This window comes from Rissa tridactyla, chromosome 5, assembly GCF_028500815.1.
Source record: "Rissa tridactyla isolate bRisTri1 chromosome 5, bRisTri1.patW.cur.20221130, whole genome shotgun sequence".
Taxonomy (NCBI): Eukaryota; Metazoa; Chordata; class Aves; order Charadriiformes; family Laridae; genus Rissa; species Rissa tridactyla.
The window spans coordinates 66,146,395-66,283,813 of NC_071470.1; the positions used below are offsets into that span (position 1 = coordinate 66,146,395).

Consider the following 137,419-nt stretch of genomic DNA (forward strand, 5'->3'; position numbering starts at 1 on the left):
AATTGAATGGCAATATGTTTAGATTTTTAACTATAACTGAAAAAATTATTCTTTAAAATATTAGTAAAGCACATGTTAACTAGCTTAAAAATGGTTTATTTCTAGATCTCAAGGTAGATATCCATTAGAAATCTTCATTCAGTAAGACTGGCCCTGATAGGGTTTTCCTGGCATTAGTACTAAGGTTATTGGTATTCAACGTTTTTATCGATGATCTGGAAGTGAATATAAAATTACAATTGATAAAATGCGTGGAATCCATGAAGAGTGTCAGACTGGAAGGAAGAAAGCGATGTGATCTGAATCATTTAGCAAGCTTGGATCATTAAAATTTTATTTCACCATTGCCAAATTCAGAGCTATGAGTTTTATAGTAAAGAATACAGATTTTATTTATGAAATAGAGGTTTCATCCTGCAGAGTAATGATTAAAAAAGGTTCAGAGTCAGAATGGAGGGAACACTTGCATTCCTTCTGCTGTCAAGCTATGGCTAACAGAGAGAATATGACCTTTAGGTCTACAAAGAAGGAGGACTGAATAGAAATAAATGGGTGTTATTATTTTGTGTAACATTAGTGAGACCAGGCATGCAATACTGCATACAGTTTTGATGCCAGTAGTTTCACTGTATTTGCAAATCTGCAGAAGGTAATGCAACAGACATTAAGATGATACAAAGAGAGGAGAACATGCCTTAGACTGAAAGACTGCACGTAGGTCAACCTGTTTATATATATAAAAAAAAAAAGACTGAAAAGATGCTGTCTTCAGAAAAGCCAAAATTCTGTTTAACAAAAAAGGTGTGATATGGACAACAGCTGAAGCTGAATAAAGACAAAATTAAACTGGAAATAGCACACAGATTTTTAACTACGCTTAGCTACTTGAAGTGATTATCCAGGGAAATGGTGGGTTTTCTGTCCCCTGATATATTTACCCTAAGGCTGGAAGTGATGGTTTGGACAAACAAGTTATTTGGCTTGGCATAACGGTGAGAGAAGTGAAAAGGACAGTGGTATACAAAGCAGACTAAAAGATGCAGAGATTTCTTCTAGCGTTTAAAAAATATATAAATCTATTCCTCTGTCTGTACTTGTATTGAGAATGACTAAAACAATGAAAGATCATAACCAACACAGGGTATACAACCGCAGTCACTGCTAAATCACTGTGGGCCCAGGCTGTCCAATGTTCTCCAGGGTCTCAGTAGGGGTGAAATTACTAGAAGTATGGAGCTTAGGGGATATCCATCCAGGGAATTCCCTGCTCTAGCAGGGCTCCCTCAGCTCCTTTAGAGTACATAGCCGTTTTAAAAATCATTCCTGTGCAGTCAGAGATGTGTTCTTCTTCTCTCTGGCTGCTCCACATCCCAATACACAAACCAGTGTCGGGAGGAAATGGCTTAGCATGCCTCGACTTCAAAATAGAACTGCATCTGTTCCTCTCTGCCTTTCATCAGTTTTATTTCAGTGTTTTAATTTTTAATGGCTTCAGTAGTAAGTGCCAAAATACTTTTGTAGATTAGACTTTACTGCCTATCTCTGATCAGAAAGATATCTAGACCAAGGGAAAGGAGAACTTTCACAGTTCCTTAGGAAAAAATGGGGCAAAGGTTGAACATCTTAAAATATCTATAAAACCCTCACTGCAAGGAGGAATTAAAACACATGGCATAATGTAAGAGTTTGTCATTCTGCCCCACTGCTGTCTTTTTAATTTTTTTTTATATTTTGCTGGCTAACAATATCTCACATGCCTTGATTACAACATTTTGACTCTAATAGCTAAAGGAATATTTTATTACGATCTCATGATATTGAGCGAGCTGAACATAAAGGATGTCTGGGAGCAGTGAGATGCCATTCCTTAAAATTACTTGCTACATAATATGCAATCAGTTCTTCATCTGTACAGTTTGTATCATTTGTTCTGCCTCACTCAGCTTGTACCTCATTAGTTCAAAGAATTCGGATATAACTCTTCCCACTGGAAAAAGAAAGATTTTAATCATTTACTAGTATAAAATGTAATGCTTTCTATTTCCTTTGGTGGACAAAATACAGAAATTTTTATATGCACATCTGAGAACTTCTGCAGTCAATTATTTCATAAACACCTGACAGTACCCCTGCAACTTTCTAGTTTAAGAAAAAAGTACACGTATCATTCTTTCATAGAAAAAACTGAAAATAAATGTGAAAACAAATCAAATTATTTAAAATGGAAGTACAGATACCAATCACACACATAAATTGCACTAATTAATTGCAACTGTTAGTCCACTGATATCCCAAATATGGTCTGTATACCTAAAGTAATTAAAAAATTCATAATTTATTACTTTTCTGTATATTTTCTATTATCTTAAGTATCAAACACTTGAAGCTCCAATACACATTTTTGCATGCTAATTGATAACTCTTCTCTGATTAGACTACCAGTTAAATCATGTTTTCTTCATCCTTTTAGTTCTCAAGGAATTTTCTCATTGAGTTTAATGGAAATGATACATTTTCACTTTATTAGACAGACATTTACACTTTACCCAAAAGGCCTAAGTGATTGGAGGTATGTATTTTATGTTTTACCAAGGAAAAAGAGAGTATCTAAGCCCATGACTTAAAGGGGAAAGAGAACAAATTAAGAGGAGGCTGCCATATATGTTGCTTTCTCTAGTTACATTTTCATAAAATTAATTAAATTTCATAAGGTTACAGGTATGCATGTCAGTAGGAAAAGAAAAGGGGCTGCAAGCGCTTTGCAGGACAGATTCAGAATCAAGAACTATCTCGTAAAATTTGAGTTATAATTCAAAATTATAGTAACAAAGGCAAATGCCAAGTGTCACAAATTAAAATAAATTAAAAAATGGGGAATAACTAGCAGATAGCAGATTGGGAAGTGAAGTGAATCCCAAATCATACCAGTCATACACAATGCTGCTGCAAAAAAGGGTCATTCAGTATAACTGAATTAACGTAACTGTCATGTCAAAATAATAAAAAATTGCTCTGTGATGAAACCTCAACTGAGTGCATGCACAGTTTCAGGCACTGCCGTGCAGGAAAGATATAGGCATGGGGGAAAGCATGTGGAGGAGAACAAAAAGGGAACACATTTAGAAAACATATCTCAGGGAAACTTGAAGGAATTTATTCTAGAAAAAAGGGTAAGAAATGTCTTTCAGTCTGTAAAGAGTGTTTGTAAAGAGTATAGCATTCAGCTATTCATCATGCTAACAGGAAAGTTCAACTTGCAAAAAAAAAACAAAAGTAAATTAAAATCCAGTTGGATATTAGGAAAAACCTTCCAAAACTGCCAGCATCAGGAAATTCTGGAGCAGTTTACTACAAGACATCGTGTTTAGTTTATTAAGACCTGGTTAGACCAGCTGCTCCCTAATTAGGAGCCATGACCCCAGCTGGAGTCAGAGCTTTTCTTATCCAGTATGAAGAAGCCCAATGGGCGGTCAGCTGCCGCAGGGGAAGGCAAGGCAGAAGTCACACAGGGAAGCAGACTTACCAGCACAGAGCTCTGAGAACTGCTGTGTTAGACAAACATCTGCATTTTTAAGGATCTATCTGATTGCCTAAGTACACTCTAGTCTGCTTCAATGAAGTGAGTTAGATTAGATCTGCAATATCTCCAAACAGATACTCCGTGAAACAGATGTCCTCGAGACCTCTGGTCACCCTACATGTTTAGGATTTTAAAAGTTCATGTGCATGAGTTATATTAGATTAGACAAAAAAGATAACTCTGCTAGCCTTTACAATGATGGTAGATTATATTTTTACATAATTGTGCAGAAAGAATATCTGAGCTGTAAAGTCAGTGGAAAGTACACCATGTTCTTTTCTAGTTTTGCTGAGGAGGAGAAACGTTGTCCTGTTGTATCATAGTAAAGAACCTTCTATTTTATCATTGCACCATTTATGAGCTTTGAAAATACCATTTCACCATACACAAAAAAAGCATCTGTGGCTAGAACTATAACATGTCCAACAGAAAATCTGAATCTTCCAAAATATAATTGCAAAGCTTCCTAGCTGCTTTTCCAGGTTTGTAAGCTTGTTTTTCTATTCCACAGGCTGCCCATAGCCATTTACTAGTAGACAAAAATACTTGGGAATCTGCAAAATGACATCTGTTATCACCAAATCATAGAATAAACCAGGTTGCAAAGGACTGCAGGACGTTAGCTGGTACAACACCTTGGTCAAAGCAAGGCTAACTACTCAGAGTCACATCCATTGAAGTTTTTAATATCTCTAGGAATGGAGAATCCACAGCCTCTTTATCTCTCTGTTCTACTGTCTCTAAAAAGTCCCTCTTCTAGAATAATGTCTCATTAAAATAAGGACACTGAACAATTACCAGTGTGTTTTACATGGGCTTTTTTTTTTTCCTTTTGCAGGGCTTGGATATTTGGTTCATCAGGAAGGTCGAAGAGATCCAACCTTGTTTTTTACAGTCATTCACTCCTGTGGGTTTACCCAATATATGTTTTTTGGGTATGATAATTAACAATCAAACAACTAAGGCATCTCCACAGGGCTGCTCATAATGATAATGGAGGAAGACCTTCATGACTCGACATAGTTAAGTCTATCCTTTTGTATTGTTGGGTTTAAATAAACCCAAATTCCTTAAAGGTAAAGCAGTGAATAAGCTGTGAATTTTGGATTAAGTGATATTCAGATATTAAAGGGAATCTTTTAAGTACTTTTTTTTTTTAATTATGTGCCACTAAATGCTATCAACCGCATTGTTATTATTTGTGAACCACATTGACCTTAATATGGCCATATATCAGAGTGATACAAATTGCAAATTTTGTCCAATTTGGAAGTCAAGCCACAATTGTACTAGATTTCATAAACTCAGAGTTGCTGTCCTAAAAATTTTCTACATGCCCTATTTCTAGGGTCCTGTTTTTGTAAATAATAATGGCACACACTGAGCTGTGTACTGAGTCAGCAGGAATATTCACATTGTACAAAGCTAAGCATGTGTCTTATAATTCACCATAGCATCTGGACCTAATTCAAAACAATGCACTGCATTTACTATATAATAGGGAAAGAGAGGGAGAGAGAAGAATCGTGCATGTTCTCAGAATTTTAAGTGTCCACAATTCAATAGTTCAAAAAATAAATGTTTTTGTCTATGACTGTAAGTAATTGTCTCTCACTTTTTTCTAATATATCCATTTTTGTTTGTCTAATAGATAGGTAGCATCGGATATGCACCTTGAGGAAGGATTTCAGAGATGGTAGTATTCCAGAACAATGAACTAGTTAGAATAAGAAACTATGTATCACAGTTAGCTTTAAAAAAAAAAAAAAAAAAAAAGAAAAATTGAGGAAGAAATAAATGAGAAAAGTAGGTGCAGGGTGATTAACAGAGGAACGGACAGTGAAATACAGCGACTTAGAACAGGAAAGGCACTGTAACTGTTTTTTCATCTTAGGGAGCTTCTCAGTGAAACACAAGACAGAATGGTATTGAACTGATACTGAAGTTTCTGCAAAATTGTGCTCACAGATTTCAACCCCGGATTTCCCTGAGAGAAAATGTGCTTGTGAAACAAGCAGATGGTCTGAGCCTGTGAAGTGGATCTGAAACGTTAGTGATGTTTCAAAAGTTACTGCATATGTGTAAAACAATAGTAGGACATAATAAAATGCATCCATGGCCTCCCAGACAAAATGTTGGAGAAACAGAAAATATCTTCAAAAGCTGGTCAGAATTTCTAATGGGAAAAAGTGAACCTATCCAGATATGGTAGCCATAACTAATGGCGAGAACATGAGAGTGGGAATCAGATCTCCTGCACTGTATTCCCTGGTATTTATCAGCATAAGCAAACATTTTTTTTCCTATAACTTCATTTATAGATCTGAAAACTGTGGAGATGGACCATTTAATACAACTGAGGTATTTAAATAAAGGGAGCCCTATTCCAATTGCTTTCATCTGCAAATTTATTCTTTCTGTCCTATGTAGCACAAATGGCTTTTGATATATTAGGCATATTCCATTACTGAGGTCTGTGCTTGTGCTCCCAACACGTCACTGAAATAATAAAATATTTGCCTTTGGCTTCCACAGAGGTACAAACAATTTTCTGACAACTGTATAAAAAAATACTAAATGATATGGGATTAGTCTACATCGTGTGACAGAAGTATTACACAGGCATTTTCCCTACTAACAAGCAGTCTGCTCTTCCAGGATGCTTATAATTTTTCATTCCAACCATGCTGGCATGAAGAGTCTTTGAAATAAGTGGATTTAGTTTGAAAAAACCTTCTCATTTTTAATTCACTGGTAGGCAAGAAAGACATATCTTCAGGTTGTTTTACTAAAGTAAAATAATCTAGAGGTGAGAAGGAGGGTTAGGATATTTTAGGAGGGTTAAGATAGTTTTACATAATTACATAAAAAGACACGTCTTTTATGTTCTTTCAGAGGATACTGTCTTAGTACTGCTACCAGGCAGATAATTATTTCGTTTGCACAAAAAAAAACGGTCCATGCGACAGCGGTGAAAGTTGCTGTTTCAAAACTTGCTTAATGACCCATGGTATAGAGAAAAGGTTATCAGGAACTTGCTACTGTCATTTAGGGGAAGTATTGCAAAAATATACTATAACATATGAAGTGTAAAATAATTCCAGGCAATTCTTGCTGGATAATAATGTACAAAGTAATTTGCAGTCAGCTGTTACTTTGCCTCTCTCCTGGGCTCAGTACTTGAGCAAAGTTCCCATGATTTCTGGGGAAGAACTAGCTGGGACTGTTTTCAATGGTATCTGCAGATTAAGCGGAATTTACTCCATTAAATCCTGTACTTCACAAAAAACTTTAATATAGAGCATAAAGCATAAGCTAGACCTATTTCAGATAAAACCAGAAAAGCTTTCAAATACAGAAATATTATTTAAAGGTTAGCTATCCTGTAAATTGTCATTAGGTATAAAAATTTGTAAAATTAAAAATAATTTATTTCAATTGATGAAATAACTACTGGTTTTAAATGTTTGCTTTAATATATTTTCAAATTGTACAATATGAATTTTTTCCTTAGTCCTTTGTAAAATGGTATTTTCTGCATTTTCCAGCCTTTAATCAATAACACCCTGCTGTTACTGTTGGCCTCTTTTGTGGAGGAGATCAAATTGGGATTCCCTCCAGAAATATAATTCCTTAACCTTTACAGAATTCCTTAAATGTCAAGAGGGCAATTCTCAGTGTTCTCCCTTCACAGAGCTGAAAGAGCTGCCTCTGCTGCCCTGCAGAATGATGAAAGTCATCAGGGTACAACCACACCTCAAAAGGATTCCAAAAAGTAACTTGTTAGTATTTTTATGCTCTTCTAGGGGGCCAAAAGAACATCCTGCACTTGCTGTCTCACTCCATTCCTCAATGCTTAGGATGAAATCGGAGAAATTGTTCTGTAAGTCCTGTTTCCTAGTCAGATTCTGACCTACTGATTAAAAAGAACTGAAGAAATATAAATTACAAAGTTTTATTTCTTTGTTCGTGGCAGACCTTAAAGCTGAGAATCCAATTTTTCAAGTTTAAGAATGTCTTTTTAATTGCACTGAGAGCTGCTGCTTTCATACATGGTTAGCTATTCCTCTCTGTTCCGAACATTCATAGTCAGAGAGATAAATAAAATAGGATATTTTAACACAAAATATCCAAAGGTATGCACAGCACCACTGTGGTACTTGTCAATGTAATAAAAGGTGCTAAAGCTGGTCTGATCAGTGAGCTATTAAATGACTTTTTTTTTAGAAATATTTTTTTTAAATGTCCACATGTAATACAAGCAGAAATATTATAAATGCTTCAAAAATACTTCAGAAAAAATAGGTGTACTTTATATTTTACTATAAAATGGAAACTAGTCCATAATCTAAACAATGTGATTACACCTTACCCTTCCAGCAGTCTCCAGTAAGTTCATAGAATGACTTCATCAGTTACCAATCAGAAAACATACCCCTAAGCTACAGTATGAGTTTTATTCTATACCTTGCCACTGATTTATTATAATCATAAAGGCCTGTTATGCATCTTGACATAACTGGGCATTAATAAAAACAGAGCTGCATAAGTTCTGCCTTTATAGATGTTTCTGGAATGCATTGGTATTATTTTGGCATGCGGTTTTAAATTGAAGGTATGTGCTCTGCTGCAATGCAGTTGAATTTTTCTTCATCTAAACCACTTGTGCTTAAGAGAGCTCTAGGTAAACATAAGTTGAAGTGGTTTGTGCAGCAGGTACCAGATACTACAGACAGTTTTAAGTTAGTCTCTTTTATGTTCCAAATTAACAGAAAAAGATTTTTCTTTTTCACTGTATAGATCATGCCATTCTTCTTCAACACCCTGTGGAGTTTTGATATTGCTTTCCTGTTTGGCAATATGTTGATGTGGTTTCTCTCCTTAAAAGCTTCTGGATGAATCCTGGTTTTCTTCTTCAATAAACTACTGAATGCTACCAGGCAATCATTGAAATATTTTGTGCACATTAAAGATGTACAAATAATTTGCAGATTCCAGCGTTAAAAGTCCTGTCTTAAGATTCTCCTGAGAAAGAAATGAGGCTTTATCTTAACCTACAAATGTTATTACATCTACTTTAAGTATACTATGATTTTAACGTTCAACTCATTATACATCTTTTCCTAGTGAAGACAAAGCTCTTATAATCAGGTTAGCAGCAAGAGTCAATATAAAATGCTTTACTGTAATTCATTTTGGCTAGGTTCTGGTTATGCAACTGACTCTTCAACCTGGCTACAAATACTTGTTCCATGTTTTACTTGATGTGTGCCTGTAACACGCTAGAAACCCCACCACCAGTGTGGCATAGAGAGAGTAATGGTACATCTCAACTTACCACAATAGACCCTGAATGACAGTTACACTGTCTCCTGTTTTCCAGTAGTACAGTAGCTATTAAAATTTATGTTGTTTGGAATCTGGAAGTTGTAGATTAAGGCAGGGATCATTGTGGCAAATCCACTGCCAGAAGAAGCCAAAATATTTTTCTGATTAACCATAGCTAGAAAAAAGGTTGTATCATTCATGACTACCTGAGATGGACAACAATTATGCACTAATAAGATGCACAAGTTCTTAACTACAGTTGATTATGAACCGAAAAATATTTAATTGGTAAAGCAAACAAGCTTTAAAGATAAATATAATGACAAAATGCAAGGTATTTCTGGTGCAGAAGGTGCAGATAATGTGTTTCAGTTCCTGAAGACCTCTCATTTAGTAACTTTGATCTCATCAATTTGGGGCTTTAGCTCACGTGCCTGCATCTAAATTCCCAATTGTAAAAGCTGCTAGCAAAAATCAGAATCCACAGCATCTGAGACTCTGAACGGAAACATTTTCAAATCCCATGGTGTAATTGTTCTGGTGAAAACTATAGCTAGTGGCAACTCCAGCAGTTTGTCATAATGAAAAAAAAAAAAAGCTATTCACAAAAGCCTGAACTGACAGACACAAATCTGATGCTGCTCCACTGGGAAACACAACGGGAGTTCTGGTCATCATTTTGTAAGCTTCCTGCAGATTTTCTGTAATTTCTCAAAACATTTCTGTGTGATCTCAAGCCTTACAAATTTTTATTGATAACTTCTGAAGGATGCAATAAGATGTCTGTTATTTTTGTAAGCCCTAGAGCTTATGACAGGTAAAGAAAGTCCATTTAATGTTCTCCCTTGCTAAAAGTTGTTCTTTATTCTTGTTGTTACCTGATAAATCTACAATATAGCATAACCTTGCCACCAGCGTTCTCAGAAGTGGTTATATTTCACTTTGTGTTTATCTTTAATTTGGTCAGATTTTTTGAAAGTGAATGTGAAACACTAATCCAGTGATGAAAAAACTTCATTTCCCTTTCTTTTCCCCTACAAAACATACTTTTTTGAAAGCATCATCTGTGTTGTAGCCATAGTACATAATTCAAATCTTCAAATAATTTATTTGCTATTTGTTAAAGCACAATTTTAGTCACTTACTTTATATGCAACTCAAATACTGCATTCTACATTGGATTTCGCACAAAAGCTTTAAAATAGCAATAAACAATGATTCCCACTTGAAAAAGAGGCGTGGTCTGCTTGTTTTCTTCTCGCAGAACATACTTCATATGATTCCTATCTAGTATGTGTCTTCATTCTCTAAAGGGAATACGCCTTTGTTGGGACTGGTTTAAAGTCATGGGATGCAACAGTTTCATTGGAGTTGGCTTTCTGTTTCTCCGCTTCACTGCAGTGATATCCCAGATAATGACATCAATGTGTGTATATATCATAGCTCTGTATAAAATATGCTTCATTTCCTCTGATTTTTCCAAAAGAAAACTCAGAGTCATAAAAATGAGTAACGTCTTTTTCTTGATCTGGAAATCTCTAAAATCCCTAAGAACAGTTCAGTTGTGACAGATGTTGTTAAATAGCTACATGGGCTGGGTAATTTAGCAGTATGCAAAACGACTAAGGAAAAAACATCCAGACTTAATCATTTTTTATTAAACACAGAACTCCATGCAAGAAAAACAGCAATAAATTCTGGTATTTTGGACCCCAGACTGTCATGGTGCACAACTTTGTGCAGGTTTGCAAAACTGATAGGAATCAGAGAAGCAGGAGGAGGCTGCCTTTCCTTGCACCACTTTGCATCGCTCCCTCTGGCACTGGGGCAGCATTTGCACTTTTCAAAATAATACCCTCTTTGAAGTCTGCCATCTACAGACATATCAGACACGCATCTAAAGCAGATAGAGATAAGGGAAGGTCAGCAACCTTTTTCCTCAAAGGAAGACCTTCCCCTTTTATGTCCTGTATGTGCAGTTCTGTCTCGAGAACTCTTTGCATCCTTAGAATTTCTCCCCTGCATGATTATTTCCAGGAAAAAAGATCAGTGACGTATTATAGGACACAGAAGTTTCTGCATTTTTTTTGCAGGAAAATCAAAGAACCATCTTGCAAGTTCCACTCCTATCACTGAGAAATGACTTCTAAGCTACTAAAATCCCCTCTTTGTATATACTTGCTTTGTCTTTAATTTCCTTCTCTCTTTATGAGAACACATGCAGTTAGAACTCACTTAAAATAGACCCTAGTGAAGTTATCAGTATTTTTGTTAAGTTTTGAACAGAATTTATACAACACATGCAGGGGAAAAAATAATTCTATTTCTCAGACCAGAGATAGGCTGGAATATATAACTCTACCAGCTGCTGGTCACAAGTTATACAATTCCATTTTCAGAAATGGCTGTACCTAATATTGTTTTGCTTCCATTTTCAGAAAAATCCATGTGCAATTTCAATTATGTTGGTTTGCATTGCGTGTGCTACATGTGCTTGCTGACCAAAGCAATCATTGTACTTGTCATTTAAGTGCCAGAAGTTTGGGGTTTTTTCAGTCTGCACATGGCCTCCACAGCTTTTTCCATCATGTTAGTAATCTTTTATTTGTTAATCACATTGAGAAGACTGCTGTTAAAGTAGAGCACTGTGGAGTCACCAGATGTATGTGCACAGAACTTCCAATGCCCTCTAGTGTTTCTTGCTTGCAAATTAAAATTTATAGTCTGAAAATTTGTTAGCATGGTTGGTTAGTTGGATTTTTAAATCCCTCTGTGGATACTGAAAACAAACCCATTGTAAATACAGCCACATCATGAAACATAGAAGATTCAGTAAAACTGTCCTCAACTGAGATAGGCTGTAGAATGTTTTCAGTGTTTGAAATTAGAACAGTGAAAAGCAGGATTCTCAACTTCTCTTGCAAACTGTAAGACCCCATTTATTGGTAAACCCACGCATGCAGGACATGCCTGCACAAGAAACGTGATTTATCTACAGTGACACAGTAAGAAAGAAGCCATGACACTTGCTATAGCTAAGGAGTGAATCTTCCAGAGGTTTGGGACACAGAATTAGATAGCTCTGTCCCTGCAGTGCCACGGCCTCCTTTCAGCTGTGTGATCCTATGCACTAGATCAAAATCACCAAGTGCATCTGCTATAGGGAAGACATTGAGGAAGTAGGAGACTATGTCAGATCAAAGTGCCTTGATAAGATGGAAGGCAAACAAATACCTGAGATTTCAGAGACCAGAACAAAATAAAGTTGCATGATAGTTTGATTAGAATTGCATTATCTCAGTAAGAGAGAGCATCCTGTCCTAAATAACTCCATGGTTGTCCTGATTTTTATGTGTGTACACAGTGAGAAATAGCATGGATGCTGGAAGACAAGAGGAAAACAAGCCAAGACATGACACAATGTATTTACAAAGTTCTCTCACAAATTACAGAAACCATAAAGACTACATTAACATCAAGATTTCATCATCTAGCTAGCAGCTATCTAAGAAATAACAACTATTTTTAGAACTGTGAATACTTTGATTTCCTGATAGGTAGCACAGCAGTAGTAATGTATCATTACAGCACTGTGCCCAAGCTAACCAGCTTTGATCACACCTTTGATAGTTGCATCAAGCAACTATCTCATACCATATCACTCTTACTGTCTACGTTTTTGGCTTGGTAGTTGATAGATCTCTACCCTCCTGCTGTGTGCACTCATGAAGATATGCCCTTTGAATCTCTTTACATTAGCTTCCTGGTCAGCAATTTCTGAATATAAAGGTGCTTAGTTCTGCCTCATTTATCTGAAAAATACTATTTTTAGTGGTTTTTAATACTTCAAACATATAAAATTAAACAAAACAAAAATTCCAAAACAATGTTGTGACAAAACATCCCCTAATCATTTATGACAGTTTACCTAGTTATTGGCTTGTTTATTTTATGAACATATTGGTGTTTATTGTATAAATGTATTGGGTTTATAAAAATAATTTTCTTACTTCACAAAAAATTATACACAAGTCATCTTTAAAAAGTAATGATCAAAACAGAGGCACACAAAGTGGTATTTATGGGACAAAGTGATCATAATGTTACTATCAGTCACTGAGGAAGAATGAATGGTAAACTGCAACACAGAAAAACAAAACATCAAGTAGAAATAAACCACCTTGTTCTTTTGTGGTGTTCACAGTAAGTAACAGTCAACACCAGTTAATCCTTTTGCCAATATATAAAGTTTTATGGCAGTTTGTCGTCTAATAGCTTCAGCATTCAGTAGTTTCAGCGGGGACAAAACTAGGCTCAGAGTTTTTTCCAAGTGGTTCTATTTACTTTTTAAGGGCAAGGTAGGTTAGGGGAGAGGCAGCTAAGCTTTGGAAGAAAGGTTTTCTTTTCAGTTTTAATGTTGAGGTGTTGGTTTCCTTTTATTGTTTGTGCAGTCTTCAGAATCAGAAAGCCTTAAGAGTGGCAGCACAGCTGGAGACTGAAATCTAAGCTATAATGCTAGGTAGCTTCAAAATGTAGCTGGAATTTAAGGTTCCTGCTGGGATGTGACATACAAATGATTTTTTTATACTTTTCATGGTCTTCAATTGAGGACTGTGTAAATATCAAGCAGGAAATAGATGACTTAAAAACAAGACGCTATCTTTAATTCTCTTATTTGCAGAAATAAATATATAATGCCGAGAAATTTAATTTTTAGGGATACATCCTCAGGCACTTAACTTCCCATTAATTTTGACAGGTTTGAGGAATTTGAAGTCCTTTGAGGATGTAGGTCTTAACCTCAATTATGCTTATAATTCTGCGCACCATGAGGAAGCCCAGAAATAACTAGAAACAACGAAAAAGAGTGGTGAAGTTCACTTTTAGCTGTAGTTCTTCATCATCCTCAAATCTACACCAGTTGAAGAAAAGCCTAGAAATCAAATTTTAATCAATAACTTTTTACACGTCCAGAATGTTTAAGCTATGAGAAGAACTTTTTTAAAAGTCCCTAAAAGCTGGTAAGTAATGGATAACAATTTAGAGAAAAAAAAAAAAAGGTGACTATAAGAAAGATGGGTCAGGACACGTTAAAATAGAGATAGTAATAAAGTTATGTCCCTAATCATTTTACCTGAAATTGTGACTGTGAAAGGCAGTAGTTTATCTGTACAGCAATAATCTCAAAAAAAGTAATTGGAATTGATCGTAAAAACTTTGATCAGCACCAGGTGGTGCTATTCTGCTTTTTTTAAAAATCTTGTGAGCTACTAAAATATTTACATTGTAAAAGAATAGCCTCCGATTAAAACTAAATGAGTGAGAAAAGTATTTGTTTTCTCAAGCTATACATCAGTTGTGTTTGCTTTCAGTGTCATGCATTTATATATTTAAGAAGCAGAGAATTCTACGTATTTGCTTGGAAATTTTTAAATTACAGACAGGCTGTCTAGTCAATATTCTGTAATTTTCCTTTCCTTCTCAGTTAAATAAGTTTAATGCACAAACTTAACATTGCTGTTGTATGAATATATGACAGAATGCTTTTTGCTGTGGGTTACTGTCAACGATTGTGACATATACTGCATTGCCAGCCCCAAATATTAATTAGCATAAGTCAAATCATTAACCATTAATTTCTTTTTAATTATGAGATCTGAAAATAATAAAAGTATGGGGTTTTCTTCTTACTTAGTACCAATAAAGCTGAATTTTCACATTCTACTTTGAAACCACTAGGATTAGGTATAGGAATAATTTTCTTCAAAATAAAAACTAAATTTTCACAGGTGTCTGGAAGCTGGACTCAGAAAAAAAGTGCTTATTTTTGTAAAAACAAAAAAAATCAAGAACAAACACTCAAGAAAAGTTTTTGCAAACAAAACCATAATGCAACAACATCATGCTGTTCACCTTGGATGAGACTAGCTGAACAGAAAAGTCTTTGTCTCCAGAAACTCAGACAAGTCCAGAAGGTGGGGATAAGAGGGAAAGAGCGCCTTAAAATCAATTCTAGAAAATAAATCTGGGTTCAAAGTTCAAGAATATTTTTTTTTAATTTAGCATGTTTGCCAGATATTCTTATACTTTGCCCAGATGTTCATATAAAACATAAGTTGCCCCTTTTTATGGTTCTCGTCTATTTCTCAGAAGACCAGATGGTCACAAATCATGTTTACAGACAAATTTACAAGAACTTTATCAGCTTCAGTTTAACAAAATCTAATTATGTTTTATCAGTCTTTGCAATATATCAATAATCTAATAATTTTTAGGATAGCTTTTTCAGATAGATTTAGGCTCCTCATTAGTACAAAAAACTGTCTTAGAGGAAGTAATAAGAATCCAGCAAATTATCTTAAAGGTCATGAGGTAGCCACCCTATTCCCACTATTCTACAAACTGAAAAGTCCTTGCAGAGGGGAACTGATAGATTGATATGAAATGAGTGACATCATCCTACGCTGCTCTTCACTTTATCGCTTACTCCTTAGACTAATGGTTTACTCGTGGACTATTAATTCTTATTTCCAGGGGTTCTTGTATTGCTGACTTTGCCAGTTTGTCAAAAGCATTGCGTTTGTGGCTGGTTTTGAAGAGATGCTAGAATTACAGGAAATTTGTTTGACAAATAAACTGGATTTTCCCTCTTGCTGCTGGAAGGCTGAACTGAAGGCAGACACAGTAACGCACACAGTATTTAGCGCCCCTGCACTCTGACAAGGACAGATCATTAAACTCAGCGTAGCAGAGCTAAACCTTCTGCTCTCTGCAGTGCAGTGCTGATAGAATACAAGTGAGTTAACAAGACAACTCGGGGAACACAGCTTTTTCCATACAGACAGAAAAGAAGGAGCTATTCTTTAAGTGATGCAATAACAGCAAAATCTCCATGTGTTGTTTTTTTTTAATATGCATCTAGCCTTGATTAGAATAAAAAGCAAATCCAGAAGTGGAAGTCCATATTTCATCCTATCAGAAGTGAAAAGTATAGTGTTGCCTGTGCTTCCTGGAATCTTGATAGCTGGTTATGGAAAGGAAGCAGAGCCTGGAAACATCTCCTTGGCACAAATACCCTACCAACCCCACCTCTCAATCTTTTAAAACATGGCAACAGATAGGCAGTAGCAGCCTGAGTATGCATGTTCGGATGAGTGAGAGCATATCTTGTTATCTGACAACAAATATCCTCTCCACAAAATTACTATCGCTAGCCACCATTAATCAGCAGAAGATCAAGTAATAATAGAAATAAACCAGTATAGGCTTGAAGAATGTTTCTATACAGAATGGCAGAATTTATGCATATTTGTTCTTTATGGGTCATGATTCTGAAGAACTATATTCACTAATGCAAATCACTACTTTTTACTAATTTTTGCAGTTATTCTTAAGCTTTTAAGATAGTAGAAGCATATTTGTTAATGAACCCACTTACCAGATAAGGCAATATAACACAACACAGAACAATCTAGTGCTAATTGATCAGTTTCCTTTATGGGTTTTCATCCCTTATGGTAATGTAGAGCCCCTGCTTGCCTACTACATCCAAAGATAAACATTCTCCTATTTAAAAGGTAAACTATATATGAGCCAGTGAGATGGAAAAAAAAAAATAAAATCCTTTGGCTGTCAAACCTCAAATCAGTGTTTTCAGATGAGTGGAAAATGTGGTCTCCGGTTCATCATTGCTGGATGCCTTCAGTTACCACAGCTTAATGCAATAGATATGTGAACTTGACACTCAGCTGCCACAGTTTATAGCTTGGCATAACAAAATAAATGGACGTAGACAGGGGCTTAAGTTAATATGCTGGACTATGAATTGCAGCTAGTAAGATGCATTCTCAGTGCCTGTTCTGCTGCCTGTTACTGGGATAGTTTCATAAGCAAAGAGGTGAGAAAGGATAGAATAGCCAGGAAAGTAACCTCGTGGTCAAAGAAAAATTTGCCATAGCCCTTCGTTTGGGAACTGAGTACAGTAAGGTACAGTCTCCCTTACTCATAGGTATTATTAAGCAGAAAAAAATAGCTTTTTCTATTAATTTATCACCATGTTATGAGGAAAAATTGTCTAAAAGAGACAAATCCTCCAAATCCTCCCTGCTCAGTTCTCCTAATTTCCATTAAATTCTTACAGTCTTGTCACAACTTTTGTCTTACCCAGATTGAGTCATAGTCAACCACTTTCACTCAAGCCTCATACTTCACCCATCCTGGGGCAGCAGCCAACAATAGCCTACAGTTGGCTACTGCCAGGACATCAGACTAGGAAGTATGTGTTGCCTCAAGAGGAGAGGACTGATTAATAATTACCTAATATTTCCCCCTCCAAATTCAATGGAAGGAATGGTGTCTCCTCCAAAAGATTTCAACTCTCCTCAGACTGCTAATATCACACGGCTAATGATATAAATGACAAATCATACATCTGAAGTAATGATAACCTGATTTCCGTCTTGTGCAGCTATGAAAGCAGGTTAGTCTTTGATCCCTAGGCACACTAAAACTTACTAGACAAGTCAAGGAAGTCAAAGGTCTTCAAATATAGCAAAAGTAGCTTTACTACCTCTTTTAGTCTTTTCCAAAAGGGGATTATGATTCAAAAACTTCTGAGCCTGTCAGTATAGGAAATAGTTTCAAGAGCACCAAGAGCCTAACAACTGTTTCTTTAAGAAAAAAAACACACTACAATCTCAGATCTCCATCATAAGCATAGCATCATAATACTTTGCTGTGTCTTTCTTTTTTTCCTTTTATATCAGAAGCACCAGAAATGCTCTTTAACAAAGCAGAAGGGCTTTCATAAGGCAGTTCCACAGGCAGTAAAAGTACCACAAATGGAAGGGGAGCCCAAGCATGCTACAATTATTTTGTATGCAGGGTGCCTGTTAAAATTCTTTTTGTTGTCATTGCTCTGGTTTTAACCTGGTTAAATTTCTTCCCCAATCCCTAATGGTTCTGTTTCTCCGTATTGCAGAACTTTTTATGAGCAAAAAATGATCTAAAATGCAACTCCAGTTGCATGTGTTTCATTGGATTCAGGAAATATGCTGTAATGCCATGTTCTCTATATGTACTTAGAGTTAAATACAAAAGCTGACAGACTTCAAATGGAATGGTGACCTTCCTTTTTCTGTGGCCTACTATGCTCATGCTAAAATATTGCAGAAAATACAATGAAATGGCACTTGGTATTTTAGCGAAATTTCAATATATAAGACTCAACTAAAATAATTCTTGTAAATGTCAAGGGCTGGAGGATTTGCAGAAGTTGTATTAGAGGATTAATCCTAGCTCAGAACTCCCTCCTTAAGAAACTTATGTGCAGCTAAGGTAAGATAAATATATTCAGAAAAAAAATATATGTCTCAGAAAGTATCCACTGTATCACTTTCAAATTTCTGATCCTCTTTAATTTTCCAGTTGTGTCATCCATAAATATTGAGCCTAGGCACACCAACAGTGGTAAAAGTTGTAATTCATATCTAGAAAACATTCTATTTTATTTTAAAATTAATAATTTTGTTTATCAGCAGCATGGTGCTGGATCTGTTGTTTCATAAGCTACATAAAACCTACGTCACCTTTTTTAATGTTGGCACGTTTTGAGGCTCTCTTTATTTACATTTACATCTTCTAGTTTTGCTGAGTTGTAAGCAATTCTAATAAAGATCTTCACAATCCATTTTTAAGCCTGTGTAAAAGTACAATATTAGTAGCAGATGATGTTATTATTAAGCTCAGCATTAGGTCAGTAGTTGTAAGAAACACAAAAAATGGTCTCCCGTGAGAAGGAACCCAGGGACAAAGAGAAGCTGACAAGCATCTTGGAAAGGCCTTCTGGCAACATAGTGTGATTTTGATGGTAATATTTGGGAGTTTTGTTGTCTTCTACCAGTAAATGCCAGACCTAGAAGAGGGTTTTGTGCTGTCCTAAGCAAATTGGGAAAACACACCACTGTTGTGTACAAAATTAAACATCTCTGCTCCCTCAGGGAATAAAAATAACACTAGTGTGAAAAAAATATAGCAAAGTAAATCTCTGCAACTTTTTCTCTGCTGCTGTTACATAATGCTGTTCTGAAAACCACATTATACAGGACTGATGGGAATCCAACGCTGCAGATAAGCTGCTGAAGTCCCACATCTACATGAAATTCTAGCCTAAAATTTATAGCCTCAGTATCTATGTGTAGGGACTTTTGCCTCTCATTTGCTTGAGGAAAATACACACAAGCGCTGGCAGCTCTGGCTCCTAATCACGCTGCTGTCAGATGCTGAGCTGCCAAAGGCTGATTAGTTCAAAGAGGAGTTACAAAATATTTTTGCATTAATCGATGCTACTTTAAGCATAATCAGATAATTTTTGTGGGTTTTTTTTCCAATTCCACATGTAGACAAGAGTGAACACACAGTTTAAAATTACCTACACTGTCTCTTCCCTGCTTTCACAGGGCTCAATTACCATAGCAGACACACTGTGAAGACACAAAAGTAGTTATGATTAGGAGGAAAAACTCTAACCTTGCCATCTGATCCATACTTCCAAGAACATTTGTATGTGAAATATTTTAAGCTTCAGACCACACATTGCCCACTGGTGCAGTCACCTAGAAACATGGATTGTGCCTAAATGGTTTCTTAGAGCAATGGGTATACGACAACCATGCAATTTCCATCAGCTTTCTGAAATCAAGGTGTGGGTACTGCAAGTTCTCACAGTGCCCACTATGGAAGCATTATGCTTATTTTGATACTTAACATCCCAAACTCCTCCAGCCACTGCTAGTTAGATCCAAAATCCTGGTATACCTCCAGCTTCCCTAGCACCATAGCCTTGGTGCTGAAGATCATGACAAAGGTTTTATGGTCATAATCCTAAATAGTGCCACTGATGTTGCTCACCTCAGAGGATGACGGTGGTTTCCACGTCTTTGACAGTAGTAGAATTCAGATGAGATTGTCCTTGTCTTAAAATTTCTACCTGGTATTAAAGAAAGAAAGCAAGCAGAATTTTAAAAAGCAGAAAATGGTATGATACCTAAATTTTAGAGCCACACTACTTGGTGAGAATCCCAGACACAGTCTCACTGTGATCCTGCATTCACCTTCTCCAAACTGAGCTGTTGACACTGTCTACTCAAGCCAAAGTCTTCAAGAAAGCTAAAGCTGTTACTCCATGTAGTGGCCAGCATCCCATGGAGCTGGATGCTAAAATATTAAATGGCTTCCAATTTGTTATTCATTCTGTATCATGCTAATGTTCCTCCTCTTAATGATACTTCTGGGAAACAACTTCATTGTTGTGTTGCTATAATTATCTCAGACACAGTAAATGAGAGAAACTAAAACCGATGCTCTAAATAACTGACTGCAAGACCGTAATAGCTCTTGATCTTAAATCAGCTATGGAAGAAAATACGGACATGACCACATCTTCAAAAATTCTAAACATTAGAGAAAACTGATCACTTTGTAGAAGGGAGCAGAGAACATAAATGGTGTAAATTCATGGGTAAGAAATAAAAATGTCGAAGATACAGGTCTCACCACTTTTACACATTTGCCTCCCTGTTCATTCAGTATATTGTGTCAGAATTTTGCAGATGGGAAACACGTAAGGAGTCCTTACTTGTAACTCAGTAATCATCCGAAACCACTTGTCATTACTGTTTGTGAAAGAGGGAAACAAAGACTGGATTCGAATTTGCGGGATTGATAATTTTTCATATTAATACTTAAGGAAATAGAATCAGCTGGCAGTTCCATTATTTTAACCAACAGGAAAATATGTGAGGAAAAGCTATTTTCTCACATAATGGGAGCTGTGGATGCAGCTCCAGCGAAAAAAAAATCTATGGCTGCAGTTAGGAATGATTTTACTGCATTTATATGTAACTTGTGTTTTCAGAGTTTGCTAGCTCCTGAAAGTAACAATACCGTGCAGCAGCGTGAGGCAGCCCCCCTCGGCGGCCGGTGAGAGGTCTGGGACAGACCTCCCGGCAGGAGCAGGCGGCAGCAGACCACCGGCTCGTCAGGACCAGTCACACAATCTCCCCAGCTCAGCCGCGTGGGACGCGTTTCCCCCGTGCCCCGCGGCGTGGCGCCGGCGGGCTCTAGGACCTAGCGGGAGGCGCGGCGGAGGCGGGCGGGTTGAAGGGCTCCCACCTGCCCACGGCCGCCCGTAGTACCCGGTGCCGTGGAGAAGGCAGCGGCGGCAGCGACGGGGCGGGCGATGAAGGGCCCGCGGGCGGCCGCAATGTTCGGGGCGGGCAGGTACAGCATCCCGCGGCCCGTCACCAGGAACCTGGAGGACCTGGACTCGGTGCAGAGCGTCCTGCTGCACAGGTCAGTGGCGGGGACGGGGAGGCGGCTGCGGCAGCGCCCCGGACGGGGGGACCGGTGGCGAGGCCCGCGGGGCCGATGCGATCCCCCGGCTCTCCGGAGAGTTTCCCCGCGTCAGCCTTTTGTTGTGGAGGCAGGAAGCGAGAAAGGCCGCCGCTGCCTCTCCTCACCTTCCCCGGGCAGGGGAGGCTGTGCCCACTACCGCGGGGGTAGGGGTGGCCGGGCGGCAGGAGCCGGGGTTGGGCCGGGGCTCACGGGGAGGGAAGGGGCGGCTGCCCGCGGGCCATCGACTTGCCCCCGGGGTTCTCCCTCCTCCTTCAGAAGCGGTGGACCTGCACGTGAGGGGAGCTCCCCCGATGCGCTTTTGAAGGGCGTCCCGCAGCCCGTGCGGGACTGCACGGGAGCCCAGGGGCTCCGTCTGGGTTTCCCACACGTGGAAGAAAACGGGCTGACAGAGGGAAACGCTGTCGCATCGATTCCATAAGCATTTTGGACTCTTCCTTAAGAGAAGGAAAAGAAAAATATCTTAACTCGCATACAAATCCAAGATAGGCACTCCTTAAGAGGATGTGCAGGAGGCACGCTGCACGAGAAGAAGCTGCTTTTTCCCCTGCCTTCACCATCCCTAACTTGCAATTCTCCACGGTATCCCCCCACAAAGAAATCTCGACAATAAGATCTTACCCAATAGGCCAGTGCAGGACTTTTAAAGCTACCATCAATGCCATTTTCTTTGCACTGGCTGAGAGACGCTTAAACTTTACAAGGAAAACACCACCACCCCATTCAGCAGTGTCCAAGAGAGGCTCATCTCCAGTTGTTCTGTGAAGTGCCTATTTCCTAACATGTTTTCTCGGCTACATTGATTTATTTCCTACTGCAGAGAAAAAATACACTCTCTCTGACTGACAACTCCAAACAACTCTCTCTATAGAAACTAATTATTAACTCAGCTTCTATCTAGCTCAAGGCACCAAGCTGAATAGTTGTTTAAAATCTATTCCTATGAACAGAGGATGAAAACAGAGCGCAGCAAGAAGGGCACGCCGTAATCAGCCTGTTCCTACATTGCACTCTGAAGCTGCTTGATAAGCAATAAATGTGCCCATGTGCTACCAGGGGACCCTCTGGTATCTGACACCCTATGCATGCATTTGTCAGTGCCTTCACAGCAAATGTTCCCTTTCAAAGTTGGATTAAAAACATGCTGACCCATGGTATTGCTTATATTAGTATACTTTCAGTGTAATAAGGTACTATTCATACTTGAAACATTTGCATGTTGACTGACTGCAAATAATGGTTTTCTTTCATGCTTGACATGCCTGCTATGCATAGCAGGTGATCCTAAAAAAAAGTCTGGAGATTTAAAGGGAAGTAAAAACAGTATGAAAAATCTTATTTGAAATTACAGCTGTTTTTCATGCTAGAGGGAACTCTTAACTCTGTAAGACTGTTTTCCAAAAGAATGAGATGGGCTGAACTAGTCTTCCTGAACTCTTCATGGCTGTCTTCTGTTGGGTTTATGTTTTTCTTCTAAAATACTTTCTGTGATCCAGTTGCATAGAGGGAAGTTGATACAGAAAGGTTAAAAAGTCAAAGAATGGGCTATTTCATTTATTGATCACTAGAGAGCTTTCTCACAAAATTTCTGTTCTTTTGGTCACAAAGGCAGCTTTCATTCTCCATTTAGTCTGTTTATATGTAAATATCCCAATTAAAATGACAGTCCAGTATAACTGTTGAATTCACGTCACTTTGCTATGGATGGCCTCTATGCAGTAATGGCAGAAAAGCTGTGAACAGAAGATTTTGTAACCGCAGTCTTATTCATGTAGTTTTATGTAAACCTTGTAATCACAAAATCATATTTATAAAGGAGGGCCTGTGAAGTGTGCCTTTTGTCTCATAAGTAAAGAAAGAGTTTGGCGGGGTAGGGGAAAGCTGTATTGTTGTCATTAATCTTGAAAAAAGAACTTATTTCTGTCTCGTTTTTGCTGATGCTGTGCACTGGAGGAATGAAAAATCAATAGGAATCAATAGCTGGAAATTCTGAAATGTCACTCTAGCAATCCAGATTTTCTGTTAGTTTTTCTTCAGATGTTTGAGTAAAGCAGGTGTTAGCAGCAAGAAACAGAACTGTCAAACATAAATGAAAATATTTTCCTCTTAAGTTTTATCTGCTTGTAATGTATCATGTTATATCTCTACTAAATCATGTTATGTCTGTCCAGTTGTTGATAGAGCCTTCCTGGAAATATTATCTGATTTGAAAACAAGCAGAAAGGAAAAAAAATGAAACAATAAAAGTCACTTAGGCCTTCTTATTTCTTTATCAATAATGTAGAGCTGTAATTTGAAGTATGGAAGGACCGGGGGAAAGCAGAGAGACACTTAAAATGCTGTTGATACACATAGGCAGTGTAAGAAAGACAGATTCAACTATAGTCCAGGTATATCCCAGTGAGATTTGTCTCACAGTATTATTGTGGCCTGTTTATACTGCTTACGCTGTACAAAAGAGCCAGAAAGCTGGCAGATCCAGTTGTTAGAGAATTCTCCCAGTTTAGATAGTACAGAGACAGCACCACAGTCTGTGCTCTTCCTTACCCACGCTGGAATCTAGAAGGGGGAATGACCCTGAAGAGGGGAGATTGCTGAAAAATCAGGGCTCTGATACAATTCCTGGATAGCACATTGGCACCTCACAGGTATAAACTGGGAACTCATAAATATCAGGTAGCATTCACTCATAGCAGAGGGAGCGTTAGTTTGCCCCAGTGTACCAGAGTCATAACACTGTCCCAGTTCTCAGCACTGTGTTGAAAAGAGCTCAGCTACATCCACGATTCAGGCCAAACATGCCTGCTGAATCTGAATTGGTGACATCAGTCTGGCACATAAGCAGTGATCATGGGTCCTGGTAAAATTTTTAAGATCAGGCACGACAATACAAAACCAAACAGGACAAGTTAGAATAGCCATAAACACTAATCCTAAAATCCCCTGTGCTCTTCCATGTAGCTGCTAGGAAAGACTATAACTCCAGCCTCATTTCTTCATCATCGGGTTGAAAAAGTCAGCTGTCAGTATGGAACAATGAAAAAAGGTTAGTAGTTTAAACCGGACAGTGGTTGGAGTAGGGGTTCATAAGCATTGATGCAACAGTACCAAAAAATAGAGTTACACCCCAGTTATTTTCCTCCTTTATTAGAAAGGACCAGTATATCTCTTTGGTGTGTCCTACACACTGTCCTCTTTTAACTATGATCTACTCCTGAATATAAATGTGGATCAAGGTAGACTGTTATTTTTAAAGCACAACAGCTTTTGAAGCACGTTAAGCCAAAAAACTAACAAGGAACTCTTGTTCTGAAATGAATTTCCACACATGGATTTAGTTCCCTGCAGGAACAGCTAATCAGAACAACCTTAAGGCGAAAGAGAATGCTTTTTAATTATCCACTTTTAAATGCTCATTAACCAGTTGTCCAGTAAGGGTGAGTAGTAGTATTGATGCCAGTGATGCCCTGTGGCAAATTTTTACCATCTGCTTGTTAATAACAGCAACCTGGCATAGAAGGCTTGCGGGTTCCTTAGTGAGAAGCATCAGCCCAACTACTTGGACTAAGTGTAAAGGATCTGCCAGAAGACAAATTATTTCAAGTCTTTTCCTAATATTTATGCACAAGAAATGAGAGGCTTTCCTCTCAAGAGGGATTGTGTGGGAAAATCTGTGTCTTCACTAAAATAAAATCCTGCTGTGTGAGATATATTATGTCTTGCGATCTTCATTGTTCCCACAGCAGCAAAAACTCTACATTTATTTCAGAAAAATACTTAGGTGACTCCCAACTACCTCTCTCAGCGGACCAAAATCTTCCATCATCCTTTCCTTCATGATATGGTTATCCCTATAAAATAGCAAGTAGTGTAAGACTCTCCTTTTTAGAGAGTCTGTATTTCTCACTTATTGAGCAAACAACTGGAAACAATTAACCAACTCTTGAACTCAGTGAAATTTAACATAACTAACACAGGACCATCTGGCATAGACTATCACTTCTCTACAGAAACACTTCAGTGTGCTGTTTGGTGTATTTAAAGTGCTTGCAAATATAAGCAGAATTAGGGAGGGCGGGACAGTGTATCTCACCTACCTCTATTAAAATTCTAACTCCTGCAGCATTCCTCTTAGAAAATCATAACTCATGAGCCTCTTTGGAAAACGTTGTTTATGCAGACTATTTTGTTTTCACAGGGTAAATTGTTTGGGAGGTGGTGTACTTTTGAAATATTTTTTCCACCTGTTGTTCTGGAAGTGATAGAAAGAATGAAAGTTGTTGCATATCTTGCATTCTGGCAATTGGAAACAACCAAAGATCTGATTCTTTTGTTTTTTCAAAGAATTGTCTACCGTGCATGGATTATATACTTTGTGTGAAGTGGTTGTTGCCAGCTCAGATAGATAGGAAAAAAACTTAAATTATCTACCATATTCTGTCCTAAACTGGATGAAACCATATTAGAACAATATTTTTTTTTCTTTAGATAGGGAATGTTTCTGTTGCCTCCTTTGGATGGGTTTGTAGTCGTAAAATCCACGCAACAGTGATTTATCCGTAAAATCAGGTCTTGAACAGGCACTCCAGAATGGCCACAAAATTTAATATAGGTATCTTTAACTGCTCCAGTTGAAGCTTAATTAGAAGGATCTGAGTCCAAAATATTTCTGACTGTCAGTTCACTTGAAATCACACTTATTAACAAACACTTCCCTAAACCAGTTTCAAGCACAGGAATTTCATACCAGAATTCTGTGACTCCTACATAGTGCTCCAGCACCATAAAACCTCACTGCTGAAGCTGTGCAAATATCCCACTGAGCAGAGATTAAATCCAACGCATTAAAAATGTTCCAACAATTATTCTCCATCCCTCTCCTTATTCACCATGCGTGTCCTGATAGGTTTACTGACATAGCTACACAGCAAGTTGTCTGCGGGGTTGCCATGGGTCTTGTTTTTCATGGATGTGAATAATTTAAGTCCTGAAAACTGAGTAGGTTTTTTTTTTTCTCTGTCTCTTAACTGTGCATGATTTTGCATTTGTAGACTGCATTGACTGCTTTAAGGTGCCAAATCATCTAGCTTGTTTGTGTCTGTCTCGCATCCTTGCCTCTCCTTCTTAACCTAACTGCTTTTCTGACTAACCTAAGGAGAAGTTATCTTAGTTTCTCACAACTCTTTAAATGATTATAATAACATAAAGCACGAAAGTATTCCACTGCTAGCCATTTGACTTGATGAAAATTACTATTTACCTCATGTTTCTTTCTCCAAATCAACTTTTGATTATAAGCAATGCTTTGAGGCTCGCCCCAGGACTGAGTTTCATTAATAGTCCCTTTTATAGGACTGTTGCTGAGACCTTGATATCAGACCACTAAATAAATAGTCTGTTCTTCATTATGTGTTCCATATTGACCCACTGAAACACTTTCAAGTGCCTGCTGAGATTCGGCTGTTTGTTTTGAAGAAGTAAACAGCGAGGTTGGCTCTTTGAAACGTTCGTTGTTATTCTTGCCAGCCAAAGGAGGCAGGCAAAACTTTAATTTACCTCCTTCCCGAGAAGGGCAGCGTAACTACTGCTTGTCGAAGCCCGGTGCTCCGAGGCCCGTTGCCGGTGGCGGGATTCTCCTCACAGGCGGCACCGTGACCATTAACGTTCAGTGCACGCGGCAACCCAGCAACCGTTAACCTTCAGCGCGCGCGACAACCCCGCCCCTTCAGGCTTCCCCCCGCCGTTTCCATGGCGCCGGGCCGGGCCCGCCAATGGGAAGGGTCAGAGGCGGGTCACGTGCCGTCCCGGCGCGCTGGGGTGCGGGTGTCATGGCGTCCGGGGGGGACCGTGGGAGCTCGGTGGCTGAGGGGATGGAGGCGCTGAGGGGAGAAGGCGTTGAGAGTGCAGGCACCGGCGGAAGCAGCAGCAGCAGCAGCAGCAGCAGCGAGACCGGCTCCTGCGCCACCTCGCTGTCCGCCAGCTCCGAGTAAGGAGCGGGTCGGCGGAGGGAGGGGACCGGGGTGGGGGGTGTTTTCCCTCTCGTCAGGCTGCCCCGCCGAGGAGGCGGTGCGTGGGCCGTGGCCGAGCGGGGTCCCCCGCCCGTTACTGTGTGTGGCGTCGTGCTGGTTTTAGTAGCAGAGAACGCGTTGTGCTTTGTGAGGCTGAAACCCCAAAGCGAGGTGGGGGGCGACAGCGTTAGTTCAGCCGCCGGGTTGATCCCTCTGGCCCGGCTGGGCACTGCCTGAGACTGAGAAGGGAAAGAAGGGCTTCCCTCATGTATTTATAAATGTTTTAGCATTGGGGTGCGGCCTTACTATTCTAGTGAGCCTTACTATTCTAGTGCCTTTTGGGAAATGGTAGGTGAGGAGACAGCTCTGTAATACCAATACATATTTTAAAGTCATATATGCAACCACTGGGGTTTTCTTTTATTTCTTTTTTTTCAGTGTGTACAAAAATTTACTCTTTGCCTCCTGTATTAAAGGAACTCTGCTTGACAGTTCAAATGTGTATTTCCAGGTCTAATCAATGGCATTTTATTTGGCATGTTATTTTCGTTATGTAATGCAGCGAAGAAGACGAGGAAGAGGTCTGAAGTGTGTTTAAGTATACTTTGTTTTGTAGTTGTCCCATATCTCTGGCTCAGTGAAAGACATAGCTGTTGGATGTATAGCTACCTAAATTTGTTCCTGTGTTTATAAGCCAGAACTCAGCTGTAACACATTTCTGTTTGAAGCCATGCTTATTTATTTATTTATTGTGTTTGGTGTTTTTTTCTTTTCCAATTCTTTCATCTAAAATGCTTATTTGGTGGCATTCTTTATATGTGTTCAAGGGATAAAGCTGTGTTACACAGTTTTCAATACAAAACTTAATGTATGGTACCGTTGGATAAATTGAAATGCATCTTTCCAATCACTGCATCAACAGAACTGTGAAGCTTTAATTTTAGGTCCAGATGGTTTCTGCTGTTGGACCTCTAAAACTCCAGCCTTCTGAGCACAGAAACAGGAGGCTAAGATGTGACTTGTAATGAAAAGGGAGGGAAGAAACAGTAGAGTTTTGCAAAGTAACAGGTACAAAGAAAGGTCTCTCAGCTATTTTAATATAATGGCATTTGTTCCTCTGTAGATGATCTGCATGTGTTATAATCAGCCATATTTGATTAAATTAAAGAAGGAAAAATTTTGGGAATGGTTTTCTGAATTCAAAGTTACAGACTTACAGAATAAACTCCTGACAGTTGAAACTGCGCTGCTTGATACCGCAGCTAACGTGGACACACCAAGATATACCAAGGAGCATTCACGTGAGGGTAGAAGTAAGGGTGATACGAGTGGTTCTTTGTCAGACCCCTGTCATTTTGTGCAAGGCCTATTTTCAGACAGAGCTGTGAAGTGAAAGCTTACATATGCCATTGTGAAAGAAGTGTTGGTTTGGGGTTTTTTTATAATTTTGTCTATTTTAATAGAGTTTAACATTTGCTGTCACGTTTGCTAATTGCAATGGATCAGAATGCCTCTAGGCAGCTGTAGCTATTAAGAGGATGGCAGCTTTGCATGTACCAAATTGATACCGCAGTATGAAGCTATACTTTGTTGTTGCATAGGCAAAGGTTGGGAAACTAAAGATGATGATGATCTTAACTTCTGCAAAGTATTGTATGGTGGAATTTAAAAATACTTAACCCTTGATTTGTTGTTTTCTTTAATTGCTTGAAAACGAGGCTCATAGATGTAAACTGTTTATTGTTTGTCAGTTTCCATGGGTGAGAAGAGTCTTCTCTTGCTTTAGAATCAGAACTTGGATCCTTCATTTCTAGTATATGTTTGTTCTACTCATGGACTCTTTCAATTGGCACAGTTTTTCAGACATTTCTCCCAAAGAAGAAATATGTGTGTGGGATCAGTGAAACCGCTCTTCAAGGAATGTGGGTCTTCCAGACTTTTAGATCCTTGACTGAAGCTTCCAGATGTGTATAGAAGCTCAGGTTATTGTGTAAGTGCTTGCTTTGGCACAAGGGAAGAGAGATGGAAATGAGATATTTATTTGTCGGGTAATGGTAGGACTAGAGGGAATGGATTAAAACTAGAGATGGGACGATTCAGACTGGATGTTAGGAAGAAGTTCTTCACCGTGAGGGTGGTGAGACACTGGAACAGGTTAGCCAGAGAGGTGGTGGAAGCCCCATCCCTGGAAGTTTTTAAGGCCAGGCTGGATGGGGCTCTGAGCAACCTGATCTAGTGGGAGATGTCCCTGCCCATGGCAGGGGGGTTGGAAATAGATGATCTTTAAGGTCCGTTCCAACCCTAACAATTCTATGATTTATTTTTTTTTTAGCTTGGTTTAAATAAATTGTGAAACTACAGCATTAGGGAAAAAAAATGTTGTCACAGGTCTAGATTTCTTGTTTCAGACTTTGCTTTTTTAGATGTCTGTATGAATCTTTATTCAGAAAGCGATAGTTCCCTTACAGTACACTCATGAAAATGTCTTCAGAGAGAGCAATTCATGCCATTGTGATGCTTCTTCAGTCTTCTGTCTTCATCAGCTTACGTGCACAGCGTGGCTTTGCCATATGTGCTCCTCCTTGACAGCCCTTCTCTCTGGAGTGCTTCTGTTTGAGTGGACCCAGTGTAAACACCACACACAACCCTTTTTTTTTTTTTCTTGGTCCATATAGTAGGTTCTAATAAAAATACATGATGAAGCTGGAGAACATGAGTGTATGCATCTGAGCTGAAATTTTGACATCTACCCCAAAGAAGAAAGAGCTTTTCCAAAGAGTGCAATCCCTTTTTAAGAGGGAATAAAAAGGCTATCATCCATCACAGGAGTTTCTGCTAATGCAAAGGTTATTTTTTGTAAATTTCTAATGTTTCCTTTATCAATTTTTGGTTTTTCCCAGTTTTGCTTGCATGTATCGGAATGCAGGAGTACTTTTTTTAAAAATAAAAAAATAATCAAGGAAAAAGTCTATCATATTATTTCTTACATACCACCTTTTGTGAGATGTTGGATCAAATAACTGTCTGGCCTGAACAGCCTTTAGGTGGTGTTATCATTCTGATACTTTTTTGAGTAAGATACTCAAGATCTTGATTAAAACTCTGTAGAAGATGCAAACTTTGACTTACCCGTGACCATCAGGAATAGCCAAATTATCACAAGTGGTAGTTCTTCTTTTAGAACTATCAACCTGGGCAAAATAATTAATAAATTCAGAGGAAGTATGTGATGTTTCTTCCTGTCTGCAACATCCATAGACTTCTCTTAAGTCACTGGGGTTCCAGGAAGAAAATGCCAATGTTTTCTATATTCTTAGTCCAGCCAGATCCTCTCTGAGCCCTTAAAGGTGCTGTGGTGCAGTGTTTGTATAATGTTAGCTGTTCAGCTAAACTTTGAAGCTGTATCATTTATCTGTGTATTCAAGTTAGTGCTCTATTTGAATTATATAATTCTAGTTTTAAACAAAACTTGCATCCTCTATTTGTTAAAATTAGCTAGTTCTAGTATGAAGTACATGAATGTAAGCAACTTTAAACAATTATCTAAGTTTCCATTCTAGCTTTTCCTTATTTGATTTTTATCAATGCAATCTCAGATTCAGAGCAAGAAGTCAGGGAGAATGAACTGGTCTTGTCTGTTCCTGAAAATCTTCCATACAGAACATCCCAGGTGTCCCTTACATCACCTGCTAATGCTGATTTGTGTGTGTGTGATCAAAAACCTCTCTTAATATTTAGCTTAAATACTTTGATAAATGAAATCACTGAGTACTCCTACTTTGACGATAATTGATCCTCATCCTTAATACTCTGGGGTTCATTTTGGGGTGGGGGAATGGACCATTTGACTTGTTGCCTCTCAGCTATCATTTTCTGTTTGTTTGTTTGGTTTTTTTTCTCAGCCAAAAGAGTATGATTTCCTTCAGTCTCTTTCCCTTTAAAACATGTTTATTAACTACTTACTATTTGTCTCTTTGCTTTGGGCTTTTTCCAGTTATTACATCTTTCTTAAAATGTACTATGCAAAACTGGACATGGTTGACACATCGCCATTGCCAAATTAGGACAAAAAATTTTTTGCACTGTGCAGATGGTGATACTGTTGATACATCCTGTAGTCGCCTTGCCTTTTTTTTGCAGCAGCTTGTTGCTAGTAACTTGAAGTGATCCACTCCAGCTGCTAGAACTTTTTCTAGTTCTACCTTTTTACATTTTTGTTGTGTGTTTTTGCATGGGAGCTTGAATATGCTATTTTGAATTTGTCTTAAAAAGTGTTACCTAGGTTTTGTCTTAAGATTTTTTGTGTATTGAGGTGATTTTAAAATGTTATTCTTATCTTTCCAAAAGGCTTGCAGTGCGATCCTCCTTATAATTGCATAAGGGAAAAAATGAGAGAACAAATAGGGTGGTTTGGTTTTTTTCCTAAGAGAAAGCCCCCTTGTGCCCTTGAATGTAATTACTACTTAAAACTTGTATATGAAATAAATCATTTGGGGGTGGTTTTTTTGGTTTGCTTTCAGAAAAGGGAATACTGCTTTTTGCAATGGTTGTTTTCTTGTAAGGCATTTGAAGAAACTCTTTTAACATCTGGGAGGGATGCCTTTCCTTGCCATATCCATCACTTGTCTGAGAAGAGCTCTTACCCTCATGGCAAATTTAAAGCAGTTGAGCTTTCAATATTCAGGAGGCAACTTTATTTTTTTCCTTTTTTTTCTTGCACCCTCCTTATCCCTTCCCTACTTGAAGTAATCGCTTGCATAGCAGTCTTTCTTATCAGAGCTGTCACTGATCATTCTTCTTTCTTTCCCAGTGACCTTGAGCCTGAGTGGTTGGATGGTGTGCAGAAAAATGGGGAATTATTTTATTTAGAATTGAGTGAAAGCGAAGAAGAAACTCTGCTTCAGAACAGCTGTCCAGAAATGCCGGCAGTGAATCATGTTAGGTTTCGTGAAAATGAAGCTGAAGTTATTCAAGAGGGAACACGAAAAGAAAAAAAGTATGAACTGAAGAAATTGACCAAAATATTAAAAAAGAAGAATCTTTTACCAAAGCATTCTGGTAAGAAAGGCAGTGGAAGCTGTAATGTGCACGCCGCTGGTCCTACTTCCATATTGAAACACCAGTCTGCTCAGAAAATGGGTGTCACTGTTCAGCAAAAATACAAAGATGTATATGTTTATGTAAATCCCAGAAAACTGTACAGTGCTGGAGAAGATGAACAGCACAGGCTACTGGAGACCTTAGTAGGGATTGTCCATCAGTCTTCATGGAGCAGCAGAAGAGCAGAAAAAAAAGGCAGGAAGGATAAAGTCATCAGAGGAATTGGTGAAGAGAGGCTTGTAGTACATGGCTTGGTGCCAGGTAGTTCAGCAATGAAGACGGGTCAAATCTTGATCGGTAAGTAATTGAATGAATAGTTAAATTCTGCACTCTTCCTTTAAAATTATGATTTTTAAATATTTTTTTCTTTTTTGAGGCAGCTGACTTGAATACTCCTGAGACATAAGCAATTACAACAACTATTTTGTCAGTTCTTGAGGGATTATTTTAAATAAATGTAATCGCATCTCGTGCTTCGTTACCTATTCAGTTTTACTATATTAGTGGTTTTAAGAACATGCGAAATAAAGTTGGAGGTGTTAATATAGTAAGGAGATGACTATCCTTTAAGTGTACAGGGAGTGAGCAGCTTGAACTTGGAGCAACAAATACCCCACCACCACCACCTTTAATTTAATGTGGTATTTGCTCAGTAGATAAGTGGGACTGGGGAAAAGCTATAGTCAGCCAAATATTGTATTTTATTTTTATTCTTTTCCACACCATCCCCCCTTAGATAAAGAGCTTTACTGTATATGCTTTAAATGGATTTTGTACCATAAAAATGAGGAAAAAATACGGAGTAAGATATATTCATATGTTACAAACTTTCTGCACAGCCTTGTTTGGATATTCTTCTGCTTAGCAAGTAGAACAGCTGCTTCTTCAGCAGTTGTGATCAGGCGGCCTCCAAAATACATAGTGGGGCTGCAGTTTGAGGAGGCAGTGAGCCAGAATAGCAGCTCTCCTTTGTGTTGGTTTGGCTCTTGTCAGACACTTCCATGAGCTGATGCAACTAAATAACCTGGCAGAAAACTAACCCAGAAGAAAAATTGCCAGTCTAGTTTTTGCTGGTGTAGTAAGTTAAACTTGGGTCACAGAAGGGCTGACAAGCACCGGAGCGGGAAGAACGGAGGGGAATGAACTTCTGTGGCCAGAAGTGAAGGAGCAGAAACACTCCCACTTCCAGCATCAAAAGTCCATAACAAGGACTCAGCACTCACAAGACCCAAAGCTCAGTGACAGTTAATGTGAGACAGCTCTAGCCTACATCTGTAACGGGTGGAAAGTTGTTTAATTACCCTTCAAGTTGGTCCCTTGGATGGAGAGAGCAAAGATGTGATGTTGGTTAGACGATCGTGAAAATCTTAATACTAGAGTAGCACAAATCCCACAAAGTCAGCATGAGTGCTTTTGAAATTCCGATGTTGTGTGTGTAAAAAGGCAAATCGTGCTTTGACTAGCTGATTCTTCTAGCACGTGTTTTTGGTAGGGATGCTAAAGAATACTCCAGAGGGAGAACTGGAAAACTTTCAGATTTTACCAGAAAGAACTGATTAGTCAAGAAGTGGGGGACGCAGAATGAGGGGGAGGAGGGAGTGAGTTTCAGCTTGATCTGCTTAATGGTATTTAATCTAATTAGTGTAAGAGTGGGTATTTATAACCTGTAACTTAATTTTGGGACACAAATTTGTATTTGTGTCCCAAATACGTACATGTAACTGCATGTTTGTAAGAGCAGGTGTGAAGTGAGAACAGCGCAGGCAAATACTAGATCCAGGAGATAAAGCTAACCTTCTAAACAGAGATGGTACTTCATCTGCAGCACTTAATGCTTCCCAGAGCTAGTGAGGACAAAAACTGTAGGGGTTTTTGTTTTGTTTTAAATAGAAGAACATTTAAATTAATCTAAAGAGTCTAGCAGTTTAATATGTCCTAGGCTATCATCAACCAATATTGCCTTGTTTTTGCACATTGGAAACAAATACTTTCAAGCATACTGTAGTTATTCAGCTCTTAACTGGGAAAATGAGCTGTATTCTGTGCCAGCAGTATAACATGTATAATTTTCATATAAAAATACTTTCAAATTATATATCTATAGTGAACACTGAGTACTCTGGAATTTTTATGTGGTGTCTAGAAATAGGGATGCTTTGCATAAATTAGATGCTCAGGTTTCAGTGCTGTCTGCATAAAGAATATACAGTAAAAAAATGTTTGTTACGGTCAAAACTCTCTGGTTTACTGCATCTGCATTGCACATCAGAAGATGGGATAGCCATGGTATACATCCAAAGCCTGATTTGGAAGCAACTGTGTTTCAGCAGACAGCCTCTTCAGGTCCTCACAGGATCCGAAGTTTCACAGAAAGTTCGAGAAGAATGCAGTAGAACTTTGCTTTTTGTTGTTAAAAGTAAGTTTTAGGAATCCTGTTGTGAATTGTGGAAACAATCAGTAAAGAATATTTCTGTGGTCAGTCTAAAATTGCAGTAGTTGCACAGAAGTTAGAAGCTTCTTGAGCCATCACAAATGAGGAATACCTGATCAGGATAGCATGGTGCCTGCTGGCTGGTTTGGTTAGAACTTTGTTCATCTTCATTGACCTGCATGTGCATAGATATGAACCTGTTCTTGGTTTGCTTTCTAATATTTTAATAGACCATTTTTTGTAGTAGTCTTTTGTGAAGCAAACACTAAGTATATTTTCCTTTTAAAATACATGCTTTAAAACTACATGCTATGTTCTTCCTGATGATCAATTTGCAACACGTGTTGCAGGCTAACAGTCTTGACTCAGGGAGTTATTACTGAATTTAATTTTTTGCCAATTAACATAAAACTTTGTATTACTGTTTCGGGTAGTGAGAAGATCAAAACAAGGCTCTAAACAAGAAAATGCCTTTTTCCCTGCCTTTTCCAGGCTCAGCTTTGATCAAAGACCTCTCCTCTCCCCCTTCCTAGTCTCAGCTACCCTTGTTTTCACTGCACGTTAACATCGTGTGTCCCAATCCCTTTGGTGAGGTGGCACAGGAGGGTGGGATTGTGTGGGGGATGTTTTCCTTCTGCTGCTCCTGGCTTCTTGTTTCCTTCAGCTGCACTGTGATGACTCTGCAGGCCACAGCCCTTCAAGGATGGGTCCCCTCTGTCGGCTACAGCCCTCCTCCTAGTGACTGCTGCTCTTCCTTAAATACGTTTGGGCAGAGGTGCCATGGCTCCCCTGGCTAGGCAATGTTTTGGTATGTGGTGAGCTGCTTACAGCAGCTTCAGAACTGGCTATGAGCAGCACAAGGTGGCTTATGACCTCCTGCCACACGAGTCACTCCTGCAGCACCACGCTACCAAATTCCTGCTGGTTATGCCCAGCTGAGAGTTCTCACTCCCATCTTGTTTAAAATTTGACCCGTCTAGATTATTTTTCCCAAGACTTGGGTTTGTAATATGTTAAATAATAACCAAGTTACTGATTACTTTGTATTTTCATTGGCAAATTAGTTAATTTGTCAGTGATAAGTATGGTTGCCACTTAAATGGCTACTAAGGTTGAATCATAAGGGAGACTAAACTATCTTGATTTTTTTTCACTCTGAACAAAGTTACAAAGTGGTTATTGATTTAACATTTTTAGTAGAAATATCTGCTTTTCCCGCCCTAAACAATCACTTTCCTCAGGTGGCTTCTTCAATTTATTCTGAAATGTGTATCCCTTATAGCTTTGAACAGTTAAAACATCTGTTTATTATTTGTGCACTACACTTTAATTTTTTTTAAGATTGCATATGGAAGTCGTAAGTCTTCTTGCTGTACTTTATTAACCAAGTAGAATGCAGGCGCTGACCATATGAAAGTAAATACAACAGTTTTGCGAGCTAAAAAAACCCTGCTGCTTTGTAACTCTGTAGAAAGATGCCATTCTCTACATGTGTTATCAGTTCATTTATCTTTTTTTTTATATTTAGCAGTCAGCATCCATCTTAAATTTCCAAAACAAAAAAGCCCTCATTGATTTTTAAATTCTTGCTGTCACTTTCATATTGGTTAAGACGAAATACAGTTGCTTTTATCTCATGTTTTTTAAGTGTCTTTTGTATTTTTGGCAAAATTTTTTTCTTGACTGAGTTTATTATTAAGAACAATATGCAAAGCTTGGTCTGCTGTGTAGAACTTACTAATCTTATCTTTGAGTGTATCTTCAAAGATAAAAAGCTCCACTAAATATTTGCTTTTTGATCCAGGCAAATAAGGGTTGTGATAGGAAATGCCATTATAATTTGGTGTTTACTTTTTTTCCCCCTTTTCAAATTGAAACCTATCCAATTCACAGCAGGGGATATCTGTTATAAATGCTTATGATCATAATTTTTACTACAGTACAAATGGAAAAGTAATTCCAATGGGACTGAAAACACAGGAAAGCTCTTTTCACTAGAAACTAGTACTATTGTTACCCTCTTTGTAATTATCTTTTGTTCTTACTGCACTCATCACTGAATATCTGAAGGGTTTGTGTGAATTCTCTCACCTGATCAGTAGGCACAATTTAAAAAAAAAAAATGTGTGAAAACTACCTAGGGACAGGGATTCATCTTGGATGATATGAAAGATGGGCCATAATAATCCAGATTTGAACAAGTATGCAAAAGGTGCAGGCTGCTGTTGGAAGCTTCTGTTACAAGGTCCAGATCCCAAACCCATTTACTGACAAATGGCTTTCTATGAGTTTCTAATACAATAATTCTGTTGATGTTATGGGGGAGGGTTATGTGTTTGTTTTTTCCAAATAAATGTTTACGTACTGATCTTTGCTCATTTTAATAGTAAAAACGCAGATATTGCTGTTGGACTTATGAAGTTCTGCTAAAACAGGCCATCATTGCTATAAAGCCAACTATATGTTAAATTTCTGTACCATAGACTAGCTGCTTAAAACAGTGATCCATTTCCATAAAAATAAGCAACTTGCAGTCATCTTCCAACAGTCAAAGTAAGTGCTAGTTTTGTCATTTGCAGACCATGTAACTAAGAGTCCTGTCAGAAAAATGTCCTTGAAAGGACCAAAATACTGTAAGAGTTTGAGATTTTCATGAGGAATTACCATATATGGTGTACTTCTTGAAAAGCCTCGCCAAAGTAGAGATGTTGGGCACGCAAGATTGAAATACAGAGCTTGCGTAAGCTTTGCAATGTTCTCACTGTGGAGTTTGGGATGTCGTTTATGTTCTTTTAATCTCCTCTTGAAGCATAACAGCGTTGGTTTGGGTAAAAGCAGCCTGCTAACATATAAAGCAAGTAATTGATCTGGCTTGCTTCAGTAGAATGTGTTCCACGCTTTGCCTTATTTGGAAAGGAGTATGTGAACATTTATAAGTACTTCCACCAAGTCATTACTAAGAACAGAGGCAACTAAATATCAGGATTTGATGAAAAAAAGTGTCCTCAGTCCTCTCTCATGTGAACAACATGGTTCTGATTTTAATTCAACCAAAAATGTTCATTTCCTATTACAGTATGGAAGTGGTATTCACTTACCCATCAGCGTCCCCTGGCTACATGCAAAGATCCACTTTTAGAAATGGCACTTGCAGGTTTATCTCTAGGAAATGGGTATTTAACAAAAGTAATAGACTGGTGCCTCATGTGGCAAAGTGAAAGACAGTTCTGAAATAAACATTTTAGGGATGCCAGCAGTTCTAAAGACCTTTCTAAACTTTGTCTTTAAACATGCAGGAATAATTTCATCAGCTGTGTGCAAACTAGGTGTTTGAGATCAATATACACTGTTCTTAACTAATACTGACTTTATGCGAGAAGTTTTTTTTCTAATGAGAAGATGGAAAGATAGAACAAAGAAAATAGGAAAGAATTTCTGCCTCTCTTCTCTCTCTGTTCCATCACTCTAGTAAAATTCAGTTCTGCTTGGCATTGTGTGGAGAACGTATATGGACATCTTATAGTTTTGCGGACTGAGAATCTTTTTATAAGTGATAGAACTCAAAAGGTTGATTATTCATTATTATGGGATTAAAAAAAAAAAAAAAGTTTAATTTATTCCTTAAAGAGGACACGTATTTTTCTAAAGATAAATTTACTGACTCGAGGTCTGATATCCTGGAGGTGCCTGAAGAAAATGTATTTCCTCTATTGCAGCTGCTCACTGCGTCTCTAAAAACGGAACTGAGTGAGACTTTGTTCTTATGTCCTTATCTTTTAACATATGGGCTGACGACTTTTGTGACAGCCAGTAGTGATCTTGCTGTTAGAAATGCAAGCCAGTAAGAGCAGGTCAAGTGCTATTCTCTGTGGTATTATACAGTAATATTTTTGTGTACAACCATATAGTTGAAAAAGCTAAAAGAAAAAAAAGCAAAATTTTACATTATTTTATGCCAGGTTTGAAAACAACATTTCATGCAATGTCTGCTTCTTGTTTATATAAGTATATACATTTACTTCAGCAAAAAGGAGAGTTCACTCTGATCTCTGTACCTAAGAGAAGTCAATTGGAGGGGGTTTTTCACCCACTTCACAGAGCATAAGAATGACTGAAAAAATGTATTTGTAGTACCATCCGTACAGCTTCTATCTCTCCTATTGAAAAGTGTCTCTGCATCTGAAATTCAGCAATGTTTTAGTTGGGAAAAATTTGACTTAACTCTGCAAACCATCAAGTTAGATCAACTTAAGCAATTGCAAACACCATTTACCCATTTATTTCATTTGACCTAAATTGATTAAGCATTAAGTAAGTGAAATTAGATTAAACTTTATACATTTGTGTTATTTTTTTGATGGACTTAATGTCTGAAGTCCTAAGTCAGTCTCACTGTCTGTAAGTTTTTCACACTGCTACAGGAGAGGAAATAATTCTCAAAGAACGTGTAGATGTGAAACTCTAATAAAGAAACACTTGCATATATAAACTCTTTTCGCTGGCATTAATTATCACACTGGGTAGGTCCTGTGGTTGTGTTCTGCTTTAAGGTATTCTGTGTTCATAAGTTTACATACTTCCTATTGTGCCAGCGATGTCTTTCATTCTGTTACTTCATAGTCTCTATTCTTTGAATGCTGTTGTGTTTGACAAAAAGAAAAGAAGGAAAAAACGCAAGCACCCCATCACACACCCCCAATTCTGGATCAGTCCGCACTGATCAATGTGGATTTTCTCAGTTGTACATCAATTGCAGTTCTTCAGTAGTGATAGAGCATTTTCTGGGAAAATGAAGGCAGTCTTACGGGACTGCTTTAGCTGTGTCTTCTGGAAAGCTGTACTGTTTATGGTACATGGTTACATTTTTACCAGTTGAATGGTATAAATATTTACTGATGCAATGAAAGTTTTACATATGTACCTTTGGTGTTGAATAAATAAAACACTTTGAGTATACAACAAGTAAACACTGATGGATCTTCTCCTTTCAAAGTTTCTTGTATATTCCACCCTGGGAGACGTGGTTCAAAAATATTCCCTTAAGTGCTAAGGTGCACATGTCTCCACAAAATGTGTGCAGCTGGTTTAAACGTCTTTGTGGATTAGAGACTCTACTGTTGTCTTTACAACAGAATTTGTAATGTCTCTAGTAAAACAAGAACAAGACAAACAGAACACAAACAACTTTTGTTTAAACAGTGTTCCAGATTAGTACAAGAGCAATTTATGCTTTCTCTTGTACTTATGGATGATGATCTTTAATACATGGTACTACAGCGCTCTTCAACAAAGAGCGTAGTAATTCTGTTTATAATTTCTTGTTACATTAGAATAGCCTGAATGCTCTGCTTTTGATTACTAATTTTTAAGTCCCGGGGATCTGGCATGGATTTACTGAGTTGCTTTTAAATGCTGTTTAACTTTCAGCTTTCCTGTCTTTGAATTATTGTTGTGTTGAAGATAGATTTGATAGGCTAAATGTTTACTGTGCTGCACATCAAGAAACAGAGAGGTTAGGGAGAGAGGTACTATTACTTGAAATAGAAAAAAACAATTCTTGGTTTTGCTGTAAGAAAGAGTAGGAATAAATTTTGCTTTAATGTATGATAACAGTGAGCAGTTAGTTGTTGTCTAGTATATTAAAGAGGAATATTGCTTGCATTTTGGGGGGATTCTGTATTTCCTTACTGATGGTTAGTTAAGAGGAATGTTCTTTCTCCCATTGGCCTTAATTATGTTTTGCACTGATTTTGAGCAAAATCAACCTAGTACCTGGGGAGAATTCCAGTTGTATTTGATGGTGTTTAACAACAAGACAGAAGACAGAAATAACGATAAAATATCAGAATTCTTCTAAACTTTCAGATTCTGTTGACTTTACTAGATTCTCAGGAAATGGAGAGACCTTAGAGACAGATTCTGCTTTTCCTCAGTATGCATGTCATTATCATCACTACGTTAGTTTGAGCTGAGCAAGTCTTCTCCCTAGAAACCTTGAAATATGCACTGATCCTTACAGTTGTTCAGTGCTGTATTTCTGCAGTTAAGCACATTTTTCTTGCCAAGTCAAGGCTTAAAAAAATATAGTTATACTAACATGCACATTTGCTGTGAATCCATATCCTTTTTCTAATGTCTTTACACTGCCTGAAAGAGCGATGAGCACTGGGGCTACTCGCTGGCTGAGGTTTTCTCTTTTGCAGGTGTAGTTGAACCCTGCTGTAAGGCTGCCTCTGGCTTGTCACATGTCCTGGCGCAGTAGAAAAAGATGGTTGTCACGATTGCAGCTTCTGGCCTGCTCAGGGTGTTCTTGAATTCAGATTGCAATCCCTGAACGTTGCAAGTGGAGCGACAGTAGTTGTGAGGGACATGCTGGTTTGTTTCACCATATTCAATAAGGCTCACGTTAAGTGTGAGGAGAGATAAATGTAGATACAAATAATAATAAAAAACTGAACAGAGGAAATAATGAACTGTCCCACTGTCTTTGGATTTACATTATATCCACATCCTTTGCTATGCCTGTCCCAGAACCCCTCCCCTCGTGCCTTTCCCCACACATGGGGATACCTCATACTGCTCTTATAATACCATTCCCTCTCCTGCCTCTCTAACAGCTTTTTGGACAAGTCAGTGTTTGCGGTGTCTGATTCTGAACTGCCGTTGTGCAGACTGGCCAGCCTGGAGCACAAACAGGGCAGGTGATGAGCCTGTCCTCACCTGGGGCAGGAGAGGGAAGAAAACGGAGGGGGCTTCTCTATCCAGCAGTCCATTAAGAGAACTCCTAATATGTAACACGGCTTGTGCCTTCTCTTACGGCTTTGGCTGAAATTTAGTAATGGTAATTTAGTAATGATTTCTACTCTAGTTGCTTTCACACCTAGCCTTTACTCACCTCATCTTTAACCAACATAAATGGGTTCTCCATTTCCCACGGTCACTGCAGTATTACTTTTATGCATCTGATCTCATTTGATTTAGTTTTTCTTGAGCTCGGGTACATGGAGTTGTAAGGGATCCTGTCAAGTCCTATTAATACTCACCTACATTCAAAGGACATGCCTTTCCTAACACACCTGGGTGTTGTGTTTGTCTTAATGCGTTTTGTGTTACTTGGCTGCCTTCTTGAGAATGAATATACTATTTACACCATTATATTTCTGTTATTCCAGTTATATTGATTGGTTTCTTCCTCTGTGATATAGTTTCTTTTATACTGAAAAGTGTTTCCAACTTTGGTTGTTGATGTTAGAGAAACCATGAAGGACTATCCATTTAGTGAGCGTTTTACTGACTTCGGTTCAACCTAAAATCACACCTTAAATGTTGGACTGATGATCAAGTAATCAAATCTTTTGGTTGAGTTAGTCTCCCACTACCATACCTGAAGTATCTTTGATATGTATCCTTTTCTTACTGATGCTTTTTTTTTTTTTTTTTAAAGTAGATGAATGGCCAAAAAACCTTGTTTTTACTTTTCAATTTCTATTTGTTTTGACAGGTCTAAATAGTTTTCTCTTTTGATGTTATTTTAGTTTTATGTTTTCTATTTCACAGGTGTTTTTCTCTCATTGTTCTTACTCCATGCTTAAGCGTGCATCTTTTTGAGGGGGATGAGGCAGAGATTATTGACTAATTATTACTGGGATACTTCTCTAGAATATTTTCCCTCACTTCAGATAGAACCCCCAGTTTGATTTTTCTACTTTAAACTTGAATGGGGATTTTAAGTTTGTAAGCTCTAATTCGGTTCTATTTGCTTTTGTAACTAGTGCCATTACTTTTTCAAACCCTTTCCATTTGCAGTTTAAGACTTTTTCTTTGGGATTTTGGGGTTTTTCTCCCCGTTTCCAGTAATGAGGAGAGAGTCAGATTTAGAAAACACGAGATGTTGTTAGGTGGGAAGAACTGGTGGATAAAAGCATGAAGAGGGCAGAATAAGAAGCCACAACAGTGGGCAAGGCACAGAAAAGAAGAGGAAGGACTAAATCTTGTGGCTTGAGAGACAAAGGAAGTGTAGGAATGAAATGAGGTAGCTGTGATTTAAAAATAAATAACAATTTAAGAAGTGACATTTCACAAGATGCTAAGCCAAACTCACTGCTCGATACCACAAAATAAGGGTGGCCGACGTCTATCACATCCTGTCTACATACTCCCTGTCTCACTTTTGTCACTTCTAGTGCTCATTTAAGCATGCATCTACATTACAAAAATAAATCACCTGCCAGAAGAGTGAGTGGTTTTCTGCCAGTTTAGTGAACTAAGCTGAGTTACTAAGGTGGCTGGGTAGCTGCCAGGACTGCTTCAAAGAGGGGGGTGGTGGGTTCTCCTATAGTTAGGTTCAGCCGACGCTTGAAACCTCTGGTCTAAGTGATGGCCTAGAACTTGTAAGCTGCTACAGGAGGAGTGAGTTTTGCAGCTCTTTTGGAAACAGTAGTGTTTCTATCAATAGACGTAGCAGTATAGAAGACTGGCAAGTGAACAGAGGTGTTTTCAGAGGGAAAAAAATACTTCTTGGGCATAACTTGATTGGTGAAGTTGTTGGGTTTTCTGATTGAGTAACAAAAGCGATATAATCCTGGATGGAGGGGAGAAGCTTTAACAGTTGTTTATGTAAAATGATACAAGTGTGGCAGTAAGGCATTAAGAACGTTGCGGTAATAGACTAATGTTTCTAAACACAGTAAATGCTGCATGTAGAAACCATCTACTTAAATGTAACAAAAAGACATTTATGATTGTTTTGAATGTCCTATTCGTTTTTAAAACAAAACACTGTTTGGCTTTGTGCTGTGGTGTAATACCATCTAACTTTCTCATGCCTTTGTCTGTTTTATCTCCAGGAGATGCTCTAGTTGCTGTAAATGATGTTGATGTGAATTCTGAAAACATAGAAAGGGTTTTGTCTTGTATTCCAGGTCCTATGCAGGTACAGTAGTTGAACATTTATTCCCAATGTCCTCTGTAAAAATTAATATTGTTTCTAGCCTTTTTTCCTCAGGAAATAAAACTTAGGTGATCTTTTTCTTAGAACTTCCCCATCTAATTTTTGAACACATTGGTTGACTTCAGTGAAACTTAGAGTAGAAATTTCAGAGTTTAAATCTGGTAAGTTTTGTGAAAATAGGCAGGTGCAAGTAAGTGGCTCAAGCCAATGTCCCATTAAGGGACATTAGGCACAATCCAGCTGTTACACATTCTGTTTGTCATCAGTAAGAGTTAGAAAGCACGTGCAACATAGTGCAAGAGGTAGCAGGATCCTTGTAGGTTTAGACTAACCATAACACCTGATTTTTTTGCCCAGTTTGAGAATCAAGGTATTCTATGCTTGCAGAATTCTGAGTATTCATGTTTCCCTATGAGAACTAGTACATACATATGTGGAAAATCAAGTTTCATTACTTTTCCTGCTCAGAAAATAACTTTATTATTACATTACCACTGGCATCAAAATTAGCCATCGATAGTTGTAGTTATGGGCAAAGATGGCAACTATGGTTGCTCTGAGAGTTGTTAGTTTGAATGCTCTGATCTCAACAAATGAAGGACAAGGCATGTAATGTGGTGCCTTGTTCCTGGTGGGTAATAGGGCTGGAGATGTGCAATTTGGCAATAGCAGGTATGAAGCAAGGTATTGATGTCAGCCTAAAAATGTCAACCGCAGAATGGTAGTAGCTTTTTTTGTCAGTTACTGTTCTTAAAGTGGTAATAATTGCTATGGAAATACTTAAATAAAATAGTTATCTCTTCATCAATATAAAGGACTGACAAACCACAAGAGAATTAAAAGAAGCCTGAATTAACAAGTAGTGCTATTAAAGATATTTTAAACCATTCAAATGGAGAAATTGATACTGCTTTCACATTTAAATAGAAAAATATATTCTTGAGTATTTAAGAGCTTTTAAATACCTTGAAGATCTTTCAAAACTGAATAGTGATGAAGATTGATAGAAGTCAGTAATAAAAATTGATACAAAATAAAACCCCAAAACTGACCTGATGAACAATGTCTCTTCCCCCCAAAATCTACTGCAGGTATCTTCTCTTCTAGCTGAATGATAATTTTGGAGCTATAATGAAGAATTAAATAACTAATAAAGAATTAGATATTTCAGAATTAAACCAGGAGAGTGTTCATTACCTAGGCTGTTAGTAGCATAAAATTAAGTATTTTGAGTTATTCTGCTTAAATACATTTACTGGTGGACCAGAACACAAAGTAAACGTTGCAACTTATGAGATGGAGCAGGTTAAAATTATAGTGTCTCTTACAGTGTGTCTGTAACCTCTTGGTAGTTTTTCTTCAGGTAGAATATACGAGGTGATAATAATAGAAATGTTTTACTGTCTAGAGATAAAAAGAAGTGGAAATTTTAGGTTTTGTTAAACATGCTTCTGTTGGCAACTTATGTAGTATAAGCGCCTGTAGAGTTACATCTGCAACTGCAGTAAGATTGAGCACTAGTATGTCAGTTTAGGAACCTTTCCAAGATACTTGACAGTATGAAGCTTGCCTAAGCTACCAGAGTTGTGGTCAGGTTTTGGCAGGGCTCCATGGTAGAAAAACCTTGTCTTGCCTGTCTTTGACCAAATACGGAGTTGCTGTAACTGTTATTAAATACAGAATGATTAAAAAAGAAGAGATTATATAGTTTATTTAATTGCACCCTTGCTAGATTATACATATCACTTGTTGCTAAAATGCAATGCAACCCTTTATATAGTAGTTACTTTTAATGCAACATTAAAGTTTACTTTGTCAGTAAATCTGTCATGTAGACAGTGATTACTTGAAATGTATAACTGTTTGTCATGTTGGCTTTCTAAAACCTTTTATTAAAGTGCAATTATTCCTTTTTTACTGTGCAGTTTGAGTCAAGCCAGAAGAGTGATCGCTGAAATAGCCCAGTGGAGAATTTAAATACAGAGTTCTGGGGTTTTTGCTGTGTTCATGCTGCTGAAGAAACAGAGGGTTGTTGTTTCTGAGATTTAGTAATAAAGACAGCTGTTAAACAAGCAAAATTGTTAACGTATTCTCATTCATCTAAACTGCATCATGCAGTTTAAAGCCGTTTTATCATAGTTATAAGTAATTTACATAAGCAAAGTCACTGCTTTTCTGGGTTCAGTGTTAAAAATTACTGGAAGTAATTTCAAAACGTAATTACCTAGATTCTCTCAGTTGCAGCATGTGGCATAAAATTTCTCATTATTATATTTCCAGAATTTTGTTTTCCTTACCTCCGTTTAGGCAAACTGCTTCTAGGCATGTAAGGGCCAGATTAGTGTCTTTATTGAGCAATACAAGTCCAAACGCTGCATCAGCATTGGATACCCCGTTTAGAAGTTCTATAGCAGTCACTGAATGTGACAGGACAAAGCATAGCTCTCAATGAAAGCTTGAGATCATACAATAAAGCTATATTCTGCAGTTTATACAATTTCACATTTCTGTAATCAAAACAGCTGCTGTTTCCTATCACCACAAGATGGAGAAGACAGAATAGGAAATGGAAGATAAGTTAAAAGTACATACTTTTCCTTATCCCGATACTCGGAAGTTGCAGAACCATTTTACCTGAAACTTTCTAAAAATAATCAGCCTGAAGCAGACATTCAGAATCAGAAATTTCAGCGTGAATTTTTGAGTTACAGTTGTGCAAACCATAAGCACGTGGAAAACAGAGACTTAGAACAGGAAATGGCAGTCAATCTTAAAAGGCAGGCAATGCCACCAGCTCTGTCTATAATAAAATCCATATTCTAAGACATACAGCTTTTTTGCAGATGAAAAGAAAGTATGCCTTTCTGGGACAGACTAACTGTGTAACAGATACATTTTCTGTTTCTTACACTGACAAATGTTTAAGAGTATTAAGAAACAAATTAAATGCAGAGCGACCTTCCCATCATACTTTTCCAGCTTCCAGCAGTCAATAGTTAGGGACTTGTTAGATCGCTTACAGGTTTGTACCACCTTCTTTTTTAATCTAGTTCATAAAATTCCTTTGACCTCCACAGCATCTGGTAGTGGTGATTTACATAACTCATTTGTGTCTTATGTTCATTTTTGTTGGTTTTCAAATGCTATCTAATTAGGTGCGTTTCATACCCCTAGGTTCCTGTCTTATGAGGAGCAGTTAACTGTTCATGTCTTATTCTTCGTATCATCGCATGACTTTGGAGAGCTCTGTCACGTTCCCCTTCTGTCACATCTTTCCTAAGCAGAAAAATCCCCATCCGTGTACCTCATAGCTTGCGGTACTGTCTCCTTCATCACTGCCTTCTTGCAGTTTGATTAAATTCTTTTTGAGAACTGTTCTAAATATTGAGAATGTGTGCATGCTTTATAGAGTGGAATACTAATATTTTCTATGCTTTTGCCATCCTTAATTTAATTTCCTTTTCTGTTTTCTGCTGTGCATTGAACTGATTTTCTTTAGGAGGAATGGTATCAAAGTTGTGAAAGATTTCATAGGCAGTATTTACAAAAGGGGACTTCAGTAGTCACATATTGAATCAGGTCCTGCGCACTGCTCAGGATGAAGATTCGCTTCTCCTCCACGAAAAAAATAATAGTTTTTTAGGGTATGTACAAATGTAGTCTCTTGGTCATTTTTTATTACAGCATTTTCCAGCCTAGAGAGTCACATTAATTTTTCTTTAAAGGCAGGGAATAGATTAGAACCTGGACAAAAGTAGAGAGGAACCAAAAATATCACGTTTCAAGCTGTTAGATAGAATTGAGAAGACTTGTAAAGGAACTTGTAGTCAAATTGTGCAGAGAGTCCTTTCTCAAAATACAGCGACTTCCCATCTGAGCAGTGTGGTATTGCCCACAGTGACATGGGAGGCAGCATGGATACCTACAGGAGGAGGGAGAGTTAAAATTGTTTGGCCCAATTTGTTTTGAGCCCTTGTTTGGAGGGCTCTATGGTTGTGTCTCTAAGACAAGACAAACTGAGTTGTTTTAGGGTTTTTTATTTGTTTGTTATTTTTAAATTGAGAGACTAAAGGCTGCAGCAAGAATTACATCTGTGCATCATTAGCGTAGAGACTGTAGCCTCAGTGTCATGAATAAGTGTCCACAGACAAGACGTAGTAGAAATTAAGAGAAATAACTATTAAGCCTTGAGGAAATCTGCAAGTTAAACAGGGTATGAGGAAAATCCTCTGAAATACATGCAGATGGTGTGACAAAGAAAGAGAATGGACTCACAGAATGCCAGAGAAGAAAACATGCATCTATAAAACTGTGAACGATTAAGTTACTGAGTCTTAAAAAGCCACTGCTTCTTAGCTGGATGTTTCTGCTCCTCGAGTCCCGTTAATATGCAGTGTAATGAACCAAAACTGAAATGATGAAGAGAGAGCGACGGATGATTACTGTCAGAAAAGAAAACGGTAGCGCATGCCAGGAGAGCAGGATTAAGCGCAATGCTGTTCCAGAGAATGGGAAGAGAAAAGTGAAAAAGAGCTGATAGCAGCCAAAATTGGAGAGGAAAAGATTAATGAGAAGTGTTGGGAGGGAGTAGATTGGAATGGGAAGGGGGCAGCTAGTGACATAAATGTTGTAGCTGGAAGAGCCGCTGATGGCACTTCTTTATGATCTAGCTTGACAGGCAGTGGGTGTTCTAAAGCATCGTTATTTCTTGCTGGCGCTCCTCTCTTTAACTATGTGTATATACATACACAAACATGATAATGTAAATTATCGATATTTAAATGTATAAATTATCTCTGCTTGGGCTTTTCAAATTTATTGTAACTGGGAAAATATAAACCTTTTTTGTTGCATCGATCATTAGGCTAAGCTGTCACTGACTTTAAAGGGAAGCAGGATTTGGTCTGATATATTATGTTTAAAATTTCCCAGTCAACAGGCGTGTTAAGGATACTTTAAGGCAGACAAACAATCTTGAGTAAAAACATGTGAAAGAGGGAACTGAGAACGTGCCTACTTAGTCCAAATAGACGTATTTTCAGTCACTTCGAACAATGATGAAAACTAAGGTATCAACCAAGAAAATAAATCAATTTATTCTCCTCAGAAATGACAATTTTCTGCTCAAACAAGAGCTAGGTATTTCTCACGTATCCTTCTTTCATACTTAGGATGAAGTGTTCATTCACAAAAAAAATATTACTCTTTCATCACTGCACTGGCAGTGCTTGTAAAAAGGAGGTCTATAAAGCAAATTGTAAAACATATTTCCACACCAAATTTGGATTTTGTGTTGCTTCTGAGCCCGGAAATATGCATTTATTCTAAGATTCCTGGGTTTTACTTTATTTGGGAAATAACGAACAGTAAGCGTCATGTAATTTTTTGACAAAGTAAGCTTGATCATCTAAACTTCAAATTATTTTTTGAGAGAATGCTCTGTTTGTGCTTTTAAATTTTTTTCTTCTGAAGACAGTGCAGCAAGTGACGTAAACAACTTTTATGCTTCTTTCTAGTTGTGTACAGTTTTAAATACAGCAACAAAACCCTTATTTGCTGACTCTACAGTTTAAAAAAAAAGAAAAGTTAACAAAGTGAAAATGGTGGCAGATTGAAAGAATTGCTGCTGAGTGTTACAAATTAACAGACTTGTAAATTGATTTTCCTGTGCAAATGTACCTGTCAGTGCACTCAAAATGGCAAAGAAATGCTCATGAAAGAGCCTCGAGGATATATACTTATGAAAGTGCTGACATTCTGGAAGAAGTCAAATACTGTGTGTGTTTCCAAAGCATGGTAATAGGTTTTGTGTTCAAACAAACCCAGAGCAGTAAGTATATTTTTCCAGTCTCAAAACCCTAAGAATTAAGTATGAAAACACACCAAACCGCATGCTTACTCACATGGTTCACAGAGCATGTAATAGCTGGCTTTGTCCTTAATAATAGATGGTTGTGTAATGCTGAATATATAATTGGTTTTCTGAAACAGCAGGAATTTTGGAATGCTTATGCCTTTGTCAGTAAAGCTAAGAAAACTTAATCTCTTAAAGGGCTGAAACTGCATCTGTTTGATTCGATATTATAAGTACAGCCTCATTTTCACAATAATTCATTATCTTACTAGGTTAAACTTACATTTGAAACATCAATATTTGAGCCTGAAGGAACTTCTCAGCAAAGGTGTAAACAGGCGCAGTCAAGTATGAACAATCTGGTTCGGCTCTTGTGGGGAGAAGACAGTACAGACCTTCAACAGGCTGTACAAGACGTGCCTCATATCATTATGTTCCTCGCAACGAAACTGGACTCTGAAACGTCTAAGGACGAGGTACGTGGCTAAATAAAACCGAAGATTAAAGGTAACAACTGACAACAGCAACTGCTATGCCTTTTGATGTAAGAAAAAGAATAAAAAACCTTGCTAATGACTTTAAGTGGTCCGTAAAATGTCCATTTTGACAGAAATAAGGCCTGAAATTCCAGGGAAAAAAAGTTAGCGTCACTGCTGACAAACTGTAATTGGACTTGAAATCACTTCAGCGCTGCTGAATGTCTGTACGTAAAGAGCAGGCTAGGGGCGTTAACGGACAAAGCAGAGATAAATTCAGCAGTTGGTTATTGTCTCTCCAATGCTCACTGTGATGTTTTCAGTGCACCTCTCAAACTTGAACTATGAGATCTCCCAAGTCAAAATAATTTTCCCGAGCAGGAGCTGTTGTCAGTCCACATGCAGAAGTACCTCTCCTTTGTCCCGTAAAGCTTCCTTTCACATCTTTTTCAGTTTTGTGTTCCTCAGAAAAATTTTGCCAGTGTACGCGTAGCCCGTTGTAAGTTTGTGGAGATGTTGTTCGTGGTGTAGCCATGGCTACAAATGCTTCACTCAGAACGCAGGGAAGCCGCAGAATACTTCGGAGGGCTGAGTTTGGCCTCTTGTCTGATCTAAAAAATGACAAATGGACAAAGTGGACTTTTTAGGAACAGACATTTGGAAAAAGACTCTTCTCCCCTTCTGTAAATTCTCCTTATATTTAGTGTAGTGCCCCAATGATCTGTATTTTCTGTCATGTGGAGACATCAAGTGAAGCACAAGTTTTGCCAGTCCCCAGGGACTGGGATGGGGGACAGTGATGGAGTGGGAAGCAGAATGAGGACATTTTGCTTTCTCTCCCCTGGAATTAATCCTTAGATCCAGTCAGTGCTCCATCCCTTCTCTGAGACGTCTTTATTTCTTTGATACTATTTTTCAACTGATAGAAGTCTGTATCGCTCTGTGGTGATGTGTAATAGAGAAAAAGTGCTACAACTACACATAATGGAGTTTAATTTTATTTTCTAGAGATAGGGCTGGGAAGGAGAACCCCAGAAACTTACATGATGTCATAATGCCATGTAAAAAGTGTGGAGTTTGCAGAGTCGATTTCTTGAAAGCTAGGAAATAACTTTAATTCCGCCCTTTTGTACATATGCAGCATGACATTGTCTTTGACTATTTCATTTTTTCTGAAAGATGCTTGTCTTGTGCAGAGGACAAAATGGAAAGATGATGGTGTATAATTAAGCCTTATTAGGCAACCATAAATCCAGTACTTCATAATTCTGGAGTACTTGACTTTGCAATATAAATCATGCTCTTCTAACATATTATTTTTAGGGTAATGTACGCTTCATTGTGTATTACAACAAGATACTTACACTGTAAGATTTGGTTTGCAGTTCTTTCCAATCTGGTTTAAGAGACTACATTTTTTTCACGGGAGATACCTTCAGAAGAAATTCAGTTTATATAAGTGTCTCTTATAATTTTTAAATTTTTTTAATGGTATTGCAACTAGGCAAGGTCATTCTGTGTTCTTTTTCCCGCCTAGAGACTACTTCGATTAAAACACATGATGCTGCAGTGTTTTTCTGCTTTGGTATTTCCCAGTAATAAAAAAGAAAAGAGCTCATTTAACTGTGAATTAAATAAACTTAAGATGCTTTATCAAAGTTCACTTACATATTGCAAATAACTTTTTTTCCTTCAGTTCTATGTTTGTAGTCCAAGACTGCTCTGTTATGTGGATAGAGCAGCTACAGACACTTGCAGTAGGCTTAAAGACCGGCGTTTTCTTGGTCACTTACATACATTTTTATGAAATACTAAAATGAAAACTTATTTCAGGGCCTCTGGCTCCTCCGTTGGTAGTGAATAGATATGCAAATGCCTAATTGCAATTCCTGCACTTCAGAGTAAATGGAGTACTGCTTTCTTGCCCCATTATTTCTTTACATTCTCCCAAGAAACAGGATTAACCCTGAATGTTGAGCAGAGGTAAAAGAGGGATTGTAATGCACTTGTTCGCCCTTCAGACCATGGAAGAATTGTTTCCTAGAAGTCTTGGCAGCTGTGCGGCCCCAGATAGTCTCTAATGTTGAGACATGCTTTGCTGGTGTAATCGAGATCTTTATAACATTCCCAAACAAAAGAATGTAGCCTTCAAGGCATTTGTCTTTAATTTAATTTGGTGAACAGTAAGTGACATTTATCCTGTAGATGTACTGTTCCAGATGTAGTTCCCACTAGCACTTCAAATTAGCACTGCCGTTACTATACACCTATGCCACATTGCACAATAAAAATATAATGACCTTTTCCTTGGCTGCTTTACCCATAGCCAAAGGAGGCGTGGTACACAGCTCACATCCGTGTAAACTATGGCAACTAGAACTAGTAACTAATTCTATAATTTGTGAGCTTTTGGCACCCAAAAATAGTATTAATGAGCTCTAAGACTTGTATGCTCTATCTACTCAATTAAAAAGGAAAGTAGTATTAGAAACAATGCAGCATGTGTGCATGCATGTGGGGAGTGTCCCATATGATTATGGTTTCAGTGAGTGAGGTTGATCATGTCTTTTTTATGATTTAGTATTTATTTGTACTTATTTGTACCAGCTTACACTCTAACATCTTGATGTGACTGAACTCCTTTTGGTGATACCATGTTTCAAAAGTAGTCATGTTCCTATTCCTCCTCCACCATAGCGTTACTGGGAGCGTGTGTTTAGCATACCTGCAGAGTAGGTGTCACTCAGCAGCTGGTGAGTAGCTTGGTTCATACAGACACTGACTTGTGCTTCCTGGAGCATTTCTCTCTCTTTATAATTTCCGAATCAGTCTTTAAGTATTCATAGTTCATCTTTGCATATATTGTTTCTTTGTTAATCTTACGTAAGATGCAACTTAAAGCATCTATTGTCAGTGCACTGTGTTTGAAGATTACAGGAGGTTTTTAGCTGGTCGGCTCCGTTTTAACAAAATTTCTTTTAGCCCTTTCTTATGTTGTCAAGACTGCACTAATTTTTATTTATTTTAAATGTTATTTAGGCTCAGTCTGAGAAATTAGTAAAATAAAAATAAAAAAGGGAAGCTGTTTGATAAGCCATTAGTTTAGATACTCTGCCCAGGTTTGGGGGTTTTGGGTTGAGGGAGGGTTTACACTTTTTAACTGAGCTACTTCTCATTTATTAATTCCATTGTCATTGGCCTATGAACTTTCACCTGGCTTTGAAGACAGCTGATCTTGTATGGCAGTATGTGTCGAACCTTGCTAACTCATTAATATATACAGAAAATGCAGCTATGACCTTTTGTTACAGTTGTCTTTTCTTTCCCTGGGAAAGGGTACAGATAATTCTCAAATGAATTTTGTGTAAAGGCCCTGGTTCACAGTGAGGAGGGGAAAAAAAGGCTCTTTCTACCCTTTGTAGTGCAGTAATTAGAAAATGGCAGGTTTTTTCCAGCTGAGAGATTGATTCAAGGAGGAAAAAATCCTTGTCACTAATGAGTATTTGAAAATAGAGCTAATTAAATTGGATAAGAATGAAAAGTTTGCCAGGTCCTTCTGTAATGAAACTTTACATTCTTTTAAACTTGATGGAAGGAAAATTTTCTAATGGGTATTGGCACTGGCTGGATGTGCTTAGCGACACAAATAGGGAAGTTAATCATGTCTGTGTTTCTTTTGTTTGTGTAGAAAGATAATTTAGTACGCTCTTTACATTGGATATGCTTAATATTACTCGCATTATTTCTGGCCCATCATGATTTGGCAGAAAGCAATAAATGTGGGGAATCATAGGTTTGCTTATTACTATATTGTTATGGCTATAATAAAATTTTTTTTTTTAAATTGCTTACGTAAAAAGTTCATTTTAAAGAACTGGTTAGAAAAATAATTGTCACAAATACTTACCTCTACTGATCTTGAGTTTCAAGATGACTTCTTTAAGAGTATGCTGACACAGATGGTCAGAGGTTTGGTGATAAAATTGCTAATGGTGTACAAGTTATTGGAATATATTTGTTATATTTGAGTCTATCAGTTCTGTTTTGTGCTATACATGTAAACCAATTAGGTAGGGTTATATAGAGGGACTGGAGTTTCCATATTCTTCTTGTTGGTTTTAAAGAACTACGTTTGATGACTTAAATCACAATTTAAATATTGAAAGAACCATACAAAGAATAGCTATCTCTTGGAATCAGATTTGTTAACACTGTACTGGAAGCTGTAAAATGCAGTGGGCATACTGTTTGTCATTTTATATTTCTCCATATAATAATGATTGTAAATAAGTACTCCTTTTCTATAAAATAGAAAAGTTAAAACTGTCAGAAACGTTCAGGTGCATTTTAGAACTTTCCAATATGCCTTTGCAGGCAACTGCTTGTTTTGATACCACGTGGAAGTATATCATAAAAGCTTTCATATTAAAAAAAAAACCAAACTGATGCCAGGAAAAGAATTTGTTATCTTGTTTTCTGTGGGTGGGCTTCTTTTTGTAATTTTGGTTTTGCTTTGCTTAACTAACAGCTAACTTTCTTCACAGCAAGAAATTCTTTATCAGTATCCCATATCAGAAGCATCCCAAAAACTGAAAAGTGTGAGAGGAATATTTCTCACGCTGTCTGACATACTGGAAAGTGTTACTGGTACCCAGATTATCAGGTAAAAATATTTGACGTGTAATGTATTAATACTTTTATTATTTTATACATATGTGTACAGAGAAACACACATAAAGTCTGGACAAAACAAGAGTGACTCTACCTGTTACAGTAATGTTTAATTAGAACAGTGTGCTTGAAGTTGAAAGGCTCAGCCTTGGATGTACCTTGGTTTGGGGGAATTTCTTTGTCATGGATGGCAATGACTAGGATTTTTGCTTCAGTAAAATTGTTTTTAGATCCCTTAGATCTCTTAAAGCATCCTTATCTAAACTGGGATTCTGTGGCACTGTACTGTGGCAGACTGGAAATTCTACAACAGCTTCATTCAAATTTTTAAAAATTTAAAAAAAAAAGTAATTCAGTTAAATTCATGAGTTACTGCTACTCTTAAATTAATTTTATTTCATGTTCAACTTGCAACAGCTGAAAGATTTTTGTATCCACAGACCAGGACTCTAGTAAGAAGTCTAATAAAAATGACTTCTGAGTTTTTGGAGTGGCATAGGGGTGCTGGAGATATGTCAAGAGCTTATTGAATATTTAAGGATAGATGAATTTTCTGATGGAATAATTAGAAGTGAGATAGCAGGTGCCACTTTTCAGTTTCACATTTATTCCCATTGAGAGTTTACATCTCTTTGGGGGTCTTGGGCAAGATTCTCTTCTGCGCATCAATGCCTGGTGTGTCAGATACAAGACCGGGATTGATATAAAAAAGCCAAATATAAGTGGGATTTCAGGCCTGAGAATAGAGAGTGCAAGCAGTAGTGAACAGCATTGGCAATAATAAGGAATTCCTCAAAAGGCAAAAAGCTTGCTTAATATATTTAAGTTGGATTTACCACTGATAACTTTTTCCTTAAAAGGAGTTCTTGATGTCCTTTTGAATATTTTTGCTTAACAGAAAATTAATACTGGTTAATTGACTTTTGTTTGCATTTGTTTCTCTTAATTTTTTCTCAGACTTGTTGGTATCCTGCTATTTTGAGTAAGAAGTTCTAACACTGTGCTTTAAGCATGCTTATAACTTTCTAGTTATTAAGTTACTAAAACTCAGGATACTGATGTCGTGATGAATAGGAATGTGGATTGACTCCTTTAGCAGCAGGTATCCAACACAGGTTTTTGATCTTTTGCGTGTACCAGTATTCTAATGCAATGGCACTTTAATTAGCACTGAGGTGTGTTAACTCCTCTTAAATGCTTATGCATTCTTCATGAAAATTCTCCCATCTAGAAGCATTTTCAGACATGTCCAGATTTTCAAACGAATTCAGAAGACAAATCAATCTGTTGTTTGATGACCTATACCTATGGTATCATCAGAAAAACAACACAGAAATCCATGATAACGTGGATTCACCTTTCCTGTTAAGGGTCTCAATTTCCCATTTTTGAGTTCTAAAAACAGAAAAGCATTTCTGCTGGTCTCTGTGGACTGTCTCATCTCTTAAAAAAAAGAATAGATAATTCCCAGCTCTCCTATGAAGCTTTTTCTGTCAGAAGAGTAAATTATGATTACTGTGTCTGCACATGTATTGTGTATGTTTCAGGATGGGGATGTTTATTTCTTCGTAGTTGACTGCTTTATAAATATATAACTTGTTTTGTTTGGAAAGCACTTTTGGTTACATGAAGGATGAAAATTACAGTGTAAGTGAATCTGTGAAGCAAGTTGATCATGGAGACATATCCTTAAAATTAAATTCCCGAATCTTTCAAGCTAAAACTTAAATTACCCTTTTTTGATTTTGCAGCAGTGTTATATTGTTACTTAAAATTTGTAATGTGATTTTAAGAAAGGTGGGGTTATGCTATAAATTTAGTGTTCAAGATACTTACAGATCTTGGTTTTAGAAGCAGCCAGTACATTTAATCTGATCATCTGGTGCATAATGTATGGTTTACTGCTAATTAGAACATTGGGTCTAATTCTGTTTCATGTTCTAATCCATTTTATGGTTCAAATGAGATTTCTCTGTGTCTTTCTGGGATTGCTGAGCTTCATAGAGCAATCTCCTATACAAGGAGATAGCATGAGAGTTCAAGCTTATGTTTATCACCAAGGTAATACATTCAAATACCTCTTGGGCTTGTTTTCGAAACATGTGTGGGGTCTTTTTCAATGATTTTGTGAGTGACTACTGTGTTCAGAACCTTCATTAGTACCTCCGGTTACCTCACTGTGATCTGAAACAGCATTCATTTTCTAAGTTGACTGCATTAAAAGCTAGGCAGATACATGCCAGGAAGACCTTTAAAGAGCATCTGAATCATTCAGAAGATGACTGTGGCGCTTCAGTAGCGGTTGTTGATCCTTTATATTTGTATACTTGAAAGCGTTGTTACTACTGGTGTGATCTGTTTGGAACAGAAATATAATTATCTAGCCCAGCTGCATGCATGTGACTCTATATGAGCATAAGACTTTGCACATAAATTGCATATAAATCATTCTGGCTTATAATGGTGGTCTTTTATAACATCATAGTATTAACAGAAGTGCTTCATTTTTCTAGTTCCTCCCTTTTTTTATGTGGAAAACTGGTTCAAGTCGTTTACTGGAAGGAATCTGACAAGTTGCTTGTAATTGGCCTTCCTGAAGAAAAGTGAGTTTCAAATAAAATGTTTTGTTTTCCTTCTAATTTTATTTTGATTCCTGTTATGTGTCCTCAAATTGTACTATCCTATCAAAAAAAGCAAGAAAGGGAGGACTTACAATGTATTCTCTTTACTATCACTAATTTCTATACGTGTGATTCCACTTTTTTGATTGACTTTGTTCACATCTTGTATATATCAGTTGTTACAGCTTCTTTTTCATTTCCTCTAAAGGGAATAAGATCTCGTTAAATCTCAGAAATACTTGTAGGCTGTAAAACAGTAATTTTCAGTGTTTGGTAAAGTCAAGTCCTGATTAGAGGCTACTGAATAACAGCAGTAATATTACATATTTATGTGTTGTAGCAGGACTTCCTCTCCCCCCTCACACACTCCCTCCCCGGCCTTTACTACTGTCTGTCTTCGCGGGCAAGTCACTCAAAGGAACTACCTCATACAGTCCGATGAAGAATTTTTTTGTTTGCAATACATCAAGTAAAGATGCTATAGGTGTGCATTTGAATTTTATTTTTTAGTGTGCCACTTTCTCAGCTGAGGAACATGATCGAAGATGTTGTCAGGACCTTGAAATTTATGTACGGTTCTTTAGACAGGTCAGTTCTTTCAAACGTGTTTTCTTCTCAGTCACTAATATTTTCATTGATGCTCACTGAAAACGACAACTAGTAGCATTCATTTTTAATCCTTACATGGAATTTCTTTGCATGTCTTTTATACTTGCACAATAAAACAGGAATCTGTTCTTCTTGCCTTTTTCTTTCACTAGCAAAACTCTTTTTAAACAGTCTTTGTTACTTCAGAAAGTTTTGTCCTTGATTAGGTTAAATCATTAGAATCATAGAATCTTCATGGTTGGAAAGGACCTTTGAGATCATCGAGTCCAACCAAACAACCTACAACCTCTGCCACTAGAGCATGCCCTGAAGTGCCCCATCTAGACCTTTCTTAAACACCTCTAGGGATGGTGACTCAACCACCTTCCCTGGGCAGGCTGTTCCAGTGCCTGACCACTCTTTCAGTAAAGTAATTCCTCCTAATATCTAATCTAAACCTCCCCTGCCACAACTTCAGACCATTTCCTCTGGTCCTGTCATTATTCACTTGGGAGAAGAGGCCAACACCCACCTCTCTGCAACCTCCTTTCAGGCAGTTGTAGAGGGCAATGAGGTCTCCCCTCAGCCTCCTCTTCTCCAAGCTAAACATGCCCAGCTCCCTCAGCCTCTCCTCGTATGACCTGGGCTCCAGAGCCCTCACCAGCCTGGTAGCTCTCCTCTGGACACGCTCCAGCACCTCAATGTCCCTCTTGTACAGCGGGGCCCAGAACTGAACACAGTACTCGAGGTGAGGCCTCACCAGTGCCGAGTACAGAGGCACGATCACTTCCCTGCTCCTGCTGGCCACGCTATTCCTGATACAAGCCAGAATGCTGTTGGCCGCCTTGGCCACCGGGGCACACTGCTGGCTCATGTTAAGCTGGCCGTCCACCAGCACCCCCAGGTCCTTTTCTGCTGGGCAGCTTTCCAGCCACTCTTCCCCAAGCCTGTAGCGTTGCCTGGGGTTGTTGTGACCGAAATGCAGGACCCGGCACTTGGCCTTCTTAAACCTCATACAGTTGGCCTTGGCCCATCGATCCAGCCTGTCCAGGTCCCTCTGTAGAGCCTTCCTACCCTCAAGCAGATCAACACTCCCACCTAGTTTGGTGTCATCTGCAAACTTACTGAGGGTGCACTCAATCCCCTCATCCAGATCAGTGATAAAGATATTAAACAAAACTGGCCCCAAAACTGAGCCCTGAGGGACACCACTAGTGACCGCCTGCCAAGAGGGTTTCACCCCATTAATCACAACTCTCTGGGCACGGCCATCCAGCCAGTTTTTAACCCAGCGAAGAGTACACTTGTCTATGCCATGATTCACCAGCTTCTCCAGGAGAGTGCTGTGGGGGATGGTGTCAAAGGCCTTACCAAAGTCCAGACAGACAACGTCCACAGCCTTCCCCACATCCAGAAGGTGGGTCACATGGTCATAGAAAGAGATCAGGTTGGTTAAGCAGGACCTCCCTTTCCTAAACCCATGCTGGCTGGCCCTGATCCCTTGGCCGCCCTGCACTTGCCGTGAGAGCTTGCTCAAGATGATCCTCTCCACGATCTTTCCTGGTACCGAGGTCAGGCTGACAGACCTGTAGTTTCCCGGATCTTCCTTCCGACCCTTCCTGTAGATGGGTGTCACATTAGCCACCCTCCAGTCGTCTGGTACCTGCCCTGTTGACCAAGACTGTTGATAAATGATGGAGAGAGGCTTGGTGAGCTCTCCCGCCAGCTCCCTGAGTACTCTTGGGTGAATCCCATCCAGCCCCATACACTTATGTACCTCTAGGTGCAGAAGCAGATCACTGACTACTTCCTCCTGGATTATGGGTGGGTTGTTCTGCTCTCCATCCTTATCTGCCAGCTCAGGAGGCTGAGCACCCTGGGGATAGCTGGTCTGACTATTGAAGACGGAGGCAAAGAAGGCATTAAGTATCTCAGCCTTCTCCTTGTCTTTAGTTGCAACTTTCCCCCCCGCATCCAGTAAGGGATGGAGATTCTCCCTGGCTCTCTTTTTGTTGATGTATTTGTAAAAGCTTTTTTTGTTGTCCTTAATGTTAGTGCCCAAGTTGAGCTCCAGCTGGGCTTTTGCCTCCCTAATTTTCGCTCTGTATAACCTAATGAGATCTCTGTACTCCTCCTGAGTTGCCTGTCCCTTCTTCCAAAGGTGGTAAACCCTCCTTTTATTCCTAAGTTCCATCAGAAGTTCCTTATTCATCCAGACTGGCCATTCTGCCTGCCCTTTAGACTTGCGACACTTGGGGACAGCCTGCTCCTGGGCCTTTAAGATTTCCTTCTTGAAGAGCGTCCAGCCTTCCTGGACCCCTTTGCCCTTCGGGACTGTCTCCTAAGGGACTCTCTCAACCAGTGTCCTGAACAAGCCAAAGTCCGCCTTCTGCAAGTCCAAGGTGGAGGTTTTGCTAACCCCCCTCCTTATATCGCTACGAATTGAAAACTTGACCATTTCATGATCACTAAACCCAAGACAACACATTCACGTAATCTAAGTCACTGTGGATGTCAACAGCACTCTGCAAATGTTATCTTTTGCGTTAAAGCACTGTTTGTAAAACATACATATGAATCAGTGTTACATTTTTAACAAAGTAAACGCTCCAGACTTTTCAACTTTATTGGGCAGAGTGACTGTCTTTCTCTGCATTTAGAAATGACCCAGAAAATTTTCAATCTGACTGTAACCCAAATGAAAATGCCAAGGTAGGCTCTGCATATGCTTGCGTTCAATTCAGGGTTAAAGTGTGTATGTCATAGAGAAAAGCCAAATATTTCTATTCATTTTTCTGTGTTGAACAGCATAGAAGTTTCTAGAAAGAACAATCTCGCACAGTGTCAGGCTTCCTCTTTTTCTTAGGACGTTTTTATGTCACTTCATGACAAGGAGCAACTTCTAATACCTGCAGCTGTTTAAATGCATCTCAGAAAAAGCTTAGCTTTGAATGTGGGGTGTAAAGTACTCAATTTGATAGAAGTATTGGAGACTGTTTGGAATAGTAGAATGCTTTTTTGAATTGTCTGAAGAAAATAAGATGATCTTTAACACACCAAAAATAGTAAAATAAATTACTAAAATAAAGAAAAATAATAATCTTAATTTCCAAAAGGATGAAGCTGCTCATTGTCTCATCTTAAGTTGCTCTAAAACACCTACTATGATACTATACTGCTTTCAGCAAGGCAGTTTTTTCTTTGTTTGTAGGTACTGCATAGATATTAGCCTAGTGGGTTTTTTTCATGTGAAAAATTAATGTTAAAAAAAAAATCCAAAAGTAGTATCATGCTGTGAAGAGACTTCTATAGTGCAGAGGGTTATATAAACAAGCTACAAGTTTCTCAGTGTTATTCTAACTTGAAGTTTGTGTTTGTTCAGTGCTTTTTGCCAGGTGGAAAATGTTTCTCGCCTGGATCATTTCTTCAACCTGTTCTTCCAGCGCGCGCTTCAGCCTGCAAGACTCAAGTCAAACACCAGCCCCAGCACTCAGCACTACGACACCTGCAGTGCCTTATTCTTAGACAATCTCCCGGGCTTGCGCTGGCTGACGCTGCCTCAGGAAATCAAGGTAATTTCATTTTCAGATCGCTCTAGGAAAACTTGGGTATGAGAAGCCAGAAAATGGATGCCAGTATCTTCTGCTGTTACTGTGTGATTTATGTCAAGTGCTTTGCCCATCCCAGACCGCTCGTTTTCCTACAGGATCCTTTATTTAAGTTTGGAACTACACAGTCATTCCCACAGGAAACATTGCTATTATGAATGTATTTTGATGACTTCAGAGTTATCTAGGAAGAGAAGTTGATGACAAAGGAATTAAACTTTATTTAAAATATATATATATATATACACATGCACACACACACCTCTAACAACTAGCATATGCAGTAGGGAAAGCAGCCCCTGCTATGTAGCTTGATGTTTGATTTTAACTATTCAAGTATTTTTCCAGGTAGAAAATATTACTCCAGAAGCCCACGCGTAACTTGTAATTTAGGAGAGTTATAAATGGCTGTTGCAGAATCAAAATAAATGCCCATACATCATTTGTTTGACACCATACAGGTACAGCTTTTCTGCACCGTTTCACTGTGTCTGATTACCTCCCAATTAGAAACTGTGTTGTGCTTTTAGCCATAATAAGACAAAAGCAAATAGCATTATAGCTTTCAGTCTTCAATCTCATTTTAATGACTTTACAGAGTTAAAATTGGGATCATTAGGATAATTATTGGTAAAGTTGTTTTTTTTAAAAATTAAAATAATAGATTTTATATATGTGTGATGCATTGTCCCTGCCAAGTCTTCTCTGAAGTGGATTTTCATATACACTGTAGAACTGATGTTATTAGACCAAAATAAAAAAAAGGTATTATTTCTCCAATTTAAAACAATTTTAACAATTTTTGTACAAGAGAGAACAATCCCAAGGAGGTTTCTGCAGTAGAGTTGCAAGACCAACACATACTGCATTTATTCAGAAATTTATGGTATTATTTGGAATTACATATTCTTTTGAATTACACAAAAAGAAAATTGAATTCAGCTTGAATTATGCAAAACGAAGTCTGCAACAGGGGTTGCAACTAGAAAACCTTTGCCTTACAGGGTGGCGGATTCTGTAACACAGTTCCAGCCCAGTTTGGCTCTGCACAGATAAGCAAGTCTGAGCTGTGTTGTACAGCAGTTGGCAGGCAACATGCTCCATAACTGAAGGGAATAAAACGTTTATGCAACATGTAGTTGTAAAATGTGGTCAGTCAGCAACCTAATATATATTTGAAATGCAACTTAGTGCACTAACTGTTGTCAAACTTTTTTTTTTCCTATCCAGGAAATGACACTGTTTTTTTTTTCCCCTTGTACTAGTTGGTGATCTTTTTTTTTTTTCCCTCCATGCTTTTTTCTTTTCTCTCCAGTTTCTGTGGAGAGACTCTGTTACGCTTTGTTCTCTAGTTTAGCGTTCAGGTTGGTTGTTTCTTGTAAAATTGTAGGCTTTAAAGGGATTTAGAAAGTAACTTAGTTTATATTTATGATATAGACATCGTTTTCCAAAATTGTGTGGGATCATCCACATCTTCCAGAAAAAAAATTTTGTTGCAGAAGATGAAATTTCCAGTTAAGCTTTGGTGAAGATCTTTATATGCTGTAGGGAATATAAAACTAAAAATGTCAGTTCTTTGTTGGGCAGAAAGCCATTTAAATTTTAACTGGGGAAAAGCTGAGAGACTGGTTAGTTGTCGACTGCCAACAGCCTTGCTGACATTTCTCTGTTTGAAAAACTGGCTGTATTTCAATTAGAGGCAGCCTCTTAATACAGCCCAAGAAATTTGTAATGATGGTTTTTAGGTTCTTTTCATTAAGTAGCACATTTATGTCATGAACTTCAGTACCATTTTCTTTAAAGGAAAGTATTTTTAGTAAAACTTACATTAACCAACAGCTCTTGTAGTTGGAGAAATAAGCAAGCTTAAAAGCGGTTTCAGTAGAACAAAGATAATGTGTGAGAAAGTTTTGGCAATTTCCATAGAGACAAAAACTAAATCCATTGTGAAAAAGATTTTTCTAATAACTCAGTTGGATACAATAGCTTGCCAGATTTCAGAGCTGTCTCTAGCCTTCAAGGGGTAGCCTCTAGACCTCCTGTTTTAAAGCACGCTGAGAGCAAGAGTGACATCTCCTTTATACCAAACAGTGGGTTCAGCAGGCACACATGCAGAGAAATTTTACAGTTTCAAAGAAGGGGGAAATACACAGCAATTAAGAGGGATTTTTCTTTAATCTGATGAATTGAGCTGTTCTTGATATTTGATAGTACTACTGAAAAGTATGTGCCAATTTTTATTCATTCTCTTTGTACCTGTGAATCCTAATCTTCTGAGACTAGCAAAATAGAGCGAATTATGCTGTTATTCTAAGTTAATGTGTTGGAAATCTCTGTTAAAATGTACCGTTTAAATATTTCAGATGGAAATTGACACAGCGCTGAGCGATCTGGAAGCAGCTGACTTTGCAGAGCTGGTAAACGTTTTATTTCTGTTGTTTGCATCGCACACTATCTCTTTACCTTGCTGTCATATTAAGTCGTTTAAAAAAGCACCAATTCCAAACTCACACACTTTTTTTAATCAAGTGGAAGTCAAAGCAAAGTTATACTGTACTGTTCTTGTTTTAAGATAGCTCAATTGTACCATTCTGTTTATTTTGAATTTCTATCCACGGTTAACATTATAACCGTATTATAAACCCATAGCACTAGTCACTGAATGATTTACTATAATTTAAGTCCATGGGATGTCTACAAGGAGACTATAATTTTAACATGGCTGATTGTTGTTACATGTCATGTTTCATATAGATAACTGTCTCCTTCCCAAGCAATTGTGAATAAGCCTGAAAACTTCTATGGGGCACTAAGAACTTAATTTTCCAGTTTACAGAATGCAGCTACATGTTACGCTTAGTTTTAATATTGTTAAAGGAGGAGACAGTAATTTACTTAAGTATCACTTGCTGTGCATGCTCTTTACTGCGCCGTATAGGGCGGTGAGGTGTAAACATATTGAAATTCCATTTTTATTTTCTAATCTTTGTGATCTGAACTTTCTTAAACTCATGTCCCAGAACAGTTACTTTAAAATTATTTTCCTCATAGGTATATTATAATTGAGCATAAAGATAACTTGTTTGATCACATATTTAGCATATTTTGGGACACACATATTCTTAATTACAAAAGATACTTAACAATTCTTAAAACCTAAAATACAAGGTAGGCAGACATATAGTCTATCTTGGCAAAAGAAAAAAAAAAAAGAATCACTGTACTAAACAACCTGATGATTATTTAGAGAAAACAATATTTATAAGTTGTAGCTTATTGCACAGAACTTTATAACACCCATTTAAACTAATACACACTCTGTCCACCTAAAGATAGTGTTACTAATTTGAGGGCCCTGAGCATCTAGATTAAAAGATCAATGAACTGGTACGTTTTTGGTAAAATGTCAAATACTGGGAAAAAATGCTTTGACTTGGAACTTTTACTCTAGGATGGCCTCTGGTGTCAATAGTTATGCCTCTGCTACTCGTTGTTAAGAACTTTGAGAATTAGCATATCCTAACAAAAACAGTTTATGGACAGGTAAGAACTAAATAGGAAACCGGTTATTTTTAACTGAAAATTGCTAGAGAAAATTGTAGTGACAGGAAAATCAATAAAAACTTGGTATTTCACTTAACAGTTCAGTGTTAACTGCCGTACTGATGATAAGAAGTGGTCAAAAAAGAAAATATTAAATAAGATATTGATTACAATTGACTGGAATTAGTTGACTTGCATTTGGTAACTAAAATAAAAATTCTGAATTAAAAATTATACCATGCTTTTTTTTTCCACAGTCTGAAGATTATTACGACATGAGAAGATTATATATGATTATGGGCTCTTGTCTCTTCTACAAGGTAGTATTAGTGAGTGATTAAGGCCAAAAGATTAGGAAAATTCATCTGGAAATCTCACTCAGTCATGGAGTAACTCTTTTCAGAACCTCACAAATATGAAAAAAATGTATGATTGCTTTAAGTGTGAATTTCTAATAACAGACCTAAAACTCAAACACCATAACAAAAAAAAAATTGACGTCGGGCTGTGATATGTACTATACGACCAGGAAGAACAAAATACTTGTTTGAAACTGTCTTAAAGGAATTTTGCAGTGTATAAAGCAAGGATTGGAGACAATAGTAAGAGTCAATTCAAGTGATGCTGTATGATATTGTAATAGGATTTTTTTTTGTTCATTGCCATTTTTTAATAAAGATAACAGGTGATCTATCTTTAATCTGTCTTTAAATCCAAGACTTTAGTCATTGGATTGACAGCTTTTTTCACTCTGGCCTCATTTGTAAATTTATTTCTTTTTATTAAACGTAGACAGTGTATTCAACAGTATAGAGAGGAAGATAACAGTCTTTGCTTTAAGGAAACTTATATTTTAAATATTTTATCATGCAATTGTTCTTTACGCTGGTAGTATTATGAGACTAAACTGTTAGCACAAATGGAACTGCACGGTATCTACCACGACAGCGCTTTAACTGTAATGCCCTTAGTGCTAGAAATACTGTTGTACTATGTATCTTCTTTGGAAATTTTATTAATTCCACAAATACTGAGCTTTCACCGGAGAGAGAATTAAATGAGAATTAAAGCACCTTAACTCTGTAGCTGTTTAGCAAGCCGTTAAAGCCATACATTTTCCAGCTCCCCTTTGATAACTTACATATATACTGATGTTTTCTTTGTTTATATTTCAGTACTTGTATTCTTCAGATGCGGTGCAAAAGCTCGGTGTTATCTGTTGTACAACTGTATACCAAAAAGAGTGTCTTTGGCGAGAAACTGACAACCTCAGTGCATGTGGAGCATGGATAACTCTAGCTGAAAAGTACTCTTAAGTGATAAGCGGTGGTGTTGTATTTCTTACTGAATATACTTCCTTTTCTGTGTTTAATTAAGGGTTACTTGATTGGTAATCACTTGCCAAAGGAAGATCTTATTGATATAGGTTTATATTGTCGGCACTATTGTCTGTTACCCTTGGCAGCAGAACAGAAGATTGGTCAGTTAGTGATATGGAGGGAAGTATTTCCACATCATCATATCCAGCCATGGGAAGTTTCAAGCTTCACAGGATACAGGGAACCTGAAGCAAGGTACTTCTTACTGATAGTTGGCTTGGTAAGTTAATATTTGCAGTGTGCCTGTTCTCTGATGCTCTGTTTTGCTGTTGTGTGTTGTCTATTGTTCAACAAGATCAACACTTTTTATGCGTTTTATTTAGTAATATTACAAAATATTCCTATTATAGCTGTTTCATGGGATAGAATTTCTCAGAGAGTAGCATTTTTTATGCATGTGTAAAACTTGCAAGTTTTAAGTATGAATTTTCATTATTTTTATACCCTTTCACTTTGGTTGAAAATGTTTTTGCTTTCATCATTTTGTATTTTCAGACAACTCATTTCAGAAATGTGGTGGTTTTTTAAATGTGGACTTTTTTAAAGCAAACAACTGAGTATATAAATGATAGCTTTTTTAACTCAAATAACATGATAACAGATCTCCATGGACATGATTTGATTATAAAAAAATAAGTAACTTATCTGGAAATGAGGAAGAAGTGTTAAATATAGTGCTGTATTTGGCTTAAGTAACAGATGAGATATAAATATAATACAGCATGTACTGTATATTAAACCAAAGGCTAATGTTGCTACCTCCATGTTAACAGAGACACTTCATGCTGTGCGTCCTGCTCGAGGCAGGAGGCTGTGCATCCAAAGCTATCGGGAATCCAGGACCAGACTGTATATATGTAGATCAGGTCAAAGCCACTATACTTCAACTGGAAGGAATAGACGCCAGCATAGAGGAACGGCTAGATTCTCCGTCCATTCCACCTTTATCTTGTGCTGACTGGTTCCTTCCTGCAACACGTGACAAACCGGAGAGCTTGACCACCTCACCCATCCTAAGTAAGCTACAAAATACTTCCAAATCAGTAACCACTCCAGTGAGCAAAAGGACCCTGTTTGGTGACTCTTCTATAATGACACGTAAGCCGAGCCCTACGAGAAACAGTGGAGGACTTGACCGTGGAAATGAAGGTCCTGCAGAAGATGAAAGCAGTAATCCACAATCTGCAGTGGATCAGGTCTGAGAACAAAGACAGAGGGAATTTATAAGGTTCTGGTGGGCTTGGGGGAGGTGGCAGTTCTCTGAAAAACTCGCTCAAGTAACTTCCTTTTTAAAAAAGCACACTATAAAAGAATAAATCTAAGATCCCCTGCAAATACTTCTGTTGCCTTGGGAAGCTTTGGGTCAGCCCCAGAGCCATCACATTTATTTATCATTGCTTGCAAATATTTGGGGTTTTCCCATGACTGAAGCGGGCACAGATGCATTGGAATCAGCAGAAATAATTGGAGAATATTCCCAAAATAATAACGGTGTAAACATAAATTATCAGAACAAATTACTGCACAGTTGTACAACTGCTTCTAACCCATTTTAGTCTTAAAAAGGCTATAAAATGCATTTATGTAAGTTGATGCAACCATTTGGGCCTTTTAAAAAATGCTACATGATTTTCTTCTAAGTAGGTGATTTCTTGATTTGATTCGGTTCTTTTGTTAGTTGTGGTTTTTCTCTCTTAGTTCATTTATCTCCTTGTTTTTTAGACCACTAGAAAAAAACATACCCTACCAAATCCATTTCATTTAGGAAACCTCAAAAAGAACCTCTCAGAGAAAGATACAGAACTTCTTAACGCTATCAAGTAAGAAAACATTTTTAATTCATCATTTCAGACCTAAGGCCGTGCTTGGATCGTTTTTTGACTACGCGCAGATCACAGAAGCTCCTGCATCATTTTATTCTAACCAAAACCTTGCTATGCAAGGATTCTCAAAAGTGAAGCTCTTAAATGGAGCGCTTAATTAGAAAAGACAGATGTTTCTCAAGAGTATGTCAGTAGAATGTATGCGGATGTCCCACATATATGTGACCTTGAAAGTTCAAATAAAAGAGTTTTTGGACCACACACAAATCCTGCGCCTCCCTGGTGTCTAGGTAGCTGTACAAAGGACAAAGAAGCCAGGATCTTCACAGTTCCTGCCTGATGCTTGTGCCGGCACAGTCTGATCTGGTGTTTTAGTTGAGCTCTAAAGAAAGCTTTCCTTTTTTCTTTTTTTTTTCTTTTGCCCCCAAAGCTTTTACTTCTCTGTTCCTTTTTCTTTTTTTTGGTGAGAATTTTTGAGAACACAGTGCAATACCTAACTAGTTCCATAGTTTTTTGCGTTTGTTTGGTTTTGGGTGGCTTGTTTTGTTTTGTTTTGTTTTTTAAATTGAGTGTTAACAGTCTAAATTAGCAGGATTTCCTTGGTGTAGGAATAGAAACCTTTTGAATGTCTGTATCCACTTTTGTATTCTGTTGTAGTTACCAGAAAACAATTCTGTCTTAAGAAACAAAAGTATATGCTGTTTAACTGAAATTTATTTCAAAGTTATTTGAATATTAAATGAATTCTCCTGTTTTTGAAGGTTGACATCTGGTCCTGAGAATACCCTCTTCCACTATCTATCTTTGGAAACGATGCAAGGAATCTTTATTACTCCAACTCACAAAGAAGTAGCACAGCTCGGTGGCTCCATCCACCCTCAGTTAATTGAGAATTTCTATCGATGCTGTCTTTCAATTCGTTCCGTTTTTCAGCAGTCCATGAGGAAAGAAGTATGGAAGCTTTGTTTTCCATTTTTCTATTTACATTCTCAACTCTGTATTTCAAGATTGTTTTCACTTAATTATTTAAATAGTTCACTAGCAGATGTATTTGCATGTGTGTGGTTGTTTTTAAAACTCCTGATATTTTACTGTTATGGGCAGGTTCTTTCTCTGACCATCCAACCAAGTATGCGTGCAATGATGGCTCGTTCTCCCACCAAAAATGCCCCCAAAATAAATACTCAGTGTCTCCAGTATAGTACTTTCTTACTCTGTTTCATATTAGGACTTGTTTGTAGCTCAGCAAAGAGTTTCACGCCCTGGGTTCAAGAACTGTTAAGTAGCAAAAGAGTGGGGTTTTAGCCATTTGAACGCTAGGGGGGGATTTCAGATTGGCAGCAAAAGGAAATGTAGGCCCTCTTTTTTCACAGAAAATGTTTTCATATGAGCAGTGACAGTGCGGTCTCCCTTCGCTGTGTCTGAACAGTGACCTGAGGAGGGCCTCTGACCATGAGAGGGTCGTTCTTTGCTTTCTGTGCTACCCAAGATTGCTTATATGTCTGCCATCAACTACTGTCTGTAATTGTTCACATGGATATCTCTCTAGAATAAGACTGGCTATAATGATTGATTCCTTTTAATTATGCTGCCAGCTCTCTTGGATTTTAGATTAGGTGGGATGCCAGAACAGGTGAGGCTTCTTCCCTTTACAAAGATACCAATTCAAGCCTTGCGCTAGATGTGGGCTGAAGCCTGATCCCAGCTGCCAGAGCTTTATGTGGGTCCGCAATATTTAGATTAGCCTTAAAAATGGACACATCTGATGTCAGCAACTGTACCACCTCCTGTTTGACTAAAAATTTCTGTTTATTCCAAATGATCCATCTGGAGAAAGATGGTAGTAGTAATGCAGATATCTAAATAATAGGTATAAGAATCCATTTATGAGATACTCTGTTCAGATCAGACATTTTGTGTTCAATGCACACTTTATTTTGCTGAAAGTCTGGTTTGTTAACTGCACAGTTGATTTTTATTGACATGAACCAAATAAAGATAACATTAATCTCTGCTAATTTTGTGACCTGTTTAGTTCTTTTGGAAAAGAGAAATAATTAACTATAAACCTAAGTGGAATACTGTCTGAGTTGCATTTTTTAGATCCTAAAGTGACAATCCAAGTGAATTAAATGAGAAATGGGAAATAACAGTACAAATTGAATGAACAGAGTTTGTAAATAGCAGTATAATTTTTCTTAATCATTTCTTGAAGTTACTGAAGAAGTCACTTCTGGTTAGACCTATGTGCCTTGTTAAATCATCTGGGAACTGTTAAGTGCAAAAAATAGGTTAATTTGGTGGATTGTTCTGTCAACTTCATATGACGCTGAGGTTTGGCTGAGTAGGACTTTGGCATTGAGTCATGTATTTTGGGCACTTCTGTTGGGAGATGTAGAAACCCAAAAGCAAGCAGAGAGAATACACAAACATTTCTTATCATCGAATTGCCTCTGGTTACAACTGTTAAATAGACATTTTATAGTTCAAACAAACAAACAAACAAAAGAATAAAGAAACTATTCAGCTACTAGGTGAAGCTCGTAAAAAGTGAAAAACTCACGGTTGAAAGTCAAAACTTCTGTTCTGGCCACCGCTACCTCAGCACATGATTTTCTGGCTTCTTCAGACGTGAGTAGACTAGGCAGCAGCGGGGTTCATTCTGCTCTGAAAATCAGAAATAATTGATGAACATGTGCTGCAGAACAAAGTTTCTCTTTAAGAGAAATGTGGGGTAGTTTTTGCATGTTGGCTCCAATAATTAATGCTGAAATTAGCAGTTTGTTCATGGCATGAGGAAAATGTAAAAGAATGAGTGGAAGTTTTTTCTTGTTCATAGTGCACGACAAAAAACTCAAATACAGAAATTAATATTATACTGCTTATTCTTTGTCATCAACTAAATATTGTTACAGCTTAGGATTCAGAGAATTGCACCAATAATGCAAAATTATTTAAACTGATCAATCACTAATTTTTGCCTCACTTTTAGCGAACTGAAAATTCACAATTTAACTTCTAAATGTGTACAGAAATTTTGAATAAATTTTAAATTGAGAAAAAATAAGCTCTGTGTTTTTAAACCCTACAATATATGCCACTGTATGTAAGAAGCAGCCCTGGCCTCATTTTCTTTATCATCATCTTAGTATTTTCTTAAATAAAATCAGAAGGAAAGAAGTTTTAATGCATATGGAAGTACAGACCCTTGTAGTTCTATCAAATATCCCCTCTTAGTACTTAATTTTTTCTTTAGTATTTTCAGTATGAATAGCATGGTGTAAGATGTGCTAAAATATAAACAAATGTCAGCTTGGAAATTGCGTAATAATGACCCCATTTTTTTTGGTGGGGAAGACTATTAAACTGAGTACAAACATATTCCTTAAGTTTTTTTCAGTAGCAGTATTAGCAAGAACAGGGTTTGAAACAATTTTGTGTACTAAGAAGAGAGATAGGAAGGGTAAAGTCATCTATTGTGTCATTTCTTCCACTCTGTGAACTATTAATTTAGAATATGCTTTATGAATTTAATCCAAAGCATGTTTAGGGAAACTGAAAAGACATTTTCGCAGGCAAATATTAGCCATTTTTTTCTCAAATGCTCACTTTTTCTTCTACCATTTTTGAGAAATTAAGATGTTTGTGATAACGTGACCACCTTTTTTCTTCTAGACCTTCAGCCCCCACATCTTCAATATTGTAGGCCAATTGAAAGATGTGGTTTATGCTCCTACATATGGCAGACAGAAGTCCCATGAAAAGTTTTTTTCAAGGAAACCTTTTCTTTCACCTCCTCGGATCTTGTCATTGGAACATAAGTTTAATTGGTAGATCCAGAGATGCCCTGGCCTTAAGACAGATTTGTTTCAAAGGGACTTCCACTCCTGTTTCCATAATCTCATCTCACTTCTTATGCTTCAAAAAAAAAAAAAAAAAAAAAAAGTTTTAAAGCTTGTTTTTCCTTCACTACTATATAGACATTTATAAAAGAGTACTAAACTTCCTTTGACTTCAATGGGAAAAGAGTTGAAGTAGTGACAAACCCTTTCAAAATTCCTCGTGTGTTTAACTCCATGTTCATTCCAGTCTTTTTCCCACTTGCGTTTCTGGTGAAAAATACCGTGGCATTATTGGACTCACGGGACTGTTAAGTACTAAGACAGAGCAATGAGAGAAAGTAGATTTTGTTCCTACAATTTGATCCTCACCAAACAGGTACCAGGAGTTCAGTCAGAAACACCTGGAACTTTTACAAGGTTTATTCAAAAGCTCTTTACAAAACATAGCCCTAAAACCAACAGAATACAAAAACGTCTTTATTTTCTATACATCTTACACGTTCATGCTGAGTAGGAGCAAGAAAACGCTCTGAGCAAAGTGCTTCGACTGTTTATTTACAAAAAGAAATTCCTGCCTGGCCAAGTTTATTCAATAGGCTTTTACTATCACAGTTCTTAATTAGGGAGGCACACAGAGAAGGAAAGATGAGAGCTTTAGCTGTTGTAACATGCTTGTTTAGAGAAGCTGTATTATCTCAGATGTCTTATGAGAGAAATAGTGTTCAGCTAGAAGGGGAAAAAAAAAATCCAAAAAGGGAGCATTTGTCTAAGTTGTACAACAATGGAAAGGCCTCTTGATGCCAAAGTAACAAAACTGTGGAAAAAAAGAATCGTGTAAGCAAGTTAGTTATATCTCCTAAGTCTGCCTTTTTTGACAGCAATATCGTTCATCAGAGATTCCTGAAGAAATCACATGCTTATATTTGCTAGTGTTTATGTAAAAAGATTTCATTCTGTACTAACATTTCACCAATTGTTTTACAGAAAAAGAAAAAAGCAGGCAGTGGGGCTTCGGAATTGAGTAAGGAAGCTGAGGACCTAGATCTGGTAACAGAACATGGAGTTTTGTTTGAGTGCTCTCCTGATAACTGGACTGATCAGAAGAAACCACCACCAACAATGAATTACTGGGTTGTGGGGTGAGTTTAAGGACAAATAAATGTGTTTCTGCTAGTGTTTCCCATTTTGAATATGCCACTGTACTCATTACGAATAAATTTAATTGTGGCACATCATGGAAATATTTGAGCTGACTGACTGATGTGGCTTTAACTTGGGATCTGGGAACACATTGGTGTGATGTTCCAAATCTTCTGTTTCAAATCTTGTAATTGTTTTAAGTCCAGGCCGGTAAGCCCCATTCTGTAGCCACTACTTCTCACTATATTTCTGACTTATATATCTCACTATATTTTGTGCTGTCTACATTTTAACTGTAGTAAGCAGACAGTCATGTTAGCAGCAGGAAGTCAACAAGGGTGTTTCCTTCTTTTCTACATTCATCTTCTCTATTTGGTATTCTTACTAGATAAATAGAAAGAAAAATGTAAATGCCCAGTTAAATGGAAGCATATGTTTTTCACCATATCAAAAACAAATTCAGTATAGGCAGGGGGTGAAAGGAAGACAAATGATTATGTTTGATTAATTCATTAAGTTATAATTGACTAGTTCAATTATTGCACAAATAGGAAATTCAGAAAACAGCAAAATACATTTCTGAATATGGCATAAGAACCTTTTTTCTGATACAAAGAGGGGAAACGTCATCCACAGGTAATTTTATTGGCCGGGAATAATAATGTAGAAATTCTCTAACGCAGCTTTTGTTCAACCTGTTTGCCTTCAAGTCATATGTTTAAAGAGAAAAAAAGAAAAACAATTGTTTCCCACCAAGAACATACATAACTGCAGTTTGTGTGCTATCCTTGGGGTTGGAAAAATTAAAATCTTTAGTTTAAACATTTTAGAATGTTTATGCTGCTGTTGATATCTTTTAAAAAACATTTTTTCAGTAAACAATGTGTTAAATCAGGGCAGTCCATTAGTATTTGCAGAGCTATATGGTATGCTATAATGCTGCACACGCTTGCGCCAGGTTTTAACAGCTTTCCTACTTTAGCTCTTTCCCTAAAAGAGCGTAATGTGACCTGTGGGAATGTACCTACCCAGATCTACTAAGTTTAAAAATTAGTAAATATGTGAATACTGGCGCTTGCTCCCAAGTACCAGCTTGTAGCCTGGAAACCTGCATTAGTGCAAAACACACCACTACTATGCAAACAGATCCTGAAAAACTGAAGAATTTTTTCTATACACAGTCATGAGAAAGCTGAACAGAGAACTTGATTTAAAAATCTAACGTGTTGAAAGAAGTAAGATAATGCAGGAGAGCCACAGAAGTTTGCTAGCTGTCTTACACAGCAGTTGTTTTTAACATCTTACTGAAACCTCGGAGTACAACCAAAATATATCGCGCTGCTGAGGAGAAAAAGCTAACACCTATGATAACTTTTTTTTTTCTTTTTTTTTTTTTCCCTCCAGGAGGCTCATTCTGCATCCAAAACCTCAGGAGTGTTATGTCTGTTTCCATGACTCAGTCACAGAAGCTGCTGTTGAACTGGCCTTTAAACTGTCCTTCGGCTTAGCTACATAGATGAGCTTCCTGAGCATCCAGCCAGCCTGCGGGGTGTTGTCACCTCTTTGGAGTACTTCAATATAAAGAGAAATTAACTCAACTGTGGTGCTGACCCGTGGCATATCTTTGAAATGCTTTTAAAAAAGAATAAATCTACCTTGTGGTAATGACACAGGTAAAACTTCAGTGATGATTTTAATGAGCTCATCGATTGAATACTTAAAATTATTTCAGAGAAACAAAGTTCTTATTTTTATATACTGTCAAATTACTTATCCTGGTCATAACTTTATTATATTAAAACATCACATAATTTGTACATTCACTGCTGTTCAGTGTATAATACACAATGTAAAATGATAAGCTGATATCCTCACAGTATTCTCTGAATATCTGGCAATTTGGTGATGGAGGGGGAAAAAAAATATTTCCAATTAATTAAAATTTTTCACCTCTAAGGGCATGAAAAATAGTGCGTGTTTTCAGTAACGTTGTATTAATCAAACCAGAAAGAAATCTTTTAGACAATTCACGGCATTTAGCCACACAAAACTAATGGTTTACCATTTTTGCCAGTATGGTCTCCTGCACACTTGAGCACTACAGTATGGTTGATGTTTTACTTGACTTCATGATTTTTAACTATAAATAATACTTATATTTGTTAAAACGCAATTTTGAAGGCACAAAAGAAGATGGGGGGAGGGGGGTGATAGTTTTAAGACTTATGCATGGGCACAGCTAATTTTTTATTATATTCATAATAAAACCATGTATATTTGGAAAAGACCAGTAAAGCGTTATTCTACTGTTTTTTTACTTAACATATTTTCTCTTTTGTTTATTTAAACAATATTTGTTTAGCTAGGCCTTCTACACTTTACAGCTGGATATTACAAAAAATGTTAGATTATATCCATATAAGGCAAAAGAAGGCAAGATGTTTGCAAAATCAGAATTCTTCTACAAAATTCAGCCTTCCTACAAATTGTTAAAATGTTCATAATCTGCAAACCAGCTGCTCCTACAGGTTTTTTAACTAAAGTTTAGTTTCAAATGTAAGATTTTTGGGGCTTTTTTTACCCACAGCCAGCACGCTTACATCTGGTCATCTGCATAGCATTTCTTCATGTTCCACGTCAAAAATGCATTTTTATTATTTTTTTTTATTTCCGCTATTTCTATTTGCTTTTCATGAGTGCTATTCATAAAATGCATGACTAAAGTTGCATTTTAAACAATGGGATCAAAAAGTTTAAGTATTCAGGAAAGTGAATTCAGTTCCGTAGGCTGTCATGATCAAATCTTTAGCGCTTGTTTTCACTAGTAAATTACACTGTTTAGAGTAGTTCTAAAATAGGCAATCAAATGCTTATAACTGCCCACTCTCACAGAGCGATTCACAGCTTGTCTTGAATCACTCAACGGTTGCTTTAATTCAAGCAGTAGAAGTCTTAGGCCTGAATTTTAAGCATACGATTGAAGATTTTGTTAATCAGCCTTCTCCAGAATTTATGGTTCCTAGAAGATGAGAAATAGAGTGTTTCAGTTTGAGACATAACAAAACTGAGTTGTATCAGTAGTGCTTTAGATTTGTTCTCCGTCAGTGAAGTGGTGTGAGATTTACTCTGAAGAATAAAAATATGTATTAGTATGGATAACATCTGAACAGCACCTTTTAAGAGTCTAAAATATGTGGGGTTTGAAGATGAGATTTTGTTGTACGGGAGGAAGGAACAGAAAAGCAAGCAGTCTTTGCTGCATGGCTTCTAGCAGGTTTAAGAGCTTTCACAGAACCTGTACGTCTGTGTGTGTGTGCACATAAGTATGTATCTGCACGGTAAAGGGTAATTTTGCTGATGTTTGTCTCGTTTCAGTCTCTTAAAGGCTGGGCTATATGGTTTGAATGCTAAAAAAGAAGGTATTTGAATGCTTTAAAAAGAGGACAGCTAACTTTTATCAAGCTCCTTGTGTTTAATCAGACCTAGCTGGGCCAAACACGCACCTGAGCCCAGGCAGAAGAAACAGTGAATCTAAAGATGGGTGCAGAGAAAAGCAGCGACGGAGGTGGGACTCCTTCAGTACCAATCAGCTATATAGACTGGCTTGCTCCTTCACAAGACACTCTACCTTAAACAGAATTAAGGGCATCCGAGTATGGTACACCTTTTATACTCCAAGTAGTGTAGTTCGGCAGCAAAACATTGCAAAATTTGCATTAATTATGTGGATACTACGGGATTTTTATTGGTTGTTCGTCAACTGAGCAGAGACTGTATTTTGCAGATTTTTAAGAGTATGTTTAAAAAGAGCCCCAAAGGATGACAGGATTTCATTTCCTACAGAACACAGAGTTTTATCAAGTATCTTTGATACAAATCTTGTAGCTTTGTAATTTTCAAAGATTGTGAATCAGCGTATAAAATTATATTAAAAGGAATAGATGCAGAGAAGCTACGAAAGGACTTGAAATGGTAGCATTAAGGCACTAAATGAATTAATTTCTTTTGCCTTTAAATTATTATTTTTAAAAAATACAGCAAAGCAGTGTGGCGCACAACAAATCAATGGAGTACCAGCGTTAAAATTACTAATGTCAAGGGAATGCAAGAAACAGAAGTTAGCATTTAAAAACATCAACAATTAAAACATTTTGACTGAGCAAATAGTGTTTCATGCCTTCATTAATCATAAAGTCAGGAGATGCAGGGGACGGAAAGCAATTAAAAAAAAAAAATGCTATCAGCAATCTAGAAGGAATTGATATTTCTGCCCTGCACTGGAATGGGTATAAACAACACGACTAAAATTCATTTACTTGCCATATATAATGTTTATTAACTCATAACTCAATATGATCAACAACTACCCTTTGTTACCTGGGGTTTTTATTCTCTAGTTCCTACTTGGGGGAGAGGGGCCAGTTCTCGCAGCTGACAGAAGCTCCTGGAAAGTTCCAGAGGTCTCTGGAAGCAGCTCAGGGAGGGTGGCGCTCCCTGGAAGCTCCGTTTCCGGGCCCGGCCGCCCCTTGCAGATGGTAATAGCGGGAGCCAGAGGCAGCTCAGCTCCTGCATACCCCCAGACCATCAGCTTTTGAGGAAAAAGAAGCCAGTTTAGTGCCCGCTGGCTGTGTGCTTTTTTGGGAAGAGGAGGAAAAGGCCAGGGCGGTGCCATGTGCCATGTTGGCCCTGCAGGGCAAGGACCTCTGCGACCCCGTATCTCCTTTGGGAAGGACCTGACGGCCAGCAGCGTGGTGGCTGCCATCTCCAAGAGGGCGGTGGAGACCCTCGAGAGGGTGAAGCTGTTTCTGCAGGTGCCGGCCCCCTCCACGCAGATCCAGGCACAGTGGGCTGCTTTGTGCGCGTCCCCAGGGAGCGAGGTAGGGACCCTGAGCCGCTCCCCTGTCCCAGCGCCTTTCCCTTGCTCTCCCAAACCTTGTAGAAACAAAAGCTTTTAGAAACGCTTTCAAAGTGATGGCGATGGAGCCTCCATCGTGGGCCATGGCATTCAGAGGAGTACGGGCTGTGGCGGAGGAGGTGGTGAGGAAGGGGTGGCTGCTGGGTACATCCCCACAGGATTTTTTTTGGTTTATTTGGTAGTTGTTGGTATTTGTGGACGGTGTAAAATACCCGTAACGTTTTCCTTGTGATAGTTTTACAAAAGCAGCCTTTATTTGGCATCCTCGTGTTAATGTATAGGAAAGCAGGATCAAAATAAGAAACAAAACCACAATTTTGAGGGTTTTGTCGTAGAGAGTCTTTGAAGAGTCTTTGCCTTCATCCAGGGTAACACAAGAAAATTAAGTCGTCTGAATGAAGAGCACGGCTACACGTCACAGAGATGACTGGGCTGTCACTGCTTAGCGAAGTCTAACACGGCCAGCCAGTCCCATGTCTGAGAACATCCGCACGTACATTTGGTTTCTCCCCCATGATCCACATAAGGTTTGCTCCTGCAGTACCCTCCCCAGCTCCATTTAGCTTCTTATGCATTTATCTTAGTGTCCAAAGGGATCCTTTCTTCAATTTAGAATAATATAATGTCAAAAGCGGTACCAAGTTTGTGATACCTGTATAAGCGGTTCATCATTGCTCTAATGTGGAGTGTGAGCACCCCCTATGGAAGCGAAAATGCACAGGCAGGCTACTTCAGGAACACAATTTATACACAGTCCCGTGAAATATTCTTCTGTTCTGCAGTTCCAGACTGCATTTTACAAAGGTACCCCTCGTCTAAGAAATGTATGAAGTAAGGAAGTTGAAAACCTTACCTGTTTCTCAGCATTACTGATGTTTCCCTTGCAGTTTCAAATTTTCTTGTGCTAACACCGAATGCATACATCTGTCGGTAAGTGTCAGAATAAATCCAGATTTTCAATTCCAAATGCTTGAAAAATAAAGGACCTGCAAAAAGAACAATTTTGGCCTTTGTTACAGCTCATACCAAAGTAGAAACAATAAAAGGAATATTGTATAATATACTTGGTGTAGTATAAACTTTGGAAATGTTATTTTAAAGATCCATTTATTTTTCTGTAGGATGTTTCAGTTTTTGGCGTGGCAATTTGGCAAATGTTATATGGTATTTCCGAACACAGGCTCTAAACTTTGCTTTTAAGGACAAATACAAACAGATTTTCATGTCCAAAGTGGATAAAGAAAAACAGGTAAATAATCTTCCATATTAGTTCTGTTTAATAAACAAACTACATCCACCTAAGAGCTGTGCAGTTCCTTTTCTCAGCATGGTTCGTAATTAGTGGTGGCATATTGATAAGATTTTGTAATCAGCTTATTTTATAACAAGAGGAACAGTGAGCATGCTTACTCTGTAGTTTATTGTTGAAAGTAATGAAATCTGAGTTTTGATCTTTGATGATTAATAACTTTGTGAGGTACATGTAAATAAATGCTTATAAATATAAGTCAGAATTTTCAAAGTTTTGTTCAGGACATGTAATTATTTTGGAGTTATATGATGCAAGTATTACAATGGATCTTAAAAATCTTGGACTCAGACACGTATGTTTCTGGGCCAATTACATTCTCACAGTTAAGACTGCATTAACCTGTACTTTAGTCTCAAATCTTTATGTTCATGATTTCATTCACGTGAAATTACAGCTGCTTTTATTCTAACGTGTGAAGTTCTTGGGTTGTGTCCCTCAAGCAGGAGTCTCTAATTTTGAATTTTTTCACATTATTTTCTTAATAATTATTAGTATATGAGTGCCAGAAAGACCTTACAGATAGGAAAGTGCGTATTACTACTGTACATAAGTAATACTTCACACTGAAAACTGATTTCTTGCTATGTGTAAAGCTAGAAACATACTTATTAATAGTTAAAGCATTTTTAAAACTTAGTTTTGTACAATGCACCAGAAAAGGAGCAGTTTTAGGTTATAGCTCAAAAAGGCAAATAAACATTTGGGCTATGCTGCTTTACCTTGCAATTCTGTGTACTTGGGAAAAGTCCCTTAACTTGGATGGATTCGTGAAAGACACAGAGGTCTACAGCCATGGAATTAATTACAAGAAACCTCGCCCTTGGAAAGTGAAATGTTGATATTGGTATTTGACAAATTACATCAGATTCATTCATATCAGCAGAACGGAACATAAGTTCTTCGTATCTAATTTGTTTCAAGCTGGAAAATCTGCTTTATTTGTGTCTGTCTTCGGTTATCTGTTTTAGGATTTCTTTGGTTGGGTTTTGATAATTTAAACAAAAATCCAATGTTCTGTGCTTTCTCTTGTTGACAGTTTTTTATCGCAGTGCCAGAAACTTTCCTTGCCACAGGCCTTTCTGGTGGTGCTGACCAGGAGGAATGCTGTCAGTCATTAAAGTTTGATTAATCTCGTATTGCACGCAAATTCTTAAGCAGTCCTTTTCTAATTACAGTCATTTTGATTGCAAAGAGTTTAAGGTTGCTGTTTTCCTTCTTCTCTTAAAGTGGAAAAAGTAAAATGTCCATGATGTAAATAAGGCAGCGTTTATAGTTCTTCAAATCTCCTTTCCGTCTCCTAGAAGTGTTTCCAGATGGCTTACATGTGTATGAGCTTGTGACTCAAATTTTAGAAACATTCCATGAATAGCACTCAAGATTAATTTCTTCAGAAGTAAAGTATTTAGCAAAGCAGCATATTCATGGTTGAAATCGGGGTCTTTGGATGCTTTCTTATGTGTTTTGTGCAGGATAGGAAGTGGGGAAGAAAATATGGTTGACAGGCATTAGGTTTTGCTTAGTGGGATTATCTTTGAAAACAAAAAATAACTACTAAAACATTTAGATTGTGAAGTGCCAAGGAGCTTCTGTTAAAGACAACAGACTATATCTATGTGCCAGATATGAACCAACAAATAAAAAGTGATTTTTGGGTGCATCTACATGGTCTGCATTTACTACACAAGATGTGATGCTGTTTAAGGCAACAGAGCTATGTCAGATATCATCACCTAAAAATGTTACGCAAAACGTTTCTTGTACTGTGATTAGCTTTTCCTTATTTGGTAAACACTATGGGCCACAGTGAAAGTAAGTACATTGGTTTTTATTTTTCCCTGTTCCACCATCATAGAATTGGTCATTGCTGAAGTGGGGAGATCCACGGGCCAGTTGTTACGGAGGACGGGGTGATTATAGATGAGAAAGATGTTATCTGCTATCTGGGTCACAAGAGCACCATATAATTCAGAGCTGAAAAAGAAAACTGAATTAGTATTTTCGTGATCCCTTCAATAAATGAAGGTATATGTTTTGAAGTTCTTCCTTCAAAGATGGGTTTATTGCTTGCTGTGTTTTCACCTGTAGAGAATCCTCAGAGCTTGGGTGTAGTTACTGGTGGAATGTGGAAACAGATGAAGAATCTACAGATATAAAAAGTGGATTTTTTTAACTTTGTCACAGCTTCTGGCTAGTGTTCCACTATAGGGAAAAGCTGAAACTAGTAACATTTCTAATAAGTTTGAGTATGAATGTGTGGGCAGGAAGTGAAAGGATGGTATTATGTCAAAAAAATCCTTTTCAGAGAGGGTAAGAGAATTCATACGTAAGCATTGTGCTGAATGAGGACAAAATTGGAATGGAAGTTATATGACCTGAAAGTGTTTCAGCAACTGGATGCCACTATCTGAACAAACTGTCTTCATCCATCCATGTGTCTCAATTTCTTCTTTATGCTTCGTTCGTAAGAGGAGGAAACAATGTTTTTCATATAATTTTGATAATGTTAAATGCTTCAGTCATGCAGAGTAGTTTGTACTAAAGAGAAGGGCTTCTGTAAAGCATAACAATGTCCATAAATTTATTTTCTATTAGGTGCTGCTGAGCAGCAGTTCCATGGACTTGGTGACTGTATTATTCAAATTGCAAAGACAGACGGACTTCCTGGCCTGTATCAGGGCTTTGGTGTTTCAGTGCAGGGAATCCTTGTATACTGAGCCTCCTATTTTGGATGTTACAACACCATTAAGGTAGCTTTTACAAACAAAAAAGCAGATGTTTTAAACCTTTAACGTGATATTTTAAATATTTATTATGAACTAATGAGGATGTTAGTTACAGCTTTTGTCCTTACAGTTATTTGTGCTCAATAGAGTTTATTACTGAAGAGCAAAGTAATTTTACAGTAGGATTAACAATAGAAATGATAGAAATTAGACTTGATAGCTGCTGGATTTGACATACGTTTTACAGAATTTGTCCAGGCTTCCATTTGTGTTTTACTTTGCAGGGATTATTGCCAAATCCAAAACAAACTCCATTCTTTCCTTTTTCATTGCACAAGTTGTGACTACGTTCTCAGGAATGCTGTCTTAGCCTTTTGACACTGTCAGGAAATACACAATTATGCAGGTACAGTCTAGCTTGAAATCCTTTTCTGAAAATTACTTACTAGATTTTTGAAGTTTGTGCTAACTAAAGTGCTGTATAGCTTTACAGCAGGCGAGACTCTATTCAGAAAAAAAAAAACTGGAAACATCTCCAGAAAGACAAGAAGGAAAATGAAATAATAGTATTGTGGGAGCATGGTAAAAGTTCACAGGTTGGTGAGAGCTTTTAATAGAAAAACAGGATCTCTTCTTTTTCCTACTCAGAAGCCAGATGTTTGGAGTAATGCAGGTTTGTGGCTAGAATAACATCCTTTATTAGTCCAGCTAAGGCAGTTAGAAAAATAGTCTTTGTGGCACACAGCTGTTCTTCAGGTGTGAGGCAGAATCGGTAACCTTCAAAGCTCAGTACGAGCTGAGAATTATTTCTCAGCATGTGATGGGTATGATAGTGTATAATTACCAATTAATGTTGGATCTTGGTGCTAGCTATTAGGTAATTTTACTAGGTAGTTCAGTAGCATTTGAAGTACATATAATAATATAAATTCCTGCTGTGAAGATCATCCTCAAACACTAAATAAAAAACCACAAAAATGCTCTTGAAAAATCAGGACCTTGCTCCCTGCATCCCTGAGGAAGTTTTGCCAGCTGACAATAGAAAAGGAGTTGTTAGTTCTAAAGAAGGGTCTCTACATTTTATTTCAAGAGTATCCTTTTCTCTCAGCATTCTAAAAGTCAAAAGAACATAAGAATAAATGTTGGCATAGAACTTGCTTGGGTGCTCTCAAGAAATCCCAGGGGACACTTCGATTCTTAGGTCATGCCTGCATACCTCTGGTAATCTCCCCTAAATAACAGAAATCCTTGAAGCTTACAGTGGGCAAACACCATTAGCACCACTGGCTTCTTCCTTTCAGACTAAATACGATTTCACTGCCTTCAGATTCTGCTTTATCTGCTTAATCGGCAGTAAATCTACAGTTAATGCTGCCTTTATTCCTAATTACTGTGCTTCTTGAGGCTTTACCGAAAAATTGCCTGTATTTCTGGTAATTAACTTACCACTAGGATAGAGAATAGTATCAAGATTAAAAACACAAATTACAATCATATGAAGTAAGTTAATAGGTTTACCAGCATAAAAGAGTATGAGAGGACATATATAATATATGTTGTGGAGGTATAAATATATTTCACGTGGTATCCTTGTTTCATTCATGTAGTTTTGAAGCTCCAGGTACAAATAAAGCTGATTGATTACTACAATTTTTTTCCATTTCTTATCATGACATTTATTCTGATCCAAGAGGAAGCCTTGAATTAAATACAGCACCTTTTAATCCTTCAGTTAAATTATATTTGCCAGATGGGATAACTTCCTGAAATAATGAGCACAGTACAGTTACTGCTTTCAGCAAAGTTGATTTCTGTCAGGTAATCAGTAATAACCATTACCAAATAGCCTTTCATTTGCATATATTCACATCAATTCAAACAGAAATATTTTAAATGTTTTTTAGCTATGATACTATGTTTATTTAATTGATGTATGTGAATATTTATCATAGATCTATTTCCTGCATTTATTATGTTCAGGAAATGCATAGTGATCTCCTACCTTGATTCCTAACAGAACATGTAACAAAATGTAACACTGTCTCCATCAGAAAATTCAAATATCACTAAATTAGCTGCAGAGTGTATCACAAAGGCTTAAAGTAGGCAACAAAGAAGGCAACTCTTTCTGCCACTATAGTCTAGAACCTTACCTTGATACTGCAAGTGGATTTAACTAAAGATGTAGCTAACTCAAGTCAAATCTTCAACATCAAGTAAAAAACCTGGTGTCTTCTTTCCAGTAAAATTTCATATAAAGATAGGGATTTGGGGATTAATCTTGCCAAAAGAAAGTGTACTTGTTTTTTGCTAGTGAAGACAAAAACCAGTGTCAGTTCCTAACACAGTCCCCAAATCCTGAAGAGAATGCAGTTCTGAAACAGGAATTGTTTGACAGCTTACCAAGCACATCTACAAAAAACGGCTTTGTCAGGGCCGTGCTGTTACTCAGAGTATCTGAGAGATGGCTGTCGTCACCCTCCCGAGTTCCAGAGCGGGCAAGACTATTTCCCAAGTGCTCTGCTGTGCAGAGAACGGCTACACAACGTTCCTCTGGGCTGTCTCCACTCCACTGTTGAAATTTTCAAACCTTAAAGGAGCTGGCGTGATTTTCAGCCGTGCTGCGCTCGGAAAAAGCTGCAGGGAGAGTTCAGTACTTCAGCTGTGACTTCTGCAGAAATGGTCGTATGCCAGCACGTGAACATTCACTGCTTGTCATCCTTTATTTCCTTCACCCCTAAGCACTTGAAGCAAGTTTTAGTGAACAGGGTGGAGGTCTGCAACTAACAAGTCCTCCTTTTTGCTTTGTTTTCATTTGTCAAGCAAATTAATGCTCACAAACAAGGCAGGCTAGATGAAAACTGCACTGCCCTCCTTCTTAGCCTTCCTATGCTTTTACATTATCGTGCTAGTCAAGACCTTAATATTTTTTAGAGGACTCTATCGATCACTAATGAACTGAAACCTACTTGCTATAAAAATAGTCCAGTGGTACTAAAGAAGGAGAAAAAAAAAAGAAGAGCTGTGGAAGTTTTAATAGCACTGAAACAATTCAGAGCACCCTTAGGACTGGAGTGACCTCATTTAATTCCTAAGCCTTCTACTTGCCCAGTAAAGCTTAAAAGAAGCATCAGAAGAAGGATCACAGCCTTTCTAAATTTAGCTATTGGAACAAGCTAACAGAGCATTACATCAGATAAATATTCATTAGTTAAAAGATCTCTCCTTCACAGTTAAGTGAAACATTAGGAAGAAGTTCCTTAGTGTTCTTTACTAAAGAAAGACAAATTTTGCTGGGCATCGTAAGTTTCTTTCTCAGTGCAGTGCAATAATGATCTGTCCGTATTATTTTGTGTGCAGAGTGGGGAGATGGAACACCAATATAAAGGAAGCGTTGGCTGCCTTATGAAAATATACAAGCGAGAGGGACTTGATGCATTCTTCCATGGAGCGTTCTCCAACATCTTCTGTGGAACAGGAGGAGCCTTAGTGATAGTTCGTTAGGACAAAATTAAGGACATTTTTAATCTTGACGTTTCAGAGAGTTCGGGATCTGATTAAAATAGTAAGTGAACATCTATTGTGCTTGAAAAGTGCTCATGATAGAACTCTCATTGTTTGCATAGCCTATTTTTAATGTTATATAAATAGTTTAAATGTTATACAAACAACGCTGTTAAGAAATTATTTGGATGTTTTTGTGACTAAGTATGTACTAAATGAAATAATTTGCTTTCAGGGAACTAAAGAGTACTGTTTACATTTCGTTCAAGGAATGAATCCAAGAAAACGCTCGCCTCCTGTTTAAAATTCTCAATGTTTCCGTTTTATTCACACTAAATGCTACAGATCTTGACTACTGAATTACAGCATGTACCTGAATATATTTTGGTAAGGTGAGCTTCCCTCACCTGTCAGCAGAGCCCACTGGAAGTATGTGTACCTATCAGCCTGCTACAGCTTCTACGTGAACCACAGTAAAAGAAAAACCTGTTTCTAGCCTATTGATGAGTTTTCACAGTATTTCAAAGCACAAGTCAAGACAGTGAAGGAGTTTACATTTCGGTTTTTTTAATCGGCATTAAGAAATACAGCGCCTCACTCTTCTCTTTGTCCCATCCCTCAAACAACAGCAAGACGACTACAGTCTGGCTGGCAGCATTTCAAGCCAAAACGCAGCCCAAAGACTTGGAGATCCAAGCACCTCAAAACTTAGAACACCAAATACATTATTTCTTGAGGAAATCTAAAATGGCTGAGGATTCTTCTCAGTATTGAGGATAAATCTTACAGTGCAATTAAGTGAGAAGATTCTGAGGTAATAATTTTCAATAGGGAAAGGAAGAAGAAACGAAACCTTGTGGAATACTCATAATTTAAGGAATCAAGAAAGTATTTAGGAGGCCATTATTTAAATGTTTGGTTTCAAAGAAACAAAGGCTAGCAGTATTCCTAATATTTCTCCACAACCCTTAAATGCCACATAAAAACCTTTAGCTCCTTGAGTTAGTACAAATAGTACTGCAGTGATAGCACGAGCGGTAATGACTTCAAACCGGAAGATGGCAGATTTAGATTAGAAATCGGGAAGAAATTTTTCACGATGAGGGCGGTGAAACACTGGAACAGGTTGCCCAGGGAAGCTGTGGCTGCCCCATCCCTGGAGGTGTTCAAGGCCAGGTTTTATGGGATTTTGAGTGATGTGGTCTAGTGGGAGGGGTCCCTCCCCATGGCAGGGGGGCTGGAACTAGGTGATCTTTAAGGTCCCTTTGCAACCCAAACCATTCAAGGATTCTGTGATAAATATTCTTTTAGCGGCTAAAAGTCAGTTGTGATCCACAGGCCAAGAACAGGAAAGTCTCGGACAACAGCAGTTCCAAGATTGCTGCGGTGCCAGTAGCTGACGGGGGGTATGTGCCCAGGCAAGCCTGTGGCTAATCTGACTTGGCTGAACGCTGTTCACATTTGCAGAGCTGGCAATCGGCACGACACTGAAGCACACAAACAAGAGTTTTATGAAATACTTGCAGAGTTTGGCTTATCCTGCTTGCGATCTCATCTGCAACTCGCCAAAGTCTTAACTCTTGACAAGGCAAATAAAAAGTCTGTTGGCAGTTTCTTGTTGCTATCACGAATGTCTGTGCATGCCTGCGCCTTGACGCCAGCTGATGTGGCTGCCGGAAACAACAGGGCAGCGGCAGCACGGGGGTGTGAGAGCCAAGCCGAGATGTGCCCGTGCTCCTGCAGTGGGGGCTCGTCCCCTGGCTGCGAGGTGGCACGACTTATTCTGGGATGGCTCGGCGGTGTCGCCCCGCTCCACGGGACTGTTCGCGTATCCTCCCTTGTGCCAGGGAGCCCTGGGTGGGGCTGCGGAGGAGGATGTGCAACGCTTTGAGTCACCCAGAACTGGAACAGGGAGCGGAGCTGGGATGTGTCTCCCTGGCTACTGCGGGGGAGCAGGACCTGCTCTACGTTCCCCGTCCTGATACCAGCAAGGAAAATGCGGTGGTTAATTACTTGTACTAATAAATACTAGTTGCGTTACATGTAACTGTGTTTAACAGGGGCTCTTCTGGCTTCTGGGGGTTTTGGAGAAAAACGGCGTCTGTCACCTTCAGGAGAAGAGTTCTAGTTGAAAAAACAGTAAACGGGGAAAGAATCAAATCAAAGATCCTGATGGATGTGAGTCTGGTTTAGTGGATTTGCACTTTATTTTTAGTCTCTCCGGTGGAACACAACCGTGTAGCGCCGTGTCCCCTGTTGTGTCAGAGAGACGTCACGCTGCTGTGTGAAACGGAGACGTCATTTTTAGAAGCGAATGAATGAATGAATGAATACATAATGAATGAATACTTACCGTGCTTCTCCAGCTGTAGAGTTCCAGTCTTCCGCCCTCAAAGCGACGCCAACAGAGAATGAGGTACCTGCGGGAGAGAGACTCAGGTTTCGAGACCTCTTCGAGGATGAGCGCGTTAATTGGTCTAATTGCTATAATCACATTAAATCACCCTGCGTTGCAACCAACGTTTAAATTGCGCTTCTCCCCGCCAGCTCCTTTAAGGGGGGGGGCATGGGCGTGGCCCGCCGCCGCTCTGACGTAAGCTAACATCCTGACGTTCTCGATAACGCCACCCCGCCGCGTGCCGTTCCAGATCTTTCTGGAAGGCGCCGCCCGCCGCCGCTCGTCCCGAGCCCTTCCGGACCGTTCCGGAAAGTGCCGAAGCCGGCGCCGGCGCCTGTCGCGTTGCCGGCCGGCGGGCGCAGCGCGCCTGCGCAGAGGGCAGCAGCTGCCGGTTGGTGCCCGGCGCTCCGCAGTAGGGGGGGAGAGAAGAGAGAGAGACACGGGCGAGGAGCCGGGTGCTAGCAGTAGCCCAGACGGTCGCCGCTGTTGACTTGTAAGGCCGGCGCGGCGGGGGGAGCAGCCATGTCGGTGGTCGGCATTGACCTCGGCTTCCTCAACTGCTACATCGGCGTGGCGCGGAGCGGCGGTATCGAGACCATCGCCAACGAGTACAGCGACCGCTGCACCCCGTGAGTACCGGCCGCCGGGCACCCCCCTGCCCCCGGCGTTCCACCTCTGAGCCCGGCCGCCTTCTCCTCCTCCTCCCCCGCAGTGGGCTCCCCGAGGCGGGCGGCTCCCCGCCGGGCCTGCTGTGAGCGCCCGGCCGCTCCTGCGGCTCCCTCAGCGGAGCGGCGCGGGGCCCTGCCGGCCGGACCCCCACCGGAGCCCGGCGGCCGGTCTCTTGCCGGGACGGAACACGAGAGGGATGTTTTAAGTGGGAGCCGAAACGCGTGTGTCGGGGCGAGAAACGCTTGGGATCCCCCCCGCGGCTTTTGACTCTTGGTGTCCTTGGAGGTGCCGCGCCGTGCGGGCGTCCCACCCGCGGCCGCGGCGGGGCTTTTCTCTGCTTGTACCGCTCCGGTTTCGTGCAGTGAAGATTTGGGCTGATTGCACGTATTTCCCCAACTCCAGAAGGGTTGGCAGGGCTGGAAGCGTTTTCCTTAACGATTTTAGGAGGGAGCGGTGGTGGGTTCCCCGGGGTCACGGGGATGAGCTCCCTCTGCCCGGGCCCGCTCTCACTCGCACCGCGGCCGCGGAGCGGCGAGGTCTTGCTCGGGCGGGGGGGGGTTGCAGCGGGCAGCGGCCGTGATGATGGGATACGCAGGAGGAGGTGGAGATTTTCCTCTTCTGTTTCTATGGGATACGTCTAGGGCTGCTCGAGCTCCATCTGTGCGTGATTTTCAAGGAGGATTCAGGAATTCGTATAATACTCATAAACATCGGGGTTTGGATGCTGCTTCCTTTTATAAAAGGAATTTGTAGCCAAGAGCAGAAAGCTGTTCCTGCTACGTGAGGCCATAGTAACTTTAGCATCGCTATCTCTTTGATCTCGGAGAAATGTAGGGTTTGTTTTCCTTTCTCAAAAGTTGTTTTTTTTTAAAGTCCAAAGAAGTTAAGTGCTAAAATCCACCTGTCTGTGTTAATGGGAATATTCTTTAAATTTCTTCTTAATACTTAGAAAAATATACTTCTCCTGTTAACCCTCAAGAAGGCATTATCCTTGCACACGTTTTAGGAGAACTGAAATTCTGAGACCTTTCAAATTCTGTGCAAGGAAGCCCCTGAAATCGTTGCCCAAAGAATTCTCAGACAGCTCAGTTTCCTTCCCCTGTATGACAAAGACCGCTTCCAGGTCTTAGCTATTCTTGGAGTGTGTTCTTGTCAGATAGGCTTCACATGGGTTTCCCTATGCTTAATATTTTTCACATTAATGGCCGAGTAACTGTCCTTCCAAGACACTTGGAAAGTGATTATGAAAGGGGTTAAAGTACAGTTAGCAAGAGAGCATCTGGAGTGCACAGATATTTAAAGGCAGTAGTTATCTTACTTACAGTGACATTTTTCCTGGTTTTTTTCTTCTCTTTCTCCAAAATGTAATATTGGAGAACATGAGGAACTTCTTTTTAAATACTGTTGTCTTGAGGCAAACCTAAAAAGTAAATAGAAATACAACAGGCTTACTATTGTTATGGAAGTTTATCATAGTAACCAAACCTTACCTCAAACAGGATTTGAGTGATGTAGGCAGATCTAACTCTTATATCATCAAAACTTTTCTGCTTATTACACATAGCAACACAGTAAATAAACTCTTCTATGTTTCTATAGAGGCATTTACATAATTTAGATACTTGAAGTTAGCTAATAGTTAACATTGATTGGATATGTCCCAAGTACTTGGGACTTACTCCCAGAAATACAAAGTTTTAATGTTTGTTGTGTCTGTATAGTGCGGTGTAAAAATATCTGGACAAGCTGGTACACTTTCATGCTCAGTGTGTTGTTATTAAGCCATGTAAAGATACTGGGTTAGGTCCTAAAGATAGGACAGTCCTGGCTGTGCTCAATAGGGCTAATTGCTCTTTCTGGGCAAGGCTAATTAATGCAGCCAGCTTCCAGTTTTGGAGCTGGTTCAGGTATCTGTGCAATACTGCTGTGAACAGTACAATGTTGGTGTAAGCACACTTCAGCGCTGCAGACAAAAGCAGTGTAGGCTTATGGAAGATGTGTATTATCACAATTTAATACAGTGCTCTTAAGTCAAATCCAGTGTTCCAGTTGTTAAAACATTCAGGTGATCCTTTAGTAATATTGTTTGCCCAAAACCTATGTCCTCTAATCTAGGGCATGGGATTGTTAGTTTTTGTAAAAACCTGTATCATCTTCGAAGCTGTAGCACAAGCATTTTAGAAAGAAAGGAAAAAGCTTCTGCTAGTAAACCATCCATTTCAGTAGAACTTGTACTTTTTAAGGCTTTGGGCAATAAGGTTCTCCTTGGGTGTTAACTGACGCTTTGCTTTTTCTCCAGCAAGTGTGTGGTACGTGTTTCTAGTGAGCCGGGCTTGTAAAACTCATGGCAAATGGCCCTTCCAAGTGCTGTGCCTCACCACTGTGGTTCTGTGGAAAACCAGTTGATTGTTGATAGCTCATGATTTTTTGGTAATTAGTGTAATCACAAACTGTAATTAAAATGATGAGGTAGCATTTTCTTCAAAACAGTGCAGGAAAGAATTGAAACGCCCTTCTGGTGAAGGGGGTTGGTACCTTTAGAAAAGTGTGTGTTGTGTTCAGAAGCTCCCTTCCAAGCCAGCTGAGGGTAGCGGTGGGGGAGGCAGTTCGGTTGTCGCACTTGTTGTATCCTTATGGTGGATGTGCTTTCAAAAGGGCTGTCTTGGATACAACTGAAATGTTTGGAGCCAAAAAGAGCATAGTTTACTTTTTGATATCTCTGCTTGGCAGCCAAGGGAGGGAGAAACCATCCATCCTCTTGTGCTGGAACTGAGTAATTGAAGTAAACCATGGCAGGAACTCTGGTGGCCTGAGTAGCTTCTGACTACTCAACAGAGTCAAATTCCAGCACGGAAAAGCTATGATATAATAGCACGTTATTATCCATAAAATAAATGTCTTGTAAACCATTTGTGCCCTTTCTAAATTACTCTTTTATCTGACTTTTCTTAGTCATTATAAAGTACAATTGGGATCTCTAGTGTTAAGCGACGCCAAATATTCTAGCAGCTGTTTGTGAAAGCTGAACTACATATTTGAAAATGTAGGGCAATGCATTGTCTGTTTGCAGCAGTTAAATCTGGAGGAGGTTTTGCATGTTCGGTGCAGTCTTACAGCAGAAGAGGTTGCTAGATAATAACTATCAAATTACATACGGTGCCCTCATTGTAGTGATGATGGAGAGGAGACAGGAAGCAATCGACTATAGTGACCTTTATGCATTCATTAAACAATTAAATTTGAACCGCATGAAATCTGGGTTGTATCTGTTAGTTACTACTGAATGGTTTCAGCCAGATCCATTCCCTTTTGGGGAAAAAGTTCTATTTCAAATCTGTAAAGCGAAGGTGTGGTCATAGTAACCTCCAACAAAAAAGTTTCCGAAGGCAGTCAGTATGAGGTGGCTAAGTGGTGGCTGGGGACCTGGGGCAGCCTTTGCTAGAGGCTGAGGGGGTTGCTCAGTGAAAACCTGGGAAGCAGCAGCAAGAGGCTGTGGACCGCTCTAGAGCTTCCCAAGCCCTTGGTGGTGGGGAGCTGTTCCCAGATGTCTCTCTTTCTGCCTGTTCCCTGTCTGTACCTGGTAGCACTCACTCGCGGGGAGTGCTCTGCAGTTTGTAGAACTGGGCGGTTCAGCTACCTTGGGCTTAGGTGTTCTCTTTATTGTTCTCTACAATTGTTGTTGCTAATGGCTGCTGCAGTGTGACTGTGGTACTGTCAGACTTCAGGGGTGTTGAGTCAAGAAAACCTGACTGGTAAAGTTCAGTGTTTTAAATTAAATGTCACAGGCTTCTTTGGTTTTAAGCTGCGACCCAAAAGTAGCAATTAATTCCTTACCTACACGATAAGATCTGTAGAATGCATAAGCTTTTAAAGAATTCCTTAAATGCAATTATAATGAATACAATTGCGGTTGCTTGCAGTTTCTAAACTAATTTGCAAAGAACAAAATAACAGGAATTTCACTGCAAGTTCTGGTGCTTCATGCAATAATGCTGTTAAATACCACATCCATGTTCTGCTACTTTAATTTTTGTGGGTGTTTTAAAGTACCATGGGAATATTCTATGGTGTTTTCTTTTAAAGCTGAATTTATTTATTTTTTTCTGTTTTTACTTAGAGCATGTATATCTTTAGGATCTAAGACCCGGGCCATTGGGAATGCAGCGAAGAGCCAGGTAAATGGATCAAAAACTCTGGTATTACTTACCTGACTTGTCTCCTATTGAATTGTGGAAAGAAAAGTAATGAATAATTGGATATTTTTCTGTTTTAAAGTAAATTTTCTACAATAAGTGTACATTTCACAGTAATAGTTACTGCTTCAACAATATATTCCCTGTATTAAAATGGAAATGATGTTTCTGCATTATTTGTCATTCAGAGTAAAAAATGGGAAGAAACAGAAAACATTGTTTCTTTCCCAGTAAAAAATTATTATTTTTTCTTGCTTACTTGTGACGGTGAGAATAGAGTTCATAATTAAATGTCCATTGGGGGTGAGGAGGAATACTGTGCTTATGTTTTAGAAAAGTGGAAGCTGAAGTTGAACAATGGAAATTTGGTATAGATAGATACCAGTTGTGGCTTATAGTGTGAAATGAACACATCTTAGTAATTTACTGTCTCAATTTGGAACTTTGAACAGAAGTTAAATTTCTCTAATCCTGTGTAAATTCACTTCCAACCTAGGACAACCTTCCTTAAGTACCGTGAACGGTCAGTATGTGCAGAGGCTGTATCGCTTTCATTCTAAGAAACTTCACACTTTTTATCTGAGCTCAACCCCTGGACTTTGCTGGTGAGAAGGTGTCCTGTCAGCACTCTTCCCTGGCTACTAAGTTTGCTATTTACACTAGTAAACTAAACTAGTTTATCTTGGAGAAGATTACCCTGGAGTAGTTTCTTTTGATAGCTTAAATATTGTGTTGGTTAGGATTTATTTCTTCTGGTCCTTTCTTTACTTAGAAGTATGTCCTTAAAGTAATTAGATTGAAATACTGGTGAGAGTATAGGTGTGAGAAGGCTTTATTTGTGTCCAGATGGGATCTGAATTAGAGGAGAACTTTAAAGAAAGTGAAATGCATTGATTTGTTGAAGCTTCATTTAAGGTTAATATGGGTAATAACTTCATTTGTTCATGCAGACAGCCATTGCAACAATATGTAGTAATACGATCTCAAATGCTGCATAGTGTTTTAGAAAGCTCCCCTAAAATAAAAGGTACAGTGAAAATTGACAGCAGCAAGCTAATGGATATTAAAGAGGGAAGTAAATGTTAATTTTTTTAATGGAGACCATAGATTCAAAAATAGATGCCTCCTCCTTTCCCCTCAGCCATTGCTTTCCAGTAAATATGGAGGGCTTGACATGGGTCTTCGGTATGTCCATTGAGCCCAACAAGAGATCCTTTCTGGCTGGTCCTCTGTAGTCTGTGTATCATGGGTAATTAAAGTATCTTTTCCACAGATTGTCACAAATGTAAAGAATACAGTACATGGCTTCAAAAAACTGCATGGAAGAGCATTTGAAGACCCTCACATACAAGCTGAAAGGGCCAAACTTCCCTATGAACTGCAGAAGATGCCAAATGGCTCCGTAGGAGTAAAGGTGAGTTAGAGCTTTGTGCGGAATATCTTTAGTGGTAGAGATGAGCGCTTCAGACCTCTGTTTCTTAAATTCCTACGTGAATTGACTTGTATTTTCCTTAAGAAAACTCTAAATATATTCTTACTCATTTTGAAAAGAAATTTCGTGTGATAATCAGTACAATAGCACCTTTTATTTTTTACAAAGCCTGCCTTAGCATAGTTTTGCTACATTTCTCATTTCTCCTTTGTAATTCGTTCACTTCTTCAAATGTTCAGAAAGATCCAGAGTACTTACTCTCTATTACATACTCATGTCTTCTAGTAATCACGCAGTGTAAAAAAGGTATTGTGTTGTCTCCCATACAGGTCTGCTATAAACTGTTAATAACTCTCACCCCAAAAAAGGTTGTTTCATTCACCTTCAATAAAACTGACTGTGCAATAAATCTGCTGTTAGCAAGAGATGAAGAACATTTTATTCCCTGCATTAACAGCTGCTCAAGTACCGTACTTTCTCTGAGATAGCCATTGAGGTTTCTCATCAATTGTATTAGCTTTCTGTAGGCGCATTAGTAGCTTTTCACCTTCTCTTACTAGATTTGCCTGCAAATACACATAATTACAGTGTGGGATTATTAGTCTCATCTGAGTTTAGGTCTTGCAGACATGCAGAGACCAAGTTTCAGGAAAACAAGATAAGGCTCTGAAGATGTAATCTGTACAAGTTATTTTTAATTCCCTTCCAAACTAAGTTGGTAGAAACTGCTCTTCTCAAAGATCAGCCTTTCTGTCTTTTGTCTCTGAATGTGTCTATCTTTTACTATTTTCATGTGGATTGGGAGTGCATTTCTGAAGCAAATTTCCCAATTATCCTCATGTAGTACACTTTGAATTGCTTTCTGGTGGGGCTTTATACCTCACAAACAAAAAGTTTCTTTTGTTCTGTATAGTTGCTCATATCATACTCATTGCCAGTGTAAATATAGCTGCTGTTCACCCTTCTGTATTTCCCTGCACAGGAGTGTTTGGGATTGCTAGAGAGATGGCAGCCCATCAGGAATTGAGGATGTAGAACCTCATGTGAAGGCTGAAGACTCAGAGGTGTTTCCTGAGCAGGGCAAGACTGTTAGAATTGCCTCGTTTGCCCTTTCCCCGCCCCATGTACTTGAGTGACCCTTGCAGGAAGCAAATGTTCCTTGGGTTTGCCCCAAAATTCTTGGGTTTAGCTCAGGTTAGGACAAGTCTAATGCTATGTTCATTATGTATTTTCTGTTTGGTTTTTTTATTATTTAAAAAAATCCCAAATAAACAGCAAAAATACTGTAGCTTTGTGAATAGCCCCTTGAGATAACACAAGTGTTAAGGTTTCCCAGAAAACAATTTTCAACTGAACTGTTATGATTTGTTGTAGGTAGCTCAAAATCTATAGCATCAATTGATACGGAGAGTTATTTGTGTCCAGAGTCTGGTGTTACAACTTGGGTATCAGTGCTCAAAATTACAAAAAATGTCCAAGTCACACATCTTAGAGAAAAGTTGAGATGATTTATTACAGAATTACAATTCTCTGTTTCAGGTGAGATACCTAGATGAAGAGAGACTGTTTGCAGTTGAACAGATTACAGGAATGCTACTGGCCAAGCTTAAAGAGACTTCAGAAAATGCTTTGAAGAAACCAGTGGCAGACTGTGTGATTTCAGTAAGTTGTAATATATTTATTGCAATTCTTCCTATAGATAACTTTAAGCTAGTACTATTTATGCCACGGTGTAATGGTAAGAGATGCAAGTGGTGGCTAGAAATCACATTCCCCCCAAAATGGGCCATTATTATAGGTTTTTTCAAATGAGAATACTTTTGTAATCATGTATGAGAAGATGGGAAATCTGTTAAAGCAAGAGTGTGTTTTTAGAAAGAACATACTACTAAAGTTGGTCCAGACTGGCTAACTCCAAGTGCTCTGTATAGTAATCCTGATTACTGTAGTTACTGTTACAAATGGGAACGTGCCTGTGTGTAAGCATTATCTTCCTTGGTTCCAAAGAGCCTTCCCAAATTCAGGTTGAATTGAGTGTTGCGTAGTTGAACGCTGTTGGGTTTCAGCGTAGTTGAGAGTTGCCTGAACTTTATGGCTCTGAGGGTCATACTCGCGATTTGAGAAGCCTAAACTACCTGCATTTGTTTGAAAAGGTCTTTTTATTTAGCTGGTTTGCTTGTGTTGGGTTTTTCTAGCTAGTGTCCTCACCTGCGGCAGGGGAATTGGGGGGGGGGGGGGGGGCAGTTTGAAGAGGAGAGGTTTTGTTCCTGATACAAAGTCCTAAATGTCTGCTGTTGATACTGTCTTTGTTTACTGCTTCACTTCTGCTCTTGCGCTGGTGAGAAGTCTGGGCATGAAGTATTGGGGTTATCCCCTCTGTCAGACAGAGGCATGGGAACTGGAAAGCTGCGTACTTTAGCTGCTAGAAGTCTGCTTTGATCTCTCTTCTTGCTTCCTTATGGTATACAAAGACACTTGGAGAGAATACCTCCCACACAAACAAGGATCCTTGGTAATGCATCACAAAGGTAGCTAATGAAATACATTATGAACGTAGTTCTATTTCTTCATCTTAACTGAAGTTGAAGATACACCAGCTGATTGCAGCCAGGTTCTAAATGCGCTCTGATTGTGCTTCCGCTATTTTTGGTGGAACTGAGTATTTGTAGCGCACTGTGAGCTGGCGCTGTGGCAGAGGTGATAACTGAAAAACGGATACAGATTCAGTTGTAAGTTTAGTTCAACACTAAGTTTAGTTCCAGCACCACTGTAGTGCTTCTGCAGTAACTTACTTTGGGGCTGTGTATGAATATTTATCGTGTTGACTTTGTGCTGCACAAATGCTTTCAACAACTGGTAATGATTTTAAGATCAAAGACTCATCAGAAGAATCTGAGAAGACATTTTCAGGGTTTTTTTGGTGCTTAAATCTACTTTGTTTAAAACTACTCTGGATGTCCTTTCATTTTTGTCATATTTTGAAATTTTAATAGAAATATGCACTAAAATGAATTACCTAGCTGTTTTATTCAGACTGCCTTATTAATCTGAGGTTAGTTTATAACAGCTTCTTGTGGTATTGAAATTTATAGCGTTGCTTAATGGGTAAGTCTGACTTTTTTAAATTAAAAGTCCATACTTCATAATATTCTATGTAATTATTTTTTGGAAATAGGTACCCAGTTTTTTCACTGATGCTGAGAGAAGGTCTGTAATGGCAGCTGCACAGATTGCAGGATTGAATTGTCTGAAGCTGATGAATGAAACTACAGCAGGTAAAGGGTGGCAACACATTTTTTCTTTCTTTTTGTTTTTTTTTTTTTTTTGTTACCCATTCAGGCTACTGAATCCAAGGGCGATGACACACTCCTGTTAGACAATTAAGAACTTGCAGAAAAAGTGATCCAGTCTAGTACTGCCCAATCCGGCTTGGGAACTGGAAGCACAGCAGCTCTTTTGGTGGGGTGGTGTTCAGCACTTATGAGACATAATGAGAGTTTGGGTTTGCGAACTTGAATACAGTGCCACGTGAAAATAGCTACTCTGCTTCTGAAATAAAGCTGGTGACCGTGCTTACTGCTCTGCTGTACTGTGGAGCTACAGCTGCTGTATCGGGAGGGTCTGAGTTAGCTTCAGAGTCTCTTAATAATCTAGCTGAGGTGTGCATCTGACCAAAATTCTCAATTGTTGTATTAAATAATAGTATAGTACAGTATTAGCAGATGTAACCTGCATTTGTCTGAAAGATTACAGTAAATACATTATTTAACGTAGGTGTGTAGTGGGGTCTTCTAACTTTCTTTCCAGCTTACTGGAAGATGGGTGTGCTGGAGTAAAAATACATCTCATGGAAGAAGTAGAGAAATACTTTCTAATCATAAGCTAGTATATATTAGAAGTGAAAGACATTGAAGGGAAATTCTAAAATGTGTAATCCAAAGGTTTTTCATATGTATGCTTTAAAAGCTGTTTCTACACAAACTGTACTTTTATAGAGCTTTTTCTGAAAGCAGACTTGCTGATCATATTTAGAAACAACTTGAACTGTATGACTTCAAAATACACAAATTTAATCAAGTGTAAGTCTGGTATAATGACAGTTTCAACTTGTGGCAATCCTGTCAGTTGTAGCATCAGCACAGCTGTTGGTTTTATTAGTTGTTTGCTGCCTTCCTCTGTTTTTGATGAATTCTAGGGTGTAGAAATGCATTACATGTCATGGGAACTAAAGTTGAAGACATTTAAACCAGTAATTTATTTTTTTTCTTGATTTAAATTCCCTTTGCTTTTAGAAAGTCTCAACCAACTTTCCAAATGAGTGCTGGTATTGAATTCTTAGATGCATTTAGTCTTCTAAAACATTATTTTTTTAATCTCTTGAGCATGCTTGAATTTTGCAAAGCTGAGCTAAAAAAAACTGAAGGTAAGGCATTTCAAAGGAGAGGTGTAGGCATGAGACTTAATCTGTACCGTTTCACAAATTACAATGTTATTTTGGCTACAAGCAGAACTGAAATACAAGGTGATGCTTTAGTAGCGTTAAACCTTCATTTGACATCTCTTTTCTCCCTTGACAGTGAAAAATGTGTTTTCAACACGTTAACTTTCTTTGTGATGAGCTGCTTTACATCTGAACAGTAGTTCTTAAACAGAAACAAAAATAACCGATCTGATAAATCCTGGATCTAAAAATTTCAATTTATGATGGCACATATGCTACTGACTTTAAGTTAGTGCTTTGAAGTTGTACAGAATGCACTTGTTAATTGAAAAGAGATGTTAAGTTATACAGAACAATTAAATGTCAATTACATGAATGAACATGAGGTAATTTACTAGTAAAACTATAAAACAAATGAAAATAAAGAACTTGGCAACTCAAAATGATCTAAAACTTGTGACTCTTTTGACCCTTATGTTCTGTTTGAGCAAAGTAATGGAGGTGTTTAGAAAGAGTAAACAGTAAGAAGTGTCTTTCTTTTGGTAGTGCTTTTAGTGCATGCTTTACAGTTGTGCACAGCTTTCCCTTAACTTCTGTGGGGTGGTGTTTTTCAGTTGCATTAGCCTATGGAATATACAAGCAAGATCTGCCAGCCTTGGAAGAGAAGCCAAGAAACGTGGTCTTTGTAGATATGGGGCATTCTGCGTATCAAGTTTCAATCTGTGCTTTTAACAAGGGAAAACTGAAGGTAATCTTTTAAGTCATACAGTAAAATCCCATATTCCTGAAGTATTTCATTGAACAGTACTCAAAATACTGTGCTGTGGAAAGATTATTTTTTTTTAAACTAAATAAATGTCTATAGCATATATTTTTGAAATGCTGCATACAAAAACTTTGTTGTTTTTTGGCTATTTCAGGAAATCAATTTTTATAAAATGCAGAAATGAAGTATCCCAAAGTGCTTGCGAAACATACTGCACTGTTCTTGTGCCGTGTTGTGTCACTGAAATATTTGCATGTTCTGGTAGTCTCATAAGCGTTGTAGTTGTGCAACTGACTTAAGGGAAATTGTTGAACTCCCTGAATTTCACTGTGATGATTTTTTTTCTGCCATCCATGATGGTTCAAAATTAAATTCAATAGGATGTGAAGTAAAACTGAACAGTCTTCAGTTCCTGGTTTGGAGATTTTTGTCTGTGAGCTACGGACAAAATGTAGCTGAATGTTTTTGTAAACTTGTCTTTGGTAGCAAAATGTAGTCATCTGAAGTCATATGGAAGATGATAGCAAGTTTTTCTGTTTTGAGTAAATGACACGAAACTAGTAAGAGCATGACAAAGTACCTATCCTAGTCTGCCTTTTCTTTAGTGAGCTAGTAAGCTGAGTAGGGGCTGCAGCAGGGTGGGAAATAGCATAGTAAATGTGATTGATAGTATTTTATTTGGGGAGGGCAGAAACTAAGTAATTGAGGAGTGATCTTTTCCAGTTGTTCTATCTGACAGCTGCATAGAAGATGGTGAGCAAACCACAAAGAATATTCCCCATATCAAACTTGTTTTTAAAGGTCTTACCTTAGAAGGCTAGTGTCTGTATGAAAGCTATCCCTATATCCAAAAAACATTGTCTAACAACTTCTAATCTTTGTTCTTTCACTTCTGTGCAGGTCTTGGCTACTACCTTTGACCCTTTTGTAGGTGGTAGGAATTTTGATGAGGCTTTGGTAGACTACTTCTCTGAAGAATTTAAGACAAAATACAAACTGAACGTAAAAGAGAATCCCCGAGCGCTGCTACGATTGTATCAGGAGTGTGAAAAACTAAAGAAGCTTATGAGTGCAAATGCTTCTGACCTTCCACTCAATATTGAGTGCTTCATGAATGACCTTGACGTCTCCAGTAAGATGAACAGGTACTGGGTGTTATTTCCACTGAAGTGCAGTGAAGCGTGGTCTCTAAGCTGTCCTGTAACATGAAACACTTTCCCTGTTCCTGCAGAGCTCAGTTTGAGCAATTGTGTGCTGCCCTTCTGTCCAGAGTGGAACCTCCTCTAAGAGCAGCCATGGAACAAGCTAGTAAGTAGGAGTTAATTTAGGTACTGCTTTTGGTTCAAGAAAGTAACTAGTAATCCAGTTATCCTAGATCTCTTTAATGATTATCTTTTTAATATATTTTTGTATTTATTAGAATTGCAAAGCTAAGTACTGAAAAGTTAAATGTAAGTTCCATTCATATGCTTGTCATGTATGCATGATCCCATTCCTGCCTCATTTCATGCACATACCACTCTGCAACCTTGGTTTATTGACCCTCATTCACCCTGTGTAATGGAAGAGGTTGGCGCTCTGAAAGATTACTGTATTTAAAAAAAAAAACGCAAAACCACCAAACCAAAACCATAATGGGAAAAAACTTATTATTCTCTACTGCAGCTGTCTGGCCAGCCTGTTCCATATGTGATACGTACATGTCCTCACTGACCTGAGAATTTGGCAGTATATTCTTAAAATAAATTATCTAAAGCATGTGCAAATAACAATTTAATTTTTTTTTGCCTAATGTAGTATAAAGTAGAGAATTAGACTTTCACAGGAAAAGGTTTTACCCCTAATTCCAGCATCTTCAACTAAAAGAAAGGGAAGAATTCTGCTTATCTTGTGACTTGGCTAGATAGCTAATACAGGAAGTAAGAACCTGAGTAACTGTTGGGCAGAGCTGTTCAAGGATTGACAGTTGTTTGAGATCACTTTATACACGTATCTTGAATTCAGAATTAAAAAGTTACCCTGCAAGCACAGTCTAATATTTCTTATATATTTTAATTAAGGGTTTCCTTATTGGGAACCAAAATTGGACCAAATATAAAATGCAGTATATTTGGGTTTCATTTTGTTCCTGTTTGGGAGGGGTGAGGTATTGTCCAGTAGCGCAGGGCTGCCAAAGAAAACCCAATTGCGTTTGTGCACACCAGAAAGGGGGTGCACATGGACAATGAGTTTTAAGGAACAGCTGTCCTCATTGATGGTTGGCTTCTGCATTTTCCAGGATTACACAACTAGAAAACTCTGTATCCTGCAGGAGGGACAAAGAGTTTGAATAGGACACATCATGAAAAATCTGGTTTTAAAGATCTTGTAGGCCGGTGAATATATTCAGTACTTGTCACAGTGTCTAGATAATAAGAGAATGCTTTTATCTGGGTTTTTTTGGTTGTCCAAAGACACTTTTTGATATCTTGATGATAACTTAAGGCCATGTACTCTCTTTTCTAGAACTTCAGCGTGAAGATATCTACAGTATAGAAATAGTAGGTGGGGCCACTAGAATTCCAGCAGTGAAGGAACAGATCTCTAACTTTTTCTGTAAAGAGATAAGCACCACGCTAAATGCTGATGAAGCTGTTGCAAGAGGCTGTGCCTTGCAGGTATAGTTATTGAAATTAACTTCAGTATTGCTTCTTTAACATCATGTACTAATGAAATGCAACTAACCGAAAGCAAAAGGTACTATAGTGGAAACAAGATGTAGAGTCTTACTTACTCATTCAGCAGTTGGTGACAGTGACCATGTCAGAAATGAGTGTATTGCATTCGGTAATTTGCTGCTGTGTCATGTTGTAAGGATGGACTTGTTAGAGACCTGTTAAATGAGATGACCCAAATTGCACTGTTCCACTTCTGTGTCATCATTTGGAAGCTCTGCTGGGTATCTTTTCTGACAATCACTGGGGAAGTAGCATCTGTTGCTATAATTTATTTAAGTCTTTCAGTTCAATTAGGTTTCTACTAAGCATAGGACGTTTACGTTAAAAATTATGTGATAAGCAGGACCTCCATGTCCTGCTTATCATATATGATTTGTAGCCTTTTTGCACTTAGGTATTAATTACTGTGATTGCTGTTTATTTGACTACATGGATATAATAAAATTTTGGTCTTGTTTTCTAGTGTGCAATTCTTTCCCCAGCTTTTAAAGTACGAGAATTTTCCATCACAGATGTTGTTCCTTATTCCATAACGTTAAGATGGAAATCATCTTATGAAGAAGGAACAGGGTAAGTTGTATGGTGCCTACAAAGAAGTGTCTGTTTGTGTATATAAACAAAAATGTTGAGCTATGGGAGTTTTTCAAGTTCTAATTTTCTTATTTTGCATTATACCTCTTGATTTCTGATTGCTGCTTAATAATTGGAAACACATTTAATTAAAAAACGTTGGTGTGAAGTTGCTTAATTTTTGAGAAGTGTGACTTAGAATGCATAGTGCAGCTTTGAGACCTACAGGCCTTCAACCTGCAACTCTTGTCATAAACTGACTTAAACTAAATTATTTAGCTGCTTGGTTAGCAGGGTTGCTGATCATTAATGCATGTTGAGTTTGATTATCCATTACGTTATGCTCAGTGGTTTAACCTTACTTAATATTTTACTGCTGTAGGGAGTGTGAAGTCTTCAGTAAGAACCATGCTGCTCCATTCTCAAAAGTAATTACTTTCCACAAGAAAGAGCCTTTTGACCTGGAAGCTTACTATACCCATCCACATGAAGTGCCTTATCCTGATTCCAGAATAGGTAAGGACATGTGAATAAAACCCCTATACCCAACTCCTGTTGATAATGGGAAAAGTGGTTCTCCTTTTTTTAAGGTATGTCACTTCCATATTTCCTAGGTTCAGAAAGGCTCAGCGCAGTCATCTTGGTTTAGCAGCAGTGATCAAACAGTATTGACATCTTTTGGCAGTTCCAAAAAAAAAAAAAAACCACCGTACTTTCTATCTGTCTTCACTGTTTCTGAATGCTTAAAAAAACTTCGGTACAAAGACTTTAGTGCTCTATTGTCTGGTTCTTTCAACCTCTGTAATACGGATAAGGACCTTATGTGCCTGCCAGCCTGGATTTTTCAGAGAATTGTATCAAAAGACCTGTGAGAACTAGACAGTTATCTGTCCAGACAGGTATCTGTCATGCCTTTTTCTGTTAATCTGAGAACATACAAGATAGGCATTTCCTGAACTTAAGCATCTGTAGTAGAATCTAAAGCATTAGATGGTATGACTAAGTTTCCTGGTAGCTTATACTACTTTACTTGCAGTTAGGAGACTCCTCAGGATCTTTAATTAACAATTTTATTTCCTGATTTACAAATCCGATATAAACCTGGTGCTACCTATTTAGCTGTCTATGCAAGAAGGCTGTCATCTCCAGGAAAGAATATTCTCCTTTACATGTGCACAGTCTGCATCGCTTACACTCAAATTTCCAGCAAGTTGGAAAATAAAGTATCAACCTCAATGCTTCCAGAAGCCTTGATAAGCACTGTTCGTTCTCCAAAATTTCTAGTGCATTCACATTACCAAATTCAAATAGAATCTTTTATCTCTGTTAACATTTTATTTTTCAGTGTAAAGTTTGAGTTATGTGGATGAAAGAAACCATTCGAGATGAATCAGAGTAATTTCTCTAGTGTGATGGTTAGAGAAGGCAACAGAGAAGTAGAACACCTAATAATGTGTTATCTTGACTTGACAGATAAAGCAAAAACATCTTACGGGGGAAACAGGTTTTAGTTTAGCTGCGGCTTACATTGTAGAATTGACAGCTAATTCTAATTGACAGTAGAATTGACAACTATTTACAAATAGTTTATTTAAGTTACATGAAGCTGCTATTTAAATTAACACCCTTCAAGGAATGTATTTTATATCTTTTTTTCCTCTTTCGTTATTTTTTGGAACAACAATTAAAACCATCTTTGTTTTTTCAAGGGCGTTTCACTATTCAGAATGTTGGTCCCCAACATGATGGCGACAATTCCAAAGTGAAGGTTAAAGTGCGCGTCAATATTCATGGCCTTTTCAGCGTGGCTAATGCTTCTATAATAGAGAAGCAGAACATAGAGGGAGATCAGAACGACACACCCATGGACACTGAATCATCAAGTAAGAACCAAGGCAGAGATGATGAGCTGGTATGTAAACTTGTAAATATCTGCGCTCCTTGTAATTTTGACATAGTCGATAATTGGAGATTAAATCATACTGTATAGCTTTTGACAATTACTACTTCTCCACCCTTAAATGACTTCTTCAGTTATGTAACACATTTCTTCATGTCTGTCCACGGTGACATGTGGCACTAAGAAAGCAAAAAAGAATGTAAAACCAGATTCTAAAGAAAGCTTTAATTTTTTCATTGTTCTTTTACCATATCTCTACTAGTCTTAGCATTATCTAGTGTTGCTGTCAAATGGCAACATGTTTACAATTCATTTGTCAACAGATCTCATTAAAGTTTGGGGTTCTTTTCCTCAAGTACTACATTTTCATTGAGTAAGAGAGATATGGTATTTCTTTATATATGAAAAATTTGTTCTTCATAAACATTCTTTAACTAAGGGCACTTATTTATATACTTCAGTGTTGGCAGCTCGTACAAACTGGCTTGAAAGCCCATATGGGAAAATTACTGGAAATAAATGTGCAAAAGCTCTGTCATTAATACTGAGAAATTAATGAAATGATGTTCTCTCATTCTAGTGCAAGGAGGATCAACTTTTTTGGTAGTGCCCTGCATCCTGGAAGTAGATCACTGAGAGCAGTGAGGTGCAGCTATTACATTTGACGCTATGGAGTTGAGGAGTGGGTGCCAGGGAGCACTTTGCAGCTGGGAACGGCACACCAGCGCTGGTCTCGGCAGCCTTTCTTTTTTGCTTGTGCCCTTATGAAGCTTGGGATTTTGGTTATGTCACAGCTCACAGGGGAGAGAGATGATAGCATAGAGAAAAAGAGGATAAAGGAGCGGGCAAGCTGTCACTTCAGACTCCTGCTCTTTCTGAGATTGCAAAGTGCTCGGCAGTGACAGGTCTCCCAGGCTGTCAGGCACACTGAGGGAGGGTTTCCTTAGGGAGTAAGGCTGGACAGAAAGCAAACAGCAGCTTTATTTAGAGGAAGGGGTGAATGCATTTCCTGTCATTATCTCTTCAAATTTGTCTTGGGCAGCTTGTCCCACTTTAGTTGAATATACTACAAGAATTGGAGCAAGTGGTTACACAGTGAGCATTACATAAATGATACAAGCAACTCCTTAAATATTATACTGCTTTCCAGGAATTTGAGCATATTTGAAATACCAAACATGACGCAGTTCCTTGTGGACAAGTGCTCTGCATCTGATGTTTGTATGCAAGCAGAACCCAGTTGAAAGTGGCGTAGCTGGCACTTAGTGTAATAGGTGTGCTGCCTGAGGAGGGCAGGAAGATGAGTACGCTGTGTTCAGTATGAGAGTAACCACTTCCATCTTCAGGCTTTCAATTTGTAGTACTGCCATTCATCTAATGCATCTCCTGTTTTACAATGGTGCTTGTCAGCAATTACCTCTCACTATTGAGGATGATACCCTCGACTCTGAGGAGGAGGTTTGTGGTGTATATGTGTATTATTTCCCCGCCTCTAGCTTTTCTGTGTAGGCAAAACAGTTCCTTCCAGTTGTTGCCTTTTCTGTGTGAACAGTAAGAACAATAAATGAGGATTTTTTTTTTCTACTCTGAAGTGACAAAACTTAAATTAGGTAAAAGTAGCCTTCTTGATTTCAACTTCTATCATTAAAAACTGCTGAATCAATTAACATACCTAAACTGCAATATACGCACCTGTGCTAGAGTTTGAAATCCTTAAATAACTTTTTCTTGTATTTCGCAGAACTAACAGTAAATTATTTTATACGTGTATGTAGTTTTTGAATCCAGGAATCTTACTTCCTTGTAATGGAAGTAATCTTAGACCTTTCAGACCTCAGCTACAGCTTGTTACTTATTGGTGCTCTGGATGTCCAAGTATTGCAGTCACCCTGAAAGCTTTAGACTTATCCATTACTATGTTATTAAAAGTTGTTTTCAATTATGACAAGGAATTGTATTATTTAAACTAAATCAAGTGATCAGCACTAGTAATTAGTGGTGTCTTTAAGATACTTAAATTTAAAATAAGGCATAGGCGAACTTACAGATAAATTTAAGTGAAACTTTCTTAATTTTGGGTGGCAGGGAGGGAAGACAGTTGTTCACGTGCTCCAAGAGGCTACTACAGAAACTAATTTCTGTGGTCCTATGAGGCAGATGCAGGTAGCAATTACGATGACTAAATTACTTTGGAATACGAATTTTACAGTTTAGGTGAAAAATCATATGAGGTTGAAGTTCTGGCTGTTCCATAGAGAACCTGTCGTTATTGCCTGTGTTGGTGGTGTGTTTCTAGATAATGTTCTTCACATACATTTTATATGTATTTATTTCTAATTTAAAATGAAGTGAGTATTCACAGGGGTTAGTGTAATTCTTTAATGGGGACCGATGGCAACATTATTTCAAGGGGGACAGGCAGAACAGAATGTCCATTTAATTTGAGCGAGATACGAATACAAGTACTGTATCAAATGCCTGTTTAAACATGGTGATTCAAAAATTCTTAAGAATGATTCATAAGTCCTTATAGTATCTGTATTCTGCTGTAATGGATGTCAGTCTTAAATCATACAGCAAACCTTTGCATTCAGATATGTAACTCTTTTCCTAGGATAAAATGCAGGTTGATCAAGATGAAGGTGTTCAGAAAAATCAAGCTGAACAACAGAATCAAGCAGATGAGGAAACTGAAAATGCAGGAACCGAAACAAAAGTTCGTATTCAGTATTGATAAGGAAATGTAATGTTGCTTCCCTTAGACTTTTTTTTTTGCACAGTATTCTCAAAGTCATTAATGTTACTAGTTGCAAACATGGGACTGTAGTTAGGGGAGTGCAGCTATATTGAAATGGTTAAGTTAGGAATACAACTTTAGCATTTCCATTTTCAACATAGTATATGATTGAGACTTTGAAGTAAGTTTCTTTTAACATAGTTTTATAGTGAAGACGGGATCTAAGGAAAAACTTTGGAAGCATGATGAAGAAGAGTATGTTGTGCCTTTAGCTTTTGAACAGGTTTCCCCAGTAGTTCTTCACATTGTGTTTAAAGAAATTAAATTGCACCGGTTCGGTTCAAAACTAAGGTAGTGGTGATTCTAAATAGCAGAGGAATAATTAGGTGCTTCATTTATGGATGATTTATTTGTAGCTGTCATACTAGTTCCATTCTTGCAAGTTACTTAATAGCGTAAATCTTTTTATAGGCTGCTTCTGGAGACAAGCAAGATCATCCAGCCCAGCCAAAGGCTAAAGCAAAAGTTAAGAGTATTGACCTACCTATACAGGCAAGCCTCTATAGACAACTGGGACAAGATCTTATCAATTGCTATATAGAAAATGAGGTAAGCAACGTAAGCAGATGACCACTCAAATTAATGTCACTGTAGATAATTATCCAGAAAGAACTTGCAACTATAAACTTCCTGTCTAATTTAGAATTCCTTGGAGGCTTGTCCTTAATTGTAAGGGGCTTTATTCTGGTGGGGTTTTTTTGAGAAATTAAACAGTTTCACTAGACTTAACTACCCAGTTGTCTGCATTTGACCTATTAGGCTGTCATTACCCAAAGCATCCATTCTGTTCTTAGACAGGAAATGGGAAAGATTGCCAGTAAAGGCTGCACAGAACGTTACAGGAATGCTAATTGTTACTGAGTGACCCAGTGCTGGTCAGGAGTGGCACGTTTTTTTGGTGCTTTGCAGAAGCTGTATCCTTAGTTACATCACATTTTTTGCCCTTCAAGTCCTGTATCAGCAAGGGAGAATCACAACACACAGAAAACCTGCCATTCAGTGGATCCCTTGGGAACTTTCTAGATACCATGTCTGTGAAGATCCCACCAACATAAGCTTCTCTCTAAACAATGATCAGCCTGAAGAATAAAGCGTGAAATAATTTTCGTAGGGCAGAATGATTCCTAGTGAATTCCAAACCAGTAAAGACTTGCTTTACTTCTAGTCCTGTCTCTGGTGGTCAGATCATAATTGATATCTGATCCATTTATGTTGAAGAACTCATTTTTCCCCTGTACCAGTTCTGCCTGCAGTGAAGATGACTTAAAAAGGTGAAAATTTTAATTAGTAATTGTGAATTAGCAGACTTCTGCAAAGTTCTGTGGTACAGTTTCAAAAAAGTAATCATTAAGCTTGACACTTAAAATGCTTTGTTTTAAATAAGCTTTTCTGCACCGTAGGGGAAGATGATGATGCAAGACAAGCTTGAAAAAGAAAGAAATGATGCTAAGAATGCTGTTGAAGAATACGTGTATGACTTCAGAGACAAACTGTGTGGAGTCTTTGAGAAATTTATCACTGAAGAAGTAAGACTCACCTGTGTGTTTCAACTGTTGTAAAAAATTCCTCTGTATTTATAAATTTTGATTGTGGGCTACGTGGAGGCTGCAGGGGTCTCTTGTACTTGTTTCAGAATATGAAATGGATTAACTTCACAGAAGTGTGGTTTGAACTTCACTTACATCTGGCATGCAGAGTTCTTTATTGTCCGAGAAGTTTCTCGGCAGCAAGGAAAGATTCAGGATGCAGGCAGAAAGTAAAAATCCTCTGGTGGGGGTAGGAAAGCAGGACAGGTCACCATGGGCTTCTAAATTGTGGGAGTGGGTAGGAATAACATCAAAATGAGCAAAAAAAGTGTGTCTGTAGCTCTGTGTTTTATTGTCTAATTTCATTAATTTAGAAAAATGATTCTTTCCCCACTTAAAAGTCCAAGTAAATGTGATGAAGAAGGCCGTACGCTGGGCTTTTGCAGAGACAATATTGAAAAAACACTTGTCCTGTAGTCATTTCTCTGCAACAGCCATCTAAATAAAAGTGGGTGGTACACCAGCAACCAGTTGAAACAACAAATGTCCAGCAGCAGTTTTAAGGTTGTCTCTCTGGATTACCTGGCCATTAAGTCAGCAATGCAGTACAGATGCCCTTCCAGCATAAACTCAAGGGCTGTCTTTCCCGTACCAATTTCAGAACAATCTCTTGCGTAAGTTGTGGAGATAGATAAGCACTTTACTTCTAAATAATTAAAGATAAAATCTTTGTTTATAGACAGTAGAGTCCAATTAAAACAATTTTAACTTCAGCTATATAGAGATGTCCAGATTTGTCTGTTCTTCCATCCTGCTATCAGAGAACCTGAGAAGCAGAACTTCCCATGTAGAGATAATATGCAAGAATGTTAAGAGATGCATGTACTTTCTTACAAAACCAATCCTGAAGCTATATAACTCCCATAAACTTCACCTGCAAATCAGATCAGTAGGGCTGTCCTGCCTCTCTTATCATTCTGTAAAATCTTGGCTTTGAAGTCTGTTAATTACCATTCTCCTTCACTATCACTTTGAATATTTTCAACTGATAAAACTGTCTGTTTTGAGCAGGGAGGCTTCTTTGTGCCGGTGGTAGAAGTCTCATTTGTTGTGTTCCCTTCTGAACTAGAATATCCCTAACTTGCTTCACAGGATTCAAACAAGCTGACCTTGATGTTGGAGGACACAGAAAACTGGCTTTATGAAGATGGAGAGGACCAGCCAAAACAAGTATACATGGATAAGCTTCAGGAATTAAGAGTAAGATTTAAGTTACTTTTTTCTAGAAAAATCATGTGCGTATTTGGTGGTGGGAGCGTTTGTATAAATATATATGGCTAAGAAAGCAAAGCCTTAATGAGATGTGTGTATGTGCCTACCCATATGTGAGTGTTGTAAATCCATTAACTTAAGTATGGACATTCAGGCTGTATCTGGATGTAGTTCAGTTATGAAATGAACAGAATATTTAGAACTAGAAATAGTTTGGTTTCATGTCAGTTGTGCTCCTAATTTGAAAACAGTCAAAATGAAGCAGACTGTCACTACTGACAATAAAATTGCTATGGGAACTTTCTGTCAGTCTTGCTGCAATCTGGAAGAGACTGTTGAGTACTTTTACTGCTCTCCTGGGTATTCAGAAGTACATTCCAGAACAGATACTCTGTTTTTCCTGTTTTCAGTGATCTTCTATAGCTGTATCATAAAACTGATTTTTTTTGGTGTAATTTCTAATGGTAAAGGCTGAAGATTGCTTTAACAGTAGCTTACACTGTATTATTTGAGTAGTAACAACAAAAAAACCTGCTTAAATACTTCAGATTTTAAGAATCTCATGGGAAAATGTAAGTTCTGGTGAATGACTAGCTACTCTGTTTGCAGTAAACTTAAGTATGTCTCTAGCTCTTGGGCTCCAGCTTTTTTCTCTGAAGTCAGATTTCTTTTAGGGAGGGATAATTGATGGAAACAGAAGTGTAGATGCTGGCAGCGGCCTTCTTGCCTGGACACCAGTATTCAAAAGAAGGAAAAACCAGACAATGAATAAAACTAGGAGTTTTCAGATGAACTACTTTAAAATTAAAACATCCACGTAAATCCTGTCTCGATTCTCTTCTAAATGCATTGTTCCAAATGCTCCTTTTTGCTGAAAATGACTGCAAAATACTAAGCCTAATAAGGACAGGCACTACTGCTGTGTTTAAACTCACAGGGTTTTTTTGGTTGCACTAAAGTGAAACACAAAGACTAAGCTCTTGAATGGATGAGAAAAGGAGTTAGAGGCAGCCTTCCTTCCAATGCCACATTTTATTCTTAGACCAGACTGAAGTAAACTTGTATTTTATCAAGATCTTTGTGCTTATGTTTCCAGAAATTTGGACAGCCTATTCAGGAAAGATACATGGAACATGAAGAGAGACCAAAAGTTTTAAATGAACTGGGAAAGAAGATTCAGCTCCTTATGAAAGCAGTAGAAGCATACAAAAATAAGGTAGAAGCAAATTATTTAGGGAATGAACTATTATTGGGTGCTTGAGATTGGCTGTAGAGTTTTTTGTGTTTAAAAAGAAATCCTATAGGATTACCTGTTAAGACGCTTTAAAATGGTTGTTGTGCTTCTGCTCCTGAGAACAGCTTTTTTAAGACTATCTATTGGGGTTAGTTAAACTACAGGAAATCTCAGGTGCTTTTTTTTTTTCCTTGCAGCTTCATTACTGATGTGCTCTTCAGCAGTGTGCACTTAAGATCAAAGTTTCAAATGTCTAAAAATAATGTCCTGTCTGTCTTGTTCTACACCATTCTTCATACTAAATGCTTGCTAAAAACTGGTTTTTATCGGGTTGTAGCAATGGTATCCTGTTTTGTTACGTGTCTATGGAATTCTTCATTGGGTGAGAAGCATATATTAATTGAGGATATAAATATCTCTCTCCTTAGGATGAAAAATATGATCACCTAGATCCTGCTGAGATGGAAAAAGTTGAAAAATACATTAACGAGGCTATGAATTGGTTGAACAGCAAAATGAATGCCCAGAACAAACTAAGTCTAACTCAGGATCCAGTTGTCAAAGTGGCAGAAATACTGACAAAATCTAAGGTAAAAAAAAAATCATTTTATGTGTTGCATTCTGAGTTTTTCTTTAACAAGATTTTGGCCTCTGGGTTGAGCTAGAATATTACACCTGCAGAGATTTTAAAGCTATGAAAAGATCCGTAGAGAGGGAGCAGCACTTTTATTGATGTTCATTTCTGACTTTTGATTTACAGCAGTACCTCTGAATAACCCTTTTTAAAATATCCTTTATATATTCTAACTTGCTAGAAAATGGATTACTATACAGGCGTTTAGCAGATTGGAAGCTCTTTAGCTAGTGAAAGATTTTATTTTAAGTTTCTAGACTCGATAGAATTGAAAAGTCCAGTCCTTGAAAATTAAATTCAAGGTTGTTCTGAACCTGAAACATTCTAGTTTAATGTAATCGCTGTGCCACCAAATGAACTTGCTCTCTCGCTTCTGTTACAACTAGGAATTGGATAGCTTCTGTAATCCCATTATATACAAGCCCAAACCGAAGATAGAACCTCCCAATGATGCTCAGTCAAAAGCTAATGGCGAACACAATGGACCAGTGAACGGACAGAGCGGTACTGAAACAAAACCGGAACCAGCGAAGGACAATTCTCAGCAGACCAAACCACCTGGAGAAATGGAAGTGGACTAAATCTTGCATTTCTTTCACTTAATTAAAATAGTGCGAGTAACCACAGGGTCCATTCTTTTTGTCTGGTACACACCTCAGATGTTCAGTTATTCTTAGCCAATCTTCTGTCATTTGTTGCTGAGTAGTTTTGAAAGTGTTTTATATTAAGTACAACTCTGATGTTCATTTCCACTGATGCTGCTTATGTGGAGCTTTAGCCAAATGTAGATTGTATAAGTCAGTTTAAGCTTTCCCAATATATTTTATATCAAACATACAGAATTGATATATAAATGGCAACAATCTACCTTATTTAAAGCTTTTATTGTGGATAAACCTCAGCTCCTTTATTCAGGAAAGGATACTGTATTGCACTACTGATGCTCAAGTGTAGATCTAATTGCATCTTTATTTTGGAAAAATATTGGAATTGAAGTGGCAAAACTTGTCACTTGAAGCACTGACCTTTTCTAGTTATTGTATTGTTATAATTTAAATATTAAAATAGAGGTTAGTTGGCATACTAGTCCATCTTGTTGATGTACCATGAGAATTGTACGGTCTTTTTCATATAAGCTGAATAATACAAGCTTAAACATTTTTTAGATTCCCATACCACTAACAATCTTAGTTCCAAAATGGTAGTATAATGGCTCTGCCATTTGCTGAAATTAAGTGAGTGGTCTCAGTGCACATCGCTGTACAGAACGTACTGCGCTTACAATAGGATGATGCTAATGATAGTAGTATGAAGGGGTAGAATATACAAGGACTGTTGGATAACTTGCCTTTGAAAATGTCTTATTGCACATGTATTATTTCTTTTGTTTTGAATGAAGTCTACATCTTGATCACATACTATACTGGGGAGGAGAAACAATAGAAATTGTGCTGTGCGGGCTGGATATTAGCACCCTGATTTTGAGTTTGCTTAAATGCTGTTTGTTGCAAGCTTGAAAGAAATACTGAGAGCTTTTTTTAAGCCTTGGTCCTCGGCACATAAACCTTTTGGTCAAGGATCTAAACAAAAGAGCTTACAAACTGGTTATTATTACCCCAAAGATGGAATCTACTTGATGAACTTGCATAGCTTACTATCTTTGGTCATTTACTTGATCTAATGAAAGTGTCTGTAGTGTATGACACAGTTGAGTCGCTATTTTCTTTGATGCATCTTGGACATTGTCAAGGTCCAGAGTATGTTATTATATTTTAATGTTTCTGTTAGTCACGGAGGTACTGTAGCACTTGCTAGAGCAAGTCACTTCTCTTTTGACTCTCTCTATTATAGACACCTATTACCAGGATAGGAATGGGCTGCTCTATGAAAAGTGGTTTTGCATTCAGGACAGTGTAAGAAAGTGAGACTAGTTGCAGTGTAACACTTCGACTTAAATTCCATTGCAGAAATGCATTCAGGTGTTCATCAGGCATTCCTGCAGCAGTTGTCCTGTACAAGCCTGTGAACAAGGGTCATGCTCTTGTTTCTGGCTTTGGCAGACATTTTATCTCCAACCACGCCCTTCATGTTCCACCACTGCGCATGCTACAAAGAGAGTAAGTAGTCCATGACTCAGGCTGGAGTTGGTGGAGGTGAACTATGTTCTCAAGTATCTTCACAGAAAAAGAAAGCATCACTTACACCTGTATACAAACCTGCTAAACTAGTTCAAGTGCTAGAATTGTATCTTCATGACTGACATCAAATGACTGAGATGCACATTACTTTGCTCTACTGTTCCTCCTCTACACAATCGGTTGTGGATGGTTTGGCACCTTGAGTTTACATATTTAAAGCCCTTGAACAAAAACTGAGTGACCTTGAAGAGCTGCAGCTACTCTGCAACCTCAGTCTTGAATTCTGCCACTGTAGTCACACATCTTTGGCACTGAGGGGGTTCAGTTGTCCTAAGTTTACGTCAGTACGTGACTGAGCTAGCTTTGGTCCCATAGGCTTTAACATCAGGAATATCTTAACAGCTTTACCACAGCAGTGTAATGAGTAGCATTCTTAAGTATTGGCTTCCTAAAAGCCATCTACACATTAATTTGTCTAGTAGACTTCCTGATACCTGGTAGAAGAGCTCAAACAGTGCAAATCTCCAGTTGCTAAAAGGTCATGTGTAAGAACAGAAAGTCTTCTGCTCATGGTCATCAGATACTTAATATTACATTACAAACGTCTGAGGCAATTTTTATGTATAAAGGCTTAAAAGCAGATACAGTTAAGACAAGCAATTGTAGTAAGGTTTTCTTACTAGAATAGGTTGGTTTTTTTGCTGTGCATCTGCTCTGTCTCTAGATCCCTGGTGCGGAGGAATGCTACCCCCAGGCTGCTGATAGCAACTAGTTGCTGATATGTACACGTTAGGAATCCCGTTTGGAAGGGCAAAATTATTCTTTTCACAGTGAGCTTCACATTACGTGAGCATATGACTCTGTTCTCTGTTACAAAGAGGAAATTTTACCAGGATGCAGATTTAATGTTCTCAAGTGCTTATATAAACAATGCACAACTGGAAGATGAGGTTTTGTGCATTGGGCTCAACAAGTTACCCTGTGGCTACCAGAATTAGTATCTTGCAACAGAAAATAACAAGTTTTGTTAGGGAACCAACAGTAGTACACCACTCTGCATCTTGTATATTTTAAAAACAGGTATTTGTTGCTAATGTCTTATTTGAGACTTTCTGTGGAGGGCAAGATACATTTCTAAAGTTTGAAAGTGTTCCATCCATTCCACAAAAAGAAAAAACAGGAAGCAACACTATATTTGTAAAGGCAGTAGAGTTTTGTTTTAAAAACAATAAAAAAGTTTTGTTAATCACAGTCTACAACTTCATGTAAAAGTTTAGTTACAGAACAGCATAAATAGTTCGTTCTATTTTACTAGTAACAGCTTTCTTCTGTTCTTTAAAGAGGACTGATGCTCCTGTCTTGAACATCAATGGACTTGCTCAAGAAATGGCTTTAATTTGCTTTATTAGACTAAGTTGCTACTAGCAGTTTTACAACTGATCATGGCTTCCTTTCCATATCTCTTATTACAGTAGTTTAACCTTTGGGATTTTCATGGAACTTCATTCAGATGTTACACAAAGAGATTTTTAACAATCCCTTTAAGTTAAACTTTCATACTCTTCCTTCTTTAAACTGAGAAGGATGCTACAGAATAAGATAACCTGGTACAGCTGCCTGCCTTGTTTGGTCTGAATTTGAATGAAGAATCCTCTCCCTTGTTTGCTTCTGGCAGTGTCTTCCTTTTACTATTTAAACACTGCCTTTGGGGCATCTTGCAAAACTTACAGTAGGCGGTTGGATCCCAAATCCTCCAAGCCATTTGGGTGAAGTACCTAACCTGCGTAACCACTTGGTTTCACCAGGCAAGGTGGTGGAATCAGGGCGAAGGTGCCCTTACTGGAGGGAGAACCGCAGTGACTGCGGTGCTACTTCTGAAGCATGCAGGTCTGCCCCTGCAGCATTCTGTGTGCCCGGTGGGCAGCCGGAGGGTACCGCTGCTCTCAGCTGTAGCGTGGAGTTCTTCATTCTTCTCTTAAAATTGTTGATCTAAAGCATCCAGTCTCTCTGTTGATAAGATTCCTTTGTATCTTAAGCATTTTAAATTATTTAATATTTTTTGAAACATCTCAGTGCGTGAGCTCCAACCTCTGGTACAGATTCTTCCTGTACTAACTGTTCTCAAATACTCCGTATCTAGGGGGAGTTCCCGGTAAGGATTATGTTTAAGTGTAACTTCAGAAAACAAGCATTTGCTGGTTCAAAGCACCTAACCAGCTGCTGTAGGAAAAGCAGCAAAATTCAATTCCCATAGATTAGTGTCCTCATGAACCTCATTTCTCAAAACAGGGCTTTCATTTTTGTGTTACCACATCTCAATATGCTGACTTCTGCGAGCCCTTCTAAAGTGAAGCCCAGATGCCCAGTTATGGGTCATGCTCTAAGGATGCTTACGTTAGCTACCGCTAGCTGTTTTCTTTAACTGGATGGAAGAATATTATGTTGCCTCTTAGACCTTTTTTGTTTTTGTTAGGCTAAGTTTTCTAATCTTTCAGGCACCAGAATACAGAAGCTGCCTGGCAAGAGAGAGAGTAAAAAACGTGTTGCTTAACAAAAGGCAGTTAATGTCTTGTAAATTTTCATTTCAACTCCCAAGATAACATTTGGAGTATAAATACAAACTTGGCACCCTAGTGAAAGTGTATGGTAGCTGACTCTTAGCTGAATTCTTAATTTTCCACAGTTGAATTTGAAGACATCAAACACTCATTACACATGTAAATAACAGTGAAAACAACTAAATGTGACTATTAGCATTGCAGAATACTAAACTGGGCACATGCTCATGTGACTTACCTGATACAGTTATTAAACCCTGTTTTCCATCTTCCTGGTCAGAAGGAAATAAATCAAGCGATGAAAAGCGGGAATCACTGCAATGTGATCTAAGAAGAATCATTTTAAACAAAAATGCAATTAGGAGCTATACCCACCGGCCACCTCTACAAAATGCTGAAATGGTTTAATTAAATTAATAAAAAAAGGTGGTAGTCCCTGAATGTTGCATAGTTGGAAAAGTTTGTTTACATAGTCGAAACATATCTCCACAGGATGGGGGGGGGAGCGGGAAGAGATGGGAGTGTTAGAATTTAAAGCAGTGTTTTAAGTATGCAAATTGTTTACTATGTATGTAAATGGGATTCTTACTAGTGACAGATCATGTGCAAATTGACAATACTTCAATTTATTTTTGAATGGCAATATAGATTGTCAAGGTTGTGTATAATTATAATAAATATATAAACTGCTACTTGAACCATAAATGAACACCCAAGACCTCATTTTTACATCCGTGTTCTTAAAAGAAGCTTTGTCTGATGTCATGGCTTGATAGAATGTATGTTTGTCCAAAAGACCACAGGTAGAAAATAGGCGTTTTTGGAGGCTCACCCTGTCCTGCTTCCGTAGTCAGGTGTGGTTTCTCTCATGCTTCTCTGTCCCAGGCAGCTGTGGCTTCTGCTGACAGACTTCACCAGCTGAGTTACCTGGGAACACCGTGACTCCTCGCAGCTGCAGCCCAAACATCGTACTGCTTTGTCTATCGGGAGCTGCAGTCATTTTCACATCTGCGGGCACATTTGTGCATTTGGCTGAGCACAAATTGCGAAATTTCAAGTAATTAATCTCTCACAAGTGATTTATTGCAACATACAAACAAGTTCAAAGTAGTTTTCCTGCGTCTTGAACTGCATGGGGAAGTTGATGGCTTTGGGCATTGTTGGTTCTCTGAGAATATCCTGAAATGGAGCAGTAAAGCAGCGGTCCATGGGCTTACTCCAGGAGTTCTTCCATGTCTTAGCAGTGCACTGGGAATCCCTCCATCCTCCACCAGTATGGAGTGACTGCAGAATATCTCCATAACCTATACAAATGCACCAAAACACAGCATGACTCAACATGTTTATATCCATCTTCCTCAATACACTTTAAAAGCTTCACAAAGCTTGCATTTCTTCCAGCCTTTGCATACTTCAATCTCAACAAATAGAGTCTAATAAAATATTTCAATGATATCATTAATTTCACAGGCAAGGTTTGGGATTTAGGGGTGGGGAAAGGTCCTCCTATTAAAAAAAAAGTATATATACAAATGTATGTATACACATACATATGTGCATATGTAAAAATGTCCAATCTAAAAATCAACTCCATGTGCTTAACAACAGTCAGTATAGGGGAAAATATCCCCCTTAACCTACTTGGCCATCTGAGCATCTCAGACCACTAAATCAGCCAGTTTACACTCCAGTATTTACCAGCTGTGCAAGGATGCTCACCGTCAAGAAAAGCGTTCCACTGTTACACTGCAAAAGAGGAAAATCAACTATTCTAGCAAAATCAGGTGAACATGGAAAGAAGCTTAAAGTAGCCAGCTGAAACTCTCAAGGAATTGAAGACAGCCATGATGTCACACTAATGGTATTTGTATGAAAATACTGAAATACACTGTCAGGACCTGAAAAATAGCGTCTCTGGCATTGTAATATCATAACACTATCTCAGGGGGCTGACATGCTGCAGTTTCAGGGAGAAAAGAGCTGCTTACAGAATAAAAACAATTTATTCCCAGAGATTGTGTTTGTCACAGAGCTTCTAAAACAAGAGTGTCCCAGTGATCATTACCATGGCTGCAAGTAAATATAATCCTTTACTTTCTCAGGTTAACTCTGTCTTACCTTCTTCATTCTCCCTATAAGTATCAGTGTGCCCTTCCTTTATAAGAAGTTAATTGGATTTTTCAACAGTGCTGAAGCACTGTCAATCACGAAGAAGAAAACAGCACTTCCTATAGCGAATGCAACATTTAAAAACTATTAGTCAAGAGTGTTTCACTTGCAAATTTCTCCAGAAAATACCCTCATCCTCATATATTCAAGAAAGAGACATAGCTGGTGGGAGATGAGTCAGCAGAGAAAGAAAATACTCCAGTATCTGCTGGACACAATTAAAAGCTTCCCAAAACATCACAAAACAGATGTGAGAGTTCTGAAGGTCCTGGTTTCTCTCTCATACGTATTTTTTGCTGCAGCACTAAACTTGGGTAACTCGTCAGTAGAAAAATATCCTGAGCTGAGACATCATAAGCAGCAAAGCTAAGAAACCTGCGTGCCCTACCACACATCCCTGAAACTGCCTTTCACATTGCTCCATTCCTCCCATTGGTCCAAGTGGGCAATTGGAGCACCTGGAATCCCGTCACCAGGGGTTTTGTCTCCCAAGGCTCAATTTTTACAAGCATCTTTTGAACCCAGATGGAAAAATAAGAAAAACATACTACTTGACCAAAAGGATTTTTAAAAGTACTAAATTATCAAAGTGGGTTCCTAAATAACTTTACAACTATGTGTCCTTTCTATTCCTGCATCTTGCCCGAGCGCTAGCCAAACAACAGCTTCTTTGCACTACTTTATGTGCTACAATAACAACATTAAAACCAGAAGTTTAAAGAAGAGGATTTTAAGTAATAAACCACACCAGCCTGACTTGAAGGAGCAGGTACCTGAGCACCTTGCGTTCTGTGAGTGTACTGGAGCAATGGAAACACAGATTTCCTACCCTGCAAATCCAACCAGTGGGATGCTCTCTGTTGCAGTTCCCCCTCCACCCACACCTCACCCACTCTGCAGAAGGAAGTAGCAACTGCACTCACTAAAGAGAAAAACCTTCTCAGGGTGACTTCAGATATTCAAGGGGGATTTATTTGACATGGTCTATCATGGGAAAGTTTCGTTTTCTTCCATATTACACAAAGTTAAGAAATACACACTTATAATTTGACATGAAGAAATATAAAACGTATCTAAATTCACTAAGCTGCCAAGACTAGGGAAATTTTAAAAATAATTTTGCTACAACTTTAAATGACAGAAATAGAGTATTTGCATTTGTCTTAATTCACAAGAAAATAAACAACTGCAATCCAGTTTGCTGAATTACCACGGCAGTGCTTTTTCAAGACAAACTAACTGTGCTCAGACAACACAAGCTGATTTTTCAAGTAACTTCTTGCTACATCATTTTGGTGATAAAACAAGCCATTAGAGAATTGTTTTTGTCTTGCTTTCCTTTAGTATCTTGTCAGGAAAAGAAAAAACAACACTACGACCTGTTTGCCACAAAAAGGGCACTGAAAAATGTCATTTGCCTTAATATGCTAAACTGCTGATCTAAATCCTTTGTAAACAACTGGTCAAATGCATAAATTACGTCTTTATGTTCAAGCGGCATTTTGTTTTTATGGATAATGTCAATAAAGCAAAGCCAAAGGGGCAGACACGTGCCCTGATGGTGAAGTATGAACTGAAAAAAGGGAAAAAAATATTATTAGGATTTCTGTAAGGCATGCTGCAATGTAATTGATATTCTGTTGAGGAAGCTTTCAAATCTCATACTGCGTCCTTTATTATGCTCTTCAAATCCACCTGAATGACCTGAAGCAGATATCACTACCCGAGGGATTCAGCTTCTTTGCAAATGCAGCTGCTTGTTCAGTAACTAAGTGCTAGTTACAACTAAAAATGTATAAAAATAGCTTAAAAAGGAGTAAATAAAAATTTCTGACATAATAGCCTAGGGAAATACTGAACAGATTTTTATTCAAATTGGTTATTAGCTCTAGGTATCCAAATAGCAGTGCTGCTGCACAGAAAAATCTGTCCTTTAGTTTTAAATTTGTTATTACTTCACAAGGCAGAACACCACATGTAAGGGGACACAACGCAAGTGCAAACCTGTAAGTGTCTGCACTGATTTAAAACTCCTTCATCTGTGTTGTGATGATGTTTTTTTCACTTTGGTGTGAGGAATTATTTTCATTGATGTAAGAGAGGTTTGGAAAGATTGTATGATGAATTTAATGATAATTCTAAACCAAGCTAGGTATTCTTAAGGAACAGCTCAAGTACTGAGACCATCCTTTCTCACAGAATTTATTTTGACCTGCATTAGAAACTACCACTTAATGATCACAAGTGCTGTGCAATCAAAAGAATCACAGAAAATGCACCTGGAAAAAAATTTTAGCAGTTATCTAGTCCACCTAAGTGTGTCAAGACAAAAATAAAAAAGGTATACTTGTCCTAACAATAGTGTGTTTTGCTTTTCTTGAAAATGACGGACTTCATAATCTCAGGAGATAATCTGTTCTAGTAAGAATATATTTGTAGGTTCACAGGCAATACACACAAAAAAAACCCCAAAACAAAAGCTTTTCAAGATGTTTTCTTGCTAAATGGATTTTATCGCTATTGTAAGGGATGTGGCATTAGCTATTAGTGTCACCAGTGAGAACTAGCAATACAGCCACCAGCTTTGCTACAAATTTCCAATATGACCATGAACAAGCCTCCTTTTTGGTGAGACTATGTAGACTGAGTTCTGCGGGAAAAATACTCAATACACATACACAAAACACTGTTGGATCTCCAACTCATGTAGAATCTCTATTCTTTACTGTTGTACAGTTAAAGAAGAGAAATGTTTCATTTTCAAAAGAGATACAGATATGCATATAAGGCACTTGATTGCCATCGAGAAGTTTGATGAACAGGGAAGGGGAAACATAACTACAATGTAAATCACAACTAACAATAATTGCTTTTGCAATTGTGTTTGCTCTGCAGCAATGACACAAAGATCATTTCATAGTTAATGCATCTATCACATGCTGATATCCACCAATGTACAGTTATAAAGAAGGCTGCAAACAAGTAAGTATAGTCAAGAGTGAGGGCGAAATGACTTCCAAATACGGAAGACTAACGTATTGAGAGGCTGACTGAGGAATGTACAGCGAAGTTCCAGAGAAGACAATAAACAAGCTAATTTCACAGTGATTCATGTCCTGCTTAAGAACACGGCACAATCCAGTATTATGTTTGATACAGCAACAAGTATGGCAGACACTTACGACCAAGGCATCAGCTAAATTACTGAAACATACCAATGACCTAATTGTTGCCATAACAATACAGGCATGATGTCAGCCTGGCTCTAGTGGTAAACCAGTGACTAATCTCACACTTGGTCTCTACAGAAACAGGACTCAACTATATCCCACAGTTACAAATACAATAACATCCCTAAAACGTACAAAAGCTATGAGGGGTAAAAAAGCTTATGCTGGCATAAACAGTGAAATTCCACTGACTAATGTCACTGGACTACCACATGCTGGCATTGTAGTCCAACACAATTAACAAAACCAAAATATCCACCTGGCTTTGACAGTATTTACATAAGCAACACCATATTCTTGTAACATAGACTTAGGGACATCGCTGCAGGGCCAGTAACTTGATAGGAAGGTTCAAAGTTGGAATGTCCATAAAAGTGTACTAGTCATTGAAGCAAAGCCTTACGACATACCAAGGATTTTACTCAAACCAGAATATATTAAATAACTAGTATTTCAGAAAAAAATCATTCTTTGCACAAACTATTTTTTCTTTCACTTACATTACAAATAACTCCCCTCCACCCACACTTCTCAGCTAAGGATGAAACATGTCATCAATTTTACAGATGAGTAAACTGAATCACATGGATGACAAGTTTGACTTGTTTCTTAAAGATGCAGATTTAAATAAAAAATTCTTTCTCTGAAATAAATGGACCTTCACTAGCACAGAAGTAGGGTAAGTGAGAAAATAATGGGGTTTTTTGTATTTTTTATCTTGATTATCATGGCAGTGGCAGGGTCAGTTACAGGATGAAGTTTTCATTTCTTTTTGCTGTCTGAAACAGATGTTCCCTCTGGAGAACTCACCCTCAGACAGACAAATGAGAATCACAGCCCTTTCCTGTGCAAGGCAAAGCATCGAAAATTACACAGGTGTCAAGATACTTGTTGAACTCACACAACTCAAACATTCTGACATCTAAATTCACATATTTCCTCTGAGCATGCTTAAGAGAGAAATGTCATTCTCCTGCCCAGCAGATGTGGAAAACTTTAAAAAAAAAAACACCAAACCTTGGGCTACTGAAAGAAAAAACAGAGACTGTGCTGCACTGTACCAATGCTATTGTTTGTCAGCCTTAAGCAATAAAGTATCATGGGCATAAACATGCCATGGAAAGTTCCCAAGGAAAACCAGTCTGGTCTCTTAATGGTAGGAGAGAATATCAGGGAGGAGAACTATGAGCTCAATAATTAAAGCTGAGCATAGGCTTTTGTTTAAGACAGACGTTTCAAAGCTAAGCCCACATACTGCATCACGTACCTCCAAATTTCAGTCACATTGCAAAGATACCCCTGCCAGTTTTAAACTGCTTTGTTCAAGTACTGGTGCAGCTGCATCAGCACAAAGCTCAACACAGGTTTATTCATCCTGAAACACAGGCCCAACCTCAGGCTTTACTAAAAACTAGGCACACATTGTTGTAAGAGAAGTTGCACGCATGTGAAGCCATTAAATCAAAGTATTCCTGAGACTGGAACACACAGGAAAAAAACCCAACCTGAGAGCATGTGAATTTTACTGGCAAAAGAAATCCCATTATTCTTATTTTTCCTCCTATTCACTATGAGTACGCCTGTTTACTATTGAGCTGGAAATATCACTGAAGAAATGAAACTTCACAGTTTTTGAAAATTTTAAAACCCAGCCTGGGAACGCAATTGAACCTTTGTAGAAAGCAATACAACTTCTCTGGCTTCAGTGGAACTACAGAAGCTTATGTTTAGAGCCGAAAATAGTCCACTATAGTTTCTGCCCTTGGAAAGTGCTGTGCTGTGTTCGCTTCAGAGGAGTTGCGTGTTTTAAGCAGGCACTTCAAATTTATTTGCAGTCAAGATGGTGGAAAATAACCATATTCATTTAGATAGTGATCAGTTCTATTGCTAAGACTGACAGAAGTCTTATTCTCTTTTTTGCTGAGCCCCTTTTATTTTAGAGGAAGCTGAGGATGTTACAGCTGCAGTTACATGAATGTCACAGGTTGTTTTGGATCCCAGCAATACAGCGATGGTCACTTCAGATCATTTATTCACTCAGAGAATTTCTACACTTCATGTGACAGAAGGTAATACTTGATGGCTCAGTGGATGATCATAAATGTTGGTAGTACAAATAAATACACCTAATAATACTATGCTGCACATGACAGGCACATATGTTTCCTCCTACAATTCAGTTAGCCTTATTGCTAGCGTGAAGTATAAAGACAGGGGTAAAACCATTCACTCTCTTTTGACAGAAAAGCAAAATAAACAGTACATTCTACAAAGGCAGATTAACTCTTTTTTACTCATGACGTCTTAAAAGAATATCTATACTCAATAAGGTGTATTTTTTTTAACTTTAAAAGACTGCTCAGATATGAATGCTCCATTTATTATCAAAAGCATTGCTTACTATGATCCTATCTTCCTGCATGGAGGCATTAAAATGCAGTTCAAAATCCAGTTGGTTTCTATTCAGTGGTCTTTTTGCACTCTATGAAACAGATGCAAACTTCATCTGCTTACAGGAAGCTCAGTGTACAGGTAACTGAAAAGAGTTCTGAAAACACATATAAGGACAAATGCTATTTAGAAAAAGGATTACAACATGACATAAGACAGTAGTTGTTCTCATGACTGTTACATAATTCTGTATGGCTTTGAAAAATCATTAACAAAGGAATTGTGCCTAAGGCAGTGGTCTACGTTTGCAAATAAAACCAGCTGTCAACACTGGCAGTTATACCCACTGCTGTCAATTCAATATTCAATAAGGAATACCAAAGAAACCTCTAGTGAACATCTAAATAAACTACCATGTTAGACAGTGTACTGGGGGCAGGGGAGGGGGAGAGGCTGGATGATGCTGGCGTTGAGCAAGGATAGAAACAACAGACTAGTGAATCCTCAGGTACCAAACCACACCGAGCACATGCTTCAGCCAACGTGTGTACCTGTGGAGTGGCATCTCCAGTGTACCAAGCCACTCAGCTGTCAAGAGAAAAGGTAAAGAAACAAGACATTAAAAGGTTTACAGAGCTGAAGACAAGCAGCTAAAATTTCACCTGCGTATGAACTGGAGGCTGGTGCCACCTTTGGGTATTGGGATGCTCAAGAAGGAAAGAGAAATAAATTGTTGACTGAAGACTTTACACGAATAAAATGCACTTGCAATAAATTGATGCTGCAGTATTCCCTCTCAAGGCATTTTGACAGGCTGCAGTAAGCATAGGTACACTCTGAGGTGGAATGCCCCTTGCATAAGCTAAAAATTAAGAGGTTTTTTGTTTGGTTTGGTTTAGGTTTTTTTCCAGAATATCTTCTGAGTCATAGGAGAACACTAAATTTTTTGGATGCTTTATAACTTAGAAAACAAAATAAATTTACAGATACTGAAGGCGTGGATAATAACCATAAGGCATAGGTCATACGCTCCAAATTGAGCACAATCAGTCAAAACTTTTAATGAGATTTGCTCCACACTTCAGTGTAATCAAGATACAGAGGTTTTGTTCTCACAAATTTTGGCATGGTGCCTTTTAAGATAAAGCAAGACCTTTTTATGCTCATCTGTAAGAGGTACTTATTGCAATTATTACATTACTACATTTAAGATAAGAAGTATGATGTGAAGACTGCAGACCACTGTAAAAATCCATCAAGTACATTGCAAAATTAATGATTAAACTGTTGAAATGCTAGACTGAAACAAATGCCCAGTAATGAATTGTTACTGACAGAAACTTTGCTTTTCACAACTCAAGTTTTCATCAGACAGATTATTCTAAATAACAAGAGCAAGATTTCTCATCTCTGAAAGCAAAGCTCCATTCTCTTATTGAAAGGTTAACTCTGAAAGCATTTGTGTGGGTGGGCAAAGCAAATTTTCATTTGATAAAATTTGATATTCTTTGTAGAAACACATAATTCTATTTAACGAAAGAGAGAGAGGCATCCAAGCCCCCGTGATCACGTACTTTCCCTTGAATAAAATAAGGAATAAAACAAACACAACATAAAACATAGCAAACATAAGCTGGATTTGATTCAATTTTATGTTTTGGGTAAATCAGTCCTTCCCTACCCAATCTTTCTAGCATTACCATACAGAATGAAGAATATGGGAGAAAACTGCCTGTGTGGTATCACTAAACAGTAACTGGAAGTGGCTCTTCCTTCACAGGGCAGTCATGATAAATACGAAAACAAAATATGCATTTCAGTGGTATTGGGACAGGAAATACCCCACTAAAGTTTTGTGACTGTATAATTACAAACCTAAATTTAAAAAAATAAGTTGTTCTTCTTGACAGTTGTTGGACTTGGTTTCCAGTGAAGAATTCTCGCAGAATTGCATTTACTTTATCATGTTGCTAACGCATACGGGCAGACTTGTAGGACGAGCCCTTGTTCTTGGATTGCTTTGCTTGCCCTTCAACAGCTTGCAGTGCTGCTGAAATACACTCCCTGCACAAGCATGTTGCCGATGAGCTCACTCCCTGGCGGGTCACAGCAATCTCTTGTGCATATGACTGTGAAGCTAAGGCATAATTTATTCTAATACTTAGAATATAAAGTTAACACATCAAAGCAGAACCGGACAGGGATCCTTTCCACACCTTCCTATGCCACACCTTAATTGTCTTAAGAAAGTGAATGATGCATAATGCGGTTCATTTCCTTTCCTTCTTCCCTTCACCCAAGCTGAACATGTTATTTCTAGAATTCTTGCATATTAAAGCAGCCATAAGTGAGAGAAATTATGCAAACTTAAAAAAATTAAATTTGAAGTAACGAAGAACTCATCAAACTCTGTCATGTCGTCTAAATGAGCCTTCTTCAAAAGCACAGCCATCTTCCCAGTCCTTCAAGGGATGAAGGAGGATGCGACTGAGTCATTCTCCAAACCATTTGTGCCTTCTTGGGTAAAAGAATAATACCTAGTAGAATACTGCTAATAACCAGCAAATCACTAAATGCAAGGCGTCAGCTTGACCAGTATTACCAAGCTACAGACTTTTAAAGTGATCTTATTCTATAACACTTGGCACTAAATAAATAAATGCAGTAATAGGAACAGTTTCAACAGAGTACCACTCACTATTGCAGAGTGCAATGTTTCTATGAAAAAAGAGATCTCCTCCAGTTTCTAACTGAATTATACGCTCTTCTTAGGCTGGGAAATAAGACATCATAAACCAAAATCGACCTGTATATATTAAAGCAAAATTGGACAGTTTTCAGGTTAACTCAAATCACAATCCAGATTTTTTTTTTTAAAAAAGTGCTTATTACAAGTTGCAAGCAGTGTTTTTGTCTCACTGGGCAATATCTGTCCAGAGGACTGTATGGTTTTCATTTATTATTAAAATGAAACTGACCATCTAATTGGCTCTAGACTTAAAGCGGAGCAAAATAAAAACCAAAGACTGGCACTTTTCTGAAGCAATAAAATGGAGGGGGAAAAAATAATCAGAGGTTATTATCTAAAAGACTCCTCCTCTCCATTCTTTCAAATACAGAGATTATTGAAGGAGTTACCCAAGTTGCTGGAACTTGGGGAAGATATACTACTAAAACTATAACTACTAGAAAATTAATATTGTAATAATATTTTTGAAGGGTTAGTGGAATGACCTGAGACATGAATGGATTAATCTGACATTAGTGCAAACTAAACTAGAAGATGTGAAAGAGCGAAAGGGTATTAGCACCACAAATAGCAGTCACACAATGTCACAGAAATGGCACCAAATGCAGCAGGTGTACTCCTTGATTCAAAAGTCCTATTACAAACCAAACACACCATCATATCCTTAGACTTTTGAAAAGCACTGGACCTAGTACCACCTGACATTTTTGTTAAAACAGAATGATGGTAGTGATTTGTATTTTAGCAGAAAAGAAACACAAAGCTAAATGGTTAGGTAAAGTCACTGTAGAATAAATGCATACATTTAAAGTGGGGGTAATTAGACACTGAGACAACCTAGCTAAAGGCAAGACAGAGTCATTGTCGTTTGACATGTTTCATATGGAAATGAGATCCCTGGAGCTGGAACTGCAGAGCTGTGGGCAGCTCAGGCAAACACACTACCCGTACTCTTCTCCTCTGCGTAGAAAACAATGTAGTTTGAGTACGTCCGCTCACGGCAGCTGCATCAGAGTAACATGGAGAGATTTCTTGCTTTCTCTCTTGGTTTGAGCATTATTTTACAGTAAGATATGTCTGGCAAAAGGCTGATATAAACTTTGGATCCCAAAAGAGAAATATGATTTAATAATTAATGCAGAAATCCTAACCCAATTAATTTTGTTGTTGAGTCTGTACAACATGTTGATGATGTAAGAACTACTATAAATAAAATAAGGTCAGATAATTAGGGGATTCCAAACTGGGATTCAGATACTCCACTGGGGTAGGGTAAAAAGTCCACATGAGAGAGAATTAGATTTAGATAAGGCTGAAGTATTCTTGTATGATTAGAAGGAGAAATATTACTGAGTATAGTGTTAGCATGAGAAAAAGATTCAACAGATCAAAGAAAACTGAAGCTCAGCCAAAGTCCTTGCCATATATACAGAGCCAGAGAGGGCTACTTGAAATCTGGACCAGCAACCAGCAAAACTACCACAAAAAAACTGTTTATAGAAAATAATCACAGAACAATTGCTCATGTCTCTGTTCAGAAAAATACAATTTTTTGATATGAAGATTTTGGAACTTAAGTATGCAGAAGGCTTAGAATTGTTTTTCATCAAAGGTGTAAAATATTGAAAAATTAAAAGACCATCAATGGCTCTGTTATAAGAACATGAGAGATGCAAGAATAAGCTTTAATGATAATATAGAATTTGAAGCCACCACAAAAACAGAGTGCTGGGTATCATACATGATGGATCAGACGACCTTCAGAATTTCAATAACAGAGATGAAATGAAATCCAGTACTACTCAGTGGAGGGTCATGCATCTGTAGATGAATCAAAAATAATTATGCTATCAATCAGAAGACATTTCTAAATTTGAAGAATGACAACAAAGGAAGGATTTGAATGCAATAGTTGATCTCATGAAGACTATAAACTCTCAGTACAACAGGACTTCAAAAGTAAAATGTGATCTTTTGAAGTATCAGAAGAAGTATTTCCAGTAAAAGATCAGTATTACCAAGCATTAATTTAATACTGGCAACAGCCCTAACAACCCATGCTGAGAAAAAGATTAATTTGCTATGTAGGAAGTGCAGAGAAAAGCTACAGATTGACCCGGGGAACAGAGAACATACTACATGACATGAGAGAAGAAAAGCTTGGCTTGTTTATAGGGATAAAATAAGGACTTGAGGAGGTCATAAATGTTTTTTATAAGTATGCTATTAGAGAAATGGCCACAAGCGCCATGTACACTAGTAAAGTAGACAGTTCCAAAGCATTAGCTTGACCATTGCCCTGCTGCTTAACTACCTGAGCAGTGTAAACACAGTTAATAAAAATCAGTAAATAGGAAGCGTCATTCTCATTTAAAAACTTTCATTATGCTCAAATTAAAAAGGTACATGTGAAGCAACATTAGTACTAATTTTCTTAGCTAAAGAAATCAAGTCTTGGCAATAGTATTCCAAGGGTGGTGACAGGAAGGGGCAGAGAGGAGGAAAATATCCATGAAGCCATTGGTTGCCTTATTCAAACTTTTCCTTCTCCTCCTCGAGCAAGTAAGAAAACTTTGAACTATCACAACTAATTTTTTTAGAAACTCTCCAACTACCCCTTGGTTTCCATTTCTTTGACCCATTGTGATTAAGGTTTAGTGAGATATAATTTGTTGTACAAAACAATGAGCCAAATTTAACTTGGAAGTAACACCAGGGACCAGTGTCCGTCACCAAAAAAAAAAAAAAAATCAGTAAGAATCAGTGTTTCATGACACTTGAGTGTCATTGAAGGAGAAAAGCATAAAACCAGGTGGGTTTTTTTATTTAGTCCTAACTGTCAAGTAAAAGCCACAGCTGATGGATCATTACATGCCCACAACTCATAATTAATTTACCCAGGATACACCAACAATGTTTTTGCAAAGACTCAACTTTTGTTGTCTACACTGGCACTACGCTATCAGATACATCTGAGAACGCTTCCCTGCATCTGTCAAAAGTAGCAATAATAAATAAATAAATAAATAAATATGTATTAAATATGTAAAACTACTAGTGTCATGAGCCTTACTGCCAAGATGCAAGCAAGATGACAGATTATAATTTGTAAACTGTGACTTTATGCCCTATGGTCAAGCACTCTCTGAGCGTATTCCCAGTGTTGGTGTGTAAACATGTTTATTCTGTAAACACATATTCTTGCCTACGTGAACCCCACAGGTGTATCCATACATTCTTTAATACAGCTTTACAAATGCTCTGGCTGCTCCCAGGATTTACACGTAAGTCTTTCTTATTTAAATGGCTTGTTAAAATTAAGATTTACACCAGAAATGGAAGAAGGTTTTTTTTGTTTGTTTTTTAATTGCAAAAATTAAAATGAAAAAGGCCTGCTAAAACAAAAAGTTTGTTCTTGTTCTGACCCTGCAAAACCTTTTATATTCTTAATGTCAGAAAGAAAAATAAAAACCAAGTCAATTTGATCATCTTCACGTTTTGACTATGAAATACTTCTCCAGAAATTGTCTAATTACTGGCTGCTCAATTAACACAACTAACACACAGAAAGACAACTATATCACATATATACTATTAGTTATGCACGAGTACTGGAACAACATAATTAGCCCAGAACAGAACAACCTTGGATCACACTGTTTGCATTACATACGATGTTTTTTGCATATACCTGATCACGTGTCAGTGTAAAACAGATCACACCAAAGCCACAGGACCCTCAATCTTTTTTTCATGACAATGAAATAGCACAAAATATCCCATCCAGAGACTGCAGGTACAGAAGAACTTCTATCTGCGAGTTACAAGACTGTACTAAGAATAATACTCTGCTTATCACCCTACGGAACAACTGATACAAACCCCACGCAACCCAAACGCATTTCAGTCTCACCTAACGATATACCCATGAAATTAATAAGTACAGGCACAGCATGACAAGTGGCTTCTATCACCCAAGCTTTCTACTAGCTTTTCTGACTCAATGAGAATGTCAATTGAGGTAAATTCTGCCCTTTTTAATGAGAACAAATCGGATACCAGGAGATGTTCTGAACAAGCAAGCTCATTAAAGACCTGAGCTCTACCTGCACGGACATTTCTGCAACCCGCCAACACTGCACCTCTGCCATTTTGTTCAAGGACAAAGCTGATTTGCATCATTTGAGATACACACAGACGGATTGCAATAGCAGAGACAATTATCCATGCTCACAACATTAGCCAGTGCAGCCAAGAGATATCAGATTTAAAATAACCATTTTCACTGCCTAACCCTTGTCTAAGACACGTTGCACCAACACATATGCAGTGCTCTAACCATGGGCTAAATCGTTGCCACAGCTGCAAGCAAGCTACAGCACTTCTGACAGCTCTCGTTCACCTTCTACTCAGAAATGTGTTGTTGCTCCCTTACTCTCCAGGGGAAGGCTGGGAGAGCTCCATCACCTTTAGAAGGTTACAGTGACACCTGAATGAAGCGGAATGACAGGAAGGGAGGATGACTTCCCCTCTTTCTCCCAATTTCTGTGTTCTGAGTACTATAGTTTTGTTTTTCATCATCCTTCTTACTCAGTTCCTTTTTACTCTTGTTGCTAATCAGACATCTCCACTCATGAAGGACCCTCTAAATCTTCACGTTTTCTTCATGCAATAAAGTTGAAAGAAGGCTTGCATGCCCTGTTCAAAGGGAGTCCTATTACTGTCTTAAAACTATTTTAAAACTTTAAGCTAGCATTTCTTTCAACACTTAAGCATGGAGAACAAGATTAGATATGTATTCACTCTCTGATAAAAAGACTTAGCAAAGGATTTATTACATCACTAGTTCATCTTGCAAGCTCTGCTTACAGCAGATGCTGACCCTTGCAGTCATAAATTCAACCCAACAACAGAATAGCAACTCAACTTTCTTTTTAATCAGACAGAGGAAAGTATCATTTCACTGGCATGCTGCTGGCTTGACAATTACTGAAGGAGCAGTTACCCAGTTGCTGAAAGTCCGAAGACTCTCTGGCTCCCCTCTTAATGGGGACTATGCGACATGAAAGAAAAAGAAGCCAAATTAAACAATGACATCTACCTCCCACTTTTATGCAAGGAACATGATAATCTTCACAAGACTTCCTATTTATAACCTCCTAACTACCACGCAACCCCAAATATGCTACACACTATGCAACAGAACTTCACAGAAACCAGGGCCTGTGCCCTAAAGCACATACACTTTTCCAGCTGCATTGGCTAATATAAAAAGATTTTACATCTACCTACAAATTTTGTCTTCTTTATAGCCATGCAGCATATTTTGTATGCTGTTAGCTATTTAGTTTGCCCCCAACATCAATATGTATCAGTCATCCTTTTGGCACATGAATTCACTCACACAACTTTTCTCATCACTGTTCAGGTTAAAAATCTAGCCTTGAAATTAAATTGAAAGTCTTATTTTTGCTAACCTTCCACCCTAATTACTCAAACCAGTGATGACTGTTAATGTTGCACAGCTCCACAAACCAGATCTATTTAATGAGTCACACAACTTCCTTTTTACATTTAAGGATTCTCAACAATTGACACACACACTCATCCACAATCCATTTTACATCCAGTAAAGAGCAGATGACTGCATGTAACTTCCCAAGAGCCTCCTCCTCTGAAGGAGAAAGTGCAGCTTGATAACAAGCCACCTCCGTATTTTATTCCAACAATGAAAGTTGGCAGGCGTGGGGGAACTGCTTAAGTTTGTGGTCACAAGCTGACAAACATTGGAGTGCTAATTCGGTGCAGCTCCTTGCATCCTGGATGCTAGCCTGCCCTAGCCAGAGTAACTTTTTGGGAGCACTCCCCTGGTACAGAAGTAGTCAGCAAGCTGTTCATAAGGTGAAATGATACAGAGAGCAGACTAATCAAGAAAACCGTCTTTTTCCCAGCCAAAACCAACTCCTTGATCTGGTTCACTGTGTAGCCACATGAACAGAGGAAGAAACAGAGGGTGGAAACAAATAGTCATGTCTGCTTCAGCCAGCTTAAACAGTACTATATTTGATCATCAAACAAGAAATAAACAAACACCTGAACTAATAGTTGAAAAAACAAAAAAGGGAAAAGCAAATATCTTCTCCAGAATTGGTGAAAATTTATTTTGTGCAAGGGTCCTGCACCAGTTCACTATACTGGTGGAGTCTAAATATTGTTTGAGGGCATACTTGCACAAAGATTCATTTCATTTTTAATAGACAAGCTATGAATAGAAAAGCACAGAATGTAAATAAACTGGTCAGGTAATGGAGCTTGAAGACGTTCCCTCACATTTTAAATTCACCTTAACTACAGAAACAAAATTCATCAATGATGCCTGGCATCAGGTGAAGGCAGCTAGCCCATCAAAACAAATTTGTTACAGAAATGTTGCTGTGTTTCACATTAGACATGAAGTGCTGTTGACCAGGTTTAATTGCTACATTGACATAATAAAGGCTAAATGAAGGAGCTGAAGGACACAGGCAAGGTGAGAAACTCTCTCTCTACATAGCTAGAGGACTTTATCACATATTCTACATGAAGCACAACACAAAAAGGTCTTATGGTAGTTTTAAAGTCAAGTATGGAAACAGCAGACTTAACAGGCAACTCTATAGTGTAACAGAAGGGAAAGAATATAGGGTGCTCTTCTCCCCACTTAAGCCTCATCTCACTGCTTTCTACCACCGGGTGGAATTCCACAGCAACATCAGCCCACCCAAGAGAGCTGCTGCTGTCCCACCCTTAATCTTGCTCCCATTCTGCAGTCCTGCCCCTTCCCCTGCCCCGGCACTATGGCTGGCACAGTCACACACTGACCTAGTTCAGAGCACTGAGCAAAACCTAACCCTGCTGAAAGAGAATCCCTTTGTCGCTGTTTCAGCTTCTTAGAACAGCTTGCTGCTCAGCTGAAAAAACATCACAGCCAGCACATGAGAGTAAATGAGACAGTGGCAGCCCTGAGTAAGCTCAGCGCAAGCTAACAGGGACCAGCAGCCTTAGAAAGGATGTGTTTGTTAGTAAGACGTAGGTTTGGAGGTCTGCCAGCAGGCGTATCACTCAGGGCTCTGCCCAACAACGCTTTAGTACCTCAGATTAAAGGAAGATTTATGTCAAGAAGAACATGCTAAGCACAGGTGATGGAAAATCAGAAAAACTCCTGATTTTCTTCACTCATTTTTTTTTTAAATGCCAATACGACTCACAGCTCAGAAGTTATTTCAGCAGAAAAATAGTCAGAAATAGCATTTTTGGAAAATAAAGCAATGTAGCTAAGAATTAAACCCACAAATTGACTAAACCAGCTGTTTTGCCTTTGCCTCTCAGTTCTGCCTGTACTTAATACTTATCACGCCTTCTCGTGGTAGAAGCCAATTCAAAGAAAAGCTGCGTTATATTCTAACAGTAATTACAACAATAACCACCACTGTAAAATTAGTGTAAATCCTACCAGTGGAACAGACTAACAGAAGTGGGAGTTGCAATACCTTTGAAAAAAGTTAAAGACCCAAGAGGGATTTGGTTGCAATAGCATGGCTTGCAGCTGAAAGCAGCACTGAGAGATCAGAAACGCAGCTGAGAACAAGGGTGCTGGTAGAATACTTGTGGAATGACTGAATAGTCCCAGATCCACTTAAAAGCATTTTACTCAAAGCAAAAGAAACCAAAACATGAGCAGAACCTCACAGCAAGGAAAACAACAAAGTTTAAATAATGAAATTATATACAACAGGTCTGGTCTCCCTTTTGTACCATTCCTTTTCCAAATGAATGGTTCAAAAAAACTTGACTACTCCTCTATAGGTTAGATTCTACTCCATTAAAGGCAATGTAACATCTTTCTGGCTCTACTTTCAAAACCACTTGACTTTGATAATTTTCAAACTAAACTGTAACCCAGCAAGAATGTTAACTTTGTCTATGCAAATGAAGATGTGTAACTAGCAGAGAGCAATATTTTACCACACTTACAAGACACAAACGTGTTGTTATTCCAGTCATATCACAAAAGTGAAGGCCAGAAAAACAATAAGGTCTTTGGAGGGATGATGCTACAGACAATTAACGGAAAGAGATAAAGGACATCATAAAAAGCCGACAAAACTTGCTGCTTTAAGGGAAGCAGTCACTTACTAATGGCAAAGAATTAAGATCAATGCAACTAGGAGAATGCTGACCTGGTTCCTTAATAGAAAAGTTTGTCTCAAAAAGAGTTCTTCCTGCCCAGCGTTTCACCATGCAAGATCATTACAGTACCAAGCACACTTTTTCCACTCCCAGATCATGAGAAAAGAACTCTTCATTAACTCCTGTGAAGAGTAAAAATTTATGCGTCTGTACGGAGCCCCTTCTTCTTAGCCTGGTGGGTTGACAGCTCCCCCTTCTGTTCCAATCGACATCAACCATCTTTCAGAGCATACACATTCTGTTAGTAAAAAACTGGCGTATCTGCTAAGAAAGGGCAATCTGTATTATGCTCCATGCCCCTTAATATATGCAGGTTAAAATACCATGCCCACATTTTATAAGAGAAATACTGAGAAACCTGATGACGAACATCACAAACCATAATCCATTCCCAGAAGCACTATTTCTTCTATTAAAAGCCCTTTCAATTACGGCACCTAGTAGTGTTTTAGTACAAAAAATACTTCCTCTTTGTCCTCATTAACGTTCATATTTAAGTCTGCTTTCAAAAAATTTTATATTTCATATGAAACAGTATAAAAAGAATCCAAGAAGTAGGTAATAGACACAAAGAATCACCACTCTCAGCTAAGTGCTCCAAAATGCCATTGGTGATACAAATTAGTTACCATCTTGCAGTGCATTTACGTTGAGGCTATGTTACTATCCCAGTACGTTACTTAGTTTGGCACTACAGCCCCAAAATCAGAGGACCCTCCAATGGGTTCCTCAAGCAGAAAAGTGAACTAAAACCAAGCTTTGCAGTTTGCTCAGCATGTGCTTCAGTAGTCTACTACACACAATACCACCATCAGCTGACAAAACCTCACTGGCCTAAGCTTGTTCAGGTATTTGCAGAAAAAACACAACAATGTACCTTCAAGAAAGGACTGGGAACTGAGGATTTAAAGCTTCAGCTTGCACCTCTTCAGTGGACTGAACACCTGAGAGAGGGGGATTTGGGACAAACCCCAGTTGACAGCTCTTCCTCTCAGCTAGCTCTGGGCACGTTTCTCGTGCAGCTGCAGATTTCTCGGGGTGCCAGGTGAAGACAGTTGCTGTTCCCTGTGGGTAGTCTTTAAAAGACAGGGCAGCAGGCCACACTGGCAGTCTTGGACCTGAGTCCATCGCTGTTTCTAGCCTGTATGTCTAAGACAAACACCCTGAGTCCCCATTACTAGACACTGTATCAGAGAAGGTACGATGGAAGAACTGCACTTTGTGCTCAATAGGTAAGGCAGTCCTTACATATCATCCTAAGGAGGAAGCCCTAAGGGCCTCCTCTGAAGGTATGGCCTTAAGCTTTTTGACAGTTCATCCCAGAATTTAGCCCAGCTATTTAAAAATAATAGCTAAGGAATAACAAAACCTCTCTACTGAGTGCAAGGGAGATACCCACGTGAGGGGTAGCACTGTTCCTTTTATTAGGAAACTTCACGTTCATCCACGATCAACCAGGGGCTGACCCCACCAGCTCGCTTCGGCCCATCTTCAAGGCCTGACGGCTTCCACCACGACGCCAGGGAGCCCAGCCCTCCCTGGGCCACAGAGCAGCCTAGAGGCCCTCCCTCCTCTGAGGAGAGAGTCCGGGAGCCGCGC

General features: G+C 38.3%; 2 protein-coding genes and 1 long non-coding RNA gene across 16 annotated transcripts; 2 read left to right on the forward strand and 1 right to left on the reverse strand.

Moving 5' to 3' along the window:
• The first annotated feature begins 27,132 nt into the window (after positions 1-27,132).
• On the forward strand, positions 27,133-75,619 carry INTU (inturned planar cell polarity protein). 3 transcript variants are annotated; one of them, XM_054203691.1, is made up of 17 exons: positions 27,133-27,305; positions 32,138-32,724; positions 34,697-34,843; positions 43,705-43,790; positions 49,935-50,138; positions 54,683-54,801; positions 57,323-57,412; positions 57,941-58,018; positions 61,401-61,590; positions 63,990-64,043; positions 65,427-65,489; positions 66,547-66,768; positions 67,322-67,744; positions 68,271-68,368; positions 69,133-69,322; positions 73,198-73,352; positions 74,758-75,616. In XM_054203691.1, exons 1-17 carry the CDS (start codon positions 27,148-27,150, stop codon positions 74,867-74,869), a joined length of 2,976 nt encoding a protein of 991 aa, XP_054059666.1. In that variant the 5' UTR covers positions 27,133-27,147; the 3' UTR covers positions 74,870-75,616. The 3 variants fall into 3 exon arrangements, with proteins under 3 accessions (XP_054059666.1, XP_054059667.1, XP_054059668.1); XM_054203692.1 differs by lacking the exon at positions 57,941-58,018 and having other exon boundaries at positions 74,758-75,619; XM_054203693.1 differs by lacking the exon at positions 34,697-34,843 and having other exon boundaries at positions 74,758-75,602.
• LOC128910465 (uncharacterized) lies at positions 50,132-88,403 on the reverse strand. 5 transcript variants are annotated; one of them, XR_008466723.1, is made up of 5 exons: positions 88,161-88,403; positions 80,300-81,551; positions 79,122-79,254; positions 70,935-71,038; positions 50,132-50,749 (listed from the first exon to the last, which is right to left on the reverse strand). It is a non-coding gene; the product is annotated as an uncharacterized LOC128910465 (long non-coding RNA). The 5 variants fall into 5 exon arrangements; XR_008466725.1 differs by lacking the exon at positions 50,132-50,749 and adding an exon at positions 61,972-62,732; XR_008466724.1 differs by lacking the exons at positions 50,132-50,749; positions 70,935-71,038 and adding exons at positions 75,738-76,372; positions 77,731-78,967.
• Positions 88,404-88,581: 178 nt separating this feature from the next.
• HSPA4L (heat shock protein family A (Hsp70) member 4 like) lies at positions 88,582-117,757 on the forward strand. Of its 8 annotated transcripts, XM_054203694.1 has the most exons (20): positions 88,582-88,834; positions 92,992-93,049; positions 94,341-94,481; positions 96,039-96,161; positions 97,675-97,774; positions 99,555-99,688; positions 100,607-100,851; positions 100,938-101,014; positions 102,212-102,363; positions 102,887-102,993; positions 103,376-103,509; positions 104,703-104,905; positions 106,304-106,351; positions 107,508-107,609; positions 108,102-108,239; positions 109,091-109,216; positions 110,369-110,476; positions 111,585-111,704; positions 112,151-112,312; positions 112,743-117,757. In XM_054203694.1, the coding sequence occupies exons 1-20, from the start codon at positions 88,728-88,730 to the stop codon at positions 112,935-112,937; spliced, it is 2,580 nt and encodes an 859-aa protein (XP_054059669.1). In that variant the 5' UTR covers positions 88,582-88,727; the 3' UTR covers positions 112,938-117,757. The 8 variants fall into 8 exon arrangements, with proteins under 8 accessions (XP_054059669.1, XP_054059671.1, XP_054059672.1 ...); XM_054203696.1 differs by lacking the exon at positions 106,304-106,351; XM_054203697.1 differs by lacking the exon at positions 96,039-96,161.
• Positions 117,758-137,419: the final 19,662 nt, after the last annotated feature.

Coding starts and splice junctions, on each gene's coding strand:
- INTU (XM_054203691.1), top strand. CDS start 27,148: ATGGCGTCCGGGGGGGACCGTGGGAGCTCGGTGGCTGAGGGGATGGAG. Junction 50,139..54,682: donor CTGAAACGTCTAAGGACGAG/GTACGTGGCTAA, acceptor CTTTCTTCACAG/CAAGAAATTCTTTATCAGTA. Junction 73,353..74,757: donor ATGAATTACTGGGTTGTGGG/GTGAGTTTAAGG, acceptor TTTTCCCTCCAG/GAGGCTCATTCTGCATCCAA.
- HSPA4L (XM_054203694.1), top strand. CDS start 88,728: ATGTCGGTGGTCGGCATTGACCTCGGCTTCCTCAACTGCTACATCGGC. Junction 106,352..107,507: donor CCCTCGACTCTGAGGAGGAG/GTTTGTGGTGTA, acceptor CTCTTTTCCTAG/GATAAAATGCAGGTTGATCA. Junction 109,217..110,368: donor AGAAATTTATCACTGAAGAA/GTAAGACTCACC, acceptor CTTGCTTCACAG/GATTCAAACAAGCTGACCTT.